General features: G+C 38.7%; 2 protein-coding genes, 1 long non-coding RNA gene and 1 pseudogene across 5 annotated transcripts; 2 read left to right on the forward strand and 2 right to left on the reverse strand.

Moving 5' to 3' along the window:
• Positions 1–19,037: 19,037 nt before the first annotated feature.
• YEATS4 (YEATS domain containing 4) lies at positions 19,038–36,819 on the reverse strand. Of its 2 annotated transcripts, none has more exons than XM_032854846.1 (7): positions 36,554–36,819; positions 33,776–33,895; positions 30,764–30,830; positions 30,554–30,648; positions 25,327–25,419; positions 25,150–25,237; positions 19,038–19,690 (listed from the first exon to the last, which is right to left on the reverse strand). In XM_032854846.1, the coding sequence occupies exons 1-7, from the start codon at positions 36,602–36,604 to the stop codon at positions 19,521–19,523; spliced, it is 684 nt and encodes a 227-aa protein (XP_032710737.1). In that variant the 5' UTR covers positions 36,605–36,819; the 3' UTR covers positions 19,038–19,520. The 2 variants fall into 2 exon arrangements, with proteins under 2 accessions (XP_032710737.1, XP_032710736.1); XM_032854845.1 differs by lacking the exon at positions 36,554–36,819 and adding an exon at positions 34,044–34,157.
• A 12,651-nt stretch (positions 36,820–49,470) lies between these two features.
• On the reverse strand, positions 49,471–54,415 carry LYZ (lysozyme). The gene is made up of 4 exons (XM_032854848.1): positions 54,238–54,415; positions 52,124–52,288; positions 51,048–51,126; positions 49,471–50,271 (listed from the first exon to the last, which is right to left on the reverse strand). The coding sequence occupies exons 1-4, from the start codon at positions 54,371–54,373 to the stop codon at positions 50,205–50,207; spliced, it is 447 nt and encodes a 148-aa protein (XP_032710739.1). The 5' UTR covers positions 54,374–54,415; the 3' UTR covers positions 49,471–50,204.
• Positions 54,333–88,589, forward strand: LOC116866129. Of its 2 annotated transcripts, none has more exons than XR_004382337.1 (4): positions 54,333–54,422; positions 55,556–55,711; positions 77,199–77,375; positions 88,521–88,589. It is a non-coding gene; the product is annotated as an uncharacterized LOC116866129 (long non-coding RNA). The 2 variants fall into 2 exon arrangements; XR_004382338.1 differs by lacking the exon at positions 88,521–88,589 and adding an exon at positions 78,899–79,123.
• Positions 69,401–71,086, forward strand: LOC116866126 (annotated as a pseudogene).
• Positions 88,590–107,150: the final 18,561 nt, after the last annotated feature.

A 107,150-nucleotide genomic window follows, 5' to 3' on the forward strand; every position in this document is an offset into this window, starting at 1 on the left:
GGGATTTTCTGCTTGACACATCAGTGCATTCCCCTCCTTCCAGACATCACATGCCAAGAAATTCCCATCTTATTTTGGAATAAATGGGAAGTTCTGGACTAAAGTGGATGGAGTTTGTGGAACTAAACATTTATTCCTATCACTTAAAACTGAATCATTTTGGGGGCGCCTGGGTGGCTCAGTGGGTTAAAGCCTCTGCCTTTGGCTCAGGTCACAGTCCCAGGGTCCTGCGATCAATCCCCACATCGGGCTCTCTGCCCAGCAGGGAGCCTGCTTCCTCCTCTCTCTCTCTGCCTGCCTCTCCGCCTACTTGTAATCTCTGTCAAATAAAATAAATAAAATCTTTATTTATTTATTTTTAAAGATTTTATTTATTTGATAGAGAGATCACAAGTAGACAGAGAGAGAGGGGAAAGCAGGCTCCCCGCTGAGCAGAGAGCCCGATGGGGGGCTCGATCCCAGGACCCTTAGATCTTGACCCGAACCTAAGGCAGAGGCTTAACCCACTGAGCCACCCAGGCGCCCCTAAATAAAATCTTTTTTAAAAAAACACTGAATCATTTATCCAATTTGTGGGATAATCAAAATGCATTCTTTATCAGAATGTTGAATTGTTATTTAGATATTTGAACTTTGCAAATGAATAGAAGTGTCAAACGTGCAATTTGCATGAGCTCAGTTAGAGTGATGATAATCCTGAGATGGGTAATATTATGTAAATTTTTTAGAACAGATAAATGAAGCTTATAGATGTGAACTAATTCATGTTCAACTAATAAATGGTAGAAAAGGGTTCAGTTAGTCTTATCTACAATGGAGGCTCCGAAAGGGTTAGTTGGAATTGCGGGCGGAGGACTTCTCCTGAAGCTGTGTTCGCATAGCTAGCCCATTGCTTTACTTAGTATTACTTAGCATATTTATTTGGGTTGGATGGAGGGGGTGATGGAGATCTGGGGCTTTAGCCTTCCCACTGCAAGCTGCCTCTTGGCTGCCATTGCTTCTCTGACTCCAAAATCCATTCTCTTCCAGTTGATATATTTGCAACATGAGATCCCAGAAAGAAAACACAATTAGTAGATTATTGACCCATAGATGCATTTACCCAAAGCTGCATTCCCTGTCTGTTTTTCTGGTTCATTCTATATTACCAGCCCTCACACATTTGGGGATCCAACAACATGGTGGAGTTTTTTTTCAGTCTTTCCAAGGCCCTGCTTCCTCTCTTCTAGGTCTGTCTTTGTACATGATCTTCCCTGTACCCTGAACACTCCCCTTCTTACTCCAGCTTTCTTCTCTCCCTACACTCACCGTTTCCCCTGACAAACTGTTAACCCTTTGCTTCAAGGTGCCCTGGGTGGCTCAGTTGTTTAAGTGTCTGCCTCGGCCTCAGGTCATGATCCCTCAAGCCCCACATCGGGCTCCCTGCTCAGCAGGGACTCTGCTTCTCCCTCTCCCTCCATTCTCTCTCTCACTCTGCTCTCTCCAATAAATAAATAAAATCTTTAAAAAGACAAAACAAAACTCCAGCTTCAAAGTCATTCCCTCCCTCCCAAACAGTCCTATTATAACCCTGCCATGGCTGCCATCTTTAAGGGAGGCATTCTGGAACACACCCGACTATACTTGAATTCTGCCTTTGCCTGTTGTGCTACTCACTAACCCTCTCAGGATTTGACCTTCCTCCCCTTTAATGGGGACAAGAGTGGCACCTGAGTTTTTAAAAGTAGATCCAGGTTCACTGAGAAAACACCTTTCTACCTCTTACAGCCAACCCGTCTTGTAGCAAGCCCTCTATCCCTGGTAACTATTACCATCATATACAGTAATAGCGGAGGGACTGTCATAGGCTGGTCACCACAGCATCCCAGCACACATACCGTGCCTATGAATTACTTGCTAGATAAATGAATCTCCAGTTGCACAAACAGCATGTCCACTGCTTCTGCTCCTGGTCTCAACCACCACCATGTCTTATCTGGATTCTTTTTTTTTTTTTTTAAGATTTTATTTATTTATTTGACACAGAGAGAGAGAGAGATCACAAGTAGGCAGAGAGTTAGGCAGAGAGAGAGGGGGAAGCAGGCTCTCTGCTCAGCAGGGATGCTGAGGCAGATGCGGGGCTCGAGCCACCCAGGCTCCCCTCTTATCTGGATTCTGAAACAGGCTCCTAACCTATACTCCTGTGTCTATCTTTGCTCCCCTCCGGTCCATCCACAGGGTCTTTCCAAACTTCATTCTGATGACACTGCTCTTCTGTTTTCCCACCTCACTTGGAGTAACACGGAAGTCCTTAACTGTAGTACTTCGGCTACTCTTTCCTTGAACACTCCATTGCAGCTACGGTGGCCTCTTGGGTGCTCCTTGAACAAGCCAGGAACTGCTTTTGCCTTAGAGAGTATACACCTCGGGGCGCCTGAGTGGCTCAGTGGGTTAAGCCTCTGCCTTCGGCTCGGGTCATTATCTCAGGGTCCAGGGATCGAGCTCCGCATCGAGCCCCCCATCGGGCTTTCTGCTCGGCAGGGAGCCTGCTTCCGCCTCTCTCTCTCTCTCTCCGCCTGCCTCTCTGCCTACTTCTGATCTCTCTCTCTGTCAAATAAATAAAAAAATAAATCTTTAAAAAAAAAAGAGAGAGTATACACCTCGGCTGTTCCTTCTGCCTGCACCACAGAGAGAATTGCTAATTTCATCCCCTCCTTTATGTCTTGTTCTAATGCCACCTTCTCAATAAGGCTGACATAGATCACCCTATTTAAAATTGCAACCTCCTGACAAAAGAAAAGAATAATAAAGAGGGCAGGAGGCAGCTTTTGGAGGTGATGGATCCATTTAAGGCATGCAGAGTGGTGATGATTTCTCTGCTGTGTATGTATCTTCAAACTCATCACGTTGATATACGATAAATGCATACAGCTTTTTGTATGTCAACCACACATCGTCAAGTGGCTTGGGAAAAAAAAAGTAAAAGAATAAAGTCGCATCCTTGTCTATGCTCACCCCTAGTGCTCCCAATCCCTTTCCATCGCTTTAATTTTAATTAACTTCACACCTTCCGACCGCACACTTGCGTTAACTTCTTTATTCTGACTCTGTTTAGTGTTCATTTGCTGGCTTTCTCCTCTCAAATGCTGAGGCCACCAGCATAAGGATCTTTGTTGACCCACAGATAGATTCCCAAGGGCTTAGAGACATATCTGGCACACAGAAGGCACTTGATAAATATTCTTGAATAAATGGTCACATAGATACTTATCAGTACCACGATCCATAGTTTCAGTGTAAAGTTATTCTGGGTTGATAAGGTGAACAGAGGGGCCAAGTCTTCCGGGTGAGAAAAGCCTAGACTTCTCCAGTGGTAGTTTTGACATAAGGCCCTGGCTTGATTGCATCTAAGCGGATCTTCTCAACACAAGGGTTGTTGTACAAAGCCCCTTCTACATGTAGTCTGGACACTGCATTTGGCAGGAGGGGTGCTCTGCTGTCCCGGTGGGCCCTGCACATGTGGTCTTGATGGGATGTCCCAATTAGTTACCAGATGGGCCTGAGCAGCTCTGGGGAGTAGCTCGTCAGTTCAGGTCTTGTCATGGGAAGCGGATCTCATTATCGGCTCTACTGCCAACTCTGCCTGGGCGCTCTATCCTCCTGCACTTCAAGAGGGCACTCTCCCTTGAGTCTTTATTTTTTCCTTATTGATCGCTAAAAACAAGCACTAATTTCTGAATTTATGATCACGCTGGTCGTTTTGACTGAATATTTCAATCCCATTCCGACAGTTCTGCAATTCCATGGAATATTTTTCATCTTCCTAATATTACAATAAATGATAAAAGGCATGTGACTGTGTAGAAGTTATAGGCAACCCATGTAAACTCAATAGAAGATGTTTGAACAAACAGAAAATCAGAATATAGAATGTGTGGGCTCTTGACATATAAGATTTCCTATTGTTGGAGATGATTTGTATGCCCAGAGAATTCATATCGACAGAAAATTAGTGGTCATCTGGGGCTGAAGGTGGGAATGGGGAGTAAATGCAAATGGGGGAAGGGTTTCTTCTAGGAGTGAAGAAAATGTTCTAGTATTAGATTGCAGAACTCTGTTGATTTACTAAAATCACTGAATTATACACGAAAATAGGTGAGTTTTATGATAGGGGCGCTGTAACAAAGCACCACAGACTGGGTGGCTGAAATAACACAAATGTATTCTCTCAAAGGTGGAGGCTGGAAGTCTGAGATCAAGGTGTGGGCAGGGTCAGTTCCTTTCAAGGGCTGTGAGGGAGGGATCTATTCTAGGCTTTTCTCCATGGCCTGTAGGTGGTCATCTTCTCCCTTTAGCTTCATATCATCTTCCCTCCATCCATGTGTGTGTCCAAATGTCCTCTGCTGACAAGAACACTGGTCACATTGGATTAGGGTCTACCTTAATGGCCTCTTTTTAATTTAATTACAACTTGAAAGATCTTATCTCTAAATGTAGTTGTTGTTTTTTTTTTTTTTTTTTAAGATTTTCTATTTATTCCTTTGACAGAGAAAGCACACAAGCAAGAGGAATGGCAGGCAGAGGGAGAGGGAGAAGCAGGCTCTCTGTTGATTAGGGAGCCCCATGCAAGGGAGCTCGATCCCAGGACCCTGGGATCATGACCTGAGCTGAAGGCAGATGCTTAACGACTGAGCCACCCGGGCACCCCATCTAAATGCAGACCTATTCTGAGATACCAGGGGTTAGGACTTTGACATAGGAATTTGGGAGGGTACACTACAGGCATACCTTGGAGATAATGTAGGTTTGGTTCCAGACCACTGCAATAAAACGAGTATCACAATAAAGGAAGTCAAATGAATTTTTTGGTTTTCCAGTGCACATAAAAGTTGTGTTTACACTATGACTATTAAGTGTGTAATAGCATCGTGTCTAAAAAAATCAATGTACATACCTTAATTTTAACATATTGCTGAAAAATGCTTCCAGTGAGTTATAATCTTTTTGCTTAAGCAGCGTCTTGCCTCTGTGTCAATGGCTGCTGACTGATCAGGGTGGCCATTGCTGAGGGTGGGCGGCTGTGGCAATTTCTTAAACTAAGACCCCAATGAAGTCTGCCACATCAATCGATTTTTCCTTTCACGAATGATTTCTCTGTAGCGCGTGATGTTGTTTGACAGCATTTTACCCATAGAACTTCCTTCAAATTGGAGTCAGTCCTTTTAAAAATTGCTTCTGCTTTATCAACAAGTTTATTTAATAATCTGTATCCTTTGTTGTCATTTTGACAAGACATCTTCACCAGGACAAGATTCCACCTAAAGAGACCACTTTCTTTCCTCACCCATAAGAAGCAACTCTTCATTTGTTCAACTTTATCATGAGGTTGCAGGAATTCAGTCCCATCTTCAGGCTCCACTTTGTCTTTCTTTCTTTCTTTCTTTTTTTTTTTTTTTTTTTAAGATTTACTTATTTATTTGGGAGTGGGGAGGGGCAGAAGGAAAAGGAGAGAGAGAATCCCAAGCAGACTCCCTACTTTGTGTGGAGCCCGATGTGGGGCTCCATCTCCCAACCCTGAGGTCATGACCTGAGCTGAAATCAAGAGGCAGATGCTTGACCCACTGAGCACCCAGGTGCTCCCTCAGGCTCCACTTCCAATCCTAATTCTCTTGTTATTTCCATCACATCTGCAGTTACTTCCTCCCACTAAAGTCTTAAACTTTCAACTTGTGAGAATGCAGTATCTGTGAAGTGCAATAAACTGAGGCACAAAAAAAGTATGCCTCTATGTAAATTGTACTTCCATAAAGCTGTTTTAAAACAACTCATATTAACTGAGCATTTACTAGGCTGTAGGCACTATGCTAAGTACTTTACATATATCATCTCATTTGATCTTCTCAACAACAATATGAAGAATGTCTATGCATACTTTATTTATTTATTTTATTTTTGTTTACTCATTTGACACAGAGAGAGAACACAAGCGGGGGGAGCAGGAGAGGGAGAAGCAGGCTTCCCGCTGAGCAGGGAGCCTGATGCAGGGCTCGATCCCAGGACCCTGGGATCATGACTTGGTCTAAAGGTAGATGCTCAACCAACTGAGCCACTCAGGTGCCCCTATGCCCACTTTAAATTAAGGAAAGAAGACACAGAGAGGTTATGTAATTTGCCTGTGATCACAGAGCCATTAAGCAACAGAGCCATGATTAAATCCATGTAGCCTAACTCCAGAGCCCACACATTTAATTCCTGTGCTAACACCTACATGTGCCAGGCACTCAGGCTGTTTAAGTCAGTCGTCTGATAGCAGTTTCATAATCTCATTTGTATGCAAGAGAAAAACTGACGCTCAGAGAAATTAAGCACCCTACCCAAATTCACACAAGTCTAAGATTGGGTCTTCTCCAAAACCCAAGCGTTTTCTAAATACACAGTATTTCTAATTACATGTAACTATGGCTCTCACCCTTTTTGATGGGAGACCTCCAGGACAAGAAAAACCCTCACAGCACAATACGTGCTCAACAAATAGTTTTGGAATGAATGAGAATGTACTGAAAAGGACCAGTCTGGAGTTTTGACTCCACCGTGATGGATAAAGGAAACTGCTCATGCTGGAGACCTGAGCAGCTTCAATGTGCAATTCTGGAGACTGACTCTGCAGGCCCCAAGTCAGGCGATCGATCATCTTGCATGTGCAGAGTCCATGATACAAACTCCGGAAATTAGCTCATGGCTGTTTACTTTTGTGTATTTGTGTATGAACACAATTATATTATATTTATGAACAAATTCATATTTATGTATGAACACCCTCATAGTCTGCTGATGGAAACACAAACTGGGATGAACTTTTTTTTTTTTAAGATTTTATTTATTTATTTGACAGAGAGAGATCACAAGTAGGCAGAGAGGCAGGCAGAGAGAGAGGAGGATGCAGGCTCCCCGCTGAGCAGAGAGCCTGATGTGGGCCTTGATCCCAGGACCCTGGGATCATGACCTGAGCTGAAGGCAGAGGCTTTAACCCACTGAGCCACCCAGGCGCCCTGGGATGAACTTTTCATTGGGTAACCTGGCAGTGTGTATCAAAAGCCTTAAACACAACACACACACACACACACACACACACACACACACACCCCCTTATGTCCTGATAATTCCTTATCTACGAATTTATAAATTTTATGAAAAAAAAATTGGAAACAATCTAAATATCCCATAGTAAAAGAATAATTATGGTATAGTCAGAATGGAATAATATGCAGTCTTTATCAGGGATGTTGTTTTTTGTTATTGTTCTAGATAAAGTTCATGTTATATAATAGTAAAAAAAAAAAGCAAAAAATAAAACCAGTTACCTGGCAGTTCACAGAAAAAGAAATGCAAATGCCCAATAAATGTATGAAAAGTTCCTTATTCTCATTCAGAATGCAAAGAAATGCAAATCAAAACAATGGAATATTTTTCACCTGTGAGATCAGCCAAGAGCTGGGGGAGATAGGGTACACAGGCACTCTAATGCACAACTGTTGGTAATATAAATTGGTACAAACTTTTGGCAGAAATTTGGGAATATCATTAAAATTTAAAAATACGTATTTCCCTTTATGACCTAGCAATATTACTTCTGGCAATTTTACTTTGTCCTATAGAAATACCTATATATGCAAAGATGTTCATTACAGCACTAACTGCAGTAGCAAAAAACTTGGAAACAAGTTTTCATCAATAGCCAAACGATGAAACAAACAGTGGAAATTTGTACAGTGAAACATAAGCAGCTCTTAAAATAAATGATGTCAACCTCTGGGCTCATTTGCAAAGATATTTACATCAGTCAGGGTCCAGCCAGGAACACAAAATTCATGTTAGATAACTCAGTAGAGAAAATTTAATATAATAATTGATTACAAACATTAAGAGGCCGGCTATTTTTTATCAGAGGGTGGTGATTCAAGGACACAGGCAGCCCTGCAGGCAAGACACAGGCTGCCGGGAAGTTGGGGGGCAGAGTCAAGATTACTCCAACCATTTCTTCAACTCTCCTCTTTGTGTATCAACTTCAATCTCTCCGGACAGACCAATTTTCTATTCTCCATGCGCACAGCTGCACCAGCTCTAGTTCAAGCACCCACAATGGCTGAAAATAATCCCAGGAGATAATCCAATCGATCCAGATTGGGTTAAGTATCCCCCCAAATCCAATTATCTTCGGGGGGCAGGAGGAAGGCCACATGATTGACCTCTGTGAATAGAGACTGTAGCTCTCACCAGAGGAGCCTCAGTTGACGAGATCCTGTATATTGTTAACAATATGGCAGACTGGACTGGTAGTGATGCCATCTACCAAGGTAGGGGGTTGGTGATGGGGAAAAGATCAGAACAGAAGACAATAACTTCAGTTTTGGACGTGTTCAACTGAGATGCCCACAGAACATCTAAATATATTGTCTAGGAGGTAAATGAATGTACAGAGTTCAGCATGGGAATTTGGACTGGAAATCTAGGCTTAGGACAATAAGCATAAAAACAGTATTTGCAGCCATTCATAAGTAAGAAAAAAAATGCTGGTTTAAGATAGAACTCTAGAAAATAAAAAAATATTTACAGGATAAACAGAGGGAAAGAGGGAATACTAAAAGAGGCTGAGAAAAATTGGCCAAAGGACCGGTGAGAAAACAAACAGAAAAAGATCATGGAGAGAGGAAGGCAGAGAAGAAAGAGAGGTTTCAAAGAAAAGAAAGTGATCAATTCAGTTAGATAAGATAAACCCTGAACATGCCCGGTTGGATATGACCCCAAGGTCATATGATGATGTGGGCATCAGCGTGAAGGAAGAAACCAAATTACAGTAAGTTTAGGAGGTTAGGAAATGAACTCCTCATGATTTAATGCTTTTGCAGCCACTCATGAAACAGGGACGTGACAAGCCTTCATGTGATTAAATAGAAGAAATAAATCAGTGTGTCCTTGTGCTTCACGATTCTCCTGCAAAGCTCTTTTGTACAGAGTAACTTGGACTAACCTAGTCAGCTCAGGGACCTTTACAAAGGCCCAAACTGAGGTTGCTACGCTGAATTCACAGAGCAAATCCCAGAGCTCCCTCTTGGGGTTGGTGATTCTTGTATATTCCTACCTAGTCTTGGAAACAGAAGACCAGCAGACTAGGGCTCCGGGGCTGCATCTGGCCCTCCCCCGTTTTCTCATGGCCTGTGAACTAAAGATGTTTCCTGACATTCTTAATGCTTAAAAAAAAAAAAAAAATCAAATGAAGGAAACTATTGTGTGATGTGGAAATTATAGGACCTTCAAATCTCCGTTTCCGTTAGTACACAGCTGCTTTTCTGCTGCAGTAGCACAAGTGAGGAGCAGTGACAGAGAACATATAACCTCATGAAGCCTAAAATATTCTCTGGCCCTTCTGGAAGATGACAGACAGACCCCCTACCCTAAAAGACTGGATAGGTTACTCTCCAGGGTAAAAAAATAGCTTAGTTCGGATCACCAAACCAAAAAAAAAAAAAAAAAAAAAATACTATAAATTTGTCAAATTCCCTTAAGTCTTTTTTCCCCTCTCATTTATTATTATTATTATTATTATTATTATTATTATTATTATTTAAAGATTTATTTATTTGAGAGAGAGCCCGCCTGAGCTGGGGATGGGGCACAGGGAAAGAATCTCAAGCAGGCTTTCCACTGAGTGCGGAGACTGACATGGGGCTCAGTCTCACGACCTTGAGATGACCTGAGCTGAAATCAAGAGCCAGATGCTCAACTGACTCAGCCACCCAGGCACCGCTTTTATTATTATTATTTTAAGTTTATTTATTTATTTAAAGATTTTATTTATTTGACAGAGAGAGAGAGAGAGACAGCAAGAGCAGGAACACAAGCAGGGGGAGTGGGAGAGGGAGAAGCAGGCTTCCTGCCCAGGAGGGAGCCCGATGTGGGGCTCAATCCCAGGGTCCTGGGATCATGACCTGAGCCGAAGGCAGACATTTAACCGTGTCACCCAGGTGTCCCCCCCCCCCCCTTTTTTTTTTTTTTTGGTAGTAATCTCTACACCCAAATTTGGGCTCAGACACTCAACCCTGAGATCAAGAGTCACGTGCTCCACGGACTAAGCCAGCCAGGCACCCCTAAATTTCCTAAAGTCTTAAACATGAACAGTGTTGTCATAATTAGACCCATATGAATTTTGCACATTTCAGGCCAAACTCAGTTTTCACTTTCAACTTATTCGTGCTGATGATATCTTAGGACACAGCTGGGCAAGACTGTGTGCCCAGTCCTGGGACAGGCTAGATTCGATGAAGGAAAAGCCAAGATCTGCAACTAGAATTGTGCCTCACCATGGGCTAGACCTAGTGCAGATACTAAAGGCCAAGGGACAGAGAACACTAAAGTGCCAGTGACTGTTTACTGACCACTTCCTAGGTGCTAGGCATGCCAAACGCTTTACATACTATTGTCAAGATAAACAAAACTAACTCCCTTTTTTGCCAAGAGTGAAGAAAATCTGAAGGATGGCAATAGAAGCGTATCATAGTTTTCTCACAGCAGGACGAACTACAACCCGGAAGAGAAGAAGCAAGGTACTATGGTAGTTTCGAGGAAATGAGCTTACTTGGGAGTGGGGAAAGGGAAATTGGGGCCTGGAAGAAAAGCAACATTTTAACAAAGGAAGAAGACAGAAGGTGTATGAGCAGGAGAAGGCAGGGTATATTTAAGGAGTAGCATGAAGATTCTGCTGGCTGAAAGGGAAGGTGTGTGTAAACTAATTTTGTTACTAATTTATTTGAGAGAGAGCAAGAGTGAGAGAGCTCAAGTCCGGGGGAGGGTGCAGCGCAGAGGGAGAGGGAGAAAGAAGCAGACTCTCTGCTGAACAGGGAGTCTGATGTGGGGCTTGATTCCAGAACCCTGAGATCATGACCTGAGCCAAAGGCAGACACCTAACTGATTGAGCCACCCAGGTGTCTCTGTAAACTAATTTTTTAACTTACAACTTCATTTTCATTTTGCCGTGGAAACCTTCTGACTCTGCCTAACAGGGAAGATCTTCGGCTCAATGACACCTTGACTCACAACTCTATGAAAGACCACACTTGGACCCTCCAAAGGCACAGGAACCACAGACTGCCATCAGGGCGTGGGCCAGCCCTCCCAGGAGTCCATGCAGCAGTCCACTGAGCATGCAGCTTGGGTCCAAGGAAGCAAAGTGCCCATCTGACAAGCACAGAAGCTGCCTTAGCTTACAGGCCTCGCTCATCATAGGTATAGCGTCTAGGCTTTCTGTGAGAGACACAACAATTATCAGTCACAGCACTCAGGAAGTGCAAAGACGGGACTTCCTGCCGCAGACTGATAGCTCTCTCACTCCAGATGTCATTTACCAAACAGAAATCATTTTTCCCACATGCAGTGTTGACTAAGAGCAGGGTAGACACTCTATCTTTAACAAATTGGCTGAGAAACCAAGGGTCAAATTCTCATGCGTGAAGGAAAAAGGTTTTATTAACCCTTTGCTCATCCTCCCCAATACCATTCCAATTTCAGTGCTTTCTTCCAAAAGTAATTCTTATTCATTAAAGAATTTACATAAAATTGTATAAATATTGGTAGACATTTAATTTAGATCAAATTTTTCACTTACAAATAAGCAATGAACATCCTCATGTACAAATAAGAGTGTTTCCTAGCAGTGAAATTATTTGGTTAAATGATAAATATAAAATTCTGATAGATAATATTAAATCACTGTCAATGTTAATGCACACCAGCAGGGTAGGAGTACCAATTCCCCTTCACTCTCAGTGACACTGTTTATTAGAAGTCTTTAAATTTTGTCCCCACAATGAAGGAGACATGGTCTTGTATTAACTAGCATTTCCCCAATAACTAGTGAGTTTACAGATCTTTTCAAATATTTATTGACCACTATTTGTATTTTTTATTTTGTGAATTAGTCATATTCTTTGCCCATTTTTCTTTTGAGTTGATGTTTTTATTGATTTGTGGATAATATATATATCTACAATACACCCATATCTTTTTTTTTTTTACTTAAAGAGGGTGGGGAGGGGCAAAAGGAGAAGGAGAGAGAACATCAAGCAGGCTCCAAGGCCAGCGAGGAGCTAACATGGGGCTCGATCTCACAACTCTAAGATCATGATCTGAGCCGAAATCAAGAGTCAGATGGCACCTCTTAGATCTATATTACTATATATTACATGCATTATATACTATATTTATGTATTCTGTTAGGCATATATGCATACTACATATATATTACTATAAAAATATGGCATATATAACTGTTTACATACACACAAATATTTGGGTATTATCAGACATGTAATGGGAATATTAATGATTTTAGACCAGGATAGCTTGGCGCTGGGAGTGATTAAGCACTGGGGCTTTGGAGTTAGACTTGAGTCTGCTCAGCTCAAGTGCTTCCTAGTATGTGTCCTTGGGCAAAGCACTTAATCTCCTTGAACCTCAGTTTTCTTATTCGTTAAATGGGGATAATATTAATCGCATTCACTGGGTTGTCTTTGGCCAGGTTTGGGGCCATTTAGTATTCAGTAAATGATATTTTTTTAAAATTGAAGTGTCATTCACATACCATAAAGTGTACAAGTCAGTGACTTTTTAGTATATTCACAAGGTTGTGCAACCATTACTGCAATCCAGTGCCAGAACATTTTCATCACTCCAAAAAGAAATCCTGTACCACTCCCAAGCTACTTTCATCAACAGCTATGTCGATTTACATTCCCACCAACAATGTACGCGAGTTTCAATTTCTCCACATCCTTGTAAACCCTTGCCATTGTCTCTTTCTTTTATTATAGTCATCCCAGTGAATGGTATCTCATAATGGTTCTGATTTGCATTGTCCTAATAATAAGTGATGTTGAGCATCTTTTCGTGTGCTTGTTGTCCACTTAAAATTCTTCTTTGGAGAAATGGAGAAATTAAAATCTTTTGCCCAATTTTTAATTAGTTCTTTTTATTATTGAGTTCTAAGAGTTCCTCATATGTTCTGGATACTAACCTCTTTTCAGATGTATGATTTGCAAATATTTTCTCCCATTCTGTGAATCATCCTTTCGCTTTCTTGATAATGATTTTTGAAGCATAAATTTTCAATGATGAAGTCCAATTTATCTATTTTTCTTGGGTTGCTTGAACTTTAGGTGTCATATTCCTAAATATTCAGGAATATTCCTAAATATTCTTTTTGATGCTGTCATAAATAAAATTCTTTTAACTTTATTTTCAGTTCATTGCTAGTGTATAGAAATATAATGACTTTCATGTATTGATCCTGCATCCTGCAACTGTACTAGACCCATTTATTAGCTCCAGTAGTTTGTATGTGTGTATGTTTCTTAGGATTTTCCTAGGTACAAGATCTTGTTCTCTGTAAACAGAGATAGTTTTACTTCCTCCTTTCCAATCTGGATGCATTTTATTTCTTTTTCTTGCCCAGTTGCCCTGGCTAGAAACTCCAGCAAGATGTTGAATAGGTGTGGTCAAACATCCTTGCCTTGTTCCTGATGTTACGGGAAGAGCATCGATTATGTATAATGTTCACTATGAGTTTTACATAAGTGCTTTTACCAGGTTAAGGAAGTTCCTTTATATTCCTAGTTTGTTGAGTGTTTCTATTATAAGAGGGTGTAGGATTTTGTCAAATGTTTTTCTTTTTCTGCATCTATTGAGGTGTTCATGTAACTTTTGTCCTTTATTCTTTTAATATGGTGTATTTATTAGTTTCCTTGCTATAACAAAGAGCCATAAACAACATAAATGTCTTAAACAACATAAATTTTTCTCACAATTTTAGAAGCTGGAAGTCTGACTGCAAAGTGTCAGCACGATTGGTTTCTTCTGAGGCCTTTCTCCATGACTCCTAGATGGCTATCTTCTACCTGTGTCTTTGTATGGTCTTCCTAATATTTTTATAAGAACCCAGACATATTGACTGATTTTAACTTTATTACCCCATTAAAGGCCCTATCTCCAAATACAGTCATATTCTGAGGTACTGGGGGTTAGGATTTTAACATATGAATTTTGAGGAGACACCATTCAATCCCTAACAGCCTGTAACCCAGAGCGGTTTTTGCATGTTGAACCAACCTTGTATTCCTGGTGTAAAGCCCACTTGATCATGAGATCACTTAATCCTTTCTGTATGTTGCTGTGTTCAGTTTGTATTTTGTTGAAAACGTTTACAAATAGCTAGATAGAATTATTCTTTATTCTTACCATTCAAAGTGCTTTTACATATGTTATATCATTTTCCCTTAAACAGAATTCTCTGAGGTGGGTAGTATATTCATATTCACTAAAACAAACGGAGGCTCAGGAGAGCGAAGCAATTTTTCCCCAATTATAAATTTGCAGTAGTAGGTAGTATAGATTGGAATCAAAACTACAGATGGAAACAACATTAGGGGGATGAAAGAAAGCAGGATTTGGTAAGAACAAAGAGGAAATTTGGCTGGGTGGAAGTGAGCAGGGTCAATTTGAATGGCATCAGTGATCTCAATGATGTAAGAACTGAGGTCATCTGCTGATGTGCACAATAAGAGTAAATAGAATTGTGGTTTCAATTCATGCATGTAATTAAACCAAGTAGGGATGACAATTCTCATTAATTTTGAGACCATGATTTGACCAGATTAGCTGAAAGGAGAATAAACCAAAGTTTTGATGACAGGGATTTGACTGAATCGGTAGCTGTACATCCCTCCTTCATTCTTGGCAAGTTAATTTCAGGGTGACTGCCAATTCATACAATCTTGTGTGAGCCTTGATGGAGCTGTACTCTGGTGCTCTAGTGCTATGGCTGCTCAGTCAGGAAATGCTGAATTCAAATTCTATCTCTGGCCCCAAAAGATTGTGTGACTTTGAAAGCCATTTAATTCCTGCAAGACTGTATTCCCTCATCAAATGAAGGAATTGAGTCAGATATTCTCTAAACTCCCTTCTAATTTTATGACTTATTTAGTGAAATAAGGGGAGTGGTGATTCGGTTCACTGGAAATTTTCAAACAGCAGTGATGAATTCACTAAGGGTAGACTCAAGAATTACTGCAGAGCAATGAAGCCTCGTAGAGGATAGAGAGCAGTTAAGCCAGGCTGCGTAGCCAGTGAAAGTGGCAAAGTAAACAAGACTGGGGGGGGGCGGTGAAGGGGAGGCTACCCAGAGTTAGGAATATCGTGGGGTATATTATACAAAGCTATAGAAATCTAGGTGGCCAATTAATGAAAAAACAGCTACAAATAATTAAAACTAACTACAAATAATTAAAAAGCCAGACCAGAGAGTTCATGCTGTTATTTATCCCAGTTCAGGGGATGATGCTTACCGGAGTCCCTCCAGTAGTTTCTGAAGTCCTGGTTCATCAGCTTCTCTAATAATTCACAAGTCATGTTTCATTTCTCTGAACTGTCACATGACACTTCATAATGATCTGGCTCACCGGAGGTGATATTCTGATAATCGAGACATCTATTCTTCCATTTCATGTAAACTATTTTGTTATTTTTTTCACTCAAATGAAATGCACTCTTACTGCAAAAATTCAAACATACACATACATAACGTAGATAGCAACAGTGCTAGAATTCTTCCTCCCATCCATCCTTCCAGAACTTTTTTTTTTCTTTTTGGTGGGGGAAGGGAGAAGCAGAGAAAGAATCTCAAGCAGGCTTCACCCCCAGTGCGGAGCCCCTCTTGGGGCCCCATCTCATGACCAAAAACAAAGGTCAGACACTTAACTGACGGAGCCACTCAGGCACCCTCATCCTTCCAGACTTTTAGCATATCCAATCAATACAGAAGAATCTGCTAGAATTATTAAAATAAAAGATACAGAAGTAAAAATGTAAACTATGCAACTGGAAGCTACTGTCATCTTCTGAGTGTGTGTTATGATTAAAATAACTTACTCTTTATCAGTTCTTGACTTCAGGAAGAAGAAAAGTAGAATTTTAATAGTTTCTTCTATCTGATGTTAAAAAATTTTATTATGGAAAGTTTCAAGAATATACAAAAGTAGAAAGAATAATTCCTACTGCTCAGCTTCAAAAACTATCAATATATGGTCAATCATGTTTCATCTATATGCCCTATTCCCCCTACCTTCTCCCATAGATTATTCCCATCTATTATTCCCAGATTATTTTAAAGCAAATCCCAAGAGATTCCCAAACTCATTCCATTTGAGATCTAGAATTTTTTGATTTCTGAGTTTCCCTCTGTGCTTTGTTTTTTCCAATTCCAAAAAATATTTACTCATGTTCTCTCTAGCTAATACCTGCATGATCTCATTCTTCGGTTTCAATCTCAAGAATTTTAAGTCTATTACTATTTAAGATTAAAAAACACCCTGCAGATATTAGGGATAATGCTTAGGAACAGGTACCTGAAATGTCTTCTACATGAGATTCCAGTTATCTATTCTTTAATATTCCGGCCAATAGAACTTAACCCCCGAGTTTTCGAAAATGTTGCTAATAGCTAGCCAGATTCTTATCTCAACACTTGCATTCTTGCCACCCGATCTTCCTATTTGATTGTCTTAAATTAATCCAATTAGTCAAAGAAAGGAGATTTGAGAAATATTTAGGGATGAACAATAATTAAAAATGCTAATGATTTGAACATAAAAATTGTCTTTTTTTCTTGAGGCAGAAAGACCCATTACTAATTTGAGTCACACTGTTGGTTGACCCAACATCTAGCTATAGTCCCTTAGTTTCCTATGTGTAAAATTTGGATAGCAACACTATTTACCACTATGTAGAAAAATGAAACTTATGTTTTGATCTTCTTGTAAAAAGTGAGCTGCCTCATTATTAGCTGTGTTTGTTTTTAGTCTTTAGCTCAATGAATTAATCCTTGGTAAATAAATATTCTCTTCTACATGTAGACGAATGGAGATATAGAAATCAAGAGCTTGTAGAATGTTTTTAAAGTCTGAATGACTCTAGACAAAATTTGCCACTTAAATGTTTAAAATTTGAGATCAAATTTACAGTGTTCATTTAAACCATTTTGAGAACGTACAATTCAGTGTTTTTATGTATTCACAAGATTGTGCAATCATCACCACTAATTCCAGAACATTTTATCACCCCCAAATAGAAATCCCCTTCTCCCCATTTGCTGGCAACAACTGATAAACTTTGTTTTTAAAGATTTGGCTATTCTGGCAATTTCATACAAATGGAATCATACAATATGTGGCTTTGGTGTCTGACTTCTTTCACTTAAGCATGTTTTTAAGGTTCATTCATGATGCCGCAGAATCAGTACTTCCTTTCTTCTGGCTGAATAATATTCCATTGTGTGGATATAGCACATTTTATTCATTCATCAGTTGATGGATATTTGGGTTGTTTCCTTTTTTGGCCATTATACACAATTATGCCATGAACATTCAAGTACAAGTTTCTATATGAACAAGTTTTCATTTCTCTTGGGTACACACCTAGCAGAATTACTGCATCATTAGCATAACCAAGCTTAACTTTTTGAGGAATTGCCAAATTGTTTTTGTAAGTGGCTACACTTTTTTATATTCCCATTAGCAATATGAGAGTTCCAATTCCTCCACATCCTCACCAACTTTTTTGTCTTGTTTTGTTCACAGTTATAGATGCCTGGTTGGTATAAAAGTGGTATCTCATTGTGGTTCTGATTTGCATTTTTTAAATTTAATTTTTTAATTATTTATTTATTTGACAGCGAGAGGGAACACAAGCGGGAGAGTGGGAAAGAGAAAACATGCAAATCCCTCCCACTGAGCAGAGAGCCCGACGTGGGGATTGATCCCAGGACCCCGTGATCATCACCTGAGCCAAAGGCAGACATTTAATGACTGAACCACCCAGGAACCCGTGATTTGCATTTTTCTAATAACTAATGATGTTGAGCATCTCATTTGCTTGGTGGCTATTTGTATTTCCTTGGAGAAATGTCTGTTCAATCCTTTGACCATTTTAAAATTGGGTGATCCTGAGTTATAAGAGTTCTATGCATACTCTGGAGAGATCCTACTTAGATTAAAGCCAAAACAAAAATAAGAGCTGTTGGAGAGCAAGACTGAGCCATAATGACCTATTTTGGACTCTTGTACTCATTCATGCCTAAAGTCAGACCTGCCTCCATGAACCAACACATTCTTGGGGGCTAATCTGACTAGAATGATGGAGAGATAATCTCCCCTGTCAGGGTCCCTCAAGTAGAATGGGACTTTTCCCTATTGTAGTTTTTCTGGTCAATCCCCAGGCCCCACCCTATACTGTAGGCACTGGATTGGAGGTAGAGGAAAGATGAATGATGTCTGTCACAAGAAGTGCCACGTCCAATCCCACAGGGCCTGGCAGAAATTTTAAGACCACAGAGACCTTTGCACAACCTCATAATGCTTGTTAAGTGCCACAACTTAAAAAATAAAGCGACAAAGTAAATACTCAAAGTAACTAACCTATGGGCAGATAAAAAGCATCAAGTGCTAGAGGAGATAAATACAGAGAATACAGAATCCTTATATTAGGTAAAGGCATGGTTGCCATTAACTAATATTGTTACATGTTTCCCAAATTACTTTTCTATCTATTGTTGTCCCTAGGTTGCCTAGAAAGATCAGCCTATGTGGCCTCAAGCACTACTACAGGTTCCAATCAGATGAGTCCAAAAGTATAGGGCTCACTATGTGGATTTGAACAGGAGGCTAAGGAGAAAGTAGAGAAATTAAGGGTCATATAGGAAGCTGATACATAGCAGCTTTGTATGTATCTTTGGAAAATATATGAGGGATTAAATATTTTTCTACATGAAAACAAATGACACTGTGGTAGTGAGGCAGAACAATACTCAAAATATGATGTTTGCCATGTCTATGCTACAGTGAGTGCCAGTAAGAGATGTGTGGTCACAGTATAATGGGAGATACATTAATTATAATAAGAGCTACATACAGGTGGTTCATCAAAGAGGAAGAAACACAACCAGAGGCAGACACAAGATCTGTAAACTACATTTATTAAGTACTTACTGGGCAGTGGATACAACCGATACAAAAGAGTTAGGATGGGGACAGGTAAGAACTTAAAAAATTAAATACACATGTTCATTTACCATCTATTTCTACCAAGAAAGTACAAAATTTGTACAACTTATACTTTATTATGAAATTGTGATGCCTGTCAAAAGGATAAACTATATATACAATGCAAAAATTCTTTTTAAATTGTGCTTAACATCATTAGAGTTACCCCAAAATGGGTTGATAAATGCCTATACAGCATTCATTCTTATTACCCACATCTATTTCACCTTAAAGATTGCTTGAAAAGTACAAATCCTTTGACCCCCATTGCTGGAAATCTGTGGTCAACACCTGTATGTGTCGTTTCTCTAAGAAACACCATGGCATTTGCAGTCCATCTCTCCCTTAAAGTCCATCATATTTTCAGCTTAGCTTACCAGCAAGTTCTCTTAGAACTATTTATATGTCTTTTGTTTGATCATCTTCTTCAAGTTTCCTGATTTCATTTTTTAAACAATTTATAGTTTCACGACTTGCCTTTAATCTCTCCTTAAGCTCTGCAATTTCAAAGCTTGTTTTTTTTTTCGCAGCTTCTAATTTTTCTCTGGTTTTCACTTCAAGTTCTGCAACTGAGGAAAACATTTTTATTGAACATTTTCATTTTTCTCACATGTCTAAGGTATGTCAGAGAGTAATAAATATGGCATTTCCTTACGTCAGTTTCCATGATGAAATATAAACAACTTAAGATACATTAAATATAGGGAGGGAAGTAGAAAGTCTTAAACTCTCACAAGAGAATCTAAGACACTTTCTACAACTGAGAATGAAATTCTGGTCACTCACAATTTATTTCACAATTAAGACGTTAAGATATAATGTCCTTGTTTTTCTCTCCACATACATATTAATTTGGAAATAAGGTGGCATATAATCCAAGAGACATCCAGCCAATAAGAAGAGATAACTAAACACAGTGTTCTTAAATGTATGTACAGTAAAGCTTACATAAACAAAATCATGCTGGTAAAACAAATCCCTTTTTTTTTTTTTTTAAAGGTTTTATTTACTTATTTAAAAGAGAAAGAATGAGAGAGAGAACGAAAGGGGGGAGGGTCAGAGGGAGAAGCAGGCTTCCCGCTGAGCAGGGAGCCCAAAGTGGAACTGGATCATGGGACCCCAAGATCATGACCTGAGCTGAAGGCAGTCACTGAACCAATTGAGCCACCCAGATGCCCAAACCCATTTATATACCTATAAAATTATTTTTTAATAGCAATAACCACCTAGGTCTAAATTCCAGCTGTACTATTTACTAGCTGTGCCACTCTAAGTTTATTATTTCTATGCTCATTTCTCATTATGATGAGATATATTATAATGGGATTACAATAAATACCTCATATTATTTGAAAAAGATTTTTAATATTTAACTTCTAGTTTTAATTGTCTCATTTAGTATATTTTATGACCTATTTCTTTCCCCCAAACTAGTCTTAATGGTTTTACAGAAGTTCTGGAGATAATGTGCTCTTAGTTGAGGTTTTCTATTTTCTTGGTGCTCGTGGAATGACTCCTACTGGTATTAATGACCAGCGAGTAAAGAGGGCTTAGCATCTTAGTAAGGAGACCTGTAAACTTTCATTTTTAGTTCATATGAATACTTATATTCAAAAATTTTAAATGAATTAATGTACATAAAGTATCTAGAACACTGTTAGGTACATAAAATGCCTTCCGAACTACAATTATGACAGAGAAACACTAAATGATATTTAAAACATTCTAGCTGGTCACATAACAAATTACTAAAGAAAGTATCATTACTGCAAAATAGAACACAACTATTTAAATATCCCACTTGGATAGTGTAGTATTATGTTTTACAAAGAAAAATGCCTACTTTTTGTCCAGCATTTCCCTCTTGTGGACATTTCAGGTAATTGCTGCTGATGACTATGAAAGCACAGTTGTTCCTTTTTTTTTTTTTTTTTAAGATTTTATTTATTTATTTGACAGACAGAGATCACAAGTGGGCAGAGAGGCAGGCAGAGAGAGAGGCAGAAGCAGGTTCCCCGCTGAGCAGAGAGCCCGATGCAGGGCACGATCGATCGCAGGACCCTGAGATCATGACCTGAGCTGAAGGCAAAGGCTTTAACCCACTGAGCCACCCAGGTGTCCCCACAGCTGTACTTTTGATGAGCACTAATTGGAAGCAGCATGGTTTGGTGTGTGGGGGGGTAACCCTTTGAAATCACAAAGACTTCAGTTCAAATACAACCTTGGCCCCTTATTAGCTAAGTGCTGACATTTCCTAAGTCTCCCTCAATCTAGTTTCGATTTGGTACAGTTCAAACTGTATTTCTCAGAGAATATCTGAGGATTAAGTAATAAATGTAAAGCATCTAGCACATTAAAAACATGCAATACTATTTATTTTGTTTATGGCCAGTGACTTTCTTTTTATGATATATTTTATAATACAGGTAAAATTTTATATTGCCAAAACAATTATTTTTCTTTGTAATTTCTTTCACTGCTTTTAACTTTGAAAATTATTTTTGAAAATAGAGGAGTACCTATATATGATACAAGATTAAAAGGCTGTAAATGTAGATAATGAAAAAAGTTTCTACCTCTGCCCCCCCACCCCCACCAGAAACACCAATCAGTGTTTTTTCCCAGAGATAATCAGTTTGGGGATTCTTTGGTATCTTTCCAGAAATATTTTGTTCATAGACAAGAACACATCTAAGTGTGATTTCTTCTTAACCCCCAAAACAAGTGGTATCATACTATCTACACACTACTCTGTATCTTGCTGCTTCACTTAATATTATGTCTGAAAGCCCATTCCGTATCCTACAGCTGTCTCATTCTTTTCATGGCTGCAGGTGACTTCACCTAATGGACATACATAACTCATTAATCTGTCTCCTTTGACATACACAGTATTTCCATTTTTTCTTTCATAAACAATGCTACGGTATACGCTATAATTATTTCAGTATATTTGTGGGATAATGAGTACACTTGTAGGACAAATACCTGTAAGTACAATTGTTGGGCTATATGTACTTGTAACTTTGAAGGAATGCCAAATAACTCTTAAAGGTTCTATTACTTTCCAATCCCACTAGCATTATGTCTGTTTCCCTACTGTATCAATCTCTTGGTCTCTGTTACCCTGAAAGGTTAAAAAGGGTATTTCAGGGTATATTTAATTTGCCTTTCTCTTTTTCCTACTGAAGTGGGCCAATCTTTTTATGTTTAGGAGAGACAATTTCTCCTTCCCTTTGTATGGATTGTCTTTCTTTCCTTTGCTGTTTTTTTCTTTCCTTTTTTTTTTTTTTTTTTTAATTTTATTTATTTATTTGAGACGGAGAGCACATGAGCAGGAGCAGAGGGAGAAGAAGAAACAGACCAACCACTGAGCAGGGAGCCTGATGTGAAAGGCACTTTGTTAGATGCTGGGGTGAGGTAGACAATAGATAAGAAAGGAAAATGCTGTACAGTGTCATAGGGAGCTATGAGAGCAGACTGGATTCATACCAGTGTGAAAGGGTGTGTGTATCAAGGAAGACTTCTTGGCAGCAGTAAAATCGAGCTGAGTTTTAAAGAATGAGAAAGGAATTAGATGGATGAAATAGACATCTCAGGCCCTGGAAACAGCACATACAAATTTGGGAAACAACAAGCAGTCATTACAACAGTTAACAGGTAGTTTTAAATCTAGCCAGGAAGACCTAATCCAACTTATTTGTCAAAAGGACAGCATACACTACAGATAGAGATTCTTGTTGTTTGGTTTAGTCATTACACTTTATTTTCTGACCAATCATAAGACTGCAAAGGGCACGATGTATTTGGAGGAAGACCTAATTCGCAATGAGGATTGTAAGGAAAAAAAAAACTTATTTTAGCTTATTTCAGTTTTCTATTTCCTATATATTAAATGCTTATAAAAAGAAGAATAATTTGTTTTAAACTTCTAAATTAAGCCTCAATTTAGAGTAAACAAATCCAAAGAGGACTATTATTTTTATAAAGCCAATATAACTTACTGGTTAGAAGCACAGACTGTAAGGCTTTTACACAGAGATAAAACAACTTATCGATAGAACAAACAGAACAGCATGGATTCAGGTTAAATCCTGGCTCTGTTGGGTGATTTGAAACAAGTCATTAAATCTCACTATGCACTAGGGCCTTTATCCCACAGAACAGGGCTAACAGTAGCATCTTCTTCCTAGGGTTGTCATACCCATACTTCAAGAAGTTCAGAAATGTAAAACACTTATCTACTATACAGTAAGCCCTCATTAAGTGTGTACTATTATTCTAACTATTCCTTGTAGAAGCAATTATTATTATGATTAGCTGGATCACTGTGCTTGAGCAAATCTCCATGAATTTGTTAGCAGTAATGTTTTATAAACTTTCAATACGCTTCATAAATGTATTCTCTGACCTGATCTATAAACTCCACCAAAGGTGTTCCCTACCCTCCTGTTTTTCTCCCTATCACCTAATTACTAACTTACACTTTACTGTTTTGTTAATTTAGTCTTTACCTTTCTCTCAGTAGAGTGTAAGCTTTAGGAAGGAGGGATTTTTATCTGGTCTGGACACGGCTCTCTCTTCAGAACCTAGATTAATGTCTTGTATGTAACTGGTGCTCAATATATACCGTAAACAAATTAATGGATGATCAAAGAACTGAATGAATGGTGACACAAATGTTAACACAAGGATGGCAAATAGGTATCATCTTGAATACCAACTGCAAATGACTGGCAGTAGCTGCATGGAGAGATGTATAAGGGATTCTGACACCATGTCAGCTTAGAGGGAAAATATAACATGACTAATTATCAACGTCTCATTCTAGTATTCACCACCCCAGCATTAATCTGAAACTATGTGAAATGGCATAGGGTAAACAAAGAGAGAGAAACTAGTTCACAGTACAGTAGTCCCCCCTTATCCATGAGGAACATATTCCAAGACCCCCAGTAGATGCCCGAAACCATGGGATAATTCTGATTTCTATATCCACTATGCTTTTTCCTTTGCATACAGACCTATGATAAAGTTTATCAATTAAGCACAGTAAGAAACTAACAATGACTAATAAAAATATCATCATTTTAATAGCATACTGTCATAAAAGTTACATAAATGTGGTCTAAGTATCTGATTGTACTGTACTCCCCCTTCTTGTAATGATATGATATGATAAAATACCTAAGTAGTAAGCTGAAGTGAGGTGAATGACGCAAGCCCTGTGACAGAGCATTAAGCTACCAATGACCGTTTGACAATGTGTCAGGAAGAGGATCACCTGCTTCTGCTGTTGACCATAAGTAACTGAAACCTCGAAAAGTAAAATCATGGATAGGGGATACTACTATATACAAAAGTATACAGATGACCTTTGAACAACATGGGTTTGAATTGCACGGGTCCACTTATACATGCATTTTTTTTTTTGGTCAGTAAATACAGTACGGTACTATAAATGTATTTCCCTTATGACTAACATTTTTTCCTCTATCTTATTTTAAGACTAGAAATATATAATATACAAAATATGTATTAACTGACTGTTCATCAATAAGGCTTCCAGTCAGGAGTAGGCTATTAGTAGTTAAGTGTTTGAGAAGTGAACAGTTACAGAGATTTTTGACCATCAGTGGGTGCAGCAGAGGAGGGTGGTCAGCAGCTCTAAACCTGGTGTTGTTCAAGGGTCAACTATAATTATGTTCTGCAAGGTTCTTCACAGATTTTATTAGCAAGCACTAGTAAACAGAAAATGACTGACGGGTTAAGCAAAACTAATGGAAAGCTATGCTAAAATGTGATTAGGGAATAAAAGACGGTATTTCAGAGAATGTGAGACGCTATTTTGTGAACAATTTAAAACATCCTTCTTAGAGATTCTATAGTAATACATATATTTTTTTAACTCCTAAAAAATTTACCTTTATATATCCCTAGAAAAAATTTAATAGTCACTAACCATAATCCTTTCACCATTATAGAATACATTATATTTCAGGATTAATTATGAATTCATGGCACTTACATTCTGTTTCATGCTTATAGGCTCCTAATGTTAGCTGGCGAGATGTTGTTAATAACTGCTGCATCATTGCTGTTGGGTCTTGAAATATCTAATGGGATAGAATGAAAAAAAGCCCAATAACTTCAAAGTTCTACAACTTAAAATGCTTTTAAAATTCTCATTATAAAATCCTCTTACCATTTCATCATAGAACTCTGAAACCACTGTCTTTTTTCCCAGCATTGCATTGGTGTCTGACTGAAACAGCTTTAATAAATGATAGAGGGTTACCTGTGAAATAAAAATAGATGTCACATCTGTGCAATGGTTTTCATCATTGTGAGACATCATGATTTCTGTAACTGAATTAGAAAGCAGAATTAGTTAACATGTCAAATTCAAGATCTTATCTCAACTACAAGTTACTGTGCAGCAAATCACTCAAATTCTGTACTTTTATTCTGTACTTTTATTTTCCTATTAGGTATTATTATCCATCCACATCTACTAAACATGAATGTTTTAAAGAGGGCGGGTATGGATGTCAGAAAACATCTCTACAGAGTAACTATGTAGAAAAATAACATGAAATACAACTATAGAAATTAAACTGGAAATTCACTAAGATTAACTTTTTTACTTACACAAGTGAAATGAGATTACTTTTACAGTTATTCTGCCCAAGATTAAAGTTTATAAATTTACAGGGGGAGGAAAGATTTGACACTTTCAAAATAAATAACCAAGACTAAAATGCTCAGTGAAGGCAAGATTATTTTCTCTGGTGATCTATAATATTATTACACAAATAACCTAATAAACAAGTTTGTCAATGATAATTCACTTTGGTAGAACCAACATGTCTTCAAAATACACAGAAACAGGTATAATAAGACATCAAAGGAAAAGCTTTGCAGCACAATGTGTGATTACTTGAGCAAAATAAAACCTAGCTAATAAAACAGCAGAGTTGATATTAAAGTTGCAGAAACCAATCCAGAGGCCTCAAAGAATTTTCCAAAAGGTTAGCTTAAATAATTCTAAGAAGCATGCATTATTGCTATATTTAAAGCAGACAATTTAACGAGTTTCTCAAGTAGACAGAATGGAGATGAGACTACACAAGTGGACAAACCGTAATAGAGAAATTGACAACATGAAAACTCAAGGCAGAAAGCAGCATTACAGGTTGGAACCAGAGGAGACGGGGGATTCCAAGCCCAAAGTCGACAAGTACAGAAATCAAGAATGCTGTGTGGTGGCAGGGCCCATTAACCTTCCTTCTCCCATCACTCAGACATGAGACAGCACATCCTCCTGTGAAATTTAGATGTTTTTATGCAAACAACCAAGTATGAGGTCAAAATAAAGATATTTTCAGTAGCAATGGCTCTGAAGGTTTCTCGGGCATTATTTCTGAAGAAATTCCTCTAGAGAAATGAAAAAAGCCTGAAACAATGAAGAAAAAGGATCATTTGTCATCACATAACGAAGTGACAGGTACTATTGAAAACTGAAAAATCCGAACTTGGAGATTCAAATATGTGAGATGCATGGGAGTATTTTCTAGAGAAACAGAAAACAATCATTGTGGTTTTCCTAGGGAAGGGGCCAGAGGTGGGAGAAAGATGTTATGGGTTGAACTGTATCCCCTAAAAAGATATGCCGAAGCCCTAAGCCTCAGTACTAGTAAATGTGACCTTATTTGGAAATAGGTCTTTGCAGATGTAATAAAGTTAAGATGAGAGTTTTAGCTAAGACCAAAATAATATGACTGATGTCCTCCTAAGAGACACAGAGACAAGGAAGGAGAGGAGCCAGACGACAATGGAGACAAAGATTTTAGTTATGCCACCAGAGCCAAGAAACCCTCTGGGCTACCAGGAACTAGAAGATGCCAGAAAGGATCCTTTCCTAGAGGTTTTAGAGAGAGCATGGCCAATACCTTGCCCTCCAGAACTGTGAGAATAAATCCCTGTTGTTTTTAGCTACTCAGTTTGGGGTGCTTTGTTATGGCAGCCCTAAGAAACTCATGCAGGAGACCTGTATTATTTATTTATTTAATCTATTTTATTTGTTTATTTTAAGATTTTATTTATTTGATAGACAGAGATCACAAGTAGGCAGAGAGGCAGGCAGAGAGAGGAGGAAGCAGGCTTCTGGCTGAGCAGAGAGCCCGATGCGGGGCTCAACCCCAGGACCTGTGATCATGACCTGAGCCGAAGGCAGAGGCTTTAACCCACTGAGCCACCCAGGAGCCCCTGTTTATTTTTTTTCAAGATTTTATTTATTTATTTGACAGATCACAAGTAGGCAGAGAGGCAGGCAGAGAGAGAACGGGAAGCAGGCTCCCCGAAGAGCAGAGAGCCCGATGTAGGACTCGATCGCAGGACTCTGGGATCATGACCCGAGCCAAAGCAGAGGCTTTAACCCACTGAGCCACCCAGGTGCCCTGTATTTTTATTTTTAAAATCTTTTTTTAAACCATGTACATACTGTACTTTTATAATTTATGAATGATTTAAAACTGCATCATAAAACTATCCTTCCTTGAATTTATTATTCAGACACTTAGAGGCATTCATGTAGATGCAGACAATGAAAAATGTCAAGACAAATGTCTCTAATTTTAAGAGGTGTTTGAAGATTCTTAGATCAATGAAAATGCCTAAACTAGACACAAAGATATTTCTAGGAATAAAAACCCAAGTTCAGCATTTTGGTTTTTAGGAACAATCATTCCTTTTATAATGATTTGGTCTATAATCTATAATGGTTTGATCTATAGATTTTTAATCTATAACTGGGTAACAGGAATAAATCACATGTTACCTCTCTCTGTCTTTATTATTTTAAATAAAACATCATGACTTATTTTAAAAGAGCCAACAATTAAAGGGATGCCTGGGTGGCTCAGTCATTGGGCATCTGCCTTTGGCTCAGGTCACAGTCCCAGGGTCCTGGGATCAACCCCCGAGTCAGGCTCCCTGCTTGGCAGGGAGGCTGCTTCTCCCTCTCCTGCTCCCCTGTGCTTGTGCTCCCTCTCTCAGTTATAAATGAATATAATCTTAAAAACAAAACAAAACAAAAAAAAGCCCACAATTAAAAAAGTGTAATGGTTTCATTATACTAAAAGAACATGAGACACAGTTTTGGGGTGATAAAATTCAGGCCTGTGTAGCTCTATATGGAAATCTATTCAATAAATTAATCACTGCAGAAGTACAATAACCACTCTTTCCAAGAGTGGATTTTGAGAGTTGTCTCATAACAATGTTATATGATATAATGATTTCTTTCAGAGATGTATTTTCCAATTGGGAGTGATGGATAGGACAGATGAAGAACAGGCAAGTAAGGCAACACATTCTCAAAGTAAAAATGAATTCAGGTAATCTTACAAAGTTAAAAAGAGTTTCTGCACTAACAGCATTACTGATTTCTTTTCCTTCTCTCTCAACATCTGCTGTATTTCTGGGTTCTATCCTTCCTAATAGACTATTTTCATTAAGGACAGGAGCAGAATCTCATCTTTGTATCCTACCCCTTGAATAGTATCTTGGCAAGTAATGGATATTTAATAATTTCTTGCCAGATAGAATATAATGTCTGTTGCGAGTATTCTAGAAGAACGAAAGAATGATAGGACATCTGAAAACCTTATCACATGGAAAACATTTAAATGAGCTATATATGTTATTCAGGAGAAAAGAAAATGAATATATGAATAGTTAGTTATCGGTAAAAAGTCCAAGGTGGAGCTTTTTTTCTTTTTTTAAGATTTTATTTATTTGACAGAGAGACAGATCACAAGTAGGCAGAGAGGCAGGCAGAGAGGGGGAAGGAGGCTCCCTGCTGAGCAGAGAGCCGGATATGGGCTTGATCCCAGGACCCTGAGATCATGACCTGAGCTGAAGGCAGAGGCTTAACCCACTGAGCCAACCAGGCGCCCCTAAACTAGAGCTTTCTTACCACCAGAACTACCCCAGATCTGAATAGGATCTTTCACTTAATTGACAAAGTCAATAGTCTCTCTACTGGAGACAGCAAGCCCAAACAAGACTCATTTGAAAGACTGCCTAAAGGAATTCCTACGTATGAGAAGTATGGCCTATACCTATGGGTCCTAAGTCTTACTGTGCACCAAAATCACACGGGTTATTTTGAGGGGTACTGGCCCCTCTCCAAACCTACTAAATCAGACTCTCCAGGGGATGGGGCCTAGGAGTTTGAATTTTTGAAAAACAACTCCAATATCTCTGGAGCAGTCCACTAGGAACTAATTCTCTGACTACAGGCCCAGGTCATAGCTCTGTTAGAAGCCCATACACTTTTAAAAATGTAATCTGATTATAAAAGTATAAATGTTTGGTGCTAAAGGAATGCACTGAATCTATCAAGATGAAAATTAATGGTGATGATCTGAAACTGGAGTTAAACACCAACCACACAAGTGGAATGGGAGCTATAACTGAGTTGTAACCCTATGGGTTTACAAACAAAACAAGCTGAGTAGTTTTAGTCCAAAGGAAGGATAATGCAAAGAATGTGAGGTCTGAATGCAAATAAACTGGGTTCAAAAACTAGCTGCCACAGTTAACTGTGTTTCTGAGCATATGACTTTATCCCTGAACCTTAGTATCCTCATCTCTAAAATGATGATATCCTCAACCTCACAAAACTGCTGAGGGATCAAAGTGAACGTTTTGAGGGACTTTTTACATTATCAAGCAACAATCTGGTAAGAAGAGAACAAAAGAAAAAAAATCAGTGGTTGTAAATAAAAATTCTTGCATAAAATAAAGCTGCTAGTAGTGATAGCAACTTAAAAAAGCAAAAACACTGTTGCTAGGGTTTTTAACTATAAAAACCAGATACTCTCATTCTGAAGAGCAGATGGACTCATCTTGTTTATTACTAATAATCAAATAATATTAATGAATTTTAAACTTTTTTTTTTTTGAAGATTTTACTTATTTGATAGACATAGCGAGAGAGGGAACACAAGCAGAGGGGGTGGGAGAGGCAGAGAGAAAAAGGCTTCCCGCTGAGCAGGGAGCCCAATGTAAGCTCAATCCCAGGACCCTGGGATCATGACCTGAGCCGAAGGCAGAAACTTAACAACTGAGCTACCCAGGTGCCCTGAATTTTAAACTTCTGCTGTGGTAATCACATGATTCCATGGTTTCTTTCTGAGAAATGTTCACATTATATCCCTTCTTTCTATAACTGAAAAATAAGTTTTGAAAGGTACTTCCCATAAAAATGAAAAACCTTAACTCATGGCAAAATACACCATGCTATAAGCTTACATAAAGTGTATCTGAATAAAAATGTCAATATATAACAAACTATTCATTAAGTATGTTACATTTTCACAATTACAAAAATCTATTTTATGTTTACAAGGATTATCATTACTCACAGGTCTCTCATTAGGATCAATGAAAAATATTTTGATGATTATTTCAAATTCACCCCATCCTGTTTCAGTAATTTCATAGGGAGGTTTAGTAACAACTGAAAAGAAAAAAAATAAAACAATTATAAATTATAAATTACTGGTACAGTCTCCTACATCTTTTTAAATTTGTTAAATAAATTTTATATTATGAATCAAAAAACTGTACTATACCTCTTAAAGGATTGCCATAGCTTTCATGTAATTTAAATTGGATTTTCTTCACATATGCTGACATATCCTGAAATAGAGGAATTAGTTCTGTCATCTACATATAAAAACTATAAGGAAAATACACTGAGCATTGTACCTAATTTCATAAAATATACTTTCCCTCAAATACTACGGAATCTAATTTTCTTTTCATTCCAGTATAGTTAACATACAGTATTTTATTAGTTTCAGGTGTATAATATAGTGATTGAACAATTCCATATATCAACCAGCGGTCAACACGACAAGTGTATCCCTTAATCCCTACTGGAATCTATAATTTTCTAAAAAATGTGAATTATACCTAGGTTTGGTTTTTATTTTAAACAAAGGAGGCCTGAGTTGAATTCTTTCATAATGTAATATACAGGAACGTACATATCCCTAATTTACTTGTTTTGCGAATCCCATTTTTATATATCTCTACAATGCTCTATATTTTATGTATTATATTACATAAAAATATTGTATATAAATATAAATAATAAAATAAATTTACACTTATTTATATATTAAATATAAATATTAATGTTTTATTTAAATATAAAAATAATTTATATTTATATAGACTTAAAATTTTTATATATGATTTATATATAAGATATATATTATATATGATATATATTATACATAATAAAATTCATATAAATATTTAAAATTTTATATTAAATTTATATAAATATAAATAATTTATATTTAAATATAAAATAATAGTACATTTCCAATATATTTTATAGAAATAAGAATATAAACTAAAGCACATCTAAGAACTAAGCAACTTTAAAGAATAAAATTATATTACGTAAAGCTAAGGTCAACTAAACTAAGTAACCTAAAACCATCAGATATAAGACTCCTCCTTTTCCTAATCTTATTTTGAAGCACAGAAGCACATTCAGTAGTTCTGACACATAAAGGGATACTCCTAGGGCAAGTGACTTTTTCAAAAAAAAATTTCACTGCAGAAAAATAAAATGCAAAACTGAATCAGTCACACTTGACACTAATGTTCATTAATCTTTTTACTTGCTTTTGCGAATTTTTTTCATATGATTATCTACATTTTTTTAAAATTGGGGTCATAATGATATACTAACATCTGCTTTGACCACGTAACATTATATTGTCATCATTTTTTGAGGCAGCTTTTCATAAGCATATTTGAAGATTCTCTGGCAATATTTTCTTTCGTTTTTTTCTACAAATGACCAATACTGGGTACCAGAGACTACAATGGTAAATAGACTCTTGCCCTTATTGGGAGGGAGTAGACAAGAAAATCAGCCATTTCAATGTAATCTGTGTTAGGAGGGCAATAGGTATAAGTTCGTAGGAACGGCATCTAATTTAATTTTTGGAGATTGAGAGTAGTTCAGAAGAAAATACACTTAAACTTGGACCCAAGGTAACAATAAGAATGGAGTAGATGGGAAGGAGTGAATGAAGACATTTTAATTAAGAGTGTCCCTTTGGGAAACTGAGAGTAATCTAGTATTGATGGAATGTAGGGTATATGATGAAGCAAACACAGCAAGGGATAAGGCTGCAGGCACAGAACTGGGAAAGACCATGGTAGGCCTTTTAAAACCATTTTATTTATTTAAGATTTTATTTTTATGTAATCTCTATTCCCAACATGGGGATCGAACCCACAACCCCAGATCAAGAGTCACAAACTCTACTGACTGAGCCACCTAGGTGGCCCTAAAACGCAATAGTTTTAACTTTATCCTAAGGGCAATAGCACTGAAGGTTTTCTGTTTTGTCTTTCTAGGTAACAGCTTTATCAAGATATTCATATACCACACAATTCACCCATTTATAGTAACTCTTCAATGGTTTTCAGTACATTCAAAATTGAACAACCATCCCCACAATCAATTTTATAATGTACTTATCATACACAAAGAAACCCTATACCCATTAGCACTCACTCCTAAATCCCTCTTCCCCCCATGCATTGGCAACCACTAATCTATTTTCTGTGTCTATGGATTTGCCTGTTCTGGACATTTTATTTTTTTATTTTTTAAAAGATTTTATTTATTTATTTGAGAGAGAGACAGTGAGAGAGAGCGTAAGAGGGGAGAAGGTCAGAGAGAGAAGCAGACTCCCCATGGAGCTGGGAGCCCAATATGGGGCTCGATCCCCCGACTCCAGGATCAAGACCTGAGCCAAAGGCAGTTGCTTAACCAACTGAGCCACCCAGGCGCCCTATTCTGGACATTCTATAAAAACGGAATCATCCAATATACGGCTTTTGGTTTGGCTTCTTTCACTTACCATAATGTTTCTAAATTTATTCCATGTGGTAGCAGCACATTTCAGTACTTTATTTCTTTTTCCTGCCTAGTAATAGTCTGTTGTATGGATATACCACATTTTACTTATCCATTCATCAGCTGAAAGATACTTGGATTGTTTCCATTTTTTTGGCTATTATGAATGCTCCTGCTACAAACATTCATATACAAATTTTTGTGTGAACTTTAAACGGTTTTAAATCTACAAATATTCATTCAATGAATATTTGCCGAGTACCTACTATGTACTGACTGTATTCCAGGCATTAGAGATTCAGCAGCCAAACAAAATTACCAGCAGCCAGATTATAGTTTGTCTTTCACCTTCCTGATGGTCTTATTACTAAATTGTTCCTAAAAAGTATGAACTACCCTTCCTGAAACACCTGATTAAATACGAAGCTAACTTAAGACAATGATTGGAAGATGTGCTGTGTTTATAGCATGGTTCTTGTTATCATAACTTTAGTTAGAAAACATTATTGGAAAATTGATTTCTACTAACAGTTATGTGAAGACAACTCTCACTTTATTCTTTCAACATCTGGGGGATGACATTTCTACAATGTGACAATTTTATAACCAGAATGTTATCTATAATATTATAATTTATCTTCAATCAAAAACAAATGGTAGCTTCAAAAAAGTTACAGGAGAAACAAGTGCCTACCTCATTTCTATATGGTTTTACATACACTGTCCACTGATGGGTGTGCCCATCCTCTTCTCTTTTCTTTCCAAAATACCGAGCAACATTACCATAAACTATTGGTTTAACGATAGTAACCCCCTAAAAGAAAAATAATTTCAACACCAATTAATACTGCATCATTACCCAAATATACAGAATAAGAGCTCTGAAAACTTGTTTTAAGGAATGGAAAGCAATCTAAATAATTAGTTTATTTATATTTATATAATTGGGCTCGAACCCAGACCTTCACTCTCCCGCCGGAGTCAGGCCCAAATTCGGCCATTCTCTTGAACATATTGTCCTACGGAAGAAGCCGCCGCCGCCAGGGAAAGAGACGGGGGCTGGCGGGGTCGCCGCTCCCCTGAGAGGCCCCGCTCCTCCCATGCGGGCCCAGGCGGATGGCCTCTGGCGGAGTGAGGGCGAGTCTCCGGGACTCGCGGCGCTGAGGAATATAAATATAAATATAAATATAAATATAAATATAAATATAAATATAAATATAAATATAAATATATTTATATTTATAACATGGATTTCTCTCAACAAATCATTATCAGACAATTCTCTTCATATTAACACAAGTAACTAAACACCAGATTAATTACAATGTCCCCATTTTTTAAATGTCTATTTAAATCATGTAAAATACTTTGATTTTTTGTTTGTTTTGAAGAAAGGCTCTTTATTTACAAACTTTAAGTCAAGCCTTGGGAATTAAGACTGCCAATTGACTGCCATCACCTGATGGTAATAATGTCCTGATTTATCAGCTTACAGCAGTGTTTTCCAAAACAGAGTACAAATATTAAAGGAAGTCTGGGAGAGGATTTTAGGTAGAATTAGGGCAAACATTTCTCAATTGATTACTCATGTATTAAGTTTTGAGATGTAAGTTCATGTTTCACATCACATCTGGTAAGTGTAGATGTGGTGACTATTGCCCGATTATCACGAAAAGGAGACAAAAAATTTCAAGTAAGGAGAAAACGCTGAATATTGCACATGAAATTTGAGACTAATTGTTCAACAGTAAAAATGTATCTGAACATCAAAGAGCAAGATTATTAGAAGTGCTGTGCCAATGTACTCAACTTAGAGGAAAAGCAGTGAACAAATGGAAAAACTTTCCATTTTGGTTGGAAAATTAACAAATCCAGTCCCTATTAGCCTCAAGTTAGTTCAGAAGAAAGCAAGCAGTTTGTATGAGAATTTAAATAATCACAGTAAATGCTACTTGACACTTTTGGCAACAACAGAAGGGGCATCACGTTCAAGGCATAAGGATAATGAGGAAAGAAGGGATAAATGAGCATAAGGAGCACTGGCGTGGGGAACAGATAAGAGATCCTGCAGCTATGACTGTGTTGCTGAGTGGATTTCCTCACGTGATGCAAACGGGGTTCATCTGTCAATAGACTTTCTCACTGAAGGAAATTAATCTAAATTGGGAAAAGATGCCTACAAAACCACATAACAATCAGTAAGAATGAGAAATCCCGAACTTTAAAGCTTTTACAGGACTCACACACATTTTTGGTGGAAAAGCATTTGAAGATTACAAGCCTAATTTCCTCAAATCACTTTGGACTTTTTGAACCTTACACAATTACAAGTAGAGAAAGTTCCCCAAGTTCTCCAAAAGCTAATGTCCCAACCCCCTTCCGATCAGTCCAAAACCTTGCCCAAAGTTTGGGCAAGATATGTATTTATTAAGTTTCTGGTACTATAAATTTTACCTGACATCTTTTCCGTTTTATTAAATTTTGGTAGTTTCTGAAATTTTCCAAAAACTTCTACTTTGCATGTGGTATTAAAGCACTGTGCATAATAGCTGTATATACATAGAGTCAAAATTATGTAAAAACAGTGTAACACTGATAAGGACACTGATAAGAGTAACTAGATTGGTGCAAACGCGCGTGATTTTTTTTTAAATTTCCTTTCTGCAGTAAATATAAAATCAGAAGGCGTAAAAACAGGTGTTCTATCAAGAACTCGAAAGCCCTGCCTTAAAAACTCATGTGCCAGGGGATGTAGGAAAGTGGGAGAGAAATGGGTCAGTGTCAAACATTATGTTAGGCTCCACGTGAACACCTTTCACAACAAAAAACTCACATTTACTGAATGTTCTCTATCTGCGGGCCAGTGTTTGTTCTCTGCGTGCCTTGCTTAATATCTTGGCCGAAGCTTTGGGGCTTTGTGGACATCATGAACTCGGGCAAGTTTTCTGAACTTTTCTACGCCCCTCCCCCCCGCAGTTCCTTCAGTTCTCGCATTTGCACGTGTTATGTGGGCAAGCCTTTCTAAAGCTGCTGCAAGGACAGAGTCACAGAATCGGGTAAGGCGCTTGGCTACTGTGCTTGGCACGGGTAAGCGCAGAATCCAGTGTCTGCTGTTATTACCCTCACAATCAGGTGGATGGCACCCCCAGTTTACCGGTGACCTGGGCTGGCAGAAGAGCACCAAGCCCTCAACGGAGCTCTTTTCCTCGGCAACAACGTCCAGTTCTCCCCCAGGCCACCACTGGCTTTTGGGGAGGGGAGGGAAAGGGGTTGAGAGGCGGTCAAATCGCGGCCAAAAGTCACACTGATTTTCCCGCAGCGGCTTTGACTGGCTCTCAGTCTAGAAACCACCGTTTGGAACCCGAGCTGAGAAGGCGCGAGAGGGAAGCCACCGTGCCCTCCCCACGCAGCGCAAGGCGGAGCCAGAACCTGAGAGCCACTCCCGGAGGGGAGGTGCGTGCCGGGCACTGACCTTCACTCTCCCGCCGGAGTCAGGCCCAAATTCGGCCATTCTCTTGAACATATTGTCCTACGGAAGAAGCCGCCGCCGCCAGGGAAAGAGACGGGGGCCGGCGGGGTCGCCGCTCCCCTCAGAGGCCCCGCTCCTCCCGTGCGGGCCCAGGCGGATGGCCTCTGGCGGAGTGAGGGCGAGTCTCCGGGGCTCGCGGCGCTGAGGAACAGCCAACTCCTCGCGGCGGGCAGCGTCCCGGAAGCGCGTTTAGTCCCGCGCGGTGTAGAGGCCAACGGAAGGAGCGGTGGTGGCGCCGTGCGCAGGCGCGAAGAGGTGGCGCGCGAAGGGCGCAGGCGCCCGGCCGGGGCTCTGCAGAGGGCGGACCTCGGTGGCGGGAAACCGCTGGAGGCGGGATGGTGGGGTTACCGTGAGGGCACGCCGGATAACTTGGATACGGAACAACCGAGAAGTCGGCTTTTGGAGCCAATACCTTATCATCCCTAGTGATGATTTTAGGGAGTGCCTAGGTGGCTCAGATGGTTTAGCTTCTGCCTTTTGGTTGGGTCATGATCTTCAGATCCTGGGATCCAGCGCCAAGTTGGGCTCCCAGCTCAGCGGGGGTCTGCTTCTACCCTCCCTGTGCCTCTCCCCCTGCTTGTGCTCTCTCTCTGGATACATTAAAAAAAAAAAAAAAAGTATTTTGAAATAAAGTTAAACTCGCTTGCCCACAGCTTTTCATTGTATTCATCCAGACCTCTGGGGTTGAATGGCTTATTTCTTATTTAATCCCTTTATCTTTGCTTTCTTTGACACTCTTGAGTTTATTATCCAAGGTCCATAACTTGACACAAACCTTCCCCCTATAGCCTGTTTAGTGGCACCCATAACTGCGCAGATTACCTGCACTAAATTAATGAAGTCAAATCAATTGAAGCCTTAGATGCTTGCCAGAAGTTCTCGCTCCTTTTTATCCCCTAGTTACTTTAAAATTTTACCCAGTCTCAAACCTCTAACTCTGACATCAACCCGCTCATTCTTATCAAATGACTGCATGTAATCTCATAGAGAAAACAAACCTCCACACCCGAAGACCTAAACAGAAGCTTTGGTTTGCTCAGTATCTTCCATCCCTTTTCTTCTGTTTAAGAGAGAAACTTCTTTCAGTTTAAAAACAGTTCTTCAGTCTTTTTGATTCTTCAAGGATTTTTTCCCCATCAGTCATACCCATTCCACCTGTATCTTCAGCTTTTCCTCTACTTTGGCTTTTTCCCATAAAAGTTAGGTTTAATCTTTCTCATTGAATACAGTATGGGGGGAGGGGGGCTGGCTGGCTCAGTGGGTTAAGCACCTGACTCTTGGTTTAGGCTCAGGTCATGATCTTAGGGTTGTGGGATCCAGCCCCAGTGTTGGGCTCCATGCTCAGCTGTGAGTCTGATGGAGATCCTCTCTCTCTTCCTCTCCTCCTCCCTCTAAAATAATTAAATCTTGAAAAACAAAAATAAAAAAAACAGTATGGAGGTTCCTCTAAAAGTTAAAAATAGAACTACCCTTCCACAGCAACTTCTTTCAAGATATGTCTCCGAAGGCAAAGGAAACAAAAGCGAAAATGAACTTTTGGGACTTCATCGAGATCAAAAGCTTCTGCACAGCAAAGGAAACAGTCAACAAAACAAAGAGGCAACCCACGGAATGGGAGAAGATATTTGCAAATGACACTACAGACAAAAGGTTGATATCCAGGATCTATAAAGAACTTCTCAAACTCAACACACACAAAACAGATAATCATGTCAAAAAATGGGCAGAAGATATGAACAGACACTTCTCCGATGAAGACATACAAATGGCTATCAGACACATGAAAAAATGTTCATCATCACTAGCCATTAGGGAGATTCAAATTAAAACCACATTGAGATACCACCTTACACCAGTTAGAATGGCAAAAATTAGCAAGACAGGAAACAACGTGTGTTGGAGAGGATGTGGAGAAAGGGGAACCCTCTTACACTGTTGGTGGGAATGTAAGTTGGTACAGCCACTTTAGAGAACAGTGTGGACAGTCCTCAAGAAATTAAAAATAGAGCTTCCCTATGACCCTGCCATTGCACTACTGGGTATTTACCCCAAAGATACAGATATAGTGAAAAGAAGGGCCATCTGTACCCCAATGTTTATAGCAGCAATGGCCACGGTCGCCAAACTGTGGAAAGAACCAAGATGCCCTTCAACGGACAAATGGATAAGGAAGATGTGGTCCATATACACTATGGAGTATTATGCCTCCATCAGAAAGGATGAATACTCAACTTTTGTATCAACATGGACGGGACTGGAAGAGATTATGCTGAGTGAAATAAGTCAAGCAGAGAGAGTCAATTATCATATGGTTTCACTTATTTGCAGAGCATAACAAATAATATGGAGGACATGGGGAGATGGAGAGGAGAAGGGAGTTGAGGGAAATTGGAAGGGGAGGTGAACCATGAGAGACTATGGACTCTGAAAAACAACCTGAGGGTTTTGAAGGGGGGTGGGTGGGAGGTTGGGGGAGCCAGGTGGTTGGTATTAAGGAGGGCACGTATTGCATGGAGCACTGGGTGTGGTGCAAAAACAATGAATACTGTTACGCTGAAAAGAAATTAAAAAAAAAAAAAAGAACTACCCTAGATCCAGCAATTGCATTACCAGGTATTACCCAAAGGATACGAAAATATGGATTTGAAGGGATACATGCACCCTGATGTGTACAGTAGCATTATCAATAATGGCCAAATTATGGAAAGAGCCCAAATGTCCATCAACTGATAAATGGATAAAGATGTGGTATAGGGGTGTCTAGGTGGCTCAGTCCTTTAAGCCTCCAACTCTTGATTTCAGCTCAGGTCATGATCTTAGGGTCCTGGGATCAAGCCCTTGTTGGGCTCCATGCTTAGCAGGGAGTCTGCTTCAGGATTCTCATTCTCCCTTGCCCTGTGCTCTTCCTTCTGCTTGTGCACACACACTCACTCTCGTTCCCTCTCAGTCAGTCAAAGAAAGACAAATACCATATGATCTCACTCATAGGTGGAATTTAAGAAACAAAACAGATGAGCATGGGTGGAAGAGGCAAACCAGGAAACAGAGTCTTAACTAGAGAAAAAACTGTTACTGGAGGGGAGGTGGGCAGGGGATGGGTTAAATAGATGATTGGTATTAAAGAGGGAACTTGTGATGAGCACTGGGTATTGTGTGTATGTATGATATATGTATGTACGATGAATCACTAAATTCTAACTATTACACTGTATGTTAACTAATGGAATTTAAATAAAAACTTGAAAAAACTTTTCTTATTAAAAACCAACCAACCATTTTTAATCCTGCCTATCTCTATTTTTGTATTATCCTTAAAAGTCAACCTTGAAAAGGCTCTCGATAGTTCCTATTTGTTTCCATATGCTCCTCAGTCCATCACCTTCTGAATTTCATCCTCACTGAAACCTCTCCAACCATAGTTACTCAGACCTCTCTATTAGTAAATCAACCACTTTCCCTTAATTCCTTTGACTTCCTGGCAGGATTTGACTCTGCTATCCACTGTTTCCCTTTGTGATGACCATTTCGTGGTTTTTCTTTTGTTTCTCTGCCAGCTGATTTCCAGATGGTTAGTCACTCTCTTCTCTATGTTCCCATAGTGGCTAAGGGATTGTAACACTTACCATGTTCTATATTAATAATTTTTGAGGACTGTATCTTATTCACCTTAGTATTCGTATGCCCTAGTGAACATTTCTTGTGCCTAATAATCAGTTTGTTGAATAGTAAATAACTGACAAATGGAGAAGTCAAGAAGACTTGAGGCTACTTTCCAAAGGTAGTTGAAACCAGTGAGATTTGTTAAAGCACACGTCCTACAAAATCCTTCACGTCACAATACAGGATTTTTTTGTCCCCTGTACCCTCACCTGAATTTGATCTTTTTCAAACTATGGCTATCAGAATGTGATCTCTGGAAACCAAATTTGCCCTTTGAATTTATTACTCTAGCTTTCTTCTTTCTGCTTTTCTCTTGTTTCTCAGAGGATTTTTTATTCTTTGCTTAAAATCTTACCCTAAGTATGTTTGAAGTAAGATAACATTTAACAAAACAAAATTAAGCAAATACATAAAACATATTGAGAACTTTGGTGAAAAGATAATGAATTGAATACACAACTTTTGCTTCCTCCCAAAACTCCTTTAAAGCAAGTGAAGAAACTTTCAAAAATGCATAAACCTGTAAGGATAAGAGGAATGAAGGGAAAAAAGAAAAAAAAAAGAAGAATGAGAGAGAAGGCAAAACAAAATCTTGAAATCTGGACTACAAATGGTGGTATAGGGCAGTTCTGAGAGCTGAGCAGTCAAAGCTAATTACCGTCCCTCCTCCCCGCCAAGTCTCAAGAATTTGTAGTTGTGGGGAATCTCTGGACATGAGTGGAAGGAGATGTAAGACAGAAGCTAACAAAGACGGATTGAGAGTCTGTTTCCTGGGTGGCACAGTTGGTTAAGCCTCAGGCTCTTAGTGTCAGCTCAGGTAGAGATCTCAGGGTCTTGAGGTCAAGCCCCCCTTTGGACTCCGCGCTCAGCGTGGAGTCTGCTTTAGATGAGATTCTCTCTCCCTCTCCCTCTGCCCCTCCCACACGTGCTCTGTCTCTCCCTCTCTCTCTAAAATAAATAAATAAATCTTTTAAAAAGAAATATTAATATAATTAAGCAGTTACCTGTTATTTACTTACCACCAAGGAATAAAACAGGAAAAACATGGTCTCTGTTTTGGAGAACACTAGGTAGAGTTGAAGGAGGAATACCATGCAGAAAATAGGTAGACTAATGAAACATATGCTTGCCAGGCCAGGACCTCTGTCCTTCACTTAACTTTTAAAATGCTAGCAACCAGGCCTTTGTTTTCTAGCAGGCAATAGGAAAAGGTTTTTCTGGGGAATCTGACCAGCCTAAGAGAAGAGATCTAAGGATCCCGATGAAACTAACTCAACACAGCTTGATCATCCTTCAGCAAAGTATGCATAGTCAAATCCATATAGGCTCTTAGAACTCAAAATTAAAGTTTTCGTTTTCCACGCCTAATAGGCAGATAACCAAGGATTACCAAATAACTGAGAAATGCCTCTAATATGAAAGATACAATTCAAAATAAACAAAATGGTGTATTAGAGGAAACATAGGGAAGTAATGTAAAAACAAACAAAACAGAACCATTATTATTACTATATTCAGATAAAATAAAAAATAGTAAATATGACACAAAACATTTAGAGAACAAAAGAGAGCTATTGGAAATTTAAAATATGATAGAAATGAAAAAAAAATTAGTTAAAAGTTCAGATGGTAGGGTGCCTAGGTGGCTCAGTCAGTTAAGTGTCTGCCTTTGGTTCAGATCATGATTCTGGGGTCCTGGGATTGAGTGCTGCATTGGGCTCTCTGTTCAGCAGAGTCTGCTTCTCCCTCTGCTATCCCCCCTCCCCCCCACCCCCCACAGGTGCTTGCTTTCTCTCTCTCACAAAAACAAATAACAAATAAAATTTAAAAAAAAAAAAAGGTCAGATGATAAAATCAAAGAAATCTCTCAGAAAGTAGAACAAAAAACCAAGAAATGGAAAAGAGGGAAGAAAACACAAGAACATCTGTATTAGTTTGCTAGGGCTGCCATAACAAAATACCACCAGCTTGGAGGCTTAAACAATGGAAATTTATGTTCTAACAGTTGTAGAAGCTAGACATCTAAGATCAAGTCATCGTCAGACGGGGTTTCTCCTGAGGCTGTTCTCCTTGGCTTGCAGACAGTGACCTTCTTGCTATGTCCTCATATGGCCTTTTATCTGTGCATACACATAATTGGTGTCTCCTCCTCTTCTTATAAAGGCCTACTGGATTGGGACCCCAGCCTTATGACCTCATTTAATTACCTTAATTACCTCTTCAAAGGCCTAATCTTTATATACAGTCACAGGGAATTTAGGCGTTCAACATACGAATTTTAGAGGGATACGATTCATTCCGTATAACTACATCAGATGACTGGGCTAGGAATTCCAAAGAGAATGAAGAAACTGGAAGGAAAGAAATAATCAATATATGATTCAAGAAAGTTTTTCTTGTACATTTCCTGTTATGAGGTTCTAAGCTGAAAGATCCTACCAAACACCCGGAACAAAAAATGAAAACAGATCCACATCAAGGCACATCATTTCAAACTTCACAACACTGGAGAGAAAGAGATCATAGATACTTCCAGGTTATAGATTCAGAATGGCTTCAGATGGCTCAGTAACAACCCTGTAATCTAAGGGAGCAACGGATCCCTAGACTCAGTTCTGCAAGTAATCCCATTTCAATAGACCACCTTCAAAATTCTGAAGAGAATTAATTCCAGCTTAATATTCCATGTCCAGCCAACTATCAACCAAGTGTGTGAATAGAACAAAGACAATTTCAGACATGCTAAGTCTCAAAAAAAGTACCTTTCATGAACCCTTTCTCAGGAAGACTCTGGAGATATGACCCACCAGAAGGAAGAAATAAACTAAGGAGGCAATTATGAAATACAGGAAACACAATAAATATCAAATACGGAGATAAGAGAATCCCAAGGTGATGCTGAAAGAGCAAGGCCAGGATGATAGCACAGACAGAAACCAGTTCCAGTTAGATTTGGTGGGAAATCTTTGGGAATTACTGCTTCAAAAAGATGAAATTGGGGTTTCTGGCTGGCTCAGTCAGAAAAGGATGTGACTCTCGAGCTCGGGGTCATAAGTTCAAGGCCACACTGGGTCTAGAGATAACTTCAATAAATAAATAAACAAGAAGAAAAGGATTAAATTGACAAAATTCTAGCTGCATTGAAGCCTTCAGAAAATATTTAAATATTTAATACTTGGGCACCTGGGTGGATCAGTTGGTTAAGCCACTGCCTTCAGCTCAGGTCATGATCCCGGAGTCCTGGGATTGAGCCCCACATCAGGCTCAGCTCCACGGGGAGTCTGCTTCTCCCTCTGAAACCTTCTCCTCTCTCATGCTCTCTCTCTCAAATAAATAAATAAAATCTTTAAAAAAAATAAATACTTAATACTTAATGTTTAAATATTAGACCTAGAGTTTGGGAAGTAAACCAATGAGATACACAGAATACTAAGCAAATTTAAGAGCCATGCACTTATTAGCTCTAGGGAAAATACAATCTTTCACTAGATAAGAAAATAATTGTATTTGTGACTATGTAAATACTGAGTATTTGCCTAACAAAAATGTATAATTACATTGGAAGGATGGGCATTGGGGAAGGGTGCCATGTATGATGGAGATTGAGGAGGAGGAAGAAATAGAGCCTAATCCTTAACTTCCACAGTGGAAAGTCAGCATCCTAATAGTCCAGGATAATAGAAAAATCAAGAAAAAGCAATATAAGCCTAATACTTAAAAGCATGATGGTAAATATTAAAAAAAAAAAAAATCAAAAGAGTAGAAAGCAGTTGCATGTAAGGGGGAAGAAATGAGGAGGTACATCTTTCATAAATTTTGTGGAACTATCTGACTCTGTAAATATTGAGAATTTATAACCTTATTAAAATAAAAAATGAGGGGCACCTGGGTGGCTCAGTGGGTTAAAGCCTCTGCCTTCGGCTCAGGTCATGATCCCAGGGTCCTGGGATCAAGCCCCTCATAGGGCTCTCTGCTAGGCAGGGAGCCTGCTTCCCTTCCTCTCTCTCTGCTTGCCTATTTACCTAATTGTGATCTCTGTCAAATAAATAAATAAAATCTTAAAAAAAAAAAAAGCTAAAAAAATTAAAAATGATTTAAAAATATAATTGCAGAATAGATATGCATTTAATTGGAATATTATCTATGAACAACAATCACTCTTAATTACAATTTTTATTAATTTCCTTTCACAACTTTCACCTTTTTTTTAAAAGATTTTATTTATTTATTTATTTATTTATTTATTTATTTATTTATCTGAGAGAGAGAGAAAGTGAGAGAACATGAGAGGGGAGAAGGTCAAAGGGAGAAGCAGATGCCCCACAGAGCTGGGAGCTTGATGTGGGACTGGATCTGGAGACTCCGGGATCATGACTTGAGCTGAAGGCAGTGGCTTAACAACTAAGCCGCCCAGGAGCCCTCTTTTCACAACTTCTAAGTAAATATTTTTTAAATGAGTCCACTATGGACCCCTGGGTGACACAGTCAGTTGGGTGCCTGACTCTTGGTTTCAGCTGGTGTCCTGATACCACGGTTATGAGATTGACACCCCCTCACCCCCCCCACCCCCGCTGGTTGAGCCCTAAGTCAGGCTCTGCATTCAGCAGGGAGTCTGCTTGAAATCTCTCTCCCTCTGCCCCTCCTGCTTGTGCTCTCTCTCTCTAAAATAAGTTAGTCTTAAAAAAGAACAAATGAGTCCACTAAATAGAAGTACAAGAAATGTGTTCAGGGCTTAGTTATAATTAGTGCCACATAAAGAGCTAAGTTATCATCTGGAACATCATTCTGCATTTCAAATAATACCCTGTGGTAAAACTAAGAGTTTCTCTTAAAAATGATCAAACATTTGCGCACCTGGATGACTCAGTGGGTTGGGCCTCTGCCTTCGGCTGGGGTCGTGGCCTCGGGGTCCTGGGATGGAGCCTCTCCATCCCGCTCTCTGCTCAGCGGGGAGCCCACTTCACGCGCTCCACCCCCGCCTGCCTCTCTGCCTACTTGTGATCTCTCTCTCTGTCAAATTAATAAATAAATAAATAAAACCTTTTTAAAAAATGATCAAACATTAATATTGATTTTTATTCCATTCCCAAATAAGAATAGACATTTAGTTTGAGAACTTGATTGTATGAAAATAACAGGTGTAAATAAGAAATGACAGTTATCACAAACATAAAGCAACATCTCCAACAAGCATTGCTTTCCCTCTTCAGCCAACTTTTGCTAATCTGTGGTTGTTTGTTCAATCGGCCTCTTTTGTTATCCAGCGGTTATCCTGTGTTGTTATCGGAGCTATCTCATGCTTCCTGGATATAACCCATCTCTGCATCTGAGCTGTCGCTCTCAAGTCTCTCTCCCCTACCTTCGCCCATTCTTTATACACCTTTGGGTGACCTGATCTGAACAAATCCGTATTTTTTCTGAGTTTCATCATGTTAGAACGGCTCCAGAATCTGAAAGCCAGAGGCTGCGCCCGTTTTGGGGACCTCTGCTGCCCTCGCATGGCTGGTCTACGCATTACATCCACATAGTCTTGAGACTTGACCCTTGGGATCCCAAAAGCTGTTTTACTGGAATTGTGTGGGCCTGAAGAGTAAGAAAAATCCCGAGATGGTCATCATGGAACCTCAGAAAGAGGATCATGGGATCAACTGTTTATGGAGCACGTATTATGTTCCAGGTGTTTGGAATATTGTTTCAGGTGTTTGGAATATGGGTGTAAACAAGAGTAAAATACTCTGCCCTCCTTCCTATCAGGACAGTGACCCAGTATGGTGTGTCAGAGAGGCAACACGATTAAGAGAGTGTACAGATGTGGAGGAAGGGGTAGCCAAGAAGGATATCACAGCCTGAGTGGAGAGGGTCTATTCCATGGCGTGGCAGTGTTGGAGATTGATTACATACAGACAAATTGATCAAATACACACATGTGCTAAGGATACATTTGAAAGCCATTAAGAACAATGGAAGCCAGGTTTCTCACTATCAGAGAAGGGAGTTAACAGCGTGGAGACAGAGAAAACTAGAATGAACCTTGTGGTGTGGGACTGGAATTGGAGATACTGATATGAATTCAATATAAATAGATAAAATGATCAATTGTGTAAATACATATATCCTCTAGTTCCATCCACAGGTGTGGCCTGGAAATAGAGACACTCTAGTGCCTAGATTTTGTTTTTCAAATACCATTGTCCAGGGGTGCCTGGGTGGCTCAGTCAGTCGAGCACTGGACTCTTGATTCAGCTCAGGTCATGATCTCGGTCATGAGATCAAATCTTGCATCTGGCTCCACTCTCAGTGGGGAAACTGTTGGAGATTTCTCTCCCTCTCCCTCTGCCCCTCCACACACCCTCTCTCAAACTTTTAAAAATAAATAAATAAACAAATAAATACCATTGTCCACTATGAGGAATCAGTGCTCTGTGGAGAAATGGCTGACTGGAGCAGGTAAAGAACAGGAAGAGTCTTAGAACATCCTGTGCTGGAAAACAAGAAAGTGCTCAAGAATGATGGGGACATGGCGAAATGATGCAGAAGCTAGCTTGCAGAGAGGCTCTACTAGCCAAATTATGAACAATATGAACATCAAAATAAGTGATAATAATAGATGATAGTTCACTATAATTTGAATAAAATAGGAAGCCATGGGTCCATATTGATACAGTAAATAAATGCATGAACTGAAAACTTGATAAGGAACAATCTCAAAGTAACTTACCCCTTCCCACATACTTCACAGAGGAGGTCACATAATCGAATGACCAAAGTAAACACCATCAAGTAATAGAACATTTCAAAAGTGTGTGGTACCTGAGAGGATACGATGAGAACGGCACAGATCACCTCTGTGTATTTTTGCCAAAGATGCACAACCTAACCTAATCAAGAGAACATCAAAACAATTTTAAGACATTTTGCAACATAACTGTTCTGTGGTCTTCAAAATTGTTAGTCATCAAAGTCAAGGAAAAAACTGAAGAAATGATCCAGATTGAAGAAAACGAAAAAAAAACCCGGCAACCAATGCATAATTTTTTAAAAGATTTTATTTATTTGACACAGAGTGGGGAGAGAGCAAGGGGAGTGGCAGCCAGAGGGAGAAGCAGGATCCCTCCTGAGCAAGGAGCCCAATGCAGGACTCTATCCCAGGACCGTAGGATCACGACCCCAGCCCAAGGCAGCCGCTTAACCAACTGAGCTACCCACGTGCCCCTATAACACATAATTCTGAATTAGATCTTTCTATTGTGAAGAACTTAGGGGACAATGGATGAAATTGAATGGGATCTAAAGATCAGGTGGTAATGATGTATCGATGTTCACTTCCAGATTTGGGTGCTGTTTTGAGGTTATGTAGGAATCACACATTGAAGGACTCAGGGTCACATGGGCACGAATTTACCCTCAAACTGCTTAGAAAAATTAAGGCCTTTGTACTGTACTTATAAATCCTGGGGGAAATTGAGTTATTTCAATGTCCTTAAAAAGTGAGAAACATCAGTTATTTTAGAAGTGATATTGTAGCAAGAAGACAAATAAATAGGGGTGCCTGAGTGGCTCAGAGGGTTAAAGCCTCTGCCTTCGGTTCAGGTCATGATCTCAGGGTTCTGGGATTGAGCCCCGAATCGGGCTCTCTGCTAGGCAGGGAGCCTGCTTCCCTTCCTCTCTCTCTGCCTGCCTCTCTGCCTAGTTGTGATCTCTGTCTGTCAAATAAATAAATAAAATCTTAAAAAAAAAAGACGACAAATAAATAAATGAGTAAGACACATAGTCTATCAAACGGCTATAGTCTTGAGTGCTAGGGCACTACCTCAGTTAGAAACTAAATAGCAGAAGAAAGGACAGCCAAGGATTGAGAAGGTGGAATCCGTGAGACGAGATGTGAACCAGAAGGAGGAGAAGGTGAGGGAGAAAAAGCTTTCTAGAAGGACGAAGTGGTTCACTTAGCCAAGTGCTGCTGTAAGATCATGTGAGATGAACGAGATCACTAGAATTAGCCCCAAGGAGTCACAGGAGGAGCGCTGACGGAGAGGTTTCAGCTGACTGAGGACAGCAGCCAGGTTAAGAAGGTTCGAAAAGAGAATGAGAGATGAGGATATGCAGTCAGCGTGGCATGGATCTCTCATCCCAGAAGTCAGAGTGATGTAGTTAGACGCCTGTGTGGGGGTAATGGAGGTTTTTTAAGATGCAAGTTTTCCAGCACGTTTTGTACAATGGCAGGGCAAAGAGAGAGAGCAAAGAGAGAGAAACTCAGGGTGCAGGAAACACTCCACTAAAGGAGCTGTGAAAGGGATGCAATCCAAGATTGCATGTGGAGACTCTGCCATTGGCCAAAGCAAAGGAAGAGAGTCTGGGCCCAGGGGAAGTGTGACCACTGTCACAGTGGGAAGGAGGGGAGAATTTCGTATGAGTTTGCTTCTATTCTCTCAGCGTAGTATGAGGCCAGGTCATCTACTGAGAACAGAGAGGGTGGAAGGTAACCAGTTGGATGTGTGTGCCGGAGCTTTGAAGAGAGAGGAAGAGAAGTAAAACTCTCCCCTTTGGAGAGCGGGGACACCAACACAGGAGTGCAGGAGTGATTCAGATGACCTTGCAGACAGAGGGCCCATGTAAGATTTGTGGTTATCAAAGTGAGATCCAGGGCACCTGGGTGCCTCAGTCGGTCAAGCATCTGCCTTTGGCTCAGGTCATGATCCCAGAGTCCTGGGGAGAGCCCAGTGTCGAGCCCCACGTGGGGCTCCCAGTACAGCGGGGAGTCTGCTTCTCCCTCTCCCTTGGCCACCCCTCCGCCCCTGCTCATGCTTGCTCTTTCTCACTCTCTCTCTCAAATAAATAAAATCTTAAAAAAATAAAGTGAGATCCATCAGAATGCATGTGGAATTTTCCCCCAGCAATATCCAACTGTTTGGGTATAGGTAAAGATATAAGGTATATTAAGAGTACCAAATAATTCTTTTTTGAATACACATATTTTTTTCTTCATAGACACTAGTTGGGTCTAAACAAAGAACGACAAGTTCTGAGTTGCAAAACTTTTAATGATAATGTTTGTATTATTTTTATAACATGCATAATTTCACACCTGTGGTTAATCAGCTATTATTTCAATACTTGCAAAGTCATTTGCCTTAGCATTTAGTCATAATGCACGAATCTAAGTTAACAAAATCAAAGAACAGCAACAGCTCATCTAATCCTTCTTTATATTCCTTCATGATCAGAAAGATGCATAGAAGAGTTCTTTAAAGAGCCAAAATAGATTGACATATAAACTGTCAACTTATTTTTAAAGCAGTATGAAAGCAACACTTCTGAGAAAATATTTAAACCAAGGTCACACTTTAGAAAAACAGAATTCTTAATTCAGGCTGTCTTCGCTTTTAGCCATTTGGCATTCTGCTCCTTTTTAAACTTTATATTGCCCAACAGAGAGTGTTTTTTTGTGTTTTTTTTTTGTAGTTTTTCAGTTTGCTTTGTTGTGGTTTTTTTGTTTTGTTTTGTTTCATTTTGTTTTTTACTGCTTTTGGAGATGACCCAACAGATGCCTATTCAGCTAGAGTTTTGCCTAAGATCAGTTTGTTTTTAAGATAATCTTTTGTTACATTTTTATGAACTATTGGGGAGTACTAACGATTAAGTTGGGGTTATTTCTTTAAGAACTGAATATACTGGAGATGTATTTGATAGGCAAGACTTTAGATAAGTTTTCACCAGAATTATTTCTATTAGCAAACTGAAAAATATTACAGGCTATCAAATAATAATAAACACATTTCTTAAATATGAAGCCTTTAGAAGAAAGACCATATTTTGTTACTGCTTCTGTAGAAGTGTTATTGTTTGACAGGATGGTAATGTGACCTTTCACTCAACTACTACTACTCCCTTAATATGAAAAAGGGACAGAATGAGCTGCAGAAGGAAAACTCCACAGTTACACTCCACAATTTCGAACATACTGAGAGACATCTTGGTTTTCGCAGTGTGCTTTCCATGCCACCCTGTGGAGAAAAGTGAAATAAACACTGGTAAGGTTAAAACATATCTTCCTTGTAATAGATACACTTCAAATCCTCTGGGAGAACAGAGTGTTTTACCGGTAAAGGGACAACAGGCTACAGATAGATTCAAGTATTGTTATTTATTAAAGGGAGGTATGTACACCAAGTATGTCGCTTCCCCTCAAAGCCCTCACTAGAGAACAGGATGCTGAACATGAACGTTGATCTATGCATTCTATAATAGCGACTGCAAAGTGCTTTCTACATTTACTTAACTCCGAAAGTAATTTCAAGATAAGACAACGAACTGGTAGAATGTTGAGAATCTTAAAAACTCCAGAAATCCTCTAAAATAAATCGAAGAGGAAAAGGGTTAAGATTCTAAATCAGATGAAACAGTTTGTTTCTACCTAATTCATTGTTTAGGGTCAAGTCTAAAGCTGCAACGTTCAGTTCTCAATATCATACTTCAGTCTTTGAAAATCTTCTCTCACTTCTCTCTTATCACTAGGGCAAAATAGCTGTCCTTATTTATTTATTTAACCTTTCGAAAAAGAGAGTGGAGTGAGGGAAGAGGAAGGGCAGAGAGAAAGAGAGAGAATCTTAAGCAGGCTCATGCCCAGTGCAGAGCCCAACACGGAGCTCCACCCCAGGACCCCAAGATCATGACCTGAGCGAAATCAAGATTCGGAAGCTCAACCAGCTGAGCCACCCAGTCACCCTCCCTCTCTACACCACCCCCTACTCCACCCCCGGACCTTAATGCTTAAACATACCATGCACGAATACCATTTGGATCCCTGACAACTCTCTTTGCACATGCTACAGCTTGAGTGATGTCATCTTTCAGCAAATCTGAAAAAGAGGTGGTGAGGAGTGAAAACAACTGCCATAGAAATTTCATTGTAAGTTAAGATTTAGTCAGCTTTATTCTCTTAGGAGGAGGAAAGAACATTAAAATTATTTCCCAAGAGTCCATTTATCTGTAGATGCTGGGGGAAATTTTTTCTTCATTCCATCCCATTTGGCATGGAACAAAACATTTTGTTTCTCATTTACCAAAGTCATGGGAAGCTCTGGAATTGTTAACTAATGTGACAGAAGGTTCTCTGTTCACTAGGCACTGTAAAAACAAAAACAAAAACAACAAACAAACAAAAAAACCAAACACAGACTAGCAATTTTTAAATCAGAGTCCTACTACCAGAAATCTAGCCTAAAGAAATTATTAAAAAATGTACCCAAAGATGTATGCACAAGACGTTTCATAGCAATGGGGCACCTGGGTGCCTCTCTCACTGTGTCTCCGTCAAATAAATAAATAAAATCTTAAAAAAAAAATCATTCAACAAAAACAAAAAACATCACCACCACCATACATATAAAAAAGGTAAAAATGACAAAGTGTTAACAACTGTTAAAGTATGTGATGAGCACATGGCTATTTTTTATACTAAAGTCCCGAAATTTCTATATGTTTAGGACATCTCAAAATAAAAAGTAAAAACAATTTTTAGAAAAGAGCCACACAACCAAATTATCCCTAAACCTCCCCAAAGAAAGTGGGAGAAACGGCATTGTTTTCAACAAAGCATCAATGTGCTCATTTACGATAAATTAATAGATCATTTTAGAAGCTGGTGTACATTAGAAAACATGAACTTTTATGATATCATCAGCTATTTAATTTCTTAAGGAATTAGGAAAGGAATTTTAAAGAGTTTCTAGGCACTAAAATAAAGTTTTTCTTGGACCCTGATGAATCTTTTAAGACTTGTTCATTTGCACTGAATCTCTATTCTCGTAAGTGTGACTAGATGATTCCTGTGCCGTCAATCATAGTGTCTCTTACCGCTGCACGGTATGCCACAGGCGTTCACAGCTCTGGGCGTTTTGCCATCATTACACCAGTAGCGGCTATTGATCTGAAATATCCCATAATCGGTGCTTTGGCTTCCGGGATTGTAGTTTGTAGCCTTTGTGTTATAACCACTTTCCCATTTGGCTAAACACATCCCTGAAAAAAACGTATTTTTAGTAAGAAACATCAACACCACATTATGTATTTCACAGACCATGATCTGTTCTATTTTGCTATTCTATTTCATTAATGACTTATTGTATAAGTAGAAAGTTGTGTTTTCCTTGTAAAAAAATATATCTATATTTAAGGTTTTATTTTTTTAAGTAATCTCTACACCCAACATGGGGTTTGAACTTAACAACCCCGAGATCAAGAGTTGCATGCTCCACTAACTGAGGCAGCCAGGTGCCCCCAAATATATTTTAACACTTTAGGGAGAATACTTTTGTTAGCAGATCATTTTGCAATACTGATGAACTAGATAACTTACTTTTAAAATATTAAAATAGGGGCACCTGGATGACTCAGTCAGGTAAGGGTCTGCCTTCGGCTCAGGTCATGATCCTGGGGTCCTGGGTTTGAGCCCCACGTCGGCTCCCTGCTCAGCAGGGAGTCTGCTTCTCCCTCTGCCCTTTACTGCATTCCTGCTCTCCCTCTCTCTCTTTCTCAAATAAATAAGTAAAATCTTCTTAAAAAAAAATAAAATAGCTGTTTCTTCCATTGCCATTACCCTTCCCCTGCTCCCATCCCTCAGGCAAGATTTAGCCTAGAATGGAAAAATCAACAGAGTTGTTGAGTGGATTTTATAATTAATAGTAGATACATACACACGCTGATGGAAACATGCTTTTTATTAGGAAAAATAAGAATTTTCTGGGAGAAATAAATTTTCTTAAGATATCTAAAGGTGAATATGGTTATCAAATCAAGAATCTAAAAAACGAGAGATATAAATAGGAAAGACTATTTCATCCATCCATCCACTCGTTCATTCAAAAGTAGTTGTTGAGGGGCGCCTGGGTGGCTCAGTGGGTTAAGCCGCTGCCTTCGGCTCAGGTCATGATCTCAGGGTCCTGGGATCGAGTCCCGCATCGGGCTCTCTGCTCAGCGGAGAACCTGCTTCCTCCTCTATCTCTCTCTCTACCTGCCTCTCTGCTTACTTGTGATCTCTCTGTGAAATAAATAAATAAAATCTTAAAAAAAAAAAAAGTAGTTATTGAGAGGAAATTTTTGAATTCAACCTGGAAAATACGGTGATCACATTGACAAATATGAACTAAAATATACAGTAACTTTTGCTCAGACATATCTTGAATTATGTGGAAGAGAGTGAAAAATAGTTAATAAACTATATTGAATAAGAATAATAGGGACTCCTGAGTGACTCAGTTGGTTAATCATCTGCCTTTGGCTCAAGTCATGATCCCAGGGTCCTGGGATGCAGTCCACATCGGGCTCCTTGCTCAGCAGGGAGCCTGCTTCTCCCTCTGCCTGCTGCTCCCCCTGCTTGTGCTCTCTGCCAAATAAATAAATAAAATCATTAAAAAAAAAAGAATAATAAAAGATCATTACAAGCTGCATTTCAGGGATCCTTATATAAACAGTAATTGAAGGGGAAATAGTTTCCAACTGCCCTTGCACTGAGAATTCAACATAGGATTGCTGCTAAAAATCCAATGTCACGGCAGAGAAAAATATTCGTTGCTCTAGACTCATTACCCTCGGAACCAAGTTCCAAACAGGAAATGCCTGTCGTCAAGTACCAAGGACTTGATAGATATTCCAGGAGCTCAGACAGACCTTCCAGTCAGCCCACATGGGCCACGGAGTCTGAGGCAACTGACAAATTTTGCAGCACGAGAAGAGCACAAGGGGTCCTGCTGTCCTTAGAATGGCAGAGGCTTTTGCCCTCCCTTGCCTTCATCCCTTCATCTGGTGTATCTGATTCTAAAGAAACAAGTTGATATTTTCACCACTGTAAGTATACAGACCCTCAGAAGAAATAAAAGAAGTCCATTTACTCAAAGCCTCTTTACTACTATTCATCCTCTATCTGTCCCACACCTGGCTAACCATTTGCAAGTAGGAAGAAGTTAACTTACAGTTGGCCAGGTTGACACCTCTATAGCCATCCAGCCCAAGTCTTTTCAGAGTCCTGGCCAGCTCACACCTTTCAAAGATCTTGCCCTGGACGGTGACGGAAAGGAAGAGAATCCCGAGAAGAAGGAGAGCCTTCATGTTGACTGGGAACCCAGACCTCCGGGCTGACCAGGGAGAGCAGTCCTCGGTATTTAACGTCTTTTAACTTCCTTTTTCTCCTGGTGGTTTGGGGGTTCCACCCTTTGGGAGATGTGAAAAACAGGAACTCTTTTTGGTTCACTGACATTAAAAGTTCTTTTTTTTTTTTTTTTTTTTTTTTTTTTACATTTGAAAAGAGCTATTCTGATGTTCTAAGAATTAACCTACAGGAAACTGATGAAATGGCATTGTTTAAAGACCTGGCTCAGGAAGAAATGGGAAGTAGGACGGTTTCCAAACCAGGAACTGTCTCCTATTTTATTATGAATTTGAACAAATACAAAGAAAAAATAAAATCCCGAATGAACATTTCACACAACAGAAAAAGAGCTCCAATTTTTGATTTTGCATTCACTATGTTGTCTTTATCTTTTTCACTTAAAATTATTTTCTATACTCTTTCCCCAAAAGCACATAACATGTTGCCTATGATTTTAATGGGTATAGATATAGCATACCATATTGCTCAGCCATACTTCCACTCTAAGTTTTTTGTTGCTATTATCCATTTTGCTTATAAATCAATGTTTGACTGTTTCAGATATGCCTCATGGCTTTTTGACAACTTTTTAACAGTGCCTAATCTTACATTGTGATCTTAGAATATAAGGGGTCGTTATAAAGCAAGGGAATTTTATAATCAAACCTTAAGAAGAGTAGCAGAATATGGCACCTGAAAATCTCCCCTTTTGGCATCAGGATTATTTTGAACTGAAGGCAAATGAGAAGAAGCAGATCCAGGAGAGCTCTCTGCCCTTCCCCTATATACCTGAAAACAGAACTTAGCTTTGTACAGTCATTAATCACTGACAACCCTACAGGCTTATCAGCCCCAATAAAGCACTGCAGGATGTCATATAACAAATTTTACACACTAGCTGTTATCTTCCAGTGCCCACTATTTATCTTCCCACGGTTTGTGGCCCTTGGAAGACTAAAACTCTTTTCCGCTGTCTTGTCATTCTTCTAAAAATATATTGTTTTTTGGTTAAGATGGTATGTAAGCCCAAATTTTAGCCACCTCTTTGAGTTACTCATGCCTGCATTTCTCTCAAATATATATATGAAATACCCATGTTCATAAACTGATTTTAATTCTTGCTAATCTGCCTCTTGTTACAGAGCCCCAGCTGAAACCCTAAAAGAGTAGAAGGACAAAGAATTTCCTCCTCCTGTCATTTCTAGTGATGAGGATGGGAGAGTAGAAGGCTGGAAAACGCTTCTCTCCACAAAGACTGCAGTTGACTTGTGGGGTAACTGACAGCAGACCAGCAGAAGGTACGAGTTCTTACCACGTGAGCCTTCCAGATCTCTGACTATAGTTTCCAGCCAAGAGAAGAGTGTAAAACTTTCTCCTTGTCCCTTCCTTTCCAAATTCATCATGGGAGGAGAATAACATTTCTAAAAACAGGTCTCGAATCATGACACTCGTAAACTTAGCTTTGGGTACCTACAGGTTATTGATTCTTCGCCTCCCCCAAATGGCCATGTTTTCCTTTGCCTGCCTTCGGTATTATTTGTCATAAGGATGAAAATAGTAAGATGAGAGTCTTCGTTTGTCTTGTTTCAGGTACTGAGAACCTGGCTTTGTAACTAATGAGAATATTCTCTGGTCTCTTCCACTTGCACAGTGGGAGTGAGAGGTAAAGGGAGTGCACTGTGTCAGGCTGACAAGGGGTCGCGGGCTAGGGGGTTGTTGCTATCTCTGTTTTCCTTTCCTCTTTTGCGCTGGGAAAATTCCTATTCCGGTGTCACTTTCTGGTAACAAAAATTAGTGGGTCTGTGAATTAAAGTGTCTCCTTTGTAGGAGACAGAACTTTCTTGTCCACCTGTGACAGTGAAGATCTTTGCTTTCTTAAGCCATCTTGGGAGGCTTTGCATCTCAAGAGGGCACCCTCATTTGCACTCTCCCTCTGTCCACGGTTAAGCCACAAAAGTCTTACTGGTGTGGAGTCACAGTTGAAGTAGATATGCCTTTGAAGATTTAGACTTCTATTTCTAAAAGGATTTTTAAGAGAAGTCTCATTCTAAACAAATGTCTTATTAATACCTATAGGAAGATCAGGAAAGAGAGAAAGAAGGAAAGAAAGAAAGGAAGAAGAAAGAAGGAAGGAAAGAAAGAAAAGGGAAGAAAGAAATAGATACAGAAGAAAACCTTGGCTAGTATGATGGGGGAAAAACCCACACACCTCCTTAACTAGATTAAGAGGTAGAGATCAGACTCAGAGCAAGTGTTAAAAACTGCAAATGACACTCAAGCAGGTATGGAACATGAAAATACTGATAGCCAAGAATTAGATTTGACAAAAGTACATAAGCCTTCTGCCCAAGAAGGCTTGGTTTATTGTTCCTTACTCTGTAAGCAGATCCCATAAGGTCTAGGCCTTCCCATATTTCTGGCCTCCACTGCAGGAAAAAAAAAAAAAAAAAAAACATTGGACTGTCCTCCCCTTAATAAAGAAAGAAAAACTTCATAGTAATGACCCTCAGTTTTTGATGGTAGGCAAATATACCCCTGATTTCCTTCTTAGATAAACCCCATATCCTTTCTCAGTCCCTTGGAAATATTCATGTTACCATGTCTTTGAAATGTAAGTATCCACGGAGAAAATTTGTTAAAGCAACTCCTGAGACTGGAAAAATAGGTTTTTAAAAAACAATCTGCTACTTGATATTTCTATAGGCTCCTGGCCCAAAATTTAGTCCACAGCCTCCGTAGAATTATCTATTAGAGACAAACAAAAATCTTAAAAGTTTTCTCCACAAATATTGGTAAAATCTTTAGCTATCTAAGCAGTTAAACATAACTTATTCCATTTGCCAGAAACACTGTTTAGATCGAACTATTTTTTTATAAGTTAAATGAGTTTCGTATTATTGTACTTGATATGCGGCTAAAATTTTTAAATGAAAGCTACAAGATCTCTGCATCTGTCTGGATGTCTATGTGTGGCAATGTATGCATGTCACATAATATATGGTATTTTTCTCCCTCTGGATGGTAGTCCTAAAAACTAACTTGTGGAAGAGTTCTATTAACTGGCTTAAAGAAAATATAAGCACTAAAACAAATGAATAAATATGTATATATATACTTACATAAATTAAGGCTAGTTAACTTAGCTTATGCCATCTGTATTAATTATTTGAGATTATAAAATTATAAATTCAACCAAAGAACAAAATGTACAATAAAAAATGATTCTCTGGGATGCCTGGGTGGCTCAGTCGGTTAAGTGTCTGTGTCTGCTTTTGGCTCAGGTCATGATCCCAGGGTCTTGGAATTGAGTCCCACGTTGGGCTCTTTGCTCAGAGGGAGTCTGCTTCTCTCTCTGCCTGCCGTTCCCCTGCTTGTGCTCTCTCTTTCTCTCTCTGACAAATAAATAAATAAAATCTTTTAAAAAAGGGGGGGGAGAATATTATATCTATGTAACAAGAGAGGATATATAGTAATGAAATAATCAGATAATTTAAAAAGAGGAACCCTTGAGATTTAAAAATATGACCACATGGGGCACCTAGGTGACTCAATAGGTTAAGTATCCTACTCTTGATTTTGGCTCAGGTCATGATCTCAGGGTTGTGAGATCAAGCCCCTCCTTGGGCTCCACGCTCAGCAGAGTCTTCTTGAGAATTCTCTCCCCTTCCTTCTGCCCTTCCCCTTCCAAGCATGTGTACTCTTTCTCTCAAATAAATAAATACTTTTAAAAAATGACCACATTAATAAAACATTTAATAGAAAAATTATGAGATATATTTGAGAAATATTATTAGAAATAGAATAAAAAGACTGAGATGAAAAACAGGAGAGAAAAGATGAGAAAATTAGAGAATGAAGAAATCAAACATCCAATTAATAGGAATTCTTTAAAGGAATTAAAGAAGAAAAAAGTATAAAATAGGGCACATGGGTGGCTCAGTCAGTTAAGCAGCTGCCTTCAGAGCAGGTCATGATTCTAGGGTCCTGTGATTGAGTCCCACATTGGGGTCCCTGCTCCTTGGGGAACCTGCTTCTCCCTTTCCCTCTGCCTCCTCCTCCCCTACTTGTGTGCTCTCTCTCTGTGTCAAATAAATACAATCTTTAAATATATATATGTATGTATGTGTATATATATATATATATATATATAGTTGGGTCCCCCCAAAATTGGGTACCCCAATAATGGGTCCGTGATTAAAGGAGCCAGACTGATACAAAGCGAAGGTCAAGCAAAACTTTTATTTCGCGCCAAGCATCAGGAATCAGACTGACCATCAAACAGAGCAGTCGGGGCCGCCCCTACAGAGAGGACGACCCCTCCCTGCTTTCCAGACTAACTTTTATAGAGCAAAGGCCATGTGGTTGGGCCTGGCCACACACAGGTGGCCAATGAGATTGTAACACACACACAGGGAACTCCACAGTGATGCTAGGTGACCAATTGAATTACAATTTACCCTAGTAAACATTTGAACCAGCCTATCACCTAGTTCAGAATTGGCCCCCAAAAGGTGCCCAAAGGGAGGGGCCCATACTCCTTGGTAGCTAGGAGACAGTATGCGCCCCCACTGATTGAATACCGCCACCTGGCCTGACCCACCCTTGTATTTGGACTTTGTTACCTGGGACTGGTTTCCTGGACTTGATTTTAAGTAAGTTCCCCTGGGGGGGGCAAGGCTAATTTAAGTTTTATATATATATGGATACCTGGGTGGCTCAGTGGGTTAAGCCTCTGCTTTCGGCTCAGGTCATGGCCTCAGGCTCCTGGGATTGAGCCCAGCATTGGGCTCTCTGCTCAGCGGGGAGCCTGCTTCCCCCTCTCTCTCTGCCTGCTGCTCTGCCTACTTGTGATCTCTCTCTTTCTCTCTCTCTGTCAAATAAATAAATAAAATCTTAAAAAATATGTATACCTATATACAATAAATGTGCGAAGCTGAGGGACACAGATATCCACATCAAAAGGCAACCAAGTGCTTGACATAGTGGTGTGTAATAAAATTTATACCAGTACACATCCTCATGAAATTTCAGAACAACAGGGATAAAGAGAAAATTTTAATACTTAAGGGCAGTGATCTTCAACCTATAGTCCTACAGGCAGTCAAATCATCTAGCGTGAGAGGAGGAAAAGACCCCCAAACATTCTCAGATGTGTTAGGAAAGAGCAAATAAGAAAAAAGATGTGGGATCTAGGAAACAGGGATCTAATATAGGAGAGATATGAAGGAAGGTACAAGACAAAAGAAGTGTTGTCCAGTCCAACAACAACAGCCTTGCGACTGGTTAAAGAGAAGCCATTTCAGATTATAGCAAGAGCGTGAAATGCTCCAGGAGTGTGGACTCCAGGGGGCAACCACACTCAGAGATGGCTTGGAATGTCTGAACCTATTGAAGGGAGTTTAACAACTTAGTCTGAGATTTTGGGTAATGATTTAATACATGAATAAGTACATGAAAAACCAAGCAAACAGAAAAACAAAGCAATTGTTAATACTAAGAAAAACAAAACACTTAAAAATGGAAACAAAACCAAATTAGTACCATATTATAGTCATCTGCAAGTGTTGGTGCTTGCTTGTAAAGAAGAACAACAAGGGAAGGGAAGAGGGGTGCCTGGGAGGCTCAGTTGGTTAAATGACTGCCTTTGGTCTCAGGGTCCTGGGATGGTGCCTCACATCAGGCTCTCTGCTCAGCGAAGAGTCTGCTTCTCCCTCTCTTTCTCTCTCTCTCTCTCAAATAAATAAAATCTTAAAAAACAACAACAACAGGGCGCCTGGGTGGCTCAGTGGGTTAAGCCTCTGCCTTCGGCTCAGGTCATGATCCCAGGGTCCTGGGATCGAGCCCCGAATCGGGCTCCCTGCTCAGCGGGGAGCCTGCTTCCTCCTCTCTCTCTCTGCCTGCCTCTCTGCCTACTTGTGATCTCTGTTTGTCAAATAAATAAATAAAATCTTTAAACAACAACAACAACAAGGGAAGGGAGAGTTGAGAGAGACCTAAATCTTTATCTTCTGTGGTGGAGATAAAGAGAAAATGTTTATGATTGAAAATCAAGAAATAGTAGAATAAACATGCTCTTGAGATATATGGCAGTAAATGCTAGAAAAAATAAATAGCTAAAGAAGTTAAAAAGAGATTACCCTAGTGTTGGGTATTAGATGAGAAAGATTAGGGTAATTTTTCATTGAAGTTGATTAATTAATTCAATTAATTTCATTAAGTTTTCATTAAATTTATAACATTTAATTTTACTCTAAAAATAAACACATATATTTTGTGATGAAAAAGTGAAATTTAAAAAGTATATTGTGTGAGAAAAAGAACTAAAAGACATACACCAAAATGTTTACGGTGGTTATTTATGAAAACCTCACAGAATTTTTATTTACTTTTTTTTTTTTTTTGGCATATTCTAAGTTTTCTTCCTCCAACAATTGTTACTTTTGCCATTAGCAAAATAATAAATAAACACACAGGGGTTCCTGGGCAGCTCAGCCTGCTAAGCATCTGCCTTTGCTCAGGTCATGACCTCAAGGTCCTGGGATCACGCCCCACAACAGGCTCCCTGTTGGGTGGGAGGAAAATTAAAAAAAAAATTTTTTTAAATAAAAATAAATAAAATGTTTTTAAAAAATGATTTAGCCTCAGAAAGCAACAGACACTGGTAAATCAAAACGGTATCGGGGAACCAGGCTGGCTCACTTGGAAGAGCATGCAGCTCTTGATCTTAGGGTTGTGAGTTTGAGTCCCACATTAGGGATAGAGATTACTTAAATAAATTAATTAATACTTAAAAAAACCTGTTTATATCAATGGAGGAAGACATTAGCCTGGGTTTGGTCAGAGGGTGTTAGGTAACACTTGCCAGTGAAACACGGCCATTTCCGTGAAGGAAGGACCCTGGGGGACCATGAGCAGAGTAGCTGTACTCGCTTCCTTACTCAGCTGATGCTGTCTCTGCAGAGTCTGGCCCAGGGGTCAGAGGACCTAGTCTTATCTCTGCTGGGGCAGCATGGCTCTAAGGAGAATATGCAGGGATGGGAGAGATGGAAGGGAAGCAGCAGGAGGTAGAGGGGGAAGAACACATCAGGCGTTCCAGGGGCAAGTGCTGAAAGGTTAAGGTGAAGTATTTTCTCATTCAATTAGTGGGGCATCATCTAGCTGCACAACACTCTGGGCAATGGGCCCAGGAGCCCTAGCAGCTGCTCCTTGCAAGTCCAACAGCCTACCCACAGGGCAGCATGATTTCCTGTGGGAACATTTCCTGCTTCAGGAGCGGGGCTTGACCCCAATCCAAAAGTGGCATTTTGTTGGCCCCTGAATCCCTGGGTCATTGGCAAATGGTAAATAATTTGGGTTTGCCTAATCTAGACCAGTGTATTTATTCCCCCGTGGCTTGGTGATCACTTTTTGTTCCTTTAGTTCTCAGTATCCCTGTGATTTAAGCTCCTGCAATTTGCAAGATCAAAAAGCAAGATAATTTCTTTCCTGGGTCTCCTGACACCATCGAAACTCTGGACATCATTTAACTTTTGCACTTAATTTACTCTATGGCCTTGCTGTTGCTGTGTTTTGAGGGAGGTAACTGATCCATACTGAGAGGAAATAATGTTTAACATACACTGGAGAATTATTTCTACTGTAGTGCCAATACTGTGCTACATGAGTCTCTAGTTCCTGGGCTCTAGCACAGAAAGAGGCATGAGTTACCGAGTATGGAACCATCACTAGGTCTAATAAACAGGGCTGGCCTTGGAAGGTCTGCCATATATGCTACCAGCAGTTACAGAGGCAACGTGCTGTCCCTGGTATTTGCTGTGCACTCACTCTCTGCTCTGCCTCCATGCCACCATTTCTGCAAACTGCTATGCAGATCCCGAAAGAAGGGCCAAGATGTCTGGTGAAATATGGCCAAGAGCAATGAGGCTCGAGGGGTGAGCAGGGCCAGACAGGGGCTTCATCCCAAAGACAGCGAGATTTAGCTCATAATCTGAAAGACAAGGGGAGACTGTTTTTTAGTATTAAACTGGAGAATAACAGGATCAAAATCTTTTGTAAAAATCACTCTAGATTAGACTCAGGGACTGTTGCTAGAGAATGGCCAGTTCATTCCGATGACAGACAATGATGGGGGGTGGAGACAACTGGGGGCCAAAGGTTTGAATAATCACTCGAAATAAACACTAACTGTAATTTTTACAGGGATTGTAGAGGTAGGTATTATTTCCACTTTACAGTTGAAAAAAAATATGTGTCCCAGAGAAGTAAAGTCCCTTGCCCAGAGAAATAGTGCTGGTGAATGACAGAGCGGGGAGTTAGACTCAGCTCATTTCCATGGGCTTTTCAGTGTACCACTCTACCTTGTAAAAATTGAGGGGGAAAGAGAAGGAACTAAATATTGAGACCCACTTTCATCCCTTGACGAAGCCGTAAATTCTTTTCTACCCCTTGTCTAATTTTGGTTCCTGATATAGTTTTGCAAATCCATTTATAGCTTGACAAACCTATTTTATACACTTATTTTTAAAGTATGAGTTATCTCTGAGAAGTTGGTCTAACACCTCTTAGATGCCATTGAACAGTTAGAAGCTATTTTAAAAATCAATATGTTTGGTGTGTGAACAACTAATAGAATAATTCTGGATGGCTTTTGATTCTTTGTGAATACTTTCTGAATACACTATTATTTCTTCTATCTTTAAGCTGCCAGCGCAAATACAGTTAGAACTTTGGCTGGATCTCACTTCCTTGTTTCACATTAGAAACAATTATTTTCCTTCCCACTTTGGTCAAGTTACAAAAATCTTTTCTCAATTTACACAATAATTGGGCACTCAGCATTGAGAAATTATGGTGAAATACTGAACTGACTTTTCCAATGTGTGATAAAATCTAGTCTTATTTGCAAAGACATGTTCCCATTTTGATTTCTGCTTTCCAGAAGAGCATTCCGATTTCATTTCTTTATAATCTTTGGGGTTAAGATTCTGTGTGATTTTTCATTTGTGCCAATGCCATTAAAATTTCTTTCACTGGACTAGAAACCAATGATTTCAACCTGTAAATTAGCTCTGTAAAATCACAAAACATTGGAGAAGGAGAAAAAAATTGTTGCAAATAGGAGAATGAGGTCACCTACTTGGGTTGTAGTTTCCTCACCTCTTGACAAACTAACATTTTATTGCTACCTTTAGCAAGCAAATAAGGTAATATGCTTAACAAATTGACAATAATTTATGTGTATACATGTAATGGAAGATAATGCAATTCTTTCTTCCCTTTGGCATCACTCCAAGGTGTCTTGGATGCAGCCATACGACCTTTTCATCCCTCCATTCCCACCCCCAGGTCAGCTGCCTCCCCCAGGTAGCTGGTTGCTTGCATGAAAACAGTCTGTTTCCAACCCAGTCAAGTAGGAACTGCTCACAAACATAGTGCCATTTACACACGGGTCTCACAATGACCTGACGAGTGAAAAGATAATGAGGGCTATATTAGTGTCTTATGTATTGATTTTGGAAAATAGTTTCCTTGACTGCTGAGTCAAAATAATTTGCAATTAAAGAGTAACTTAGTAAATGTTACAAAAAATGTTAGAAATGTTATAAAAATATAGGATGGTAAACTCTAACCTGCTTTAAAAAACGAGTAAGGGGTGCCTGGGTGGCTCAGCCGGTTAAGCATCTGGCTCTTGATTTCAGCTCCGGTCATGATCTCCAGGTCATGGGATTGAGCCCCCACATCAGCTCCATGTTGAGCATGGAGCATGTTTGAGATTCTCTCTCCTCCCTTTGCTCCTCCACCCGCCTGCTTATGCATGCGTGCGTGCTCCCTCTCTTTTTGAAAAAGAGAAAGAAAAAGAAGAAAAAGTAAATGTTTTAACATCTAGGAACTTAAGATATTTTAAGTTTCCTCATATAAGTACACTACCTTCTAAAATAAAAAAGTTGACATACACTTACATACGCGACTACTAATTTTTGTGAAAATACAATGGAAATAAACCTAAATATAGAGAAACTGCACTTAAAATATCTTTCTTATGTAAGAAATGAAATCAATGTGGGACACCTGGGTGGCTCAGTTGGTTAAGCATCTGCCTTTGACTCAGGTCATGATCCCAGGATCCTGGATCAAGTCCCACATAGGGGGGGTCTTTGCTTAGCGTGGAGCCTGCTTCTCCCTCTACCTGCCACTCCCCCTGCTTGTGTTCGATCTCTCCCTCTCCCTCTCTGGCAAATAAATGAACAAAATCTAAAAAAAGGAAAGAAAAGGAAAGAAAAGAAAAGAAAAGAAAAGAAAAGAAAAGAAAAGAAAAGAGATATCAATGCAAGTTACACTGTGCACTGCAGTGTATGAGATCTAATATAGACCTAAATGTCATTCTGGGACTACTGACAAGCCTTTCTCAGTAGTCTCCTTAACCTCCAGATTCTCTCCTCTCCAACCCACTCTGCACCCAGAACATGTCAGCCTTGAACTCAGAAGACTTGGTGTTTGTAACATACACTTGTCAATCTTATGTTATCTATGACTTTGTTGTGGTTTACTGTCAAATTGTCTATATATTCACCATCATGAACTCTTTAAGAGCTTACTCACCTGACAAGGCTTCTCCTCTGCCTTTTCAGTGGAAAGCACACTTATATGTACAATATAGACATTCAACACGATTGATAAATTCACTGTGTAAAAAGTGCATTCCACCTACAATTAAGGTGTTACTCTCCTCTCTTGACCACATGTTAAAACAGGTTTCTGACATTACAAACCATGCAAGTAACACACACTTACAAATAAAAGCCAACCACAAACTATGAAAGGATGTTCTTCTTGAACATTCTAGAGAAGAATTAGAAAGGCTGGAATTTAAAAAAGAGGGATTTTTTTTTAATTGAAAGCTGGAATAAATTAGAAATAAGACCATATATTTGAGACACAGGATTCCTTATGTCAATGTAGGTAAAACAATTTTGAAGGTATGATTCAACACTTAAAGTTAGGGAAAAAGTCTCCACTTCACTTGCCAAAAAATTATATATTAGTAACTGAATTATGTAAGAAGTTCCTATGTAACATTTGAGGATAAAATTTAATAATTTGTCCTTCAATTAACTCAATAATTAATAAGGGTTGATTGAATATCTTCTATGTAAGAGGCACTGTATCATGCTGAGGCTAGCAGGTTGATTGTTTTCTTCTACAGGACATGAAAATCAACAATTACAATCCAATATAATAGTTGCTTTTTAAAAAATATTTTATTTATTTATTTGTCAGAGAGACAGAGCATAAGCAGAGGGAGTGGCAGGCAGAGGAAGAAGGAGGCTCCCCACCGAGCAAAGAGCCTGATGTAGGACTCGATCCCACAACCCCAGGATCATGAACTGAGCCCAAGGCAGACACTTAATCGACTGAGCCACCGAGGTGTCCTTATAATAGTTGCTCTAATGTTGGTCTGTACAAAGTACTGATGGAGTGTGGAGGGGACCTGAAGTCGGTGAGGTAGAGACAGTAATGGCTTTACAGCATTTCAGCTAAATAAGATTTAGAGGAAAAATAGGATTATGTTTGGTGGGCAGCTGGATTAGGAGACTTGTAAAATCTTTGTTTTAAGATTTTATTTATTTATTTGATAGAGCAAGAGAGCACAAGCAGGGGGAGCAGTAGAGAGATAGGGAGAAGCACACTCCACTCCGATGAGGGTTTTGATTCCAGGACCCTGAGATCATGACCTGAGCCAAAGGCAGACGTCTAATTGACTGAGCCACCCAGGCACCCCATGCTAGAAACTTTCAGTGCTCATTCATGTCAGGTTCTCTCTCCTTCAAGAAGAGGATCATATTTCCCCACTCTTGTAGTTAAGCAAAACTATGTAACTAATTCTATCAGTGAGCTATGGGAGGAAATGACATGTGTCACTTCTAAGCTGAAGCATTTAATTCCTAGTGCAAAACACTCCAGTACTTCTTATCTGCCTTGACAACTAGTGACACTTTATGTGTCAGAAGGTGTAGTTATCTGATGGCAGAAACTCGGTCAGCCTGGGTGCCTGAATGACTTTGTGGAGCAGAGCCATTTGCTGAACCATGCATGATAGGCATTATGACACAGACAAAAAAATAAATCATGTGTTAAGCCATTAAAGTTTTGGGATTGTTTTGTTATTTCAGCATTTCAGATAGAGGTAACACAGTTAAAAATAAAAGAAAGGAAGAATAGACAAATTGCCCATCCAAAAAACTTTGTGCCCTCCAGGAAGTGCCCTCCTTAAGTGTGGGCTGTGCATAGTGACTTCCTCCCAAAGAATGCAGCATAGAAGAAGTGGGAGGTGGGGGAGGTGACAGAGGATTAATTTCCCAGTGGAGAAATCTGACAAATGCTACTTCAGCCAGTGGATCGAGATTAATATCAACAGTGCTAAATTCCATTGATAGCATGCATCCTAGATATGATGTGAAAATGGTACATTCCATCTGCTGTCTTCCTCCCCAAAATACATAAACCTAGCCCAATCATGATAAAAACATCAGATAAGTCATTGCCAATTAAGGGTCATTCTATCAAATACCTGATCAGTACTCATCAAAACTGTCTAGGTCATCAAAAACAAGGAAAGTTTGAGAAATTATTATAGCCAAAAGGAACCAAAAGAGACATAACAACTATATGTAATGTAGTACCCCACATGGGATCCTGGAACAGAAAAAGGGACATTTGGTAAAAAATAAGGAAATCTGAATAAAGTATGAACTTTAGTTAATACAACTTATCACTCTTAGTTCATTAATTATAAAAAATGAATCATACTCTTGTAAGATGCTAGTAATAGGGGAAAGTGGGCATGGAGTATACTGAAACTATCTGTACTATCTTGTAGTTTTTACCTAAATCTTCAACTATTCTAATTTTTTTTTTTTTTTTTAATAAGAAGATGTAAGAGAGAGCATAGTGTGTTCTGGAAATTCCTTTTAAAGCCACTGGGTGGCTCAGTGGGTTAAGCCTCTGCCTTCGGCTCAGGTTGTGGTCTCAGGGTCCTGGGATCGAGACACACCTCAGGCTCTCTGCTCAGCGGGGAGCCTGCTCCCCCCACCCCCATGCCTGCCTCTCTGCCTACTTGTGATCTCTGTCAAATAAATAAATAAAATCTTAAAAAAAAAAATAAAGTGAGGGGGCACCTGGGTGGCTCAGTGGGTTAAAGCCTCTGCCTTCAGCTCAGGTCGTGATCCCAGGGTCCTGGGATCCAGCCCCACATCAGGTTCTCTGCTCAGCAGGGAGCCTGCTTCCTCCTCTCTCTCTCTCTCTCTCTGCCTGCCTCTCTGCCTACTTGTGATCTGTCAAATAAATAAATAAAAAATCTTTAAAAAAAAATAAAGTGAGGAGTGGAGATGAAGAGTTTGGGTAGGTAAGTAAAAGATCTTTCATGCTTTTCAAGGATTTGATTTTTAAATTGTATAGGCTGGGTGACTAATCTCTAGAAAATCTATGGATAGGTTTCAGGGCTATTACAAAACCTCTGAAATTTTATGAAATTATGTTGTCTATATGTATGTTCTCCTCAGAAGGCAGTCAAAAACTTTATTTATTATTTATTTGTTCTTAAGGGGAAAAGTACCTAAAATATGTTAATGATCATTGTTGAAGGTGATGTAGATACTCTGAAATATTCTGAGCAAGAAAAATGACACAATTATATTTTTTGCATAAAAATCATTTTTATGGTAGTACAGACTATAATGATGGTGTGTGCATGTTTGAAAAAAAGAAAGGCAGGAATAAAGGCAAGATGATAACAAAGACAGTGATCTTCAAAAACTTTTGATCGTGGTCCACTTTGCAAGAGAAAGAAATGATCCCATAACTTACCTTACCATACTGTTACCACTTTCCTGAGGAAAAAGAATGGAGTCATTAGGATGAAATGTCATTTTTTTAAAAAACCAAGTTTGGTGGAATGGTATATACATTTTCTTTAGCATTCAGGTTGTGAGTGTGCATTGTTAGTCCATAAAAATGAAGAAAAAAATTCAGTTTTTATCAATTCATACTCTTAGGGGGACCATGGACACCAAATCATTCTTTAAGAGACCACTGTTACAATCTTTAAGAGAAATAAGTGCCTAAGATAGAAGAAGGTAGGAGGTACAAAGAGGAGACGGCAGATGAGACATATCAAAGGCTCAGAATCAGCAGAATTTTTTGATTGCTTGATGGAAGTTACAAGGTAGAGTGGAAAAGCTAGCTTGACATTTTTGGTTTCTGGTGAACAGAATATGGGGAATGCATGATGGTGGATAAATCTGGAGGAGGATGGGGTAGGTGGGAGATGATGAGTCTAATTTTGAATATGTTGTGTTTGAGATCCCAAGGAGACATGCCTTGTAGGCAGCTGGATCCTGGGATATTTCAGTTCAATAGAGAGGGTCTTGGGCTGGAGCTATAAGTTCCTAACTTAGGAAAGTAAAACATTCATAATATAGTCTGATTTCTCTTTCATTTAAAATAATAAATAGGAGCTCCAATTAAATCGTTTTTATTATACCTCTATTGATATATAATTTACATTTAGCAAAGCTCACACATTTTAAGTATACAGCTGAAGGCATTTTTACATATTTCTGTGTAGCCAACACAGAGATCAACTTATAGGATAGACCTAGCAACCCAGAAGGTTCATTTATGTCTCTTTCTAATCAATATTTCTTCAAAGCTAGCCACTATTTAGATCTCTTAGTTTGTCCTTTTCTGAGCTTCATAAAAATGGAATCAGAGAGTATGTTTTCTTCATGTGTGGCTCACCTCGTTCCACCTCACAGTATGTCTTTGAGATTCATTCATGTGAGTCACTTTGTTGTGGTAGTTCATTTTCTCTGTGTAATATTACTTTGTATAAATATACCACAATTTGGCCCTCTTGCCACATCACCAGCTCCTCTTCACCTCTCCTCTCCTGGTGGAAGCCCTGGGCACCAGAGTGAGATATGGGGACCATGTTACAACACAAGCTCACAGCCCTTGAATACCACAACCCTGCTGGCTTCAACTGCAAAGATGAATGAGAATTTAGGAACTTTATTGTTTGGCTTGAAGACCAGAGAATCAGACACTACAAGATTGAAGACAGAGGTAATTTAAGAAATATCCACAACAGTGACTAGCTCAAGTTCTTTGAAGAGTATCTCAGAGATGTTAAACGAGACATCAGTTAACTGAGAGTTAACTGATGTTAACTCAAGATTCAAGATCATTGTCTCTGAGATTTGCAAGTTTCACTATTATATGTTGGTCTGTAAAAATACTGACCTATTTTTATTGATTTCAAGGAGGAGTTCTCTGTGCCTCCTCAATTTTGATGCCTGTTTCCTTCCCCAGATTAGGGATGTTCTCCTCTATAATTTGCTCCAATATACCTTTTGCCCCCCTCTCTCTTTCCTCCTTTTCTGGGATCCCAATTCTAATATCGTTTAGTTTTATGGTATCACTTATCTCTCAAATTCTCCCCTCTGTGTCCAATAGTTGTTTATCTCTCTTTTTCTCAGCTTCCTTATTTGCCATTGTTTGGTCTTCTATATCACTAATTCTCTCTTCTGCCTCATTTATCCTAGCAGTTAGAGCCTCCATTTTTTATTGCGTCTCATTAATAGTCTTTTTGATTTTGACTTGATTTTATTTTATTCTTTTATTTCTCCAGAAAGGGATTCCCTAGTGTCTTCTATGCCTTTTTCAAGCCCAGCTAGTATCTTTATAATCGTTATTCTGAACTCTAATTTTGACATCCTACTTATGTCCAGACTGATTAGGTCCCTGGCAGTCAGTACTGCATCTTGTTCTCTTTTTTAATGAGTTTATCTGTCTTGTCATTCTTGCAGAAAGTGGTCACTTTTCTATTTGTAGAGGTGCAGCTATTCTTTCCTTCACTCTCCAGTTGAGTTTGCAGGTGTTGAGAATGATTTGATAGCTATCTAGCTGAATTCGTTGGACCCGAAACAACTAAGGTCTCCTACTCCTCCACCATCTTGGATGAGAACCAAGATTCAAGATCAACAAGAAGCAACTGACAGGCTTCTTGGTTTAGCTGTTAGACTTGAATATGGAGATAATGTTGAAAAATACAAGGACTTGGTAACTAATAATACCGAAAAATGCTGACAATGCAGCTAAAACTGCAGAGCCATTGACCATTTGAATGTAAACAATCCCAATTTCAAGGTTGGTGTAATGGCTTTGGCTAACCTTCTCCAGATTCAGCTGTCATGATAATTACCTGGTAATGCTTAAGGCAAACCATGTTTTGATCCAGGAGCACCTGATCCGGGATGAAGGTGCTAAAGCAAATCAAACAAAAGAGGGCTTGCCTGTTGCTTGAGACAAACATATTCTTAGTTTTGACATAGGAGATGTAGTTCTTCATGAAGCTGCCTGAATACTGCAGTTGCTGCATAGAGAAGAGCTACTGACAAAAAATTCATGAAGCCATCCATGGTAGCTGTGCAGGCAATTATGGCTGATCCAAAGACAGACCACAGACAGAGGAAAGTTGGAAGATGAACGTTGAAAGATTTTAGTTTCTCACCTACTTAATATGACTGGGAACGCTGTATGCTTTAGCATGCATTTGGAAATCAAATGTCACATTTTCGAAGGAAGAATTCTAGAAAATTGGCAATATTCTCAGGATTTACCATCATTGTTTTTTGTTTTTGTTTTTTTTCATTAAGTTCAGGAGGGTGGGGAGATAATATACCACAACTTGTCCATTCTACTATTGGTGGGTTATTTTTTCAGTTTTGTGTAAATATGAATAAAGTTGCTATGCACATTCTTGTACATATTTTTGGTAGGCATATGCACTCAGTTCTCTTGAGTAGCATCCAAGAAAGGAAATTGTTGGGTCCAGCACAGCTGTTTGTTTAGCTTTAGTAAATTCTGTCAGTATTCCAAAATAGCTGTGCATACCCAGGCTACCTATCAGCAGTGATTAACGTTCCATTTCTCACACTCTTGATATTACCAGACCTTCTCATTGTAGTCTGTCTGGTGGGTAGGAAGTAGATCTCATTTTTTTGTCTTATTTTGTTTTCAGATTTACTTATTTATTTGAGAGAGAATGAGTGTGAATGGGGATAGTGGGAGAGGGAGAGGGAGAGGGAGAAGGAAAGAAGCAGACTCCCTACTGAGTGTGGAGCCCCATAGGGGGCTTGATTCCATGACCCTGAGATCATGACCTGAGCCAAAATCAAGAGCCAGATGCTCAACCGACTGAGCCACCCAGGGGTAGCCCCTCATTTTTTTTTAACATATTTTTTGAGGTATAACATACATAAAGTAAACTTCACATTTTTAATGTTCAAATTGTAATTTTGACATATGTATACACCTATGAAATAATCACCACAAAGGCAGTGAACATATCCATCATCTCCAAACATTTTCTGTGCCCCTTTGTAATTTCTTTTTCCTCATCCTCACCTTCCTTTTTCCAAGCAACCACTAATTTGTTGTCACTATACATTTGCATTTTCTGGAGTTTCAGATAAATAGAATCCCCACAATATGTGCTTTATGTTGTCTAAGTTCTTTAGGTCAACATAGCTATTTCAACATCCATCTTTATCATTGCATGTATCAATAGTGCATTATTTTGATTGCTGAGCACTGTTCCATCATATGGCTATATCGCAATTTGCTATTCCATTTATCTGTTGATGGACATTTGGGTTATTTCCAATTTTGGGTTATTACCAAAAAAAAGCTGTTATGAACATTCTTGTCTAGTCCTTGTATGAATATCTATTTTCTTTCTCTTGGTAAATTCCTAGGATTAGAAAGCCAGGAATAGGGACACCTGGGGGGCTCAGGTCATGATCCCAGGGTCCTGGGATCAAGCCCCACTTCGGGCTCTCTATTCAGCGGGGTGTCCGCTTCCCCCTCTCACTGTCTCTGCCTGCCTCTCTGCCTACTTGTGATCTCTGTCAAATAAATAAATAAAATCTTAAAAAAAAAAAGCTGGGATTACATGGTAATTGTATGTTTTACCTTTTTCTTTTTTTAAAAGATTTTATTTATTTATTTGTCAGAGAGAGAGAGAGAGAGTGAGCACAGGCAGACAGAGTGGCAGGCAGAGTGGTAGGCAGAGGCAGAGAGAGAAGTAGGCTCCCTGCTGAGCAAGGAACCTGATATGGGACTCTATTCCAGGACACTGGGATCATGACCTGAGCGGAAGGGAGCCACTCAACCAACTGAGCCACCCAGGCATCCCAACCTTTTTCTTTTTTAAAGATGTATTTATTTTTAGTTGAGAGAGAAAGCAGGGGAAGGGGCAGAGGGAGAGGGTGGGAAAAGAATCTTCAAACAGGGCATCTGGGTGGCTCAGTGGGTTAAGCCTCTGTCTTTGGCTCAGGTCATGATCCCAGGGTCCTGGGATTGAGACCTGCATTGGGCTCTCTGCTCAGCAGGGAGCCTGCTTCTCCCACCCCTCACCTGCCCCATTGTCTACTTGTGATCTCTGTCTGTCAAATAAATAAATAAATCTTTAAGAAAAAAAAAAAAAAAGAATCTTCAAACAGACTTCCTGCTGAGCATGGGGCCTGATGCACAGCTTGATCCTAGGATCCTGAAATTATGACCTGAGCTGAAATCAAGAGTCCAACACTTAACCTACTGAGACACCCACGTGGCCCTTTGTTTAACTTTTAAAGATACTGCCAAACTGTTTTCCAAAACAGTTTTAACACTTTAAATTCCCACTGCTAGCATGCTTACCAATACATGGTATGGTCAATCTTCTCAATTTTAGCCATTCTAATAGGTATGTGGTAGTATCTCAGTTTGCTTTTAATTTGCATTTCCCTAATGACTAGTGAGATAGAATATTTTTTCTTGTGATCATTTGCCATCTTTAGTACATGTTCTTTGGTAGTGTCTGCTGAATTCTTTTGCACCTTTTAAAAAATGGGTTGTTTTCTTATTGCTGAGTTTTGAGCATTCTTTATATACTCTATATACAAGTCCTTTATCAGATATTTGCTTTGTAAATATTATCTCCACATCTGAGATCTGTGGTTTGTCTTTTAGTTTCCTAATATGGTCCTTTGAAGAACAGCTTTTTAAAATTTTGATGAAGTCCAATTTATCAATTTTTTTTATGGATTGTGCTTTTGATCTTATATCTAAGGTCCAAGATTTTCTTTTGTTTTCTTCTAGACAGTTTTAGGTTTCACATTTAGATCTATGATCCATTTTGGGATGATTTTTATATACGGTGATATGGCACAATGTATGAACCTAAACTGATTTTCTTTTTTACATAGGTACCCCCCCAGAGATAAAACTATAATTCAAAAAATAAATTTCTTTCTGGGTGGTCATGGCCACTGAGGACCATTTCCAGATGCATCTCTTCTCTGTCAGGCTACTGGAAATTAATTTGATCTGTAGCTGAACTGTGCCTGGCTGTGTTATGGTTTTCATGTGATTCAGCTCATCACTGGCTTCAAATTTATAAGAGTGAGATCAGGACTTTATTTACAGCAGAGCCTGGGACCTGAAAGCTAACAAGATCCTAAAGAACAACCTGGGCTTCATAACCATGTCATCAGTTTTTAGCACTATAGGGTTATCTCTGCCAGTAGGTTTCTTTGTTCTTCAGTCTAGCTTCCTTCTGTGCTTAGAGATCTCCTTCAGTCTTACTGCCCATCCTCTGGCCTTTGGAGGGAAACTGTTCTTCTCTCCATAAAGGTCCAGAATGCCCATGGGGGTTTCTCCCAGCCCACCTGCTAAGTTTTCAGGCTTTGATAGTTGGAAGTCTGGAGTACTTGTGAGGACTCCTGACACATCTCCAGATTTTCATAGTTGGACACTGGAGTATAGGCTTTTTTTTTTTAAAGATTTTATTTATTTATTTGACGGTCAGAGATCACAAGTAACCAGAGAGGCAGGCAGAGAGAGAGGAGGAAGCAGGCTCTCTGCGGAGCAGAGAGCCCAATGTGGGGCTCGATCCCAGGACCTTGGGATCATGACCTGAGCCGAAGGCAGAGGCTTTAACCCACTGAGCCACCCAGGCGCCCCTGGAGTATAGGCTTTATGAGTGCTTGTCTCTCTCTTTCATAGTCCCTCCTTTGTCATCCCCATTCTAACCTCAGCAGCTTCTGAAGATGGTTCACTTTTCTTTGGGTGATCTAGGACTTTTTTCTCATAGCCACAATTGGTGCACCTTGCCTGAGTAAGGCTTAGCGCCCTACTAAGAAGAAGCCCTTCTAGACCATGTTGGAGGGCAAGAGCTGGGAATAACAGTAGTCTGTCAGGGGCCAAATTGTTAAGGGATAGACATCCCTATTCTGGAGCTGGAAGAAAGGGAGTCCTAGTCTGAAGTCCCATAGGATGTCAGTCACGGGTCACTATGCATCAGCATCCCAGCAATAGAGAAGACAGGCAGAAAATCTATTCCCCTTGACTAAGCTGCCCATATGTTTCAGCAACAACTGCTCTCCATACTGGTGAAAGGGACAACCTGTTAGCCTCCCCTCCAGAAGGACTAAGGCTTAGCAATAGCTATGATGAACAGGTTATTTTCTTGAGTTGTCTGGGTTGTCCAACTTCAGGAGGAAGTAGGGGTAAACAGGATAGATACTCCAGAGTGAATAAGTGTCCTTGGTCTCCTTAAACATAAAAGAAGAAGATGTTTATAGAAGACAGCAACATAATTTTCTGTCAAAGTGACCAAGTAGAACCTTAACTGGTAAAGCTCCGCTCAATGTCAAGGGTGCTTTCCTAAGGTGCTAAGACAGGATACCATTCAGAATATCGAATTATGAAACCCAGGTACTTGATAAATATTTTTTCTTTTCAACCTCACCTTACCATGAAGAGTTTGGCCATGGCTGAATTAGCACCAACAGAGTACATATTTGTCCAAGTAACCTCTCCAAAAGAAAGATTAAGAAACTGCACCCATCTGTATGATCCTGGCCAGTTATCCATCCTCTCTGAAGCTCAATTTCTTCCTGTATACACTAGAAGTACTAACGTTTGCTTTGTACTTTGTTAACTCATACCAGGAAGATTATGGCAAAGTTTAAACAGTCAAGAAGTGACAACTCCTTCTCTTCCCCACTCCAGCTCCCTCTCTTCTACAAACTATAAATATAAGTTATTATAAAATAACCAGAACAATTACACTGACATAAACTGAGCACATACCGTGAGTTACAGACTATTCTAAGTACTTATGTGTCTGATCTCATGAGTCTATGAATTTAATAACCTCTTGAGAAAAATTCCAGACTTTGAGTATATTATATGCCATGGAATTTACATATAACACTCTCCTGACCATCTGAATAAACCACAAATCCAAATAAACATGAATGAGATGAAAAGATTTTTATCACAGTTGACTCAATCTGATACTAGAATAAGAATGAGAGAAATCAGAGAAAATTTGTTACCCTCATGGCATCTATTTATTAAGTAATTTTAGAAATTTTTGAGGAAAAAAAAACAATAAGAAGATACAGCTGAAAACATAGCTGTTAAAAATTGATCATCATAAACGAGATTGGTATGGTATTGAAGAAGAGATAGACGCATAGATCAAGAACAGACTAGAGAACCAGAAACAGAAAGCAAATATACTCAGTTAATTTTTGACCAAGGAACAAAAGCAGTTCAACAGAGAAGGCATAGCCTTTTCAATAAGTGGTGTCAGAGTAATCAGACATCCATTAGCCAAAATAAATAAATAAGTAAATTTTAAAAAGAACACAACCCAAACCTCACACCTTATGCAAAAGCACACTCAAAGTGGATCACGAGCTAAATGTATAACTGGGAAACTCGTAGAAGAGAATATACAAGAAAATCTTTGAGACCTAGGACTAGGTAAAGAGTTCTTAGACTTAACACCAAAAGTGTAATTCGTAAGAGGAAAAATAGATGAATTGGACCTCATCAAAATAAAAACCTTTTCCTATCCCAAAGATCCCATTAAAAGGATGAAACGACAAATGAGAGACTGGGAGAAAATATTTGCAGATCATCTGCCACACAAAAGCTTTTTATCTAGAATATATTAAAAAAACCCTTCAAAATTCAACATCAAAAAATAATCCAATTAGAAAACTGGATATTGATACAGAAAAGACATTCATAGACATTTCACCAAAGAAAATGTACAGGTGGCAAATATACACATGAAAAGATTTTTTGACATTATTAGCCATTACAGAAATACACATTAAAACTACAATGAGATATGATTATATACATATAAGAATGGCAAAACTGGGGACATCTAGGTGGCTCAGTTGGTTGAGCATCTACCTTTGGCTCAGGTCATGATCCCAAGATCCTGCAACTGAGTCCGACATTGGGCTCCCTGTTCAGCGGGGAGCACATTTCTTCCTCTGCCTCTGCTCCCCACACCCACCCCTGCTGTGCTCTCTCTGTCTCTCAAAATAAATAGATAAAATCTTTTAAAAAATAATAAACTTTAAAAAAAGAATGGCAAAGCCCAAAAATAGTAATAATAGCAAATGCTGAAAAGGATGCAGAGAAACTCATTCACTTATACATTGCTTGTGGGAATATGAAATGTAACACCTATTTTGGAATATAGCCCAGCAATTCCTATCAAAATTAAAAATGGGTTTATCATACAATCCAGCAATCCACTCTTGGTATTTATCCCAGAGAAATGTCTTATTTCCACATTAGAACTTGTACATGAATGTTCATAGCAGCTTTATTCCTAATAGCAAAATCTGTGAGCTACCCAAATTTCTTTTCTAGGATGAATGGTTAAACAAGTTGTGGCATGTCTTACCCTATGGAACACTACTCAGTAATAAAAAAGGAGCAAATTATTGATACACACAACATAAGCTTGAAGGAACTTCAAGGAAATTATGCTGAATGAAAAGAGTCCATCTAAAAAGGATACATACTGGATGATCTCACTTATTGAAGGTTGGTGAAATAACCTAATAGTAGAGATGCAGAATAGAGTAGTAGTTGTCAAGGGTTTGAGATGGTAGGGAAGAGAGGGGTGTGGCTATAATGTGGTGACAGGAAAGGAGTCTTGTGGTGATGGGTACAGTTGAAAATCAGGGTTGTGGTGGTGACTGTCCAAGGGTCCTATGTGAGAAAACAGCATCGTGTTATACGCAATTAATGAACTGCTGAACACTACATCAAAATTAATGATGTATTATGTGTTGGCTAATTGAACATAATAAAAAAAATTCTTTCTGGAGTTAACAAAAAAAAAAAAAAAAAGAAAGAACTTAGCATCAGGCCGCACCCACAAACACAAGTACATGTATAACTGGTGAAATTTAAATAAGTTCTACAGATGGTATGAGTTTCAACAGCTTTGATGTCAGTGTTGTACTGTAGTTGTGCAAAGTGTGAACACTGGAGGAAGCTAGAGGACAAGTGCATGAAATTCGTCTGTTCCTTTGCATAGAGTTCCTCTGTATGTTCTTTGCAAACCCCTATTCATTTATAATTATCTCAAAATAAGGAGCTTTTTAAAAGCTACTATGAACCTTTAAAATACATGTAATTTATTTCTGATAAATAGGTTTGCAAGATATACTGAAAAGAGTTTTATATCTGTTAAATTTTCCTGAAATTAAAACCCACTTCCTTCTCTTCTTTCCATTGAAAATCTCTCAACAGAATTATTTTGACAATTTAGAAGCTGGTATGGATAAAACAGGCCAGTGAGAAGTATACTTCTGTGGTTTCCAGGTGTCCATAAATGGGCTGGACATTTTCTCATTTAGGAAAAAGAAAACAACAAGCTGGACATGAAGATGTAACTTTTATCTTTAAAGTTTTTCCTGTGCATAGTGCAGGTTGCTTGGACCTCAATATTGTTTCCATGCTTTATTTATTCTTTATTATTTTTTAACATTCCATTTATTTATTTGACAGAAAGAGAGTGCAGGAGCAGGAGGGAGAGGCAGAGGGAGAAACAGACTCCCTGCTAAGTGCCAAGTCTACCATGGGCTTGATCCGAGGACTTTGAGATCATGACCAGAGCCGAAGTCAGACACTTAACTAACTGACTGAGTCACCCAGGCATCCCTATTTTATTTTATGACAGTAAAAAAAACAACAGAGATGTTGCAAAAACATGATAGAATTGTCTTTAAAAAAGGAAGTTCTCTGCCTGCAAATCAAAGTATTATAATAAAAATGTTAATATTAATCAATATTATTACTATATTATTAATATATTAGTATTACACCCATTAATATTATTTTTTGGAAAGCAGATAAACTAATTCCAAGGTTCATACAGAAAAAATGAGCGGTGGTTTTTAAAATATATCTACAAATTCTTTAAGAAGTGGAGCTTAACTCCCGTCCTTGACAGACTTCTAGTGACCACGACAAAGTGACAGTGTGTCGTTTCTGAGACTGTCATTAATGCTATGTGGCCTCCTTCTTGCTTTTATTTTTTTTTAACATCACTTGCCCAGGAGGAAATCAACCACAACACTGTAAGGATGCTCAAAAAGGTCTATGGAGAGGTCTGTGTAGTGAAAAACTGTGAAGTCTTTTGCCAAAGCCCACTTGGAAGTAAATCCTTCGGCCCCCATCAAGCCTTCAGATGACTCCAGCCTCAGCTGACATCCTGACCACAACCTCACAAGAGATATTGCTCCAGAAGAACCCAGCTAAGCTGCCTTGAAGGTCCTCACCCACAAAAATGGGGCAATTAGTAGCTGTTTACCACTGAAGTCACTAAATTTGGGGGTAATCTGTTATACAACAATAGGTAACTAACCTGAAGAATAAGTAATAATAGTCATGAAATCTTAAAAACAAAGAATAATAAAAGGGAATTAACCTAATCATATAGTAAAACATATTCTAAAGCTTCATTAATTAGCACAGTATGTTACCAGCATATGAATGGGCATACAGATCAAAGAATTACAATATAAAGTTTATAAATACATACATTCATGTGAAAATGGAGTATATGGTAAAGGCAACGTTTCAAATTGATAGGAGGAAAGATGGCAACTGAAGAGCCATCTGGAAAAATAAGCTGGATCCATACTTTACAGTTTATAATAAAACTGAGTTATGGACAGATCAAATACTTAAATATTAAATATGAAGAAAGGATTAAGATAAATTATGGAGAATAAAAAACACTTCTGAGTGGAGATTCAAAAACCTTAAAAGAAAAGAGTGAAAAATTTGATCATACACACACTTTCTGCATGGCAAAAACATTGGGGACAAAGACAAAAGACAAACTGGAAAAATATTTGCTGTTCATACCCCAAATAAAGCACTTAACCTCCTAATTTATAAAGAGATTTTATGAATCAATAAGAAAAAGACTAACAACCCAATAAAAAATGAGTAACAAAAAATCATCAAAAAATGAAATATACATGGCTTTTAAACTTTGAAAAGATCCTTAATGACACTCAATACAAGAAACGTGAATTAAAACTAAAGAATGATACCACTTTTAATCACATTGTCATAGACAAAAAATCTTGATAAGACCCTATATTGGCAATGGTGTGGAGAAATGGACCCTCCTGTGCATTACTAGGGGGAAGAGTGAATTGATACAATCTCCGTAGGATAATTTTGGCAATTTTGTTATTTGTTCAAACTGTAAATATACTCTAGAGAGACTGGAACCTCCACCCACTGCTGGTAGGAATATAAAATGGTGTAATCATTTTGGAAAATAGTCTAGCAGTTCCTTAAGGTTAAACCTAGAGTTACCTTATGACCCAGAAATTCAACTCTCAGGTTTCATTTCAGGAGAAATGAAAACACACGTTCACACAGAAACTTGTACACAAATGTTCATAGCAGCATCATTTGTAATAGGCAAAAACTGGAAACAATTCAAATGCCCATCAATTGATGCATTTTATTTTATTTTAAAGATTTTTTAAATTTATTTGACGGAGAGAGAGGAGAAGCAGAGGAAGGAGCAGGAGAGGGAGAGGGAGAAGTAGGCTCCCCTCTGAGCTTCCTAGCCTGATGCAGGACTTGATCCCAGGACTCCGGGATCATGACCTGAGCCGAAGGCAGATGCTAACTGACTGAGCCACCCAGGTGCCCCAGTTGATGCATTTTAAATCAGTGTATATATGGAATATTAATTGTGTCTCAGTAAAGCTGTTACTTTTTTTTTTTTGAAGTAGGCAAAGAGAAAGACTTGCCACATATGGAAGGACAAAAGATGATGTCAAAATTATTGTCAAACACAATACAAACAATGAAGACATTGGAACAACATATTTCAACTCCTAAAAGTCAAAAATCGTCAATCTAGTATTCTAAATACAGAAATATATCTTTCAAAAATGAATGTGAAACATCACACTTCTAAATAATACTTGAGTCAGAAAAGAAGTCTCAAGAGAAATTTAAAAACAGTTTGAACTAAACAAAAATAAGAAATACACGGGCACCAGGGTGGCTTAGTTGGTTAGTCTGCCCTCAGCTCAGGTCATGATCCCAGGGTCCTGGGATGGAGTCCCTGGATTAGGCTCCCCGATCAGTAGGGAGTCTGCTTCTCCCTCTGCCTGCTGTCCCTTTCCCCTGCTGTGCTCTCTCTGACAAATAAATAAAATCTTTTAAGATTTTTTTTAAAAAGGAAAAAAATAGCTTATCAAAATTTATGGAATGTAGTGAAAACAGTGCTTAGAGAAAAATTTATGGCATTAAGCACATATATTAGGAGGGAGTATCTAATATAAAATATCTAAGCTCCCACCTTAGGAAACTAGAGAAAGAACAATTTAAGCCTGAAGTAAGCAGAGGGAAAAATACATAAATTAGAGCAGAAATCAATGGAATTGAAAACAAGGATACAATAGAGAAAATCAACAAAACCAAAATCAGGTTCTTTGAAAATGTCAATAAAATTGATAAACTTCTAGACTAACGAAGTAAAAGAGCAAGAAGACACAAATAACTAAATTCTGATACATGTGCTGATTAGTATAAGTACTGATACAAGAGTGAGCCTTGAAAACATTATGATAAGTAAAGAAACAAGTCACATGGGACGCCTGGGTAGCTCAGTCGGTTAAGCAGCTGCCTTCAGCTCAGGTCCAGATCCCAGTGCCCTGGGATCAAGTCCCACATCTGGCTCCTTGCTCGGCAGGGAGCCTGTTTCTCCTTCTGTCTCTGCCTGCCTCTCTGCCTGCCTGTGCGGGAGCTCTCTCTCTCTCTCTGACAAATAAATAAATAAAATCTTAAAAAAAAAAAAAAAAAAAGAAGCAAGTCACAGAACTGCATATTATATGATTCCATATCAAGTGTCCAGACCAGAGAAATATATTGAGAGATAGAAAGTAGATCAGTGGTTGTGTAGGTATGGGCAGGGAGAGATGTTAACAGATAGGTAGGTGATAGCTAGAAGGTATCTGGTTTCTTTCTTAGATGATGAAAATGTCCTGAAATCAGCTTTGGTGATGGATATACTTACCTGTGAATATATGAAAAACCACTGAGCATACACTTTAAAGGAGTAAATTTTAGTGTGAACTATATCCAATAAAACTGTCTTTTAAAAAAAAAAGCAAGGTGCAAAACATTATATGTAGCAGGTTAATATTTGTGTAAGAAAAGATGGGGGGGGTGACCAAATATTCAGCACAAAATGCTTACCTATGTGTAATATTTCAGGAAGGACTCAGGAAACTGAATATTCTTTTTGTCTGCGATAGAGAACTAATATCTGAGGCACACATTTCGAAGAAACTTTACATTGTATTATTCTTTTGCACTTTTTGACTTTAGTACCATGTACAATTTTTTGGGTTTTTTTGACAGACAGAGATCACGAGTAGGCAGAGAGGCAGGCAGAGAGAGAGAGAGAGACGGGAAAGCAGGCTTCCCGCCAAGCAGAGAGCCTGATGTGGGGCTCAATCCCAGGACCCCGGGATCATGACCTGAGCCGAAGGCAGAGGCTTTAACCCACTGAGCCACCCAGGCGCCCCCATGTACAGTTTTAATAGGCAGATTTACTAAAAGTTAATGAAGTTTAAACTTTGGGACCCCTCATTTACCTGGGCCCTTCATAAGGCCCTAGGAGGGACTCTAATAATATGTTTACATGGTCGTATGTTTTTGTAAAATTTGCAAAAAATGAGACATGTTAACTTCAAACAGTTAATCCTGCTGGTTCTTTCCACTCCAAATTCCCCTCCTTTCACTTCCCCTTTTATGTGATGTGTGGGGGAGGGAGAAGCAGGAATCTAGCTGTAAACATTTTGGGAATGTTGTTAAGGGAAAGTAGACTCAAGAGATACTTGTAGCTGGATTCTGTGGATAACCCTCACTTCCTGCAGTTAGATTATTGCTAGTTGATCTGGTGTTGGAAGTGACTTCCAGATATACTCTTATCATCCACTGCACCAGTGCATCTGGCAATGCAATAAGAAGGTGCAGGGATGGAAGTTATATTGCACAATGCACATGTCCTACCACACATGGCACCATAAGTATATGGGTAAGAGAAACAAGGTTTGAAACCAATAGTCACAAGACCATCTGGGAAATTTTTTCCCAGAGGTCAGAATACAGTTGTAACCAGAGGATTAGTCACATGCATGTCAAAATAGAAGCTCTTTGCTGTCAGAAATGGACCTAATGCTGCCAATATCATTCGTTATTTAAAATTTTTTTAGGGGGGCGCCTGGGTGGCTCAGTGGGTTAAAGCCTCTGCCTTCGGCTCAGGTCATGATCTCAGAGTCCTGGGATCGAGCCCCACATCGGGCTCTCTGCTCAGCGGGGAGCCTGCTTCCTCCTCTCTCTGCCTGCCTCTCTGCCTACTTGTAATCTCTGTCTGTCAAATAAATAAATAAATAAAATTTTTAAAAAAATTAATTAAAATTTTTTTAGAAAGTGATTTCTAGCCCTGGCGTCAAACTCTATAGTTGTTGCACCTGCAAAAGTTTAGATACATTTGCCTAAATATTTTCATATCACTCATAAATCGTTTCATTATATCTTTTTTATTTTAAAGTAATATATTCCCAAAAAAGCCATTCTGATTCCACGTTTGAGCTCACATTGGTATTGGTCCTCACACCGTCTTTCACCACTTCCATCCCCCAAATAGCTCATATCATAGATATCTGCTACAGTAAATGTTTGCTAGTAAAAACTAAAGTTTTAATATTGTGGCACAGGAGTGTCAAAATATTTGTAACAACATCTTGGTTTATTCCAGGCAAAGGAAGCAGCACGATGTAAATACACGGAGACTTTAAACAGCTCAATTCATTTAGTGAAATGCCAGTAGTTTACGTGGCTAGAGGGTAGGATGCAAAGGGGGCACAGGCAGAGAAGGTACTGAAATATAGGGGGGGTCAGACGATAAAGGGTTGGGCTAAGGAGTATCTGTTTTATCCTATAATATCCTTAATTTTACATGAGCATCAGGAGTTTCATGAGCCCCTGTGAAACTCCATGCAAAATAGTACATGTGCATAATGTACATTTTTTCTAGGGAGAGAGTCCATAATTTTCATTCATTGTTCAGTATTCCTAAAGGGTTATTATTATTCTTACTGCCATGAACAACCATGGAAGAGGAAGTGCGATTCATTCACTCAAGAACTTTTGTGTGGGTTTACTCATGTCAGATACGGCGCTTCCTTGGCTAAAGTGTGGATGATGGTTTGGAAAAGAGGAAGGGCTGGGATGCAGTCATGGGAGGACAATTTATAGACTTTGGTAATTAAGGCAAGCATGAATTAGATGAAATAAGATCAAAAGATATACTAGAAACTTTAAGAAGGTAGACTAAAAAAGATTTGCTCTCCAGTTGGCCTTGGGAAATGAAAGAAAGGCAGATGTCACTCTTGGTTCTCTAACTTAGATAAATGAAGATGATATTAACGAGACAGTATCATCACTAAGAGAGAGGGATAGATTTAGGAATAAATATTATGAGCTCAGTTTTGGACATGTTGATTTTTGTAGCTTGTGGGATTTCAAAGAGAAGAGGTTTCTATCAGGATCTGGAAAGAGAGAAATCCGAGATAGAAGTGAACATCTCAGGGTTCTTATAAGGCAACTTTGAAACACTAAAAGTAGATGAGAACACCCAAAGAAAGTCAAAGGAGAGAAGCCTAAGAAAAACTCTGGGAAACATCATTTATAGCCAGTCGGATTATTATCAAAAGCTCTCAAGAGATGGGGCGACTGGATGGCTCAGTGGGTTAAAGCCTCTGCCTTCAGCTCAGGTCTTGAGCCCAGAGTGCTGGGATGGAGCCCTGCACTGGGCTCTCTGCTCGGCAGGAAGCCTGCTTCCCTTCCTCTCTCTCTGCCTGCCTCTCTGCCTACTTGTGATCTGTCAAATAAATAAATAAAATCTTAAAAAAAAAAAAACCTCTCAAGAGAGACTGAGAAAGACTGAGCAGAAAAGTATGTGAGAACAATGTGGTATCATGTAAGGCAAGAAATTTAATTTGCAATTGGGAAGCAATTGGTGATCTTTGTGGGATTAATTTTTAGGGAGTCCTGGTGATATAAGCCAGGCTGAAATGTTAAAGAGAGAAAGGAACATGAGAAAGTGAAGATTTTTTTCTACTTTTCTTTTTTCTAAATTAATTATATTAAGACATATTTTGCATTAAATAAAATGTACTCATCTTAAATGCAGTTTGATAAGTATTGACAAATGTAAACACCTGATTAATCATCATCACAGTGAAAATATAAACCATTTTCATCATCCAAAAGAGTTCTTTGCCCCTTCTAGTCCATACCTTCTGATCCTGGCCACAGACAGGTACCACTGACCTGCTCTTTGTCACTAAGGACAGTTTTTTCTTTTCTAGAATTTCCTAGAAGTGGAGTCATACTATAGACACTCTTATATCTGGATTCTTTAGTTTATATCAGCATGCTTTTGTGATTTGTCCAGGTTGATGAATGTATTAGGAGTTCATTGCTTTTTATTGTTAAGTAGTAATTCATTGTGTGGTTATACCATAATGTATCCATTCACCTATCAATTAACACTTGGATAGTTTCCATTTTTTTAGTTATTATGAAAGAATCTGTTACAAAAATTTCTGTTCAAGTCTTGTGTGGATATTATTTGCATTCCTCTAGGATGAGAATTGCTGGTACACAGGTATATGTTTGTAACAGAGAGCTAAACTGTTTTCCAAAGTGGTTGTCCCATTTTACACACCCAACAGCATTGACAACTCATAATATTTCATATTGTCAGACTTCACACTTTTAGCCTTTTTAGTGTGTATATTACAGCATCACATTGTGTTTTCTTTAAGATTTTATTTATTTGAGAGAGAGAGAGAGTGAGAGAGAGAGAGAGAGCACGAGTGGGGTGAGGGACAAAGGGAGAAGCAGACTCCCTACTGAGCAGGGAGCCTGATGCAGGGACTCAATCCCAGGACCCCAGGACCATGACCTGAGCTGAAGGCAGACACTTAACCGACTGATCCACCCGGGTGTCCCCACACTGTAGTTTTAAATTTGTATTTCTTTAATAACAAATGATGATAGACATCTTTTCAGGTATTGTCATTCATATATCTTCTTTCAGGAAGTGCAAGTTCAAATCTTTTGCCTACTTTAAAATTGGGGTATTTACTTTTGATTAGTTTTTAAAGAATTCTCTATAATACCCCTTTGCCAGATGTATGTGCTGGGAATCTTTCACCCAGCCTGTAGTCTGCCTTGTTTTTAATAAAAAGTGTCTTTCAGAGAGCAAATTCTTAATTTTTATGATGTAAAACTTATCAACTTTTAATGTGTTTTCTGTGTCCTATTTAAGAAATCCATGCTTATCCTAAAGTTGAAGATATTTTCTTCTGTTTTCTCCAAGAAGTTTTATAGTTTTGGTTTTTATATCTAGGTTTAGAATGTACTTTGAGTCAGTATTTACGTATGGTATGAGAGTAGAGGTTCAATTTTGTCCATAGAGATATCCCATTACTCCAGTACCATTTGTTGAAAACACTCTCTTTGAGGTCCTGAGTGGCTCAGTCGGTTGGGTGTCTGCATTCGGCTTGGTTCATGATCCCAGGGTCCTGAGATCATGTTCCCTATCAGGCTCCTTGCTCAGTGGTGAGTCTGCTTCTCCCTCTCCCTCTTCCCCTCCCCCTCCCCCTGCCTGTGCTCACTCTCTCTCTCAAATAAATAAAATCTTTAAAAATTTTTTTTTAAAAAGTATACGATTTGGTTAAGTTTGTACATATCCATACACCCATGATGTACATCTATACAACCCAGAGTTGAGAGTGAACATATTCTTCACCTCCAAACGGTCCTTATGTCCCTTCAGCATGCATATGCTTTGCAAAGATTTTCTCCCAGTCTTCTCATTATCTTAGCAGTGTCTTTTAAAAAGCATCATAATATATAAACTATGTTCAAGTTCAACTTATCTATTTGTTCTTTTCTTGATTGTGCTCTAAGACGTCTTTGCCTAACATCCGGGTCTCAAGGGCTGTCTCCTATCTTTTTTTCTAAAACTTCTGTGGTTTTAGGTTTTTCATTGAGGTCTGTGATCCATTTTGAATTATTTTTTGTATGTGGTGTGATATATATGTTCAAGGTAATTTTTTTGCACATGGATGTCTAATTGTCCCAACACACCATTTGTTAAAAAGCTATCCTTCCTCTACATTGCCTTGGTGCCCTTAAAACATTTTTTATATTTACAGAAAAGCTGCAAAGATAGAACAGAGAAGTCCATCACCAAGTTGCCCTAATGTTAATATCTTAGTTTTGACAAACCAACTGGAGTTATGTAAGATGTTAACACTAACATTAGTACAGGGCACCTGGGTTGCGCAGGCATTAAGCGTCTGCCTTCGGCTTAGGTCATGATCCCAGGGTCCTGGAATGGAGTTCCCCATTGGGCTCCCTTCTCAGCAGGGAGCCTGCTTCTCCCTCTCCTACTCCCCCTGCTTGTGTTCCCTCTCTCGCTGTCTCCCTCTGTCAAATAAATAAACAAAAATCTTTAAAAAATTTTTTAAAAACCCACTAACATTAGTACATTACTATTAACTAAATTTACACTGTACTTAGATCTCTCTAGCTTTTCCTTTTACGTCCTTTTTCTGTTTCAGGATCCAACCTGGGACACCATATTGCACTTGATTTCATGTCTCCTTATCTTTCTTTGGTTTACACATAAATCAAATAAAAATGCACTAGCCCAGAGTGTTATAACACAGACAAGAAAGAACGTTAAGCATTATTCTGAAGTGCTAATAGTTGTGGTTCTTAAGATTTTAAAAACAAAATAGAGAATTCCCCTTCAGAGTTCATATTGAACACTAGCATTCTTTTTTGTTTGTTTGTTTTGTTTTGTTTTTTAGATTTTATTTGTTTATTTGACAGAGAGAGAGATCACAAGTAGACAGAGAGAGAGAGGGAGAAGCAGGCTTCCCGCTCAACAGAGAGCCCGATGCGGGGCTCAATGCCAGGACCCTGAGATCATGACCTGAGCTGAAGGCAGAGGCTTAACCCACTGAGCCACCCAGGTGCCCTGAACACTAGCATGACTGATGAAGGTCATCAAAATAATGCTGCTTTTAATCCATGAGCCTTTGAAAAAATATTAAAATGAGGAAAAACAAATTTAGCATTTAACAAAAAAACTTAAGAGTTAATTTAAAAATGAGGAAGTATGTATAAAATTAGGTATAACAATTACACCTAATTAAATTCTGCTAATGTAACAAATTAGCAGAAATTAATAGGGAATTATTGGAGATTTTCAGATATGACAACTCTGGTCAACTGCTGACTATTACAGTAATATAATTAAACCCTAGGCATAATTTTTAACTATCTAGCTGTGGCTTTCTTTATTCAACAAAGTGAAGCAAGTTCTGGATGATGGGAACCTACTGTTGAAAGACATTTATGATCAGTTGTATAAGGACACAACTGTAATGACAGGTGTGAACAAAGCATTCTTTAAAAACACAAGTAAGCACACAATATGTGCTCTGTCAAGCTATTTTTTTAAATCTCATTGGAGAAAATATGGCTTCTTCGCTACGGGGATTTACTGACTTGGATACAACATTTCGTAACTATTGTTTGTATTCTTTTCAGAGTCATCTCACAGATGAAGTATTTTGAAGATACCTGGGCCAACTAGATGATCTGCCCATGATGAAGCTGTTCAAACTTTGCAACATGGGCTCAAAAACACTTTAAGGCCTCCAAAATATATTTTTCAAAGATTTGAAAAGAAACCGAATCGTGAAGCTGCAGCATGTTTTTTTCCTAATAGCTGATAAAGCTCTAATACACCATTAAATTCCTTTTAAATAATTATAAGATTATAGGAAAGTTGAAAGAATATTATAAACTTTCCCTGAATCATTTGAGAATAAATTTCTGAGATGTCCATCACTTTAGGTGTATTCTTTCCAACAAGGACATTCTCCTACATTACCACAACTAAAATTAGAAAATTAACACTAATATGTTAATCTGATCCTCAGCCCTCATTCAAGTTTCACTAATTATCCCCATAATATCTTGTAGAGCAAAATAATTCAGTTTACAATCGCACATTGACTTCTATTGTCCCATCTTTCTAGTCCTTTTAGGCTAGAACAGTTCCTTAGTCCTTTTTTCATGTCTGTGGTCTTGACAATTTTTGAAATCATGGTAACTTATTTTGTAGAAATGTCTCTCAATTTTGGCTTGTCCGGTTTTTCCTCATGACAAGATTGAGATTATGTATCTTTGGCAGGAATATTACAGATACGAGACTGTGTTCTTCTCAATGCATCCCACTGGGTGGCACATGGTATCCATTTGTCCCATTACTAATAATATCCACTTGATCATTTGATTATGGTCATGTCCACAAGGCATCGTCACTATGAAAATAGTGTTTTCTCCTTTATAATTAGTAAGTAATTTGTGGGGAGATATTTGGAATTATGCAAATACCCCATTCTTTATCAATTCACCCTTCAATCTATTTGTTTATATCTGTATAGGCTCACTCTTATGTTTACAACGTGTTAAAATCTTTTATCACTTTTTTTGCAATTTAAAAAATTATAGTAAAATACATAGTATAAAATTTAAGTGTACAGCTCAGTAGAGTTAACTATATTTACATTTTGTATAACAGATCTCTAGAATTCTTTCTTTTTTTCTTTCCTTTTTTAAAGTAGGCTCCAAAAAAATAAATAAATAAATAAATAAATAAATAAAGTAGGCTCCATACCCAATGTGGGGCTTGAACTCAAGGCCCTGAGATCAAGGCTCACATGCTCTACAGACTAAGCCAATCACGTGCCCCTCTAGAATTTTCTCATCTTGCAAAACTGAAAAACTGAAAGTCTATACACATAGTAAACAACTCTCCATTTCTCTCTCTTCCAAGCCTGGCAACCACAATTCTACTGTTTCCACAACTGTAACTGAAAATTTGGAATCATGACTGGGGATTACCCTAGATATCTCATGTAAGTGGAATCATACAATATCTGTCCTTTGGCGACTGACTTATTTCACACAGTATAATGTCCTCCCGGTTCATCCGTGTTGTAGCATGTGACAGGATTTCCTTCTTTTTAAAATCTGAATTAATACTCCACTGTCCACCTATACCATGCTTTATTCATCTGTTGATGGATGTTTGGGCTGCTTCCACCTCTTTGATATTGTGGATACTGCTGCAATAAACGTGGGTGTGCAAATATTTCTTCAAAATCCTTCTTTTGACTATTTTGGATATATATTCGGAAGTGGAATTGCTAGATCATACGGTATGTCTATCTTCAGTTTTTTGAGGAATTTCCATGCTGATATCCATAATGGCTGCACCATTTTACACTCCCACCAGCAGTGCACAAGGGTTCCAAATTCTCTACATCTTCACCAACATTTGTATTTTGTTTTTCTTGATAGTGGCCATCCTAATGTGTATGAAGCGATATCCCATAGTTATTTTGATTTGTACTTCTCTAATGATTGGTGATATAGAGCATCTTTTAATATACTTATTGGCCATTTGCATAACTGCTTTGGAGAAATGTCCATTCTTGTCCATGCTCTAACTGGGTTAATTGCTCTTTTGAGAGATATTTGAGAATTATTTATTCTGGATATTAACCTTTTATCACATATATGATTCGCGACTGTCTCCCATTCTATATGGTGTCCTTTTACTCTATTGTTTTCTTTAATGTGCTGAAGTTTTTAGGTTCGATGTTGTCCCATTAACATATTTTTGCTTTTCTTGCCGGGGCTTTTGGTATCATATCCAAGAAATCATTGCCAAATCCAGTGCCATCAAATTTTTCTCCTATGTTTTTAACTAGGAATTTTATAGTTTTAGGTCTTAACTTTAGGCCTTTAATCCATTTTGAGTTAAATTTTGTATATGGTGTAAGATAAGGGTCCAACTTCATTCTTTTGCATGTGGATATTCAGTTTTCCCAGTATCATTTGTTGAATAAACTGTCCTTTCCCCATTGTGGTCTAGGCACCCTGACAAAAATCATTTGACCATATATGTGAGGGTTTATTTCTGAACTCTCTATTCTGTTTCATTGGTCTATGTGTCTGTACTATCACTTTTTTGTTGTTGCCAAATTGTTCTCAATTTGGCCAGGGGAGCACCCATTCTTACTGGATTCTGGGTCATTTTGATATGTTTCCATTTTCTGAGAACTTCCTTGCTTTTTGACATAAGATGTTATTACAATTATTATTATTATTATTATTATTGAGAGAGGGAGTGCATGTGCACGCAAGCAGGGATGGGGAGGAGCAGAGGGAGAGAGAGAGAATCTTAAGCAGGTTTCACACTCAGCTCAGAACGCTAAGTAGGGCTCAAGCTCACGACCCTGAGATCATGACCTGAACTGAAAACAAAAGTTGACCACTTGAACAACTGAGCCACCCAGGCACCCCTACTCTGTTATGATTCACTTTGCCTGTAACAGCCTCAAAACCAGTCATTTCTCTAAGCAGCCCTAATTCCTTTTAGTGGATGACATTTAGAAGTCAAGATCCAGATACTAGATATCCTCATTGGTATTAAAGTGTCACTGTTCCCAGGCCCTCTGAGTGGATAGATATAGGAAATATATTACATAAAACTCCAATAAAAACAAAACAAAACAAAACAAAAACAAACACGGGGTCCATTCAGTATTTCATCCTTTCTGTATTTTTAACTCCCTTCTCAGACAGTGAGAAACCTGTCTTCTATCTCCCTTTTCCTGTCTACTCAGTTCCCTTACATATAACTAATCTCCCATCTCTATTGTTACCAACTCTTATGCACACAAATATCTCATCTCCCCGGTTGGCTTCTGCCACTCTACACCAGTCCACACTCCTGCATGGATGCCTTCCTCATATCTGCTTAGCCTCTGACTCCCCACATTGGGTTACTTCCATACATGGATGCCCTCCTAATCGTACAGACTGTGGCAACCCATAACAGGCATTCTTTACCTTCCTCAGGATCTGGCTCTCCATGCTAACGTTTAGCCCATCATGAACATTTTCCTCTTTTACTTTGGGCTGTTATACTCCAAAAGGCTACTCCACAGTGTGGGCACTTTGGACTCTAACCTCACCTCCCTATCTCCCCGCACCACACACGCACCCCATCCAGGCTTCCCTTCCATATGGAGGCACTGCTAATGGCACTTGGGCTCCAACAGCCTATGTAAGGCTGCCCCCATGTGGGCAGCCTCATCACCCTGCTTGGCTCTGCATCACACACTAGACCAGCTACTGGGGAGCCCCTTTTCATCCTGCTCGGGTGAGACCAGGATGCCTTTTTCTATTCTCTGGAAGGTTTTATGTCATTGGTGTTATTTCTTCCTTAAATGTTTGGAAGAATTCATCTGGTGGTTTCTTTGTGGGAATTATGAAGTTCAATTTCTTTTTTTCTTAAAAGATTTTATTTATTTGCGAGAGAGAAAGAGATAGAGTGTGCGAGGAGGGGGAGGAGCAGAGGGAGAGGAACAGACTCTGCGCTGAACACAGAGCCCAATGTGGGGCTCGATCTCACAACCCCGAGATCATGACCCAAGCCGGAATCACAAGTCGAACACTTAATCGACTGAGCCACACAGGTGCCCCTCAATTTCTTTAATAGACAAAGGACTACTCACTTTTCTCAATTCAGTTTTGGTAAATTGGTTTTTGGCGGAACTTGTACTAATTTTCCCATTTTCATTCCTGACGCTGGTTTTACCTTCTCTTTCTTAAACTCTATCAGTCTCATTAAGGGCTAAGCTTTTTAATTACCTTTTCAAAGTACCAATTGTTGACTGTGTTGATTCTCTGTTTAGTATTTACTAAGTTCTGCATTTATCTCTACAATTGCCTTCTATTCCTTTTAAAATTTCCTGTTGTTCTGGTATCTTATCAAGATAGCTTAAACTGGCAGCTAGCAAACTTCTGTAAATATTCCTGGTAAATACTTTAGGCTTTGTGAGCCATCGAGTAGTTCTCTTTATGCTGTTAGAGTACAAAAGCAGCCACAAACTTACATATATGAATGCATGTAGGTCTGTTCCAACACATCTATCTACCAAAACAGGCAGGGGGCAGGATTTGACCAATGGGCCATATATTGCTGGTCCCTGGCTTAGACCATTTGATCCCTTATAGGTCTGTTTCCACTATCTGTCATTTCTCTTTTGTTCATATTTTGTCTTCCAGTAGGTAAATCAGGTTATTTTTGATTGAGGGACAGAACTGCACTCGAGTGCAGACTTTGAAACTCTGGATGATGTCAATCTTCCTCCAGGTAACTCACTTCTGTTTCTGGCAGGCAGGCAGACTTACTTGCAGCACCTTTCATTCAAATAGGGATTAAGACAATTTTGAAGGTGGATAAGCTTTCTGGGATCCCAAATAAAAACCTGATGTGTATAGTTTTTCCTTGCAGCCCTCAATTCTAATTTGTGTTCCTTTAGCCCCATGCATGCTAAAAATTGTGTTTAGCTTCTAGTCCTCTTGGGCTCTACTTCCAGAATTGAAATTTTAGAATGTTTTTCAGAATCTCACATGGCAGACTCATAACTCCTTTCCTCGATTTTAACCCTGCAATTCTTCATGCATGCTTGCTTTTGATGCATTCAAACAGATTTATAATTTCTCCAGCTTTCCCAGTTGTTTTAGGTGAGAAAGTAGGCCCAAGCCATTCAGTCTGCCATCAGTGGAAACAGAAATCTCTTTGTACTAACCTAGTTAGTACACAGTGTGCCTTTTCAATGTAGAGATTGGAGTCTTCAGTTCAGAAAATTATGTTGATTATCTATTTAGAACTTCAATTATGTTAGGCTTTTTTTTTTTGTCTGCCTTCCTATTTCTGTAATTTTAATAAAGCAATTATTTTTTAAACCTTTAAAAAACACTTATTGTGCTTCTTTTCATTTTATTTTCATTTCTATGACGGGTTTTTTTTCTTTTTTCATTCTGTCATTTCATATTTCATCTTCTATTATCTGGCCATCTGTGTTTTTGTATTTGACACTGTTTTCTTCTACCACAGTAGTAACTGCTTCATTGACTGCAGCTTTTAATTCATAATAAATGTTTGACTGGTTGACTCCTTTCATTTGCAGCTTCTGGGGCAAGAATATAAACAGGAGCCCCTAACTATATGTCTATATTTAAGAGTTATTATACCTTAAAACGATGAAATAAAATATATTCAGCCCTTCTATCTCAACAAATATACTTCCAAAACAATGAAAGATGTGTAAAGCTATGGTTTTTATATGATTGAAATTCAGTAAATACCAGATAACTACATTTAACTATTACTGTACCTGTCTAGTGTTCTATTGAGGGACCAGCAATGCTTGCATACAGCATAAAATAAGCACATTATTTCATAAGTTACATTACTTATCCCATCAATTTTATTTTTTTGCCTTTATTTCAGCACAATCATTAATCATGTTATCCTATTTCCACATAATTTACATTTCACTGACAGTAACAATCTTCAAGACTATGAATTTAAACAAAATCTTTTTTTTAATTAACATACATGTATTATTTGTTTCAGGGGTACCAGCCTGTGATTCATCAGTCTCAGACAATTCAAAGCACTCCCCATAGCACATACCCTCCCCAATGTCCATCACCCAGCCCACCCTAAACATAAGCTTATTCAAAGTATACCAAATTTATAGAGTACAAATTTGAACATAAAGAGAAGAAAATCAATGCTTGGCCCTTAGTGGGAAACTGCTTTGTTATGCAGGAATCTTTTACACTTGTGCTAAGGAAGAACTTGACAATTAGTCTTTTCTGTGTCCCCAAACTTCAGACACTCAAATCCTGCTTGCTCCGTGAAGCAATGTCTGTAGCAACACAACCCACAAACCTGCATATGTGAACACGGTTGTCTTTTGAAGATACGAGGCAGAGGATATGGAGAAGTGCTTCCCTAGGGTCTAAATGTAGTTATTCACAAGAGCAGAAGTGTAGTTACTAATTGCACTGTGTTGGCACTAAGCATTGGAGTCAAAGTGACAGTGCTGCCTTGTGTGTTCTTTAATTAATTTGTGTGCCTGTGATATGTGGGTCCCTCTCAAGTGTGGGACCCAGAACAGGGACTCTGTCTAGATCTATGGGTGGTGCTGGAATTTGGTTAAAATTTTCATCTTCTGCACAAAATTTTTTGTTACTTTTTTTTTTTTTTGGTCTGATGCCAAGTTTTACTGCTCTACTCGCATTTTTCTCTTTAGTATGTTTGTATCAGTGCAGTGCCAAATACTTCACACCATATATGTTTGCTGGCTCTTTCTAAAAGCTGTTATCTATCCCTTCTCCCCCACTACTCCAATAGTCTCCATTCGTACTTGTTTTCAATACCACTTACATCTTTTGCCATTTGTGGATTTTGGTCTATATTCCAGATTTACAAGTCAAATCGTCTGTCCCCTTCTGCAAACTACCCCACCCAAAAGATATGTTGAGGTCCTAACTCCAGGTAGGTTAGAATGTGACCTTAGAAATAGGGTCTAGAAATAGAAATACTGCAGATAGAATCAGTCAAGACTGAGTCACACTAGAGTAGGGTGGGCCCCTAATCCAATATGACTAGTGTCCTTACAGTCATGAAAAGTCAGAGACACTAAGGCAGAATGTCATAATGAAAGCAGGGACTAGAGTTATGCAAATGCAAGCCAAGGAGTGCCAAAGATTGCTAACAAATCACTAGAAGCTAGGAAGAGAAAAGTACTGCCCTACAGTTTTCAGAGGGCCTACTACTACTAACACCTTGATTCTGAACTTCTAGTCCCCAGAACTGTGAGTCAATAAATTTGTTTTAGTGATGGTACTCCGTGACAGCAGCGCTAGGAAAATACTATGCAGGCTGTTCCTCCTGCCCGCTTGTTGCTCTGGTAGGTGTCTAGAAGGTGGAAGGAACTTTGGATCTAAACTGTCATAAATTTCACTGCCCACCATTCTCCACACTTACAAAAGAACTCTGTCACTAGAATTCCCTACGTGATTACCCCAAAAGGAATGCGTTCCCATTCCACATACCAACCTACAAAGGATCCTGAATAAATATATACAAGGAGTATTTTCATACATGGAAGCAAATAAACTTCTCCACAGTTTAAGTGTGACTGCAATATGGAAGACTTTTGAGTGACTGTGAGCTTGTGTCCTTGCCAAGGGCTTACATTATTGGGAACAAAGGCTCTTTATAGGTAGATGTACAGTAAGTTCTGGTAAAAGTCATTATGCCTTCTAAGTCCCATATGAGACACAAGCTTACTGTGTGAGAGAAATGGGATGCTCCATTGTTAGGATGATGGAAGCCTCATAGAGGTCACAACTCTAGAACTTTAGATACTTCTGCTATTCCCTGACCAGTAACAGCTCATTAAAAAATATCTATCTTGCAAAACTGTGTACTTCTTGGGGGCTTCAAGTTTATATAAGGCAACAGGGCAAGGGGCTTTTCAAACAAGTGCAGAGGGCTTGGTCACTCTAAATCATCATGACACTTGGGTTTGTGCAACACTCCAAACATCTATCAATTAGTAACATCCCTATCCAACTACTTCCCCATTTATTTGCTCTTCACAGTATTCTTTTCAAGACCATCTCCTCTAAAGAAAAATAAAACTTTTTTAAAAATAGACTATCTCCTTTCTTGTCTCCCACTCTCTTCCAAGTTCATTCCACTTATCTTTTTATGCTCACCACTCCTCTAAATCACACTACTCTAAAACACCAATGAATTCTGGATTGTCAAATCAAATGGTCGATTTAGTCTTCATCCTACTGAACCCTTCAGTAGCATGTGACACACTTCACACACTCTTTTGTGAAACTTGGCTTGAGACACCCTCCTGTTTGTTCCTTCTACTGTTCCTCCCTTCTTTCTTTCCCCTCTTCCCAGGACTCTGGGATCATGACCTGAGCCCAAGGCAGACGCTTAACAACTGAGCCACTCAGGGGACCCCTCACCCTTTCTTTCGTTTTTTTTTGTTTGTTTTTTTGGCTCTCTCACCTCACAGTCTGCCCCATCTCAGTATTCTTTGCTGCATCATTCCATTTCCCCTATTTCTAGCCATAGAAGCACCCTAGAGTCCAGTTTGCTGACCTTTTCTCTTTATCACCACCCTCTTGGTGATCTCACCTGGCCTTTTTTTTTTTTTTTCCATTTTTTAAAACTGAAATTCAGTTAAGTATAACCTATTTGTTTCAGGTGTACAGGTCTGATTCATCAGTCCTATATAATACCTAGAGCTCATTACAATACATATCCTCCCCAATGTCCACCATCCTCCTACTCCCCTCCCCTCCAGCAACCCTCAGTTTATTTCCTAAGATTAAAAGTCTCTTATGGTTTATCTCCCTCTCTGGTTTTGTCTTGTTTCATTTTTTCCTCTTCCCGTATGATCCTCTGCTTTGTGTCTTAAATTCCACATATCTGTGAGAACGTATGATATTTGTCTTTCTCTGATTGACCTATTTTGCTTAACATAATACCATCTAGTTCCATCCCTGTCTTTACGAATGGCAAGATTTTGACGGCTGCATAGTATTTCACTGTATATATATACACCACATCTTCTTTATCCATTCATCTGTCAGTGGAAATCTGGGCTCTTCCCATAGGTTGGTTAATGTGGACACTGCTGCGGCCCCACTGCTTTAGTACTTTATTGTACAAATGTCCTATTTATCTATTGTCAGTGGACATCTGAGCTGTTCCATTTTTTGCTATTAAAAATGTTGCTATAAACATTTTTGTTTATATACCTTTAGTGCAGAGATTCAAGTTTTCCTGATGTATATATGCATATTTAGAAAGTAGTGCTAAATGGTCTTCCAAAGTGGATATACCAATTAACACCCCTTCCAGCAGTATTTTTCATTGGATCACATCCTAGCTAATACTTAGAACCAATTAAACATGTTTGGCCTATCTTGTAGATATTCCAATTGAAATGACACCTGTGAATTTAATATGCTTTTCTTAGATAACTAATGAAGTTAGAAATAATTTCACATACTTATGGAATGTTCTGTGAAATGTCACTTCATGTCTGTTGCCCATTTTTCTGTTGAGTTTTTGTCATTCTTACAGATCTGGGTTTTTATATTCTTGATACTAGTCCTTCCAGATTGCAGCTTCTCTTTGCATTCTGTGGTATCTTCTAATGACCAGAAGTTCTTAATGTATTCACATTTATTAATATTGCCCTTTGATTTGTACCTTGCATTAAGAAATTCTAATCTACAGTCATAAAATTATTTTCTAGATTTTCTTGTATTTCCTGTATTTTCTAACTTTGCCTCTCAGATTCAGTCCACATTTAATCCACCTAGAACTGGTACTTACATATAGCATTAGGCAAAAATCCTAGTTTTTCTCAGAATAGTCCATAGTAATTTCCATTCTAGCATAAATCTAGCTTTCATGTATGTGATTTTGGCCTCTGTATATTGTTCCATAGTCTGTTTATCTATTCTTGCACTATGACTTAGTACACTGCACTCTCTTATTAGAAGTTTTGACTGACGGGCGTCTTCCCACATCTCATTGTTGTTCATCATCTGCCTTTAATTTCCACATAAGGCTGAGAAACAGGTTATCAAGTTCAATAACAAAAAGAAAGACACCTTTTGGAATTTTAATTGAATTTGTACTAATGCTAGATCAGTTTGGGGGAACTGTCAAATTTATAATACTTTTTATTCATGAACATGGTATGTCCATTAATTTGGATCTATATTAATGTCTTCGTTTAAAACTCTCCAAAAGAGGGCTTTCACATCTTTGAAATTTAATACTAGCTACTTTACATCTGATTTCTGTATTTTGTGTTCACAGAACTTGCTAACCTATTAATTCTAATAATTTAACTTCAGCCTTTCATATCATCTCCTATCACCTGGAAATAATGACCACTAACGAGACCCACTATTACATTCTCTAGAGTGGCTCCTCTGACTCCATGGTAGAGGAGATCACTGCTTTGCTACTGAATCTTTCTAAATTTGTTTCCTTGTCTATAAAATGAGGAACCCCAATAATACTGTTTTGACACTTACATGAAATAACACATGGGAAGTGGCCAGAATATATTAGTCTCATCAACTCTCTTCTTCCAGACAGCACGTTGCTTTTTTTATGTTCAAGGTATTTTGCACATTGCAATAATTTTGAGTATTCATTGAATAGAAATTATTCTATTTCCTGGCTCACAAAAACAGAAGGAATATTCCTTGGCTTATAACTCATTCCTGAATCCCATACTTAGCAGAGAACAGGCACTCAAATTCTAAAAAAGATAGGCTTTCACCTAGGGTTAAAAACAAAAACAGTATTGGGGCGCCTGGGTGGCTCAGCAGCTCTACCTTCGGCTCAGGTCATGAGCTCAGGGTTCTGGGATCAAGCCCCGCGTCAGGCTCTCTGCCCAGCGGGGAGCCTGCTTCTCCTTCTCTCTCTGACTGACTCTCTGCCTACTTGTGATCTCTGTCTGTCAAATAAATAAAATCTTTGAAGGAAAAACAAAAAAAAGAATCTTCAAGTCCAAAGGACTGGGTTTAAAAAACAAAACGGTATTATGTAACTAAATAAAGGTAAGTCTACTGTTAAACCTACCATGAGAATTGTTTAGAATGACATTAGGATACTGTATACACCTCTTCAAAAAACATTAAATATATTCTTTAATTAAAGTAACAGTCTCTGTACAAGTACAAAATTTGCAGGTACAAAATACCTTCCCTTCCAATGACTTAACTGTGTGCATTGAGCAAATTCAGAAATATTTTCAGTGTATATGAAAAAGATTTTATTAGTTTATTAACTGGTTTTATAACCAAACTCCATCAGAAAAATCAGGGTATTATTTTTATTACCTCATTCTGGTTTGACCATACTGCTGTGACTTACCAGAGATACAGGATTATAAAAGAATCTTTGAGATCTTTCTTGATATTGGAACTTGGCTTGGATCTTTCAGTTCTTGTGTCTGCTCTTTACTAGTCGTATTAGTTTGGGGCTGATGAATACACTGAACTCAATTACTCAATCATGACTTACCCTTTTCTTACATAAAGATATCACTAGATGGCAGCACACTAACCTTTTAAAATATTTTTCAGTTTAAAATATTTTAAAATATTGAAACATTTATGCTATTTAAGTCATTATAAAAATCACAAGATATTTAAAAATGAGTTTTCACCTCCAAAATGAATATATATTTTTAAAACCATTATTACAAAGTATGTGGGAAAATATGATTTTTCACATACAGCTGGGGTGAAGGTAAATGAGAGGGCAACGTCATGTGTCAAAAAAACCTCAAATGTTCAAATTCATTTAATCCAGCATTCTAAGAAACTACTTTTTGGAAAACAGAGATATATATTTAGATTTATTTACAAGGATATTCACTGCGGTGTCTGTCCTTCATACTAGTCAAAAATCAAGTGAAATAACCTGAATACCCAATGACAAGAACGGATTAAAACTGTAAGCTGAAATACCAGGTAGCCACTAAAAGTTTAAAACCCCAATATGTTGATCATTACTATATATGTCACTTGGGCATCTTGTCCCAAAGCAAATTCTGATTCCCTAAGTCTGGGATGGAGGCTCTGATTCAGCACTCGTTAACAAGTTCTCCACTCATGTGATGCTCACATTGGTAGGCTATAGACCACATTTTTAGTAGTTTTTAGACCATTAAATAAGAAAATGTTGATACTGTGTTAGCACTCAAGTGGTCCCCATATAACCTACCTGTACATTTTCTCTGTAAAACACAGGGCTCAGGCTTGTGATCCCAAGATTAAGTCACATGTTCTTCCTACCGAGCCAGCCAGTTGCCCAAGAACTTCTGCTCTTACTATTCAGTTGTGTTTGCTCTTAAACTATGTCATTAGTACTGTTTTCCTGTGATTTCATGGCTATTACATAAATCAGTGAAGTGAGTGTAAATAGAATTGGTTCAATGAAAACTAAGCTCAATATTTTGGAGAGACTCAACAAAGATGACTCACTTTAAAAATCACAGTTGACAATGACACCACTTCTTATCCATTAAGACGGCTACCATCAGAAAAATGAAAAGTAAGTGTTGGTCGGGGTGTGGAGAAACAAATTCTTATGCATTGCTAGTGGGCATATAAAATGATGCACCTGCTATGGGAAAGTCTTGGGGTTCAACAGAATCACCACATCTGATTCAGCAATTCCACTGCTAGGTATATACCCCAAAGAATTGCAAGCAGGACTCATACTTATACACCAATGTTCATAGCAGCATTATTCACCACAGCCAAAAGATGGAAAAACCCTAATGCCTGCCAACACATGAATGGATGAAAGGTGGTATATACATACAATGGATCAGTCACCCATTAAAATCAAATTCTGATACATGTTACACCCTGGATGAACCTTGAAAATATTAAGTGAAATATACCAGTCACACAAGACCACATAGTGTATGACTCCACTTATATGAGGTACCTAGAATGGGCAAACTGATAGACAGGAAGTATGGGAGAGGTTGTCAAGGACTGGGAGTGAAGTAGGAATGGGGAGTTATTGTTTAATGGGTACAATGTTTGCTTGGGATGATCCAACAGTTCTGGAAAGGGATGGTGGTGATGGTTGCACATTGTGAATGTATTTACTGCCACTGAAACATACGTTTAAAAATGGTTAAAATGACATTTTAAACATGTTTTACCACTTAAAAGATGCTCGTGAATTAGCTCTTAAAACTATTATTACAGGTTTCCCTGCCAACCAAAAGTAGACCCCCAAAATAACCTCAGGCTTTTCTAATACATTAGGACACGTTTTGCTAAGGGGTGTATGAAATAAATCAAGATAAAGCTCAGATGCTCACAGTGCAAAGCCATGGTGGTTTGACGCTGAGTGGTTTCCAGGGAAGGAACCTGGAAGTACCATTCACTGCTCCAGGTCCACACAGCCTCTGTAACAGCTGGTGGTCAACAAAGTGCTTGACATGACTTTTACTTTTTGCCTTTTCCCATAAAAGCCAAAAATCCTCTTCAGATTTCTCTTGGTTAGCAAAAACAAGGCACTAACTTTCGTAAAATTTCATAGAAGTGACATAAAAGCAAACTTTTGAAAACAGTGCCTGTTTTCAGGGATACGTGTATACCATAAGCTTAAGCTAACAAGATGATGTGGTAGAGATACGAATTTAGAAGACATTCACTGATTCATTTAATGAACATGTATGTGGCACACGCTGATGCAGGAACTTTGGACTTAGAAAATAAGCAAGTCGGGGCGCTGGGTGGTTCAGTGGGTTAAAGCCTCTGCCTTCGGCTCAGGTCATGATCTCAGGGTCCTGGGATCCAGCCCCGCATCAGGCTCTCTGCTTAGCGGGGAGCCTGCTTCCCTTCCTCTCTCTCTGCCTGCCTCTCTGCCTACTTGTGATCTCTGTCAAATAAATAATAGGTAAAATCTTTAAAAAAACAAAAAAGAAACAAGTCATGGGCCTGTATATTCTAACAGACAATAAACATACCATACATTGTGTTGGGAAGCATATTATACATTGTGTTAATAAGCACTTAGGAAAATAAAGCAGAGTAAGGGAGTTAGCAGACTCCGCCCTTCAACAGAAAAGTGAAAATAAACCTCATTAAGATGACATTGTCATGTAGATATCCAAAGCATTCTAGGCAGAGGAAATGGCCCCTGCAAGGGTGAGAGGCAGAAGCATGTCTGGCCTGTTTGAAAAAACAAAAACAAAAGGCCAGAGTGACTAGAAAGTATTCAGCAGGGAGAGGGAAGAGTGGTATTGGGAGATGTGGTCAGAGAGGTGACATTTAGGTGCCAAATTATGGAGAAACCTTTTCAAGGCTGGAGCTTTCCTGATGGAAATGTGTAGCCACTGCAGGATTTTGAAGAGATAGGATAAAAAAACCACAAAACACAAAACAAAAAACCCCTGACAGTTGTGTTGGGAAGACTGTAGGAAGGCAAGAGCAGAAAATGGGGAGAACTATAGGAACCACTGAAGTAATCTATTTTCTTAAAAAGGTGTTTTTGTTTTTTGAGAGAGCAGGGGGGAGGGCCAGAGGGGGGGGGAGAAGTAGGCTCCCTGCTGACCAGAGAGCCCAACACCGTCCCAGAACCCAGAGATCATGGCCTGAGCCATCCAGGCGCTCCTATTGCAGTAATTTAACAGGCAAATGATGAAAGTCACGGAAATAGCAAGTGGCCAGATTCTAGGTATTTTCTGATGATTAACAACAACAACAAAAGATTTCCTGATGTATAGGATGTGAGGTGTTGAAGCCAAGAGTAATCTCAAAGTTTGCATCTAAGCAATTGAAATGATGGTACTGGGTATTGCCTACTGAGAAAGACTTAGCAGATGGTGGGGGAGTGAGAGGAGGAAGAGCTCAGCATGCTGCTTGATGTGCCTATTAGATACTTAAGGTGTCTAGTAGACAATCTGGGAAAAGGTCTGAATTGGAAATATAAACTTAGAAACTGAGCATATTAACACCTAAAGCTAAGAGACAGGAAAAGAGCACCAAGACATGCAGGGAGGCTAAGCCTCCTCAGAGTATCCCAAAATTAAAGATCTAGGGAAGAAAAACAGCAAAGGAGACTAAGAAGGATGTAGGAAAAAGTAAAATTTAAAATCTTCATTTTTAACTCTCTACTTTATCTGCCTACTTACGTTAACTGATATGGGGGCATGTTCCATTCTCAGTATTTACATGAACAGGGCTAACAACTGATAGAAGATAACTTTAGACAGATTACTGCCTGGGTGTCCTCAAAATGAGAGAAGTTGTGCCATTTATTTCTATCCTGTTTCATGTCCATTTATATACCATCATTTAGAAAATCAGGAACACAGAACAGATTGCAATAACCTTTAGACAGGCAGTCTCCCAGCACACACAGATATACACAGCATGTTCACAAGTAATGTGAAATAATATTAAAGAGATAAGTTTACACATTTTTTAGTGTTTTACGTTTTATTATGGGTCCAATTACCCATTTTTTACTTTGATGATTACTTTTTGTGGTTTTTAATATTTAATTTGAAAGGGAAAGCACACATGCACAAGTGGGGGGAGAGGCAGAGAGGGAGGGAAGCTGACTCAGGACCCTGAGATCATGACCCAAGCCTTAAGTCAGGTGCTTAACCGACTGAGCTACCCAGGAGCCCCATAAATTTATACATTTGGGATAGAATGGCTGCTAGCAATTCTGGAATAATTTCCGAGTTGCACAGAAATAACTTGGACAGGTGTTTACCAAGGATATACTATTAACTGAAAAGCCAGCCATCACTGTTACTCAAATTCACTGAGTAATGATTACCTCTTGTCTTCACATTCTGCAAATCACCTTCTAATATACTGAGCCCCTTCTTGGGATAAGTTAGATGCTTCGGTAAATTTTTTGCATTTTGTGTTTTCATTTAAGGTGATTCCCCATCCAACCCACCCCCCTAGCTGGGGAAATCTAAAGAGGAAATAATGTAAAATGATTTAGGCAGTTTGGGAGATGAAAAAAACTAAAGTGGTACACAGTGGTTTGTATCCAAGTTTCTATACTGTACCAGGGTGAAGCCCAACTTCTTAATGTCCAAATTGTCCAGAATGTTAACATTTCCACAAATATATGCCTCTCTCTTATATCTAATTGGAAAGCTATAGTAATTATGACGGAGGTAGAACCCACACAAGCAGTCAAGTTTTAAAAAAATATATACCACTAAGTTACTAAGGCCTGTCTAACACAGAAGTATCCAGCAAGTATCTTGTGCAGAGTGGGCAGCTCTTTATTTGTGGAAGTGTAACATTTTAAAGTAATAGATTAATAAATTCTTACAATTCAGCTATCAATAAAGCTTAAGTTAGCACTTACAGTGTGGGACTGGGGGGGTGCTTAGTTTGATGACATTCAGCACGTAACTGAAAAAATCAGACTTGGAATCACGAACACATTCTAACTTTTTGACTCACCATTCTGCTAGGAGTCCTCCAACTCTTCAGAGCCTACTGGATCACTTGATAAAGGAGAATACTGTCTTTTGGGTGATTTAAGAAACTGAGAGAATAGGTACAACAGCAATTTTAAAAAATGCTGTCGTCATCCCTTCCCCACCATCAAAACCACCAGCCATCAAGAGGGCGTGGGTGACTTTTCTGCAGGTGGGTTGACAACCTTAAACACGAAAGTGATAATTATTAATGCCGTCCCCATCCAGGAGCTTGATCTACCTAGCTTCCGGGTGACTGACTGTGTGAAGTGGACTGCCACCACAAAAATGGAGTCTCTTACAGCTAGACTAAGTCCCAACAAACCAATCAACTTCAGTTCATTCTCCCAAACTTAAACCACAAACCACAATGCCCTCAACTGTTTTAAAGTCACTAGATGAACATCTTAAGACTACCACCTACCTTCAGCTCACAAACCTCCATATATTTTTATCTATCTACATTTTCCCTCCTGAGGAAGGAGTGTTTCTCTTCTAACCCCAAGCTACTTCCTCTCTGGGCACTGGGCTGGATCATTAGATAAAGAACACACTCCTGATGACGAGGTAGCAAGCCCCATGTTGGGCAGAGAGCATACTTTAAAGCAAAACTAAACAAAAAGTCTCCAGAGCTATTTCTTCTCATAATACTGATAAATGAGCATAAATTCCTAAACCAAAAGCCTGGAAGTTGTACCAGACTCACTTCCCCTGCCTCCCCATGTTTTGATGGTTTCTTTTCTATTTTAACTGTTACTACAAAGTTATGATTTTAACCCCCATCTTCAAACTCCAAAGCCATATAACTAGTCACTACTTAGTCATTTCTTGGCTCTCAAAGGCACAAAATTCACACCATCTCCACATTTTTTCCCCCAAATTTCCCGAGTTGGGGAATGGTATACCATTACATAAGCTCTAAAAGCCATTCTTTCTCACCTCATACCCAAACTTACTAGATGTTTGCAATTTAGCTTCCTAAGTCTTTCACTAAATCAATTTAGATTCTTTATCTCTATTATCCTATCTCCCTATAGTCAAAGACTTCTGTAATAGTTTCACTGGCTTACCTTATTCTTTTCCTGACTTAAACTTACAGCCATTAAGTTTTTTGAAATGCTAACAATCAACATTCACACACTTGGATGATTTCACATCATTCATTCTTGGGACAATCTTTTATGTGATTTACAAGCCCCAGTCTTGGCTTTTGCCTTTTCTTAAAACCCATATAGGCCAATGTTTCTCACTACCCACTTCAGTCAAACTGGCATTCTTCCAATTCCTATTATACACTCCCTCCTGACACAAAAGCCCTTTTATGCAATGGTCTCTCACTAGAAGGTACGTCCTTTCCCTCTTCACCAAGTCTTATTTGTTCTTCAAGTCTCAGTGTTATCATTAAGGAAGTAAACTCTATTTCCTAAAGTTTTCCTATAAAGCCGAATACATATTTTTTAAAGTTAAGATCATGTATATTTATCCCTTATCGGGCATGGACAACAGCAGCTGGCAGGAACTGTTATAACATAAAAATCCAACAGCTCTGTTAGTGAAATATAAAAGAGAGACAAGATGGGAACAAGAAGCATCAGAAACCATTTCTAATAACATTTCTTGTTTCACAGTAATGATTAGGTAATCAAACTAGGAGACCAGATAAATTCTATCAATCCTTCATAAAAAAGTCTATCTTTTATTACATCAGGCCTTGACTGACTGCTATGGAGTTTTGTACGGCATCTGGTTAAAAAAAAGTTCCTAGTAATCGTTCAAATACTTGCTGCAGGAGTCTCAATTAACTCAGTGAAAGGTGGATCGACAAATCCAATCTTCTTCAAAATGTAAACATGTAACAGAGTAAGGGCAACAAAGCCTGAACCACAATTTTAGTGGGGCATGGAAAAGGGTCCTAGGAATAGTAATAAGTTATTATTTCTCATATGGTTATTACTGTTTACAGACTTGCTACCTTCACCATACTTTGAAGCCTACAGGTGAGAAATCCTGGGCCTGATTATTATAATAGCTGGCATATAAATCCTTACTGAAATCCCAATCTGTTACTGTTTTGAAAGTACTCTATGTTGTTTCTAAGCTAGCCGGTGAAATATTTTTGCTGTCATCTAGAAACATTTTTCCTTGATTCAAGTCTACTAAGATTAATAATCCTCTAAAACTAAACAAATATTTTCTG

Source organism: Lontra canadensis, unplaced genomic scaffold (assembly GCF_010015895.1).
Source record: "Lontra canadensis isolate GAN:19392208 unplaced genomic scaffold, GSC_riverotter_1.0 scaffold9, whole genome shotgun sequence".
Classification (NCBI taxonomy): domain Eukaryota; kingdom Metazoa; phylum Chordata; class Mammalia; order Carnivora; family Mustelidae; genus Lontra; species Lontra canadensis.

Excerpts from the sequence above, each read along its gene's own strand:
- YEATS4 (XM_032854846.1), bottom strand. The coding sequence starts at position 36,604 with ATGTTCAAGAGAATGGCCGAATTTGGGCCTGACTCCGGCGGGAGAGTG. Across the intron at positions 30,649-30,763 it reads CTATGGCAATCCTTTAAGAG|TTGTTACTAAACCTCCCTAT; the intron begins GTATAGTACAGT and ends TTTTCTTTTCAG. Across the intron at positions 19,691-25,149 it reads CTATAAGCATGAAACAGAAT|TTGCAGAACTTGAAGTGAAA; the intron begins GTAAGTGCCATG and ends TGTTTTCCTCAG.
- LYZ (XM_032854848.1), bottom strand. The coding sequence starts at position 54,373 with ATGAAGGCTCTCCTTCTTCTCGGGATTCTCTTCCTTTCCGTCACCGTC. Across the intron at positions 52,289-54,237 it reads AGGTGTCAACCTGGCCAACT|GGATGTGTTTAGCCAAATGG; the intron begins GTAAGTTAACTT and ends CGTTTTTTTCAG. Across the intron at positions 50,272-51,047 it reads CCAAATGGTATTCGTGCATG|GGTGGCATGGAAAGCACACT; the intron begins GTATGTTTAAGC and ends TTTTCTCCACAG.